Source organism: Pelecanus crispus, chromosome 5, assembly GCF_030463565.1.
Source record: "Pelecanus crispus isolate bPelCri1 chromosome 5, bPelCri1.pri, whole genome shotgun sequence".
NCBI lineage: Eukaryota > Metazoa > Chordata > Aves > Pelecaniformes > Pelecanidae > Pelecanus > Pelecanus crispus.
The window spans coordinates 43,382,059-43,517,246 of NC_134647.1; the positions used below are offsets into that span (position 1 = coordinate 43,382,059).

The following is a 135,188-nucleotide window of genomic DNA, read 5'->3' on the forward strand; positions in this document are numbered from 1 at the left end:
AGATGCCCATGCTACATCTTTGATTTATAGCTCAGTGTCCAGGCAGAGGTGGGTCCATACCGTAATCTCATCAGGATCGTCTTGGCATGATGGATGGAGCTGGGAGCGTTGAGGAGGATGGTGCTCTGCTGCTGGCCCCACCATACCACTGTGGAGCCTGTGCTGGGTCTGCGGGGCCAGGAGGGGAAAGCCTGCTGTTGGGTTTCTTGGCCAAGCTGTCCCAGAGAGTTTGCAGAAGTTATTTTTAACCTTTTCTGTGCCACTGTATGCTGGGAAATGCTGCTGGTAGAAATCAGCTGAATGCTGCACATTCAAACACTGCAGGAAACAGACCTTTGGGGTCTTTTTAATAGGTTTCAATATTTTTTTTAATAGGTGCTACACAATCATCAGCCCTAGACCCTCCCCAAACCTGCTGCTGCCCAGGAAATCCAGGACTAGGTAGGGCACTTACTCAAGACCCTGGAGATCCTGCTTGCTGCTCCCCAGCTTGCTCACGACAACGCTTCCACGCCTTGAGAAGTAGCCAGCCTCTGACAAGAGGAGCACGGCTAGGTCTGTCTGCATGTCCCATCTGTCCGTCCCCAAAAACCTTATTGATAGCCCCAGCTAATGCAAAGTTAAATCCGTGCTCTGCAAGTCCCTGTTGAAGACAGCTCTGCTCTTCCTCTGATGGGTGACTCACGGGATGGGTGTCCCGTGATGTCCCCTGGGGAGCAGAAGCGCAGTAGATGGGGCGGGGAGGTGACACAGCTGCTATGTCACCCCACGTGATGCTGGCATAGGAGCAAGGGGTATCCAGAGAGAAACCCTGCAGCACCCTACCATGGCAGTTTGAGGGCAGCACCGTCCCTGGCACTTCCATGTCCCAGAAAGCTGGTGAGGATTTGAAGGGTGCCAGCCAGCAGCTGTGGGACCGTGCTCGTTAGGGCTTCCCTAAAGCTTGCCCAACCCTCAGCAAAGCCTATTTAGGATTTTGGAAAGAGTAGTGACGCAGCTGGTACAATGGGGTGTAACCACAGTGGTGCTCTGACCTGGGCAGCTGCTGCCTGCATGCTGCCTGTTGGATTACTTGGTGTGGGGGAGGCAGGCAGCAGGTCCTCCTGGCTTGCATAGTTGGATTTTCCTCTGCAGCATTGCCGTTCCCTCATGGGAGGGAAAAAAAACATGGTGTGAAAAGTGGGTGCAGGTGCCTTTGAGCTGGTTGCATGACAAGATGCTGTTGCCCCCCGCCCCTTCATTTTGGATGCTGTTCATGGCTTTGGGTAAACAGATGGGGCTGGGTTTTCCTAGTCTATATTTAATCGTAGTCTATATTTAAAGTACTTTCAGAGGAGTTAGCAGACCATTGTCTCAGCTATGACTACAGAAGTGATTTCTAAACAAATCTTGCCCTCTCCACCCTTGTTTCCCCCCACCCTATTCCCGACTGTCTGCTTTTATTCTCACATAGCCTGAGTTTGAAGGCTTGCTCTGGATATCTGTCCTGCCTCTGCATTCAGAAACTTCTCAGGTCCATCCACTGGGACAGTCAGCTACAAAACATGGCTTCCACCCCAAGTTCAGCCATGGAGGCCACGCACGCCCATCCTTTCCTGTGTGTGTGAGAGCGTCGCTACATCCAGAATGGACTGAGATGCAGCCAAGATGCTGCTTTCAGGAGATGAAATACCTTTTCATAATCACTCATTTTATGTACATTCTTGCTGCCTTTTGAGGCAGGGTGGATGTAGGGGGGATTTTTCCAGCTGCTTTTCCACACAGCCGCATCTGTCCAGACCTTTAGCATAAAGCTTCCCTTCTAGTTACATAAATACACAAAGGGAGAGCATCCCTGCAAATGCCGGGCACTGCAAGGCATGTGGATACGTCAGTGAGAGTTGTCAGTGCACAGCTGTAATGATTGATATAAAAAATTATTTGGCACTGGACTACCAGGCAGGTGTTTAAAAATGTGTTCATGATTTGCCCTTTGATTCACAGTAAATCACCTATGTGTTCCTGGTTTCTTTCTTGCTTTGTGCAGTGCTCACCAAGTAGGGGTGACCTTTGGGCTGTCAAAGTGGGGTTTGTTTTTTAACAGGATTATGTGCAAGCATCGCTAAAATTGGTGAAAACTTTGCCACTTGAGCTATTTCTGCAATGACGCTGTGCATCTCATGCTGGATTTTGTGCCTGTGTAGCCGTGGAGGGCTTGAACCCTCCAGCTAGGGAGAAAAAAAAATAGCAACAAAGACCTACCTAGTGTCCGCAGGGTCTCCTTAGGGGGAAGCAGTAAGTGTGTAGGGTCTTGCATGCCTGCTGGAAAATGTGCAATCCCAAACAGTGCTTCACTTTAATGAGAAACAAAATCCTGCCTGCCATGGTGGTGCTTTGCAAAGGGGTGAGCTGGATGGATGGTGAACCATGCTAGCTAACAAGAGCATCTGTCCTCCATTCCCCCCTTCCCACTGACTGCTTATTGCTTTTTCTTGCCACTGATGGCAGCTCCAAGTCCCCATCTTACCTGGCCCAGCTCTGATAAGCGCAATCTTGACTCAAAGCCTGGTTTCTCTGTAATCCCTGCCAAGCCCTCTCCCCTTGCAGTGCTTCCAGCAGGACCTGAAACAGTGCTCTTCTCAAAGGGAAAAGTGTTTGCACACAAGTTCTCCCTTCCCTTTTCTGGCTGGAGCCTGGTTCATCCCTTCCAGCTAACTGCATTCCTGGCATACTGGCCTGGGGGATGGCTTGGGAAGCATTTCAAGCAGGCTGGAGTATCTCCTGCTAGGGCTCTCCCCTGGAAATTTCCTCTTATTGCATTCCAGAAGAGGGCACTGAATCCTTCAGGGCTTGCTGCTGCTCCTCCTCGACGTGCCAGCAGAGAGAGACACACTGGTTTAATAACAACCTGCTGCAGCCAGAGCAATTGGCGCTTGTCTTCGTGTTTCCATCAGCTCCATATTCCCACCTAAGGAATTTGGGTTTGGGGGTTATTTTCTGCTTGATCTGATTTTCAAGCAGAGGGAGAACAAAAAATTGCATGGGAGGGGGAGAAACGAGACACGGGGAGAAAGGAAAAACAGTGCTAGGAGTGGATGAAAAACCCTTTGGGTTGCTGAACTCAAGCAGGGGATTTGGATATAACTTTTAATTGCACAGGGCTTTATTTTTAAGAGCTGTTGGCGCTTTGCAGCCAAGCTGGAGTTCTGTGGCACGATTGTAGGGAGCAGGATGTAGGGACGTCTGTAGGGATGCTGGATGGCAGGATTTACTGGGATGATGCCAGGTACGTCGGACCACATACCTGCTTCCTGGTACAAACCTGGAGGCACAAAGAATGGCTCAGGCTCTGTGCTCCAGCCTTGCCTTCAGGTAGCAGAGAGGCACCAGCCTTCCCTGCTCACCCACATGCTTCTGGCCTTTTTGGCCACCCGCCAAGCTCCAGAGGACATCGGTGACACCAGAGGATGTCTTAACCAGTGCTTGCATCAGCTACGACATTGGCAGTCGAAGTGCTGGTGTGTTCTGCGGGCAGCAGGACATGGGTTAATTTTCCTCTCGGTCTGGCATGCTGATGCAGCTGCTCTTCCACAGGGTTTCTGGAAGTGTTTTTGCAAGCATTTCTGGAAAAAAAGGAGAAAAAACCCATTTAATTTTATTTTTCCTCAAGTGAAGCAGGGCAGTCGGTGCAAGGAGGAGCATTCCTCTTCCTGGTCCCTGCCCAGTCAGCCGAGTGAGGGGAGGGATGTGGGCAGCAAGCAGGAAGACCCAGTCCCCATCCTGGGACATCCCAGTGCTGTGGTGGGAGACAGCGATGACCTGGTTGAACATGCAAAAAGCCTGGTCCCGTGGGCCCTCTACTAACCACTGCCCTGGGTTCCACAGCATCTGACCGCTTGATGGTTTTATAAATATGCATTACAGCAGCATGCAAATACCCTGAAAGCTCTTATGAAATGGGGAGAAGGATCCATTTATGAGCCTGGGAGCAACATATTCCCAAATAACTCTTAAAGGCAAGAGGGATGCTTTGTACGGGGTGGTGGCCAGCAGTAGCATTGTGCAAGACCAGGTTGTCCTCGCTACCCAAAGCCCTTGGCAGTGCCATGCTTATTAGGAGCACCCAGGTCATCTTTCGTGATGCTTTTAAGGAGAACATGAGGATGTTGTCCTATATTGGCACCACAGGGGCAGTGTGCGCCTGGGGAGAGCATTGCTGGCGCGTGGGTGGCATGGTGGGACCTGGAGCCTTTGCTAATGTGCTGGGGTTCATTTCTCTCCCCCAGGCTGGTTCCCCAAGGTGACACCAGGGTCCCCATAGCTGGCTTCACTCATGGAGAGGCCATGACCGCCTAGTGCTCCCCAGGACCACGGGGGTCAGTGGGCAAGAGATGGCAGCGCAGAGGATCCGGGCGGCCAACTCGGGCGGCCTGCCGCGGTGCAAGTCGGAGGGGACGCTCATCGACCTTGGCGAGGGCTTTGCCGAGACCAGCCTCTGCGATGTCAAAGGTGCGGAGGGATTGGGGGGGAACACCCCCACGGGATGGGTGGGGACAATGCCCTCTCCTCAATTCAGATGCATCCTCTCACCCCTGGGGTCTGGGAGGGGGTTTGGTTAATGAATAGCAGACAGCAGCTGATGGGGAAGAGCAGCAAGCGCTGATGAGTGAGTGCATCCACGGGTGCAAGGATGGGCGTGGACCTGACACCAAGAGATCCAGCAGCCAGGAGAGGTGATGGCAATAAGGTGGTTTCAAGGGTTTGTCTTCCCCTTCCCTAGAGCTGGGAGCTTGCAGGTTGCTTGAATAATCCTTTTTCTTCCTTTTATCACTTTTTTTTTAGCTGCATTTACCTTACCCAGCATAAAAGCCATGTTCAGGTGAGAGGGGAATTACTGTTACCCTGGCAGAAATGTATCCCAAGAAATAACTCCAGGTGGAAGTTAGCATGCACCAAGAGTCTTTAAAAATAAACATGCACAAAAATGATGGCTTTTGCAGGTGTAGCAAGAAGAGACCTGAACATCAAATGCTCTCGCTGCAAATTAGATTGTTTTTAATGTGAAAACAGGAATTACTCATATTCTCCAAGGGGTCTGCTGGTTTCAGCACATCTATGTTAACCCTGCCACTGCGCTGGCTGTATGCACAGCTGGGGGGCATGGGGATGGCCACTCACCCATCTGATCTGAAGGGATGGGGAGACCAAAAACGCCCCGTCCTGCGGACAGCTTGGGCTGCAGCGCTGGGTTAACAGCAGCTTCCTACCAGGGCAGTAAAACAGTTTCAATACAGAGTTTATACATAGTTTTATGCTGAATAAATGTCCTCATGACTTTCCCTACCTGCTGGCAGAGGAAGTGGATTAATAATGACTTGTTTATGATGTGTACAAACTCTTCTCTTCTTAATAGTTTGATCCCTAGAGTATATCTAAAGATATTATTTGCTTGTCTGTGTCTTCCCTTGCCTTGTACTTTCTGTGTCTGAGAAGCGCTGCCAGCCTGCAGCTAGTGACTGCAGGGGTGTGCAGACTGATCTGCCATCCCTTGGTCTCCAGGGTTTTAGGGGCTTCCTGTGTTTCTTAAATCCCCCTTTTCCCTCCAGAGAGTTCTTGAGCCTAGTGAAGCACCTATGGGTGAAAATCCAGCTCTCCTTGTTTTCTTAGGTCTGTCTAGCAAGATAACACAGGTTGGAATGTTGATCTGCATCTGCAGTTTATTTCTAGTGCTTTTTACAGAAATATAGTCTAAAAGTGAGAATAATAGCAATAAATATGGTGACAGCATGAATATCTGTAGGCTGGACCCAGCTGTTTCACTTGTAATTGGGAACCCCTGGCAAATTGACTTTCATCTGGCACTGCTGAAAGGGAGATTGGAGATGCTGCTAGGACCACGACAGCAGTGCACAAGGGCAATGCTGGGCTGCTTTCTCAGGGTTCAAACTACACAACCTTCTTTAGAAACGGAGTTAGTTTTTGTTGAGGAGCTTTGAAATACAGGCGCTATACAAGAGAGGCGAGATGCTGGGTTTTTTTGGCTGGGGTGGCATGAAAAAGTAGGAATATGACTTGCCCTTAGTGGGTACCCTTGTTTCTTGTGCTGAAATGCGAGGTGTTTCACACGTGCAGGAGAGAGGTTATAGCAGAGCAAGAGCACTTTTAACCTGCAAACATTATGTGTTAACCTGCAGCAGCACAGATAACTATTTGCATGGAGATTGCAATGGCAGTGCTAAAGAGCTGATGGTCAAAGACCTTGAGATACTGCTGAGCAGATTGGTAGGATAATGGCTCTTCCCATGTAGTAATCGTTGAGAAGCTCCCTCTAATCAACTTCTGTTATTTTAAATGTGAACATTTACAGGGACGCCTGTGATTCTGGCACATGCCTGTAGGAGCTGAGATCCCAACATGCCAGGTGAAAAGGATAGCTGATAACAAGCGACTCCCACTCCCTCAAAACTCCCTCCAACACATCTTCTTGTGCATCATTCATCAGGGAGTTTAGTGAGGCTGTGGGATGCTGGCGTCTCATACAAGAGCAGCTGCATGGGGCCCTACATCGAGGGGCAGGCTTGTTGCTAAGACACTTGACTGCATCAGGGGGATAACAAGTTGCTGCTTCTCCTGTCTTGGCTCCTGCTGCTCTCCCCAGCCGCGTTGATGCCTGTCCCTTTAGATCATGATCCCTTTGGGGAACAGGAATGTCAGTGTACCAGATGTAGTGGAGGGAGAAGTTTTGTTTAAAAATATTAGGGGGAAAAATACCTGTAGGTTTGAAAGGCATTAAAACTACCTTTTTTCACCGCTTAAATAGTGCAGATTGTTTACCTGAAATAAATGATTGCAAGTTATTTGTGACTCTTGTGGATTGTTTACAGTGCTGTTTTTCTTCTTGGCTTTGCAGTGCCTTCTCCTAGTGCCTTGCTGGTTGACAATCCCATGTCCTTTGGAAATGCGAAGGAAGTAATAGCAATCAAAGATTACTGTCCGACTAATTTCACCACCTTGAAGTTCTCCAAGGGGGACCATCTTTACGTCTTGGACACATCGGGAGGCGAGTGGTGGTACGCTCACAACACCACAGAAATGGGTTACATCCCTTCTTCCTATGTCCAGCCTGTAAACTACCGCAACTCTTCCTTAACGGACAGCGGGATGATAGACAATCTATTGGAGAGCCCTGACGAGGGGGTCAAGGAGTTAGACCTGCTTGGAGAATGGACGGATGTGAAAATAAACTCTGCAAAAACATACAATAACAACCCGTTCTTGAATGGAGTCCAGACGAACCCATTTCTGAATGGGAATTTGCAAACAGCGCCCAGCTTAGACAAAGAGTCCAACTCCAATGTTGCCGTTGACTTGCTGCTCTTTGACACAGGGGCTCCTACTTCAGCTGTTTCCAGCTCGGCCGCTAATAGCAGCCTGGGCAACATTTTTGATGAGTTTCCATCCGCAAACAGGCTGGATCTGGAACAGCCTGTGAAAAGGGACAATCCCTTCTTCAGAAGTAAACGCTCCTACAGTTTGTCTGAACTGTCTGTTCTTCAAGCCAAGTCGGACACTCCAGCATCATCAAGTTTCTTCAGTGGTTTGAAGTCTCCCACCCCTGAGCAGTTCCAGAGCCGGGAAGATTTTAGGACAGCGTGGCTGAACCACAGGAAGCTGGCTCGGTCTTGCCATGACTTGGATTTGCTTGGTCAAAATCCTGGCTGGGGTCAGACGCAACCAGTGGAGACCAACATTGTCTGCAAGCTGGATAGCTCTGGTGGAACTGTTCAGCTTCCAGACACCAACATCAGCATCCACGTGCCAGAGGGTCACGTGTGCGCTGGGGAGACACAGCAGATCTCCCTGAAAGCAATGCTGGATCCACCGCTGGAGCTGAACAGTGACAAGTGCAGCACCATCAGCCCAGTCCTGCAGATCAAACTCAGTAACATGGAGGTGAAAACCTTCATCATCCTGGAGATGAAGGTGTCAGCAGAGGTCAAGAATGACATCATGAGCAAGAGTTTGGTAGGACTGCTATGCCTGCGGAGCGACATGAAAGAGGGGCCATACACACCGATGCAGCTGAGCTATTCGTATGGGGACACGATCCAGGTGCAGCTGGAGAACCTGGAGCCTTGCATGTATATCGCGGCCGTAGCCCAGGGGCAGAACATCCTCTACCCTTACACCGTTTGGGATTACATCAGCAAGAAGATCACGGTTGGCGTCTATGGCCCAAAACACATTCACCCTTCCTTTAAAACTGTTGTGGCTGTGTTCGGGCACGAATGCGCACCCAAGACTCTCCTGGTGAATGAGGTCACGAGGCAGTCCCACAGCCCAGCTCCCGTTGCCCTCCAGCTCTGGGGTAAGCATCAGTTTGCTCTGTCCCGGCCTCAGGACCTCAAGCTCTGCATGTTCTCCAACATGACCAACTACGAGGTGAAAGCTAGCGAGCAAGCCAAAATTGTGCGGGGCTTCCAGATGAAGCTGGGCAAGGTCAGCCGCCTTATCTTCCCCATTGCATCCCACGACCCCAACGAGCTCTCAGACTTCACGCTAAGGATACAGGTCAAGGATGACAAGGATGCCATTTTGACCCAATTCTGCGTCCAGACGCCGCAGCCGCCTCCAAAAAGTGCCATCAAACCAACAGGGCAGAGGAGGTTCCTTAAGAAGAATGAGGTTGGAAAAATCATCCTTTCACCTCTGGCTGCCACGGCCAAGTATCCAGTTTTTCAGGACCGGCCGGTGTTGAGCTTGAAGTACGGCAAGCTGCTGAAGACAGTGGTGCGGCAAAGCAAGAATCACTATTTGCTGGAGTACAAGAAAGGAGATGTCATAGCCCTCCTCAGTGAGGAGAAGATCAGGTTGAAAGGGCAGCTGTGGACCAAGGAGTGGTATATTGGCTACTACCAGGGAAAAATAGGCCTTGTGCACACCAAAAATGTGCTGGTGGTTGGGAAGGTCAAACCCAGCTACTTCTCTGGGCCAGATCTCACCACCAGCTTGTTGCTCGAGCAGATCCTGAGGCCCTGCAAGTTCCTGACCTACATCTATGCCTCTGTGAGGACTCTGCTCATGGAGAACCTCAGCAGCTGGCGATCCTTCGCTGATGCACTGGGGTATTTGAACTTGCCGCTCACATTTTTCTGCCGAGCAGAGCTGGACAGCGAGCCAGAGCGAGTGGCCTCCGTCTTGGAGAAGCTGAAGGAAGACTGCAACAACACCGAGAACAAGGAGAGGAAATCTTTCCAGAAGGAGCTGATGACGGTGAGTCCAAGGTCTGATGAGGACATCTTAATTCCCTGCCATGCAGAGTGATTAGGTGGAACAGGAGGTGGAAGTTTCCTAATTCAGTCTGTAGAAAATAAAGTCCATCTCTAAGGTGTTCTGCAGGCTGCTCCTCACAGCCAGATGGAAGTTCAGTCCTGTGGTTGTATGCATTGGTGGGCTCCTGGTTTAATGGGATTATGGCCATAAATGAGGAACATGGTGTGTGAAATACCGTAGGTACCTGTTGTGTAAGAGAAGCAATCAGGCTTGCTTTGGAAGGTAGCTAATCTGAAGCCCCTCAAGATCAAGGTGATTTTGGTCCAGTGTCTTCATAGCACTCAACTGGCCTCTGCTGTTGGGTATTTACTTTTCAGCCTTCGATGATGCACAGTTCAAGGAATTACTTGAGAGCTGCTGGTCTCTGTAACCGCAGTGTCAAAGCATGCATTGTTGAAGGCAATACTGATGGAAAACTGGAAAAAGGGCAAGAAACATAAAAGCTCTTCCTATATGGAGTGGGGTGGGTGAGCCACCTCTGAGGTCACTTGCTTTTGAATTGCTAAGTGTATCAAAGTGTGCCAGAGGGGGATTTTACAGCTGCTGTGAAGAATAATGCTACACCTTTGCCTTCATGAAACAACCTCAAATTCCTCTATGATAATGTCAGGTTATGTCTGCCTCATCTCTCTCTGAGTGGCAGTTAAACCAAGGGCACCTCTGAGCTGGGATGCTTTATGTCCAGCTGTGGATCGCATTTGCAAATTGAAATACATGGCTTGCTTCCATCCTAAAAGGTATTTGGGGAATTGCAGCCTTCAAGTATTTCTAGGATGCCATTAGGAAGTCTCTTACGAGAAATCATCTTCATGATAATTTCTAGCATTTCACAGGAAGTGAGCCAAAGAAAATACAGGATGAAATGTCTGGAAGAGATTTGCGGCTCTTGCCTCTTAACAGTCTCTCCTGCAGAAGCAGGGTAACAGAGTGGTTTAAAATGCCAGTTGAATTAAGGAATAGCAAAAGCTTCACTTGGTGACAATGGGCACAGGCAGCAGGGCAGGAATGTGCAGCATGCAAAATGAAATTAACAGTAGGCAGCCTGGGTAAAGAGGACTGGAGCCGAATGAAGTATTTCATTTCCCAAACTCCCTTTAATAAGAAGGGGAAAATTTGAGGATCGAATATGAGGTGCAAGGCACTTTGAAGAGTACAGAACCCTTTGTTACTCATGGAAATATTGTCCAGTGAGTTCCTGGTGCCTGGGTGCCACTTTGTGGCCCATGTTTTAGCTTTGGCTTTTGGTAAAATGCAGGTGCCATGCCATGCCACCGACGCTGCTTCTGTTGAGGGTTTTTTCTGGCCATTGTATGCGGTTGTCTCTCTTCTTTCTGGGGCCATCCAGGAAGGGAAAATAGCCACTGTGGTAGCCAAGGCTGGTGTCTGGCCCCGTGGTTCCCCCAAGGAAGGGTTTGCTCCTTTAATCATTAGCCTTGGTGGATGATGGGATGAAACCTGTGCTCCTCTTGCTGGATGCTTCCAAGGGCTCCATGCTGATTGCCTTACCACTTTGCAAAGCTATAAGCATTTCTTTTATCTATTCCCTTTGTCTCCAGGGGTCCCAGACAGTCTGTAGGCCATGGAAAATCTATGCCAGAACTCACTGGGGAGACAAAGGGAAAGATAAGGCTCTCTTGGATACTCGGGGAGCTGCTAACTCAAGGAGGGGAGCGTAAGCTGCAGGAAAACATCCCACTCCCCAAGAGGTGCCTGCAGTGCAGTGTCCCAGAGCAGGTTTTATTTTCCTTGTTTGACTGGAGGCTAATTCTGAGCATTGGCTCTGTTTCCTATTCTTTTTGAGTCTGAGCCTGTTGGTAAAGTATGACCTCCCTTCCTGGTGGAAGATGATGCTTCTTCTAAACCCCTTGCTGCTGTCAAATCCTCCTTAGCTTATGGAGAAATCAGATTGAGTCGTGTTTTTGGTTTTGTGGTTTGTTTTTTTTTTTTTTTTTTTTAAAGAAATAGATATTTTGGGGGGTGACAAAGGAGCAGTAATGTATCTTACTGTGTTTAAATGTGATTTTATTTATAACAAATGGACTTGCTTTCTGGCATCTGCTGGCAAGAGGAACTGGTTGGATTAAGCTCTGATCTGGCTGTTTCATCTTAAAGTTGGTCATCTCCTCTCAAAGGGACTGTGAAGGGGGAAGTAGTAAGCAGACTTACCTGGCTTCAGTGTGGAGTACACAAGATGGCAGTGGCAGAGCCATGCACCAGCAGCCAAGTATGGAAATGCCCAGTCGTGATGACCAGTTAATAAGTAATCTGCACTTTATTTTTATTTTTCTAATCTAGCACTAGCAGTGGTGTGTGAAGGTAACCGGGGGGATGTTGCTCAGAGGTTAGTCATCACATCAGAAAGACAAACCTACCTCTCCCCTCCCTCCTCTCTGCCCATTGAAAGTAGGTGGCACACAGATGCTCTTGCTAAAAAAGCCTGGGCACAGATACAAGAAGACCTTGTTGCAGCTGGGCCACTGCTACCTGGCCATGCAGTGACTGGGCTACCTGGTCCTTGGGATCTGGGGTTAGACCTGTGATGAGACACAGCATATCTCTCTTTCTCTGGACTTTTGATACGGTGTTTTTATAGAGCATTTATCATCCTTTCCAACAGACACTGCTGTTGGGAAAAACATGGGTCTTCTGGGAATGCCACAGGGCATGTCAGCAGAGAGCTGTGGAAACTATGAGCTTTTTCTCCAGGCTATTTCTAAAGATCATGCAGAAGATGATGATTTCCACCCGCCCACCCTCCCCAATGTTTTCTATTATTTGTTCTGACTGCAGGTGTCTGCGTGCTGCCTTTCTTCTACCAAAAGATAATGCTTGTCCCTGGTGTGTGCAGACCCCAGAGAGCTGCTGATGGGCTCAAGCAGTCTTTCATGTCCTGCAGAACAGGGTGTCTGCTGTTTGGACCTTGTGCTGGCGCACCCAGAGCATGCCAGCCCAAGGTTGCTCAAGTTGGGCCCCTCTTGCTCCTCCATCCCAAAGTAATCTGCTGGCTAATGGTAGATTAGCCCTGTGCTGATTTGGGTCCGGGGGAAAACCAGACTTCTGCCCTTCTGCCTTCATGGGAGCAAATCCCCACCACATGTATAGATCCTGGACATTGTTCCCCTAAGGAACCACACTGTACCATGCTGAAGTTGGTGGGGATGTTTTCTGTAGGACATGGCTTGTCCTTGCATAGCCAAGTTGCTTGCAGCACAGAAGGGGAAGGAGTCGCTTGCAAGGTTCCAGCAAAGTCTTTTTCATGCATGACACTTGTAAGTCTTGCCCTGCGCCCCTATCAATTAATAGAAAGTTGCAGAAATGCCACTGATGCCTTTCAGCTGTCGTGTTGTCAAGCTCCTTGCTCTGCAGGTAGTATAAGACAACCTGCTTTTATTTTCTGGGGCTGGCAGGAGATCTTTGCTGCCTTCCCATCCTCAGTGCAGCAGTTGCAGGCTCTATGTTCTTATTCCCATGCATTTTTGATTTTGCAAAAAACGCTGCCTGTGATTGCACTTGGCTGATGGCACTTGGCATCCCTTCTTTTTAAATGACACCTTTCTCCCCATGTTTGAGGAGGTCCTGGGGCTGTGAGCATGGGAGCCAGGTGAGAGCTGCAGCATGGTGCTGCCCCAGGCACATCACCTGCCTCCCCTCGCTGCTGCGCTTGGGTCACATCAGTGCCCTGGCACACATTGCTGCAGCGGTTAATGGGACACTAAATATTACTGCTTACAGTAACCACATCTCTGCTTCCCCCACCAAACACCCTACAGATGTTTTGGGGGTGACCAATGCATGATAACACTTGGACGCCCTGGGGTGCTTTCCAATTTAAATGCTATTTTTTTAAAAAATCATTAATTTTTAAAAGTCCATTTCCATAACAGCTTCCTTGTGGGTCTTGTGCCACGCTTGGTGGGCACACATGAACTTGGCCATGCTTTCTGCTTCTGGGGCAAAGGAGGAAGGGTTTACTCCTTTAGTTTGGCTGAAGATGGCGAAGAGACAAGAATCTCTAGCTCAGATGGCTCCTCCAGAGCACATGGGAGTCAGAGCTGGACTGCAGAGGGCTGTGTATTTGTTCATGGGAGAACGAGCAGAGCTGGAGGCTTGCAGAGTCGGGAGTGGACTGTGAAGGTTGTAGTGATGGGCACGGGCAGGGATGGCCAGGAGTCTGCAGGTGGTCTTTGGGGTTGCCTGTTGCTTCTGGCTGGGCTTGCTTTCTTCCAGATGCTGGTATCCATCATTAGAGGATGGGAAATGGGATTCTGCAATTCAGAGCTAGGATGCAAATTCAGCCTCCCTGGATGCCTTTTAAGTAGAGGTGCTTGCACTGCTTTGAACTGAGATTTGAATATCAAACCATCTCCTTTGCTGTGTGCTTGTCTGGTGGAGCAGGCTTGGAGCCGTTCCGAGGTTTATAAATGCTTTGGGGGGCGCTGGGAAGACACAGCCCAGGTCATGCCTTGGCAGGGAGCATGGCTGGGTACTGAGGGATGGAGACACAGTGGGTGTACCCAGCTACCTGGGGAGGTTTGTTCAGGGTGAGGGAGGAGGATGGAAGGAAATTGTAGCATAATCCCAAAAGCACCTGCTGGAGGATTAAATCTGTTGTGAGCCCTGCTAATCCCAGCCAGGCAGTCAGGGCTTCCAGGAGAACCCCATGCCCACATTTCATGTATTTCTGTGACAGAGGGAGTGAGTTGTGCCCAGGCCAAAAGAAGTGTGTCACTGTTACCACTAATATTCCCCCTTTGGCTCCGACCTTAGTGCCTGTGTGTCCTTCTTGCACCCATCCCCACCTGGCTTTGGTGCTGTCCCCATCTCCCCTGCCCATTTGCCCACATTTTCCCCAGCCAACAGTGTGCGTGTTGAGCCTCTCCAGCTCAAGTCACCAGGGGCAAAGTGTAGGAAGTAAGTGTTTCTGGGGCTGTCAGTAGGTTTCAGAGTTAATGTGCTGTGCTGCAGGGAGCAATCAGTCTCTTCCAAAGATGTTGCTTCAAGTGATTGTGCAGTTCTCAGTTACATGGCATCCCAGCTGCTTTACTTGATGCCGTTTTGTTGTTTACATCAAGTGTCTCCTGCAGCTCTATCCTTAACCCCTGTGGTGCAGTTTGCTCCTGGTGGTCACCTCTGCTGCCTTGGACCTGCTTGGCCTCTGGCAAGAGATGAGAGTGGCTTATTTAGCCTGCTTTGCTAAATAGTGGGTTGTTTCAGGGTTTGCACGCAGGTGATCCAGCTGCCTGGAAACACAGGTTTTAGGATGTGAAATCTGCCCTTGCTTAGGACCATCCAAATCCTCCACCTGCAGAGGAGAGGGTCATGAATCTCAGGGCTGGGTGGTAAGGTAGCCGTTGCTGGAGAGCTGGGTGCAGAGCACTCTGGGGAGGCGGTTATGGCACAGGTGTGAGGTCTATATGCTTCTTAATGCCCTTTTTTAAAAAAAAAAAAAAGTTCTTTTTAAATGTATTTTCCTTGCTTGCTTAACAAGAGGGTTTATTACTTCTCTTGCTAGTACAGGAAACCATTGTAAGCACTCTGTGTAAACACTGGTCTGCAGCTGTAATTAGATTCAAGCCCAGCTTTAAGCTGGAAAGAGATAAGGGAAAAATCAACATGCATTTGCTTTGCAAATTGTTGGAATGGTTTCAGATGTTCCCATCTTCCCCCAACTGTGCCTGTGAAACCGCCTATGCAAGGAGATTTAACACTTCTGCCCCAGAGCCAAACCAGCTGGGGTTTGCCCAGACCCCCCTGTGCCAGGAGAGGATGTTGGGACCCACAGCATCAGAAAGTGGGAGGATTCTGATTGCGTGTGGACCACCACATCCATGGTTTCTGTAATAACCAGCCCCATGCTGTTGTGAAGGTGTAGGTGATGTTCCCAATGGGAACGTGTGCCAGCGTGGTTCCTTGGGTGCTTGCTGGTGTTCAGCACCCCTTGAGGGGCTGTACCCTTCATCCCTGAGCTGTGGTTTGCCTTTATTGAAGTGGGACTGTCTGTTGAAACATTGAGCCCTTGGTGTTCACCCATCCTGGAGCCACCATCCGGAGTCTGCTGATGCCACAACTCTGGATCTAGCCATAGGAAAACAAGAGGGTACTCAGCAAACTATTGCCGAAGGCATAGTCTGGGGTCTGTTTGCTTGGTTTCCATGTTTTAAAAAGGGGATGCCCGTTTATGTAGCCACTTAAGGTTCAAGGTGGGATTTGTCCAGGGACTGGGGTTGCTGCTGAGGCTGTTGCAGTCCACGGGGCTGTGGCAGAGGATGGGGGAGCCCTGGTGAGTGGGATGTTGATTCCATTGGTCAGATCCTGTCCTCTGATAATTGCCACTTAAACCCTTCCTTTCCTGGACTGCATTATGGGTTTTTCCCTATTGCAACTTGGTTTCCACTTTGAGTAGGTGTTAATGTGGTTTGGTACATACAGATAGGAGCTAACACTGCTCTGTCATTTTTGTCTTGGCTAAATTATCACTAGCTAGAAAACTGTGACTGCTGCAGTTCCTCTTCCCCACTTTTCAAAACCATTTGCAGAAAATCTCAGCTTTTAGGCCAATAAATGATGCAGAAGGAGGTGGTTTCTCATCTGGCATGGGAAGGCAGAGGGGCAGTGAGAGGAGCAAGAACATCCCAAGCCAAGCAGTGGTCCTGTAGTGCTGCCAGCTGTCCCTTTGCCTGGGTCTCACCCGAGGCTGATGTCCAGGTCTTGTCCCAAAATGTTCTGGCTGGCCCGTACCCACCCATCCATGATGGACGGTGCTCCTCTGGGCTTGGGGAGGCAAGCTGCATGGACCGCACTGGATTAGGTACCTTGATTAAAGGCGTCTGTTCTTCTCAGCCCCCCAGGATGCTTTAAACTGCTTATGGCAGCGCCTGAACATCTTGAGAGGTTACCTGGAAAATAAGGCTGCGTTGGCCAGCCCCAGCTGCAAGCCTCATTGAACAGAGCTAGGGTGCTTTGTTCAAGTAATGGGATTACTATTCTGTCGAGCCTTGTGGCCTAATTTCACCAGCTGTTGCCAGAAAGGGGGTGGGAGGATTTTGGGGATGCCTTCTTGAGGGGCTTCCCTGTACGGTCCCCTGGTCGCCTGCCGTCTACTGCCCACCTTGACTCTCTGGTTTGATTTTCACCACTGTCCCTCAGGCTCTGCTGAAAATGGACTGCCAGGGGCTAGTTGTCCGGCTCATCCAGGACTTTGTGCTGCTGACCACAGCTGTGGAGGTGGCCCAGCGCTGGAGAGAGCTCGCTGAGAAGCTCGCCAAGGTCTCCAAGCAGCAGATGGATGCTTACGAGGCCCCACACCGGGACAAGACAGGGGCGGTGGACAGTGAGGTGAGAGCAGATGGGTCTTGGTCTCCATGGGTCCCCTAGGGTTGCAGATACTTCCAGAGCATGTTCTTCTGAAGCACCTTTGGGTGATAAAAGGGATTTGGGTGTGCTGGGGAAATTTGCGGGTGTTTTTGCCTGGGAATGTGCTTGTTCTGGGATGGGGGTGTGTTGGGGATGGCATCACTTGCTCACTGGCTGTCCAGCTCAGCTCTGATCTCCTCTCCCCTCTGCCCTGTCACCACAGGCCATGTGGAAGCCAGCATACGACTTCCTTCTCACCTGGAGCAGCCAGATGGGTGACAGCTACCGTGATGTGATCCAGGAGCTGCACACCGGGCTGGACAAGATGAAGAACCCCATTACCAAGCGCTGGAAGCATCTCACCGGCACCCTGATCCTCGTCAACTCCTTGGACATGCTGCGGGCAGCTGCCTTCAGTCCACAAGACCACGAGGATTTTGCCATCTAGCTCCTGCAGCGATGTTTTTGTCCTCATCTCGTTTGCTGCATTTTTTTCTGTGCTTTGTTCCCGTTTTTTTTAAGCAGTTGACTTTAAAAAGAAGTGGAGAATGCTCTCCCTGGGTTTTAAGAGGCCAAAGTTTGCAAGTTCTCCACTGAGACTGGAAATCAGCAGGAGACATCCCTCCTTGATGGGAAGGCATCCAGAGAGGGATGGCTTTTCATATGGCATTGATACCAGTTAAACTATTTCTTACTAAAAAACTTTAAAGGGGGAAAGGAGGTGGGGAGGGATCGTAAAAGAGATCACATTTTTTAGGCATTTACAAATAAAAGTCTAATTTTTGTAACAAGCAGTAAAGGTTGTAAACACTTTGGGGGGAAGCTGTGGCTGTTTTTTACGTTGTAGAAACTGCTTTTAAATTATCGTTTTTGAGACGTACATGAGTCATGTAAATACGTATTTTTAAGAGGAAGCACAGTAAATGCCCTCCCGCACCACCACGGTCAGGCTTTGGCAGACTGCCAGACATGACTGTAAAGCACCATATAAACTCGGGATGTCCTCAGCCCAACAAGCATCTTACACCAAAAAAGGAGCTGCTTTTTTTTTTTTTTCCTTTTTTTTTTTTTATTCACAGGCCCTGTGAGCTGTTTTGTTGATTTTTGTTTTATTTTCATGTCTCTTCAAACATGCATTTTCTCATTTGTGGACACGGTGATGTTTGTTGCCTGGTTTCAGATGCATGGGTACTGTTTTTAACTAGGAGAAGCGGTTGCTGCCCCTTGCGCTTCATCCCATCCGGGTGCTGCAGGACATCTCTGGAAGAAGCCAGAGGCTTGGGGTTCAGCAGAGACCTCCTTGGGACCAGGAGGATGGTGAGAGTGGCTCACCCTGCCACGGCAGCAATCTGCTTGGGCTGCTCCTCTCCAGATGCTCCTGCTCTGCAGAAGAGGCCAGAAAAGGGGAGGGAATTGTTGCCTTCCATATATCCCTTTACACACACACACACAAAAGAGGAAAAGCAAAAATGTTTCTCCTAATTTGAAATCTGAGCTCACTGGAGATGCTCCAGATGTGCTATGTGACTTAATGCTCATTGCTGTTGATTTCAGAGGGCTTTGAGTGGGGCTTTTCAAGGCTCCTGAAGTCCAGTTTAACTTGTAAATAGTCTTTGCTATAAACGTGGGGCCATCGAGCTAAATATTTGCAGCACCAAGTGCCCGTATTTTTCCCCGTTTGTTTTATAGCTGAGTCTTTTGAATAAATTTCCTTCCTCTCCTGCTCCCCAGCTTTCAAATATTTCACATGGGAGGGAAATATTTTTGCACAGAAAGATTATTTTAAGTGCAAAGTCTCTTTATAGTGAAACGCTGCTACCACAGAAAGGTTAGTTGTTAAAGGATAATTTTCTTTCAGGTTAATCAAAAAAAAAAAAAAAAAAAAAAAAGAGTGGGAAAGGCATCTGGCAGATCGTGCTGGCACGGCAGCTTCAGGAGGGACTGGTCTCCTTTCCTCTTCCCAAAATCACATCCCTAGAAATGGTCACTCTCGCCAGACCCCACAAGAAGTAAATAGCACCTTAAATTTCTCCTCAGGGGCTTTAAGGAGTTTCCTATGCAACTTAACATAGCACAGAGAAAGGGTCCAGCAGCAGCCAAGCCCACTATATGACCCCTTTCTCTTTCCCTAAGAGCACATTTTTCCATGCACAAGCAAAAATCTCCACTGCAATAAGGAATACCTCCTCCAGAGCGTGCAGGCAGGCAGAAGGACAGCTTTCTTTTTGGATTTGGATTTTACCCAAATCTTGGCTTTCACCGTTCTCTGAAGCGGCAAGTGCTGTAGGAGGGGTCACTCCTGTGCAGGGTCTGGGTCTTCGTGGAACAGCTGCACTGGGGAGCCCTGAGGGTGTCAGCAGCAGGCGAGGGCAGAAATTTGAGCCTCCTGTGTTTCAGGGAAGTCCCTGAATAATTTCAGCTTTTTTTTTTTTTTTTTTTTTTTTACACCCCCACCCTTGTTTTTTCTAACTACCTCAGGTACTCTGTATACCCAGCTTCTTAACATTTCAGCAGCAGCCTAAAACATGCCATGCTCAGTTTGTTGATGGCATGTACTCTCACTGAGACCTGCAGGAGCATGGCCGGCACGTTTTGGGGCATGTGGGGTAACCACTGCATTAATTTGTCCCTGTCCTCAGTCTGAAATCCAGTCCCTCCTCATGTGCCGGGACTGGGCATATGTTCTTCGGAATGCCTTCTGCCTGCTAAATGTCAGGCCCTTCTCCAAAAGCTCTGTCTGGGCTTTGTGTTACCACCCTTCATGCAGTAACTGGTTGTTGTACTTACTGTTTAATGTTCCTTTTTTTTTCTTTTTTTAAAGAAAAAAATTTTTGGAAAAAAAAAATACTCTGATTAAAGCTGTTACTATTCCAGTGCTCCTGAGTAGATGTCATCAACTGTTGTCTCTTCATCTCAAAGCAGCTTGGATGTGTGGGATTAATTTAGTGGGTTTTCCACCATGCAAATGATGTGTTGTTTCTCGCAGTATATTTCCACACCTAGAGCCAGCAGTCCTCTGGGGCTGATCTCAGTCCAATCTTCCTTCCCATGCCTTTCTATCCTGCCCTCTCTGGGGGAAAGTCGCTGGAAACAGTCTAGCCTCCCAAGGTGCTTCTTATGCTCAAGGAATAGGTAAGAAACTTTGTGAAGCAGGAAAAAGATTTGGTTGCAGGATTTGTTTTGGTGCAGAAATGTTTTCCTAGCTGTTTTCTGAATGGAGAAAAAAATCCTTGTATTTAGCCAGGGCAGTTGTGGTGCTCCCACAATGATACAAACAGTTCAGATTTCAAGCGATGGAAGTGAAATATTTTTCTGTAGCTTCAGTTTACTGAGGGCGAAGAGGAGATGCAATGGTTTGATTTCATCTTTGGTAAACACATCTTGTGGTCCAGCATGGGGAGGCACATCTGGGCTGCTGAGCCAGGACCGCTGCATCTCGTGGGTGGTGAGGAGGATGTGTTGCACACAAGGACATGCTTAGACCTTGCTTGGCACCCGTTGCTCTGTCCATGCCTGGGTGGGTGTTACTGTGTCCTCTCCTGAATGTCTCAGGCCCTCCTTCCAAGGAGGATTTGCTTGCAGGAGGATGCACGCTGGGGGCTAGTGAGCGCACAGAGCTGCGTACCAGACCCTGCTGATACCAGGCCATCCGGCTCATGGATGGAGGCTGGGAATTTCCTTTTCGGCATAATGTGATTTGATTTCCAAAGCAAAACCAAGGTCTAGCCTAGGAGAAAATGAAGACAGCAGGGAAAAAAAATAAGAAAGTAATCTTTTTGTGGAACTCATGAGCTAAGGAAGGTACTGAACATCCCTTTGCATTGTCAAAGGGAATGAGCAAACTAGTTCTTCCCAGACTCTTCCAGGGATGATGCACCAGGAGCTAGCTGTTGGCTCTCCTCCTTTTGTCTCCTGATCTCAGCAGTTCCTCGTTTCTCGAGCAGATATTTTCCTATCCAACCCATTTAATTTTTCAGCCCTACCTTCAGGAGGGTGTTGGTCTCCACAGCAGGCTGATGGACGTACTGCCAGCACGCTCCTTCAGCCCAGGCTCACTCAGTCCTTGCTGTGTTGTCCCTGCTTGGTTCAGTGCCCAGACCTGTGGCCATCATGAGATTTGGGCTGTGGTTCAGACACTGTCCGGGCTCTTGGGGCTTGAGTCGATTCATGACCTCAGTTAAAGCTCCCTGGAGAGAGCAGGGCTACAGCATGAGCACTGCTGCAGTCCAAAGGCTCAACCGTGACTATTGGAGAGCAGCTGTGTTGTGGCCAACATTTGGGCTTTAAAATGGTACATTGGGGACAAAGTTGTAATCAGGGGGATGATGCAGTTGAGCCACTATTTTACTTGCTGCTGCTTCTCAGCCCTCTGATGTTTCCTACAGATGCTTTCCTAGAACAGCTCGTTGCTCGCTTTGCACAGATGCACATGCTTTGAGATGTGCATAAACGGAGAATAAAAATGGGAATAATGATCCTGGATTAGATTACACATACGGATCTGCTGGTCCAATAATGATGCATTGGTTTGCTTCCTTGAAGCTTGCAGATTTCTGCATATCCCATTGCCTGCCTGCCTTTCCTCATTTCCAGTTGCTAGCAAGCTTCTGCTGGTAAGAAGGTCTCTTAACTCAGCTGCCCATCCCCATCCGTACTTGTTTCCTTTTCTCTGTGAAATTGGTTAGTGCAGTAACCCATGGCTGGGTCAGTGGTTGATGTTAGGAGCTTCACAACGTAGCATGGCATGAAAACCCATCCTCCAGCACAGCTACACCTGATGAGAAAGCAAACAGGGAGCATGCATGAGATTATGTCCCACTGATGGTCTGCTGTGGCATTTTCTGAATTATTTCTGAATTACTTGCATAAAGGGTTGGTTTCTGATGGGGTTATCAGACCCCTCCTGACTGCCCTGGCACTGCAGATTCACTGCCGGGATGGGTACAGATGATGCCCCACCATGGATGCCTCACCATGTGCTGCCTTGCTCCTACGTGGTCTGGGCACAAAGGGCAGTAGCCATCTGATCTGTGCAGTTCCCTATTAGCTGCTTCACTGCTGACTGACTCCCTGTAATATTTCAACTTCAAGGAAATGATTTGGCTTTTTTTCCTCTGGCCAATCAAGGGGATGACCTGCTTCAGCGTGGGTCACCTTGGAAATGCATTCGCATCATTTTCTCCTCTACTTCAGCCATCAAAATTGAATTATTATCTTGTATCAGCTCAGCTCAACACTAAATGACTGAAGAAGATGTCAGAAGGGGAGGAGAAAGAAAAGTCACTTCTGGGTTATTGCAGTCTGTACAGAAAAGCTGATGTGTCTATGATTTTTGCTTTGTCCTCGCCAGCTCTTGGAGTCCGGATGCCCAGTGCAGTTTGCAATGAAAGCTGGAGTCTCTGATTAAAGACCCTGGAGGTCTGTGGGCATCTGTTTTCATCCCTAGAAATCCCTGCTGAAAATCAATTGCTTTGCTTCCTCCCAGCTCTCAATTAAATGCTTGTTGTGGATTATCTGCTGTCAGGACACCTATCTTGTGATATGAGGAGCTGGTCATAGAATCATAGAATGCTTTGGGTTGGAAGGGACCTTTAGAGGTCATCTAGCCCAACCGCCCTGCAGTGAGCCGGGACAGCTTTAACCAGATCAGGTTGCTCAGAGCCCCATCCAACCTGACCTTGAATGTTTCCAGGGATGGGGCCTCCCAGTGCTTCACCACCCTCATTGTAAAAAATTTCTTTCTTATGTCTAGTCTAAATCTATTCTTTAGTTTAAATCCATTATTCCTTGTCCTGTCATAACAGGCCTTGCTAAAAAGATTGCCCCCATCCTTCCTGTAGGCCCCCCTTAAGTACTGAAAGGCCACAATAAGGTCTCCTCGCAGCCTTCTCTTCTCCAGGCTGAACAACCCCAACGCTCTCAGCTTGTCCTCGTAGGAGAGGTGCTCCAGCCCTCGGATCATTTTGGTGGCCCTCTTCTGGACCCGCTCCAACAGGTCCACGTCCTCCTTGTGCTGAGGGCCCCAGAGCTGGATGCAGTACTCCAGGTGAGGTCTCACCAGAGCAGAGTAGAGGGGCAGAATCACCTCCCTCGACCTGCTGGCCACGCTGCTTTTGATGCAGCCCAGGATTTGGTTGGCTTTCTGGGCTGCAAGTGCACATTATTGGCTCATGTCCAGCTTTTCATCCACCAGTACCCCCAAGTCCTTCTCCGCAGGGCTGCTCTCAATCCCTTCATCCCCCAGCCTGTATTGATATCGGGGGTTGCCCTGTCCCAGGTGCAGGACCTTGCACTTGGCCTTGTTGAACCTCATGAGGTTCACAGAGGCCCACCTCTCCAGCTTGTCCAGGTCCCTTTGGATGACATCTCATCCTCCTGGCGTGTCAACCACACCACTCAGCTTGGTGTCATCTGCAAACTTGCTGAGGGTGCACTCGATCCCACTGTCTGTGTCATTGATGAAGATGTTAAATAGCACCGGTCCCAGTACGGACCCCTGAGGGACTCCACTTGTCACCAGTCTCCATGTGGAGATTGCTTAGAGGAGAGGAGTTGGTTAAAGGGCTGCTCCTATGTCTTCCTCTTGTTGGCAGGTTTCTTTTGCCACCAGAAGGCCATCGTTCCCACTGCTGACTCCTGCATCTGCACTCCTCTGATGGCTGTGTCCCCCATGCCAGGTGGAGGCACGATGGATTGCTTTGTGGAAAACCATGGTAGAAAATACCTTCAGCAAGGATCATGATGCATCTCTTGGACTTCTGCCCTGAGTGTTGGGCTTTGCCAGCATTCCAGGCATATCTGGCTCAGCAGTCCTGTTCCAGGTTTGGGTTTCCTTGTCTGCTGGACTCCTATAACCGGCCCACCTTAATAACCCAAGCCAACTTAACTGGGCTTGATCCCTCATAAAACGTGGGCTTGGATGACTGTAAAAACCAGAGATGGTCATTGCCCCTGGAAATATAACTCCCATTGCGCATCCGTGGCATGACCCGCTCATGCCTCCTATTGAAAGCCCTGGTTTTGGCTAACAGGCTTTATAAGAAGCATACCCTGGAGCTTGCCTCTTCACAACTCAGCAGGCTTAATCTATCAGTGATATTCAGGGACTTCCAAGCAACAAATGACACATTTAGGCTTTTTTATTACAATGGGGGGAGAAAAGCAGAATATAAATGTGTGTTTTTTTCCAAAGGCTGCATGCAGTGAAACCTGGCCAAAAGGGGCAAGCTTCACTTGTCAGGTGGTTAGTTCTGCAAGGGGTCAATGATTGTTTGATTTGGGGTGGGAGGACCCTGATGTCCTACATGAAAAGGAAGCAGCCTCTGGCTGGGGAGGACTGTTTTTGTTAACTGTTTAACAGCCTCACTCAATGTCAGGAGTGCTGCTGGTTGTGGTTTCCCCTTCCCCTGTCCATCACCAAATCCATCCCACAGCCTCCCTCGTGGTATGCTGAAATCATCTCAGACCCACCCTTCTGAGGAGTTTGGACCAACCATTTGTGGCCAAAACTCAAAGGACAGCTCCACTGTCTCTTCAGCAGCCTCTGGAAGATAACGAACCTTGGTTTCCTGCCCTGCTTTGATTACCCCCTACCAAACATTAATTAAAGCTTCCAGCAGACACTTTATGAAGTCTTGTGGCACAAACCTAGTCACTGGGATGCAGTCTGGTCCCTCGCTGGGAGAAAGCGATGAGCCAGAGAAGGATGCTTGGTAACAGATGCAGCTTGCTTGGATCTGCCCCAGCGAAGGGAGGACCATGTCATTTCCCCCCAAGATAATCTAGGCTGGTAGCATTTCAGGGAAGAAATCTGCTCCATTTGTTCAGACTGGCTTTGAAGAGAGGTCACGTGGTTAGATAAGCCAGCCACTATCTGGCTGGGAGGGATTTGGGATTTGCTGATGTCTGAACAGCCTGTGCTGATGACTTGCTTTTATCATCCTAAGCAATCAGATCTGTCGTATGAAACCTTTCACCCATCCTTAATAGAAAGGGAATTGATGCTGGGACCACTTGCTAGTACCTGTCAAAGCAGAAATCGCATGACCAGCTTTTTTTGTGATGGTTAGCCTAAACCATGACACCTGCTGTAGTCAGGGCAGGAGTTCATTCTGGGAAATATGAGGTTGGAGACAGCATCACCTCTCCTGGATATACCAGCATCCTGAGCTGGCTCAGATGGTGAGGAAATGTTTGTAGATTGAGATTTCATCTTCTCTTTCCTTTGTAAGCCTTGTTCAGTCCCAGCAGCCTGCGGCACTGGCAGCAGCAGGGTTATGGACCAAGCTATGGACTGAGCCCAGCTGCCACATGGGCTTACCCTGGCTCACTGAGCTTAAATGCTAAACCCAGAACAGTTTGCTCCCTCTCTGGGTTCAGCAGGGCACATTCCTCCCTGGGGAGGGGAGAGGCTGTCCTGCATTTTGTGCCTGGTTCACTTTGGCAATTGCTTTCCCCAGGTTTCATCACACTCACCTATAAATAACTCCTAAAAACACCTCTGCAGGTGATAGTTAATTGGAGCGCTGTGTGGCCGCTCCAGCTAAAAGCAATCCACTGGCTTGCTGGTGGTGACTCCCTGCCATCCTCAAGGCAATGCTGGGGACCAGAGCCAGCCATCACATGGCATATCACGGGATGGAACATCTCCAGTGCCAAGCCCCAGGTTGTGGGATAGAGCTCGCCTACTGGGATGCTGCAGGGAGCAGAGTCTGCTTTGGGATAGCTCTGGAGAACAATGCGGAGCCAGGGCATGTTGTGGGGGGACCTCAACCCCTTCCTGCGGGGACAGTGGGGGGCTGCATAGTGCTGCCCATATCAGCATTACCCCTGCGCTGCTCCCCAGGCTTTCAGGGGTCCAGGGCGCTGGACCATTGCAGTCATCATGTCTGCAGTCCCAAAGCATCCTTGTTTGTGGATGCATGTGGTTTGGGGATTTTTTGCCTTTTTTTTAAAATGAGGCTGGCGCTGCTCCTGGCAGGTCGGCATCCCTCGTCTGCACTCCTCAGGGATGTGGGCATGCACACCACATTTGCTCATCTTTATCTTTCAGTGCTTTCCCACAGTGGGAAGCAAGTCTGAAAGGGGGTTTGGGAGCTCCTGTGAAACCCCTCAAACTGGGGTCATGGCTGGCTGCTGGCAGCAGTATTTACTTTTTACAAAGGCACCCAAAAGACAGATCTTTAAAAAAATCAAGTTAAGTAATTGCAGATCTGAGCATGAGCAGTCGAGTGGGAGTGCATTGGGCAAGGCAGCACCAGGGACCCATCTGTGGGTGTTTGGCCCTGAGAGCTCTGCGCAGGGGAGGGGGAGGGAGTGCTCATTTGCAGGTCACTGCTGTTTCTTGCTGTGCCCTTGGATAATGAGCATAATTAACATTTCAGTGTGTCTTGCAAGGGGGCGAGTCCCCCGCTGTGCACTCTATCCCTGTGGGCCAGGGGTCATCTTGGACCCACACGCTGGGGAGATGGAGAAGCCCAAGAGGTGCCTGGAGCTCCTGTGACGGTGGAAAAACCTCACTGTTGCCCTTGGGGACCAGAGGGCTGGGGTGAGGCTGCAGAAACCCTGTGGCTTCAGAAAAATGTCAGCAATTCCTGTCATTTCCCACAGTCTGGCTGATGGGAAGCAGCAAGAGATGCCGACTGCACCCTCCCACCAGAGCCAGGGCTGCTGTGTCCCAAACCGAAAGACACTCTCACCCATGTTTTGCAGCCAGGGAGGTCGGAGGGTCACCAGAAGAGCCAGAAGCAGTACTGGCTTGCACCGCTTTTTCTTCCCAGCCTTACTGTTGCAAGCCTGGATGTTAAAATCCAGGCAAAAATAAAACAAACACTAAAAAAAGTCCCCAGGCAGGAGCGGAAAGCAAAAGCTCTCCTCTGCTTTCGCAGCTCTGAAGGGGTGCTACATGAGCACTTGGCGATGCTGAGAGGGTGCTGGAGGCGGGAACCATTTGTGCCTCCTTTCTCCAAGGACAGCAAAGGGATTTTGGCTCCTGTCTTTTGGCCGGTGTTTAAAAACAGAGATTTGGAGGGTTTGCTGGAAAAGCTCAGGCTGCAGTGCCTGGAGCCCTGGGCCAATGTGGAGCCTGCGCAGCTCAGGAAGAGGAGAGATGGCTAGCCCTGCCTCAGTTTCCCATTTTGGAAGTGACCCAATCTCAGCTCTGTTTCTTAGAAATGCATCGTGGCAGTGATCTCTCCTTCTCCCAGTAAAGGAAGAAGGGGCTTGTGCTCTCTGCCCCGTTTAAGGGGCAGCAGAGCTCTATATGGTAGCTGATTAAGGGGTGATAAGAGGGGATAGCATCCCCAGAGTAACTCTTCCCTTGAGAAGGATTGGGAAGGCTGTGTTGTGTGATACTGCAGCCCCTCTGGCTCCCTTCTCTGCACCAAAGCTGCTTGTCCCACGCAGTTTGGCCCCTAATTCATTCTAAAAATGATCTCTCTGCAGCAGGGTCCGTACTCCTGGAGCACAGATGGATAAACAAATCGCTATCGACTTCTACCAACCCACCTGGGCTGGCTTGGCAGGGAAGGGTGACCTTTTCCTTGCTCCCTCCTGTTAGTGATATTGTAGTGTCCTCTGCTGGGCGCAGCTGAAATCGGACACGACAATGGCGGTTGTCCAGTCCCGGCCCCATATGTCCCCTTAAGGCCCCTCTCTCCTCCTTCTTTTTCCATAAGCCAAGGGAAAATAAAGAGCAGGACAAACTAGTCGAGGCTAAGGAGAGCACAGGGAAAAGGAGAGGAGGAGGATACCTGGTTTCTGCTGCTGTTTCACTTCAGTTTTGGTAGAGATCTTTCTGAAATGAAAGCCACGGGATGGGCATTTTGCATCCTCTTCCCTTTCTCTTAGCTCCTTTCCTCCACCTACACAAGAGGTTTTGAGTTGGGGAAAAAAAACCCCCAAACCCCAAACAGCTGCAATTGGGATTTTTTTTGTTTAAATTCTGTTAATCTGATCTGAAATTAAGGCGGTTTTCTCTTGTCCATGCAGATAAAAGCACTGGATTCATCCAGAGCCTGTTTGCTGCAGGGTACCTGAACAACATCTCCATAAGGAAATTTTAAACTGCTTTTTGCATCAGACAGCTGCTGGAAGCCAGCCCCATGCTTAGAGATGACTGAAACTACTGCGACTGGTAGTGTGATGGGCACTGTGAGGTCTCGCTGGGTCTCATTTTCAGAGGCACTGTGTACTGTTGCACAGATGCACTGCTGTCACCTGGCTCCAGCCAGGACTGTGGGGACAGTCAGACCTGTCACACGTTCCGTGTGGAGCTGCAAAAGCTGCATTTTAAAAGCAGGTCAGCTCTCATGCACTGTGGGGACTCCCTCTGCATGTACCATTGAAGAAGTTTCCATCTGTTTACTGAGGGCAGGAGGTGGGGAGGGAAAGGTAGATGATGAAAAGCAACAGTCGGCATTGGTCCTGGACAGGTTGCAGGTGGTATGGATGCCCATGAGAATCAGGCACTGCAATGGGGACAGGCTGAGGAACAGAGGGACCATCTTCTTGAACTTAACAGCTTTCACTACAGTGCATGCTTTTTCAAATAGCAATAGAAAATAACAGCACCAGGTACTTAGCAGGATGCCTGTGGTGCCATGACATACCGGGATGCCCCAGCCTGTTTTGAGCCCTGAATATTAATTTATGTTTAAGGTCTTTTCTGACTTTTTGTATACGTAGTAGTGGGGACTGTGGCAGTCTCAGGATGTAACTTCTCAGCAAGGACCAAGTCACCAAGCAGTGAGACAGTAATGCTGAGAACTGGCTTTTGTGCATTGAGGTGGCTTTCACACCATGGGGCATTGAATATTTCCCATCTCCAGCTCTCTCCCCATGAGCGAACAAGTGTCCAGCCCCACATCTCTTAACTCAGAAAACACAAGAGCCATTACAGTTAGTACTGGGGATTTATTTATAGGGCTGTGGTTTGTGTCTTGGGTTTGGGTACCTGAACATCACTTACAAAGAGTAAATCAGTTGGGTTTTATAAACAGTGTTTACAAAGGTCTCATCACCTCACAGGTAACTTCCAGATACAGCACTCTGCCTGATGGGGAACTTGGGTGAAACACCAGTGGCTTTATCACTTCCCTGATGAAACCTTAATTGAGTTCAGGGTATTGTAAACACACACAAAACCCATTCAAGACGTGTGTCTAGCTTGGCTTATGTGACATATTGTCAGTGTATAACATTTGCCTCTTCTGTAACAGCAGCTATACAAGGATTTCAAAGTGCTTGATAAAACTGACAGTCTTACACTAGAGCAAATGGTTCTCTTAAAGCCCTTGAAGCAGTGTCTTATGAAATCTCTATATATCTCCATTGCATATAGAGGTTAAAAAAAAAAGTCACCTTGAGTCCTCTGTACACCAAGATGTGGAAGCCAGCAGCCTTGGACTTCACACTAACGTCTTCCCAAGTAACTGAAGCACTCCTATACAAATTATTTTTAACAACCAATTCTTAATTAAAGGCAAAAATTATATCAGTGAAACAACCCCTCCCCTGGTGCTAGTTTAAAGGAACGCTATTATTTCTTGACTGAAAGTCAGCAATTATTTTAGTGAAATTTGAGATGTTCTCTGCTCCTTCTGGTCTGGAGCAGAGGCCTTATCTCCTACCACTGCTTTCATCTGCTATTGGGACTTTGATTTGGTTGGCTTTCTTGTTCTTCCCTTCTTACAGCAGCACTTGCGGCAGCAGAACAGGCAGCACTTCAGAGAAATGAAGAGGGAGAGGAGCACCACGGCAAGGAGGAAGGCAATGACATCCAGGGAGTGGTACTGGATCCAGTTCAAGTCATGAGCAGCAGGTCGCAGGTGTGGAGCCCCTTTGTGTCTCATTACAAACTCCACCCAGTGCACAGCCAGGTCCAGGGGGTGGATGGGTCTGTCGAGGTGAAGGTCAGAGAGACGCTTGATGTTCTCTTTGTACCTGCCAAGAAAAGACGTTTGGTGTTTTCAATGACTTGTGCTGCTGAGACTGAGTCCCCAGTCTCAGTTTCGCCAATACCACCACCCTATGAGAAGGATAATGGCAAAGTTATGGGCCCAGAAAAGTGCTGTTGTCAATGACAAAAAAAAAAAAAAAAGAGGGAAAGGTATTAGAAAAGAAGAAAAAGAAAAAGCTTAGTTTGAGCTATCAGCAAAAGCTCTGGGGTGAAGGTATCTGGCTGAAATTTGAGACTGGATGTAGAAAAGCTGCCCAGCTGAAGATCAAGATGCATTATTACTATTATTATTACTGTTGTTATGATTATTATTGCTGTAAGAACAGTGTTTAGGAAACAATGGCAATAAGGTGCCGTTTTTCAGAAACATGACAGGAAGAGGACTGAGACACCCTACTGACAACAGAGAATGGGAGTGGGGTAGAGGAAGGCATGTCTTAAAGCTCCTTTCACTGTGATGCCTTAAAACACCTTGGGCATGTTGACCGCAATATTATGATGTCCAGCATGGTTCCCCGTACCGCCTCGGCGTATCTGCACATATTCCTCCTGCTCTGTGCTGGAATTGTCGAGCATTGCTGAGACAGGCAGCAGCTCACTTTGCTCATACAGCTCCTTATGAGCACTAGGGGGAGAAAAATGACTGAGAAAACTGGTCTGTAAAATAAATGAGTGATAATAGCTATGTTTAGTAAGCCCTGCCAGCTGGGAGGCAATGCTTTCTGACATAGTACAGCCTCTGGACTATACCGAGACACTGCCACTTGTCTCCTTCCTCCTGCTGCTGTGCAGACAGCATCTCTGGGCAACCCTCATGCAAAGAAAATCAGCCAGGCAGCAGCCTTTCAACCTTTTCAGGCTCCCCACTGACTCATGTCACCACTGATTTGGGGAACAAAAGCAGTTTGTCACATCTCACTTCACCGATTGCCTTTTTTACCATATTGTGTCAAAGCCCTTGACATCACTGCCTAGTAAATTCGGCTTTAAGCAGGTGACACATCTTTTGTCAACTTGATTTCTTCCATTGCACTTATACCCCATCTTCTCTAATACCTACATCCTCTCATATCAGCCAGTTCTTGTCACCTAATGATTATAATCCCAGGCAGTAAGAAGGACAGTGCTGTTACAGGGACAAGATGAGGTTAACCCAGAGCATGCATCAGCTTCTCAATGATGTAACTTTGATATAAGAAGGCATATAAGAACAGATTAGTATTCTGTTATGCTGGAAGCTAGAGTGCTGATGTTACACAACAGTGTAAAGAGAAAGACTGCTTCTATTACTGACTTTTTATCATTAATAACTGCTTTCAGGGCAATGGATATGTCCTTCGAAGTCATTTGGAGTATATTCAGTGTCAGTCCTGCTCCCCGTGACTCTACTCGCTTGGCATTGTCCATCTGGTCTCCAAATAAAGGCATTAGTACCATTGGCACCGCATTGCATATGCCCTCGTAAATACCATGTGAGCCTCCGTGGGTAATAAAGGCACGAGTCTTAGGGTGAGCTGTGGAGGAAAGAAAGACTTGCTTAGCTATGTGATTTGTTAAGTCACAGTAACACATCCCTGGGGGAAAACTTGCACAAAAATGGCGCTAGTACGTATAAATCAAGAACTTTGGGCTGTCATGTGCATCATTACTTATGGACAGACTTAGGGCTGCAGAGAACAGGACATTTACAGGGGATTGAATGAACCTTGGGTTGTAGAGCTCTGTCTTGGTTTGGGTAATCTCTGGAAAGTCTTGGATAATCCTCCAAAGCTTCTCAGATTTTAGGATGAAATCAGAGCCAAAGAGGATGCTACCATTGCTTGCTTTTTTACTATGTCTTCCATTTGCTGGTTTTGCAGATCTCCCACAGCTGAGCCCTGTTGTCTAACCAACAAATGCACTCCTGGCAATAGCACGTACAATTTTACCACTTGAAAAGCCCAACAACATGTCTGGAAATGCTCACTCTGGGACCTTAAATATTCTTTTCAGTCCCATAGACAAAAACCCATGGCTGGGTGTTGCAACTGGCTAGTCAGAGATAAAGACCCCCCATTTTTGACAGGAAGGGTAGTCAAGTGTTGGAAAATCTTTCCAAACAGTGTTGTTTCATAATTCAGCAATTTTTAAGTCGCAGTCAGGTAAGTTTCTAAAAGACAAGCTCTGGTTCAAACAGCAAAGGCTGTAAGGAAGTCCTGTGACCCACAGTAATACAGGTAGTCAGCACAGGTCATGCTAATGGGGCCTTACAACAGCATTATCAGATTAAATGAAACATGCTGGTATCACTCAAGGTATCTCAGACCTACCTAGAAGATCATTCTGTGGCATCCATTTGACAAGCTTTACATTCTTCGGCAGGTTGGGGGGCACCTCTCCTGTGTATCGCCACACAACCTTTCAAGAGAAGTAAACACAATGTCAGTTTTCAGCAACCAGCCTCTTGCTGCTCCTCAGTGGGTTTGAAAAGCACAGCTACAAACATCTTTGGTGCACAAAACCTGTTTCGTCATGCAGAGCAGCTGGGTTGATAGTTTCTTCTAGTATCAGGAAGCAGGAGAAAGAAGGGAGGACCAAGCACACTGAAAGCTGAAGGTAATCACATACTGTATTTGAAAACAGTCTCAAATTGCTGTGCTGGAAGGGGAAGAGGGAAACTATACCGTTTGAGGGACTGATCCCAAGGCATCTGCGATTTCTGTGGCTTTCTTCATAGGAATCTCAGAGACCATGGAGCCCAGTGAGAAGACAACAATGCCATGTTCTCCAGAGGCATTCACAATAGCTTCAAATTCCTGCCAAAACAAAGCACATCCTTAGTCAAAGTCCCTTCCACATCATACTCTGTAATTTCTGTCATGTTCCCACAAAACTATCTGGAAAGGCAGTAAAATGAAGAGTCAACACAACAAAATTATGATCAGAAAAATTAGTTATCTATATGAAAATGAGTCCCAGGGGAAAAAAATGGGTACAGGTGGATGAACAAAGTTATGGAGGCATGTGAGTGTTTGCAGAATTGAAGCCCAAACCGAGATTCAGTATGGACATGGGAAAAAATTTACTTTAAAACAGTCACATAGCAAAGCCTGCCTGCTCAAAGACATCAGTTTCTATGCAGTAAAAAAGATGCTGTATCAATTAAGGACATCAATTCATCATCATACTTTTCCTGGCAACCAATCCCCAGGTGAATATATTGTGGTTTATTTTCATATTTATTGCAAGTCAGATGCTCTAGCTTTAGAGCTGGTGCTCTTCTTTTCAAACCATGCAGCTGCAAGAGAGAATTCAGATTCTGAAAAGTGTTCTGACAGCAGATAGCTCTAATTTCTAATATCTGTATTTATTGGATCTGCTTTGAGTATGATAATATTGAACTGCTGCCAATTTTTTTTATCTGTTTTGTTTGTTTGATTTAAATAAAAGAAGGACTAGGAGATCTGTCGCTGGAATCCAAGAACAAAAGGATTCCGATGAAGCATAAAAACAGCTGAAGGCTGGAGCAAAAATCCTGTGCCATAGAAAAAGATTTGGTAAATCCAGGGAAGGAAAGAGAAAACTGGAGGGAATTGCTGTGGGCATCAGAGTTAAATAAGTGGAATAAAAGGAACTAAATGTTCCTGTAAGTGTGGCAATTGAAATGTTATCTCTAGGGTCTGAGGGGATACCCGAGATTGACCTTCTCAGTTTATGCTCTGTTACGTATTTTTGTGTCTGACCAGAGTGCTGTGGCCCTTCGCTTGGACCGGATCCCAAATAGAAGGTGCCATCAAAGATTTGCTGATAGCTGCACCCCGAAAAGCAGACGTGATGCTCTCCTGGGTGCAAACAAGGTGAAATGTAACTCTCATTTCAGGGCTTGGTTCTGCCTTACCAGATTTCTCTGAAGACATGCTGTCCATTAAGGTGTCGTAGATGTCTGGTTGGGAACTCGGGGTTCAGTTCTGTATAAACTCACAGACATCTGGGAACTGCAAAATCCTCTCCAAACTACAAATGTGCTTTTGGTACAAAATTCTTTGGCAATTCCTGATGCAGTGGAACAGATACAGCTATTTCAGGGTGTATTTAGCCCTATTTATTTTCTGTGGGACTAGTCACTAGTTTTACTCTGTTCTTTAAATGTTTTTGTGTGCCAAGGTCTGACTTGCTGCTCAGAAATGCCACTACCATTATGAAACTTTTTGCAGCCCTGCTTTGGGAATAGGTGGCTTATTTTACTAAAGTCTTTTTAACCAGCAGCTGCTTGTATTGGTGGGTGCTACGCATAACCTTTATGAAATACCTGCAGTGGACACTCACTGAAAAATAAGAGAAAACACTAAGAATTAGGAGAATTTCTTAAGTGGAAAGTGGCAGATATCGCATATTTAGGAAGTTTGGCATCATTCAAGCAAAATACAGTTGCCGTCCAGATCTGGGACAGAATTATTTTACATGAAAGAAGCAGATCTCTTGCTACTTCACTGGGTGGTGGGGATTTCATTCACGTCTGCCACTGTCTGAAATTCCTGCAGAAATGGTCCTCTGCTCAAGGGCAGAGGACTAGAACGATTTGGCCTGCTGCATTAGCCTAGCTAGCACCAAGTCTTGTAAACAGGTATACAAAGCAAAATTACTGGAAATGGGCAGCCAGAAAATACTGGTGGAAAAAAAATGGAAAAGCCAAGCTTTGTACGCGCTTGTCTGAGTTGCAAAGTGGTTTCCCAGCCACTTCGACCTCGCTCTTTGCCTGTTACTATTTGTTACTGCCAGGAGCTCCATCTCGTGGTGAGAGCAAACAGTGCAGCCATAGCTAAACTAGGGGAAAAGAGGTAACTAACCTGTGATAGTGCTTTTTCCCGAGTGCAGCTTATGCCTCCGATCAAGACCATATTAGGCATTAGGGGCCTGGGGTATTCAAACACAAAGTCATATTTCATGAGCCAAATAGACGCGTGGCTGAACAGCTCAAGCACTGTTGCCTCTTGTTGGAGGAATTCTTTGATCAAATGATCATATGATGAATAAAGAAAGCTGCAAACCAGGGAACTGCTCAGGCTAGCTATGAGATTGCCCATGCGCTGGAAGAACACCATGTGGTCCGTGTAGTGAGTGAAGAACCTAGGAATGTAAGAAGGAGGATTTGGACACAGGGTAGCGTGGAATTCTAGGCTGCATGGCAGTCCCCGTACAAAGTACACAGAAGGTAGGGAGAGATGTTCAGCCACTATCTGTCCACATGGAAAAAATGGATCCATAAAGACAGCATCAAATTTGCTTTCTTCAAGGTATTCAATCAGCTCTTTATTAGACAGAAGGCGTTTGCAGGAATCAAAGAACATGGTTGTGATATTTGCCATTTTTGAGAATTTTTCCAAGAAGGATTGAGGTGTGAAACTCCTATAGCCCATCTTTTTAAATTCTGCCTCCACATATTTCTTGGTGTAAGGCACAGAGAACGTTTTCAAGGTATAATGCACCGACGAATCTATCCGCAAATTTATCTCTGGCGCAACCACCACAAGTTCATGTCCCCTCTGTCTGAGCCGCTCCACAACCGGGCGCATGCTGAGCCAGTGGCTGCCATCGATAGGTACAACCAAAAGCTTTCCACCTTCAGAAAAGGTCCACAGGAGCAGGAAAAACACAACCCAGTAGGCAAGAGAATTAAATCCTGGATTTGAAGACATCATTTTCCTTGTGCTGTCCGCAAAGTTTTAAATGGCCGCAGAACTATTGCAGGGGACGGAGGAGTGACTCATGGAGTACTTTGCACTTTAATTTTAACTAAGTGTTTAATTTTTAATGGACTGTATGTTTGTGGGCAGAAATGAGGGTAATTTTTAACTGTGGGTAAATGTTAGGTTTATCATCTGTGCACATGGTTAAGGCTTTAAGCAACTGGGCTCTGCAAGGCAAAGTTGAATGCTTGAATTAACATTAGAGGATTCAAATGCTCAAGGGAGAAGTGTCAAGCAATTGGCCATGTGTCACACTGAAAGGCTGAACAGAGTTATAAGTGGGAGGTAACACCTGACCAAGCAATCAGTGTCTTATTAACATCCAGTTACTGATGAACTCACTGCCTTGAGTCTGCTCAGCTGACTGGACACAAAATTTGGAACAAAAGTATGACTTTTGGATTACCTTGTGCTCTCAGAGTCTAAACAAGAAGCAATGATTGACAGATTTGATATACAGCAGCTTGATAAGGTTTATCCTCAGATTTGTTTCTATATTGTACCAGTTATCGAAGTGAAAGCCCTGAGTCTACAGTAGTAGATGTGATGCAAGCTTAGCAATAACTTCTGCTGCTGCAACACCACTGTGGTCTGAAAAACAGAATAAATGGCTGACATCTGCACTATTTGCACAGCCCACTAGGCAGATTTAAACAAGCTAGGGAGGGAGGGTAGATAGTTATAATCCTGAAGGTTTCTTTTTTCTAATCACCCTCTTATATGCTATCTTAGATTGCTTCTTACACAAATTCAGAGGCAAAAGAGGTCCCCCTACCATCTTTGATTGGTTTTGGGTATTCATCCACGTTATCAATCTCTATGGCACACTGTAAGTGCCTGGGTGTATACACAGAGTTAGTTCCACATTTCCATTTTTCGTCCAGTCAAGTCTCCTACAATTAAGCAGTATTCCACAACTGGTAGGGATATTAAATCACATGACCTAGAATTATTTTGTCATTTATCTTGATATAGCATACATGCCATGATTGTATAATATTATAGTATTATGCTTACAACAAGCTAAGCTATCCCTAGGCAGCTACATAGCTTAGAGACAACTTCACCTAAACTCTCCTGGAGAGAAACCCTTCAGCTGCTTGCAGTACAAGTCTTGTGATAATCTATCAGAGCCTGAGATTCCTATTTCCAAATCATGCCATCCTGGTATTTGATCACATATTGGCTCAAGCACAAATACTACTATAGGAAGCACTTAAAAAAACAAATCTTGAATCATCATTAATAAATGCTATAATACCCTCAACGTAAACAATGACAAACCTTTGACAATGGTTTCTGCTCACAGTTGATGCCTCCAATATAGACCATATTTGGCATTATTGGGCACAGATACTCAAAAACAAGGTCATATCTCATCAGCCAAATGGGTGGTTTGCTAAAACAGTTCCTGTACTGTTACTTCTCTGTGAAGAAACTCAGAAGCTAAGTTCTCATATTTTAAATAAGACAGATAGCAAACAAATACTCTGAAAACCCAACCAGGAGTTCTTCACATATTCCATAAATGTCATGTGATCTGAACTGGACATGAAAGTCCTCATCACGTAAGAAAAAGGACTGGGACACTGAGTGGCTTTGTAGTCTAAGGTACATGGAAGACCACGCATAGAATCATAGAATCATTTAGGTTGGAAAAGACCTTTAAGATCATGCAGTCCAGCCATTAACCTAACACTACCAAGTCCACCACTAAACCAATTAAGGGTAGAGTAGCAATTTTGTGTTTCTTGGCTTGGTGGATGGATTATTTTTTAATGAAAGTAAAAACTAGGAATCATTAAGATTGGAAAGGATCTCTAAGATCATCACTCCAATACCACCATGCCCACTAAACCATGTCCCAAAGTGCCACGTCTACCCATTTTTTGAACACTTCCAGGGATGGTGACTCCACCACCTCTCTGGGCAGCCTGTTCCAATGCTTGACTACTATTTCCATGAAGAAATTTTTCCTAACATCCAATCTAAACCTCCCCTGGCACAACTTGACGCCGTTTCCTCTTGTCCTATCGCTAGTTACTTGGGAGAAGAGACCAACACCCACCTCACTGCAACCTCCTGTCAGGTAGTTGTAGAGAGCAATAAGGTCTCCCCTCAGCCTCCTCTTCTCCAGGCTAAACAACCCCAGTTCCCTCAGCTGCTCCTCAGAAGACCTGTCCTCTAGACCCTTCACCAGCTTCGTTGGCCTTCTCTGGACACGCTCCAGCACCTCAATGTCCTTCTTGTATTGAGGGGCCCAAAACTGGACACAGTATTCAAGGTGTGTCCTCACCAGTGCCGAGTACAGGGGCACAATCCCTTCCCTGCTCCTGCTGGCCACGCTATTCCTGAGACAAGCCAGGATGCTGTTGGCCTTCTTGGCCACCTGGGCACACTGCTGGCTCATGTTCAGATGTCTGTCAACCAACACCCCCAGGTCCTTTTCTGCCAGGCAGCTTTCCAGCCACTGTTCCCCAAGCCTGTAGAATTGCATGGGGTTGTTGTGACCCAAGTGCAGGACCCAGCACTTGGCCTTATTGAGCCTCATAGAGTTGGCCTCAGCCCATCGGTCCAGCCTGTCCAGGTCCCTCTGCAGGGCCATCCTACCCTCAAGCAGATTGACATTCCTGCCCAATTTGGTGTCATCTGCAAACTTACTGAGGGTGCACTCAATCCCCTCATACAGGTCATTGATAAAGACGTTAAACAAGACTGGCCCCAAAACAGAGCCCTGGGGAACACCACTTGTGACCGGTTGCCAACTGGATTTAACTCCATTCACCACAAGTCTCTGGACTCGGTCACCTAGCCAGTTTTTAAGCCAGTGAAGACTACACCCATCCAAGCCATGAGCCACCAGCTTCCTAAGGAGAATGCCGTGGGAGATGGTGTCAAAGTCTTTACTAAAGTCCAGGTAGATGACATCCACAGCCTTTCCTTCATCCACCAGGTTGGTCACCAGGTCATAGAAGGAGATCAGGTTGGTCAAGAAGGACCTGCCTTTCATGAACCCATGCTGGCTGGGCCTGATCCCCTGGTTGACCTGCACATGCCTGTTGAGCGCACTCAAGAGGAACTGCTCCATAATCTTCCCCGGTACCGAGGTCAGGCTGACAGGCCTGTAGTTCCCTGGATCCTCCCTCTGGCCCTTCTTGTAGATGGGCGTCACATTGGCAAGCCTCCAGTCATCTGGGACCTCCCCTGTTAACCAGGACTGCTGATAGATGATGGAGAGTGGCTTGGCAAGCTCCTCTGCCAGCTCCCTCAGTACTCTTGGGTGGATCCCATCCAGCTCCATAGACTTGTGAGTGTCCAGGTGGTGTAGCAGGTCATTAACTGCTTCCTCCTGGATTATGGGGGCTTCATTCTGCTCCCTGTCCCTGTCTTCCAGCTCAGGGGGCTGAAAACCCTGGGGATAACTGGTCTGGCTATTAAAGACTAAGGCAAAGAAGGCATTAAGTACCTCAGCCTTTTCTTCATCCTTGGTGGCAGTGTTCTCCCCACCCCCGCCGCATCCAATAAAGGATGGAGATTCTTCTTGGCTCTCTTTTTGTTAATGTATTTGTAGAAACATTTTTTTATTCTCTCTTCCAACAGTGGCCAGATTGAGTTCTAGCTGGGCTTTTGCCTTTCTAATTTTCTCTCTGCATGACCTAATGAGATCCCTGTACTCTTCTGGAGTTGCCTGCCCCTTCTTCCAAAGGTGGTAGACTCTCCTCTTTTCCCTTACTCCCAGCAAAAGCTCCCTGTTCAGCCAGGCCGGTCATCTTCCCCGTCGTTTGTCTTATGGCACATGGGGACAGCCCACTGCTGCGCCTTTAAGACTTCCTTCTTGAAGAAATCTCAGCCTTCCTGGACCCCTTTGCCCCTCAGGACTGCCTCCCAAGGGACTCTCCCAACCAGCGTCCTGAACAGGCCAAAGTCTGCCCTCCAGAAGTCCATGGTAACAGGTTTGCTGCCCCTCCTCCTTACGTCGCCAAGAATCGAAAACTCTATCATCTCATGGTTGCTAAACCCAAGATGGCCTCTGACCAGGACACCTCCCAGCTGTCCTTCTCTGTTTGTAAACAGCAGGTGAAGCAAGGCACCTCCCCTGGTAGGCTCACTTACCAGCTGCGTCAGGAAGTTATCTTCCACACACTCTAGGAACTTCCTAGAGTGCTTCCTCTCTGCTGTGTTGTATTTCCAGCAGATGTCCAGCAAGTTGAAGTCCCCCACCAAGAACAAGGGCTAGCGATTGTGAGACTTCTGCCAGCTGCTTATAGAACGCTTCATCTATCTCTACATCCTGGTTGGGTGGTCTATAGCAGACTCCCAACAGGACGTCTGCCTTGTTGGCCTTCCCCCTCATCCTTACCCATAAGCACTCAACCTTATCATCACCACTGTCGAGCTCTATACAGTCAAAACACTCCTTTACATACAGAGATACCCCACTGCCTCTCCTTCCCTGCCTATCCCTTCTGAAGAGCTTATAGCCATCCAGTGCAGCACTCCAGTCATGAGAGTCATCCCACCATGTTTCTGTGATGGCGACTATGTCATAGCTATCCTGCTGCAGAAGGGCTTCCAGCTCCTCCTGTTTGTTGCCCATGCTATGTGCATTGGTGTAGATGAACCGGGCTATCTATTTCACCCCCAACGTCGCCATGCCACCCCTGGGCTCCTCTCTAGCGAGCCTGGTTTTATCCCCTTCCCCCTTCAAACCTAGTTTAAAGCCCTCTCAATGAGTCCCACCAACTCATGAGCGAGAATCCTTTTCCCCTTTGGAGATAGCTGATCTCCATCTGCGGCCAGCAGGCCTGGTGCCATGTAAACCTCCCCATGATTGAAAAAAACAAAATTCCACTGACAGCACCAGCCTCTGAGCCACTTGTTAATCAGGTGAGTTTTCCCCTTCTGTTTAGCATTCTTCCCTGCCTCTAATGGGATAGAGGAAAACACTACCTGTGCTCCTGATCCTGCAACCAATCGCCCCAGTGCCCTGAAGTCCCTTTTGATCACTTTAGGACTTCTCTCCACAACCTCATCACTGCCAACCTGTACAAACAGCAGTGGGTAATAATCAGAGGGCTGTACCAGATCATGGAGTTTCCTAGTAATGTCTGTAACCCAGGCCCCAGGGAGGCAGCAGACAGGATGGGTCTGGATGGCAGATTGGGCCCTCAGTTCCCCGCAGGAGGAAACCGCCTATGACAGTTACCCTCCTTTTTTTCTTAACAGGGGCAGTCGTAATCCATGGGGCATGAAGTACACTGAAGGGGAGAGAGAGATTCATTAACAGTTGGTCCACAGGGCAACATAGGATCCATCTTAATGGCATCAAATTCTCTGTCATGGAGGTACTTCATTAGTTCTTCATCATATAAGACATGCTGACAAGTAGAAGAGAACATGTTGGTCAGTTCTGATATATTGCTGAGTAAAATTGTGAATTTTTTCAGAAAGGGAAGGTTATAAAAACTTTTTTCACCAATGGAATGGTAGTATCTATCCACAAACTCCTGTGTATAAGGCACAGAGTATGTTTTGATGGTGAAAGATTGTGAACTTTTCATGAGCAAAGTGTCTTCAGGAATCACCTCAATGATTTCGTGCCCCACCTCCCAGAGCTTCTCCAGAACCACACACATGCTCAGCCAGTGACTTCCACCCTGAGGCACGACCAAGAGCTTCCCACCTTCTGCCAAACTCCAGAAAGAAAGAGCGAGCCAGTGTATACCTGGTACCTCCACATAACTGTCATGGGACTGGCAGCAGGAAAAGAAATGAACTGTTCCTTCTTACTTCTTCCAAGCAGCATAGTTGTACCGCAGTTATAACTTGATGGTCTTTCATCTTTAGCTCTACAAAATGTTTGCTAATACAGGTTGTTGGAGTTCAAAGATCACATTTTAAATGGTGTTAAAAACATTGATAAGAGTGCTAACAAGGGATCTAAAGAAAGAAGCCTTTCCATGCATTTACATTATCTTAAATGATTCAGAACAATTAGCAGGGTCTTTGATTAGCAGAGGTAGCAGGTGTTTGTAAAGGGATTTTTCTGGATCAGGGTTGTTTGAAGTGAGTCACGGTGCACTTGACTGTCCTGTGCCAGATCAAAGTCAGGAGTACTGATTCTGAGCTTTCCAGGCCACTGAGCTTCTCCAGAGAGCTTATAATACAAACATAGAATCATAGAATCATAGAATCATCTAGGTTGGAAAAGACCTTTAAGATCATCCAGTCCAACCATTAACCTACACTACCAAGCCCACTCTAGACTAATCAAGGGTAGACCAGACTAAACCATATCCCGAAGTGCCACATCTACCCGTTTTTTAAACGCCTCCAGGGATGGTGACTCCACCACCTCTCTGGGCAGCCTGTTCCAATGCCTGACCACCCTTTCCATAAAGAAATTTTTCCTAATTTCCAGTCTAAACCTCCCCTGGCGCAGCTTAAGCCCATTTCCTCTTGTCCTATCGCTAGCTACTTGGGAGAAGAGACCAACACCCACCTCACTACAACCTCCTTTCAGGTAGTTGTAGAGAGCGATAAGGTCTCCCCTCAGCCTCCTCTTTTCCAGGCTAAACAACCCCAGTTCCCTCAGCTGCTCCTCATAAGACTTGTTCTCCAGACCCTTCACCAGCTTCGTTGCCCGCCTCTGAACACGCTCCAGCACCTCAATGTCTTTCTTGTAGTGAGGGGCCCAAAACTGGACACAGTATTCCAGGTGCGGCCTCACCAGCGCTGAGTACAGGGGGACAAGCCCTTCCCAGCTCCTGCTGGCCATGCTATTCCTGATACAAGCCAGGATGCTGTTGGCCTTCTTGGCCACCTGGGCACACTGCTGGCTCATGTTCAGCCGGCTATCTACTAACACCCCCAGGTCCTTTTCGGCCAGGCAGCTTTCCAGCCACTCCTCCCCAAGCCTGTAGCGTTGCATGGGGTTGTTGTGACCGAAGTGCAGGACCCGGCACTTGGCCTTGTTGAACCTCATACAGTTGGCCACGGCCCATCGATCCAGTCTGTCCAGGTCCCTCTGCAGGGCCATCCTACCCTCGAGCAGATCGACACTCCCACCCAATTTGGTGTCGTCTGCAAACTTACTGAGGGTGCACTCGATGCCCTCATACAGATCATTGATAAAGATATTGAACAAGACTGGCCCTAAAACAGAGCCCTGGGGAACACCGCTCGTGACTGGCCGCCAACTGGACTTAACACCATTTATCACTACTCTCTGGGCTCGGCCACCCAACCAGTTCTTTACCCAGCGAAGAGTATGCCTGTCTAAGCCGTGAGCTGCCAGCTTCCCGAGGAGGATATTATGCGAGACGGTGTCAAAAGCTTTGCTAAAGTCGAGGTAGATGACATCCACAGCCTTTCCATCATCTACCAGGCGGGTCACCAGGTCATAGAAGGAGATCAGGTTGGTCAAGAAGGACCTGCCTTTCGTGAACCCATGCTGGCTGGGTCTGATCCCCTGGTTGACCTGTACTTGCCTGTGGAGTTCGCTCAAGATGAACCTCTCCATAATCTTCCCTGGCACTGGGGTCAGGCTGACAGGCCTGTAGTTCCCCGGGTCCTCCTTCCGGCCCTTCTTGTAGATGGGCGTCACATTGGCAAGCCTCCAGTCATCAGGGACCTCCCCTGTTAACCAGGACTGTTGATAGATGATGGAAAGTGGCTTGGCAAGCTCCTCTGCCAGCTCCCTCAGTACTCTTGGGTGGATCCCATCCGGCCCCATAGACTTGTGAGCGTCCAGGTGGCATAGCAGGTCATTAACTGCTTCCTCCTGGACTATGAGGGCTCCATTCTGGTCCCTATCCCTATCCTCTTGCTCAAGGGCCTGAGTACCCTGGGGATGACCGGTCTGGCTGTTGAACACAGAGGCAAAGAAGGCGTTAAGTACTTCAGCCTTTTCCTTGTCCTCGGTGACAATGTTCCCCCCCACATCCAGCAAAGAATGGAGATCCTCCTTGGCTCTCCTTTTATTGCTGATGTACTTATAAAAGCATTTTTTATTGTCTTTTACAGCACTGGCCAGATTGAGTTCTAGCTGGGCTTTTGCCTTTCTAATTTCCTCCCTGCAGGACCTAACAAGATCCCTGTACTCCTCCTGAGCTGCCCGCCCCTTCTGCCAAAGGCGGTAGACTCTCCTTTTTTCCCTGAGTCCCCGCAAAAGCTCCCTATTCAGCCAGGCCGGTCGATTTCCCCTCCGGTTGGTCTTACGACACACGGGGACAGCCCGCTCCTGCGCCCTTAAGACTTCCTTCTTGAAGAGGGCCCAGCCTTCCTGGACCCCTTTGCCCTTCAGGACCGCCTCCCAAGGGACTTTCCCAACCAGGGTCCTGAAGAGGGCATGTTACACTATTGACATGAAAGACCTGAACCTCCAACTTTCTTTCTTACACCTTTGCTCAGAAAGGTGCCTGGAGTTCACACACAATGTTCTACATGGTAAGCAGGAGCCAGCATGCCAAGCAGTGGTGTCACCAAAATTTGTGTAACATATTAATCAAACACCTTTTTATATAAACAATGATGCAGCAGAATATGCAGTTCTTGCTCAAGAGGGGCCATAAAGGTTTGTAGGTGAGTGGCTCGAGGCCAAACGTCTTTTTGAAAGCAGTGATACAGCAGAATATGCGGTCCTTGGTCAAGAGGGGCCAAAAGAGCTGATAGGTGTGAGGCTATGGGCCAAATGTTTTTCAAAGTTCTTAATAATAGCTACTTTTCAAAAGAAGTTAGCAAGGCTTGGCTGTGGTATGAGCTAATGGAAGTCCATACTTGTGTCCTGTGCTTACCAGAAGAAGGGGAGAACAGAGTTTCTGAGCTGCTTCTGCATGTGCTACAGAAAGATTTTTAAGGCCAAAAAAAAAACCCAGAATGGTGCTGGAAGTTCTGTTCTCTATAACACTCAACCACAGCCTGCAGCTACTTGATGGGGAGTAACAGTGATGACAGAGCCAAACTTTTCTGGGTAGCAGTAAATAGTATAATCAGGGCCACAGATGGCAGTCTGGCAGATTTCAGACTGAACATTTTGAGGGTAGGATGGCCCTGCAGGGGGACCTGGACAGGCTGGACCGATGGGCTGAGGCCAACTCTATGAGGCTCAATAAGGCCAAGTGCTGGGTCCTGCACTTGGGTCACAACAACCCCATGCAATTCTACAGGCTTGGGGAACAGTGGCTGGAAAGCTGCCTGGCAGAAAAGGACCTGGGGGTGTTGGTTGACAGACATCTGAACATGAGCCAGCAGTGTGCCCAGGTGGCCAAGAAGGCCAACAGCATCCTGGCTTGTCTCAGGAATAGCGTGGCCAGCAGGAGCAGGGAAGGGATTGTGCCCCTGTACTCGGCACTGGTGAGGACACACCTTGAATACTGTGTCCAGTTTTGGGCCCCTCAATACAAGAAGGACATTGAGGTGCTGGAGCGTGTCCAGAGAAGGCCAACGAAGCTGGTGAAGGGTCTAGAGGACAGGTCTTCTGAGGAGCAGCTGAGGGAACTGGGGTTGTTTAGCCTGGAGAAGAGGAGGCTGAGGGGAGACCTTATTGCTCTCTACAACTACCTGACAGGAGGTTGCAGTGAGGTGGGTGTTGGTCTCTTCTCCCAAGTAACTAGCGATAGGACAAGAGGAAACGGCGTCAAGTTGTGCCAGGGGAGGTTTAGATTGGATGTTAGGAAAAATTTCTTCATGGAAATAGTAGTCAAGCATTGGAACAGGCTGCCCAGAGAGGTGGTGGAGTCACCATCCCTGGAAGTGTTCAAAAAATGGGTAGACGTGGCACTTTGGGACATGGTTTAGTGGGCATGGTGGTATTGGAGTGATGATCTTAGAGATCCTTTCCAATCTTAATGATTCCTAGTTTTTACTTTCATTAAAAAATAATCCATCCACCAAGCCAAGAAACACAAAATTGCTACTCTACCCTTAATTGGTTTAGTGGTGGACTTGGTAGTGTTAGGTTAATGGCTGGACTGCATGATCTTAAAGGTCTTTTCCAACCTAAATGATTCTATGATTCTATGAGTTGGAAAAAGCTTTTCACCTCTTCCAAAAAAGGTTTTGAAGGTTTGCCAGTGTAACAGCATGGCTGACGTGATCTGATGTGGAAGACAGTCCCACTTCAAGGACTTGCTTGGATATCCAAATCAGGTTGATTTGAATGGGATTTAAGTGCCTAATTATTCTTGAGAACCTGGGTTGAAGCTGCAGCAAATGATACAATGGGAGGCCAGTGGGTAGATGGGTCAATGAAATAGGTACCTATAAACAAAGCAACGTCCTTAGATAGGGAGAACATGCAAAGGCACATGAAAACTCTCAAGATAAACCTATAAAAGCAGATATCTGCAGTTTGTGTTCAAAAGAAGTGCCTGACAAAACAGATCTCATCTGCCATTAAGGCATATTTCATGGAAAGGGAAAGACGTATACCAAAATTTTGCAAGTTTACAACAGCAATATAAGATACAGGAATGGTAGCTGAACAAGAGCAATTGCTGGGTGGAGAAGAGAGACTGCTTTAGATTACCAACAAAGTACACCTGATCAGAGAGAGCTCTGAACAGTTTCTTCATGCTGTGCAGCAGCCTGGATGAGTTATCTTGGAGCAGTTAGGAGTGACGGTAAATCTGGTTTGTGAAATGGCTACCTTTGCCAAAGGTACCTGGGTGTGATGAGACCATTCCAAAGCTAATACTAAGTGTGTCCTAAAAAGTTTACTTTGATAGGAGGTTCTCCATGTGGCATGTTAAAGAAAGTGATTCTCATAAGCCAGCAAGGACTGTAACGTCTAAGGAATCTGCATTAGAGAGAAAGGAGTTTCAGACATCAGTACAGTCCCATTCTGCAGCCTGTTTAAGCAAAACTTTCTCTCTACCTGACAGTGAGGTGATATTAAAAGACCAAAAACTAAAGGAGGTGGACAGAAGGTATGCTCACATGCCAGAGAGTTAGCTGCAGTACCTACGTGTGCATTTTCAGTTTCAGCAATAAAGAGGAAAAGTCCTCACATAACAAGGCGATGCAGCATTACATATGCCCTAAAGTGGCAGTATACACTCAGGTAGTTAATCCGCAGTTGCAGGCGTACTGTTACCCGAAGCTAACATATAATGGGCCCTCAAATCTCATATTTGATATACAATCACTTCCATGTAGCCTTTAAGTTCTGCTAACCTCTCAGCCAAATGTGTATTATCTGTGTAACACTGATATAAAATGCTATAAAACAACATTAAAGAGGTAAAAACCCCAAACCCTTAAGGCTAACGGCATGTTCATAAGAGTTTAGAATTTTGTCACTGGATTTTGAGTAACACACAAACACCCTTTCACATGTATATGAGTCCAGAGACTGAAGTCCGTCAGTTCACCCCATTCCAAAGGCAAGGGTAAAAAGACATACCTATCAGGACAAAGTAAAGCTTGTTGTCGTTTAACCCGGCAGGCAGCTAAACACCACACAGCCATTCGCTCACTCTCCCCCTCCGCAGTGGGATGGGGGAGAGAATTGGAAAAAAAAAGTAAAATTTGTGGGTTGAGATAAAGACAGTTTAATAGGACAGAAAAGGAAGGGAAAACAATAATAATAATATACAAAATAAGTGATGCACAATGCAATTGCTCACCACCCGCCGACCGATACCCGGACAGTTCCGGAGCAGCAATCACTGCCCCCTGGCCAACTCCCCCCAGTTTATATACTGAGCATGATGTCATATGGTATGGAATAGCCCTTTGGTCAGTTTGGATCAATTGTCTTGGCTGTGCCCCCTCCCAGTTTCTTGTGCACCTGACAGAGCACGGGAAGCTGAAAAAGTCCTTGACTAGTGTAAGCACTACTTAGCAACAACTAAAACATCAGTGTGTTATCAATGTTATTCTCATCCTAAATCCAAAACACAGCACTATGCCAGCTACTAGGAAGAAAATTAACTCTATCCCAGCTGAAACCAGGACAAAGCTGAAGTACAGAGTTGAGTGCCAAGTTTGTACACTGGAAACAGTAAGCAAATATCCCCAGTTAGGGGAATCCATAATTACCTCTTTTGTAAGTCTACAAATCCTGGCAGTCAGAATGTACCTCTTATTAACCACCCAAATCCTTTTTAAACTCATAAGTTTTGTTTAGAAAAAAAATCTGCTGATGTTGAGGGGCAGATTTTTTTTTTTTTTTTGTGCATGGTTTGAAAAAGCACTCCCTTTTGTTTTCTTTAAGCTTGCTGCTGCTTTGTTTATGCCAGTATTAGTCATAGGTCAAGTATTGGGAGAAACTGCCTATCAGTTCCCCTTTCACCTTTGCTACACTTTTCAGGATTTTATAGACCTCTGTCACAGATCCTCTGTCATAGTTCTTTTCATAGGTTTAGCTACACTGTTTATTCCATCTCTGCTTTTCCAGACTGAGTGCCAAGTTTGAATCCTCTTAAAAATGCTTCATTTTTACTGCATGAGATTCAGATTTTTCTGAAACATAAGCCCTATTTCACTGTTTTGCAAAGTCAATATCTGAAAAACTTACTTAACAGGAATAGTTATTTCTAAAAATAGAAGTTATGATGTTACCCTGCAAACCATAAAATATATTTGAATACACATTTTAAAAAATCCAAAATAAATCCAACATTCATTTTATAAGAATAAAGTAACCTAACTTATACTTTATTTTTATAATGCCAGTTGATACTTTAAATAAGTATCACTGGCCTGGGATATGCAAAAAGAATGCCACAAGCTGGAGAAATGGGCGAACAGGAGTGTCATGAAGGTCAGCAGAAGCAAAAGCAAAGTTCTGCTGCTGGGATGGGATAACCCCATGCCACAGGACAGGCTGCACCCCAGCTGGACAGACAGCAGCTCTGCAGAAAATGACCAAGGGTCCTTGTGGACAGGAAGTTGAATATGAGTCAACAGTGTGTGCTTGCAGCCACAGAGGCAACAGCATCCTGGGCTATAGGAGTACAAGTGCAGCCAGCAGATTGAGAGAGATGATCCTTCTCCTCTGTTCAGCACTTGGGAGACATCTGAAGATATGTATCCAGTTTTGGGCTCTCCAGTACAAGAAAGACATTGATGTGCTGGAGCAAGTCCAGCAAAAGCCAAGAAGATGGTTAGGACCTGGGGACCATGATGTGCAGAAAGGAGCTAAGAAAGATGAGCTTGCTCAGGATTCAGAAGAGAAGGCTAACTGGAGATCTTATTGCTGTCTTTAACTACCTTAATGGAAGGGCATAAAGAAGACAAAGCTGTACTCTTCTGAGAAATTGAGTGTGACAGTGACAGGACAAGAGGCAAGAGACACAAGCTGCAACATGGAAAATTCAAACTGGATATAATAAATTTCCTATAATAAAGTGTTTTCACTATAAGGATCATAGGAGATATTCAAAACTTGCCAAGACATAGAATGGAACAACCTGAACTAACTGGACCTGCTTTGACTAGGAGTTTGGCTGAGAGGCCTGCAAATGACCTTTCAACTTTAGTATTTTATGAGCCTATGACAATTCAAAACATAGAGAATCCTTTAAAGAAAAAAAGGCAGGAGTGTAGAGGAAATCAGCAATGACAAGGTGGACCACAGGATGAACGAAGGTCTCCTCAAATGAAAGCTTGCCTTGCACCACATCAACAGTCCTGAGCAAAGAGGCCCTGAGCAACCTGAAGGAACTCGGAAGCCAGTTTTGCATATGATTGAAAGACAAAATCACAGAGAAAATAATTTGGGACGTCAAAGATTAGATTCTTCACCCGCTGGAGAAAGTTCATGGGGTCTGTATGCTCTGTAAATATCCTGGGGACATAAGAAGGGGGATTGGGACACTGAGTGGCTTCAAAATCTAAACCACATGGTGTTCTTTGCAAAAAAAAACACGGAAGGGACTGAGAGATGCTCAGCCAGAATCTGCCCGCAGGGTAGTACAGGATCTATAAGCACAGCATCAAACTTACTCTCCTCAAGATATCTGACAAGATCTTTGTTGTACAGTGAGTGTGTACAGGTAGACAGGAACATGACAGAAGTATTTTTCAATCCTTTATATGTATTAACAATTCTTTCCAGAAAAGATCCATCTTCAAGTACATCTTGTAAAAATGCCTGGAAACTTTCATCCCTCTCTTCCTGTGTGAAAGGGACTGGGTACATTTTCATAGCAAAATTCTTTGTTGGCTTTATGTACAAACTCATTTCAGGTGCAGTGACGACTATTTCATGTCCCTTCTGCCTGAGACTGTCCAACATTTCCCACATGCTGAGCCAATGACTCCTATCCACTGGCACCACCAGCAGCTTCCCACCAGCAGCCGAACCGAGCATGGACAGGAGCAGAATCAGCGTCGCCGCAACTTGTGGATGAGCACTAAGGACCGGGACCATTTCTGCAGCAATCTGGTGAGTGCTGCCCAGAAAGAAAACCACTGGCAGCACCCAAAGCAATAGCACCAGCTCTGTGCTTTTAAGCAATCTGTGCTACAGCCTAACTTGTGATCTTTGGAGGTATTTGCTGTGTGGTAAATGTATAATCACTGATTTGATAAAATGGTGGATAACAAGCACTAGAGTTCAGAAATCTACGCGGGCAGTTGGTAAATGTGGTGGATGAACCAGATAAGTCCCATATGTTTCTACTAGAAAAGCTTTGGTAGCAATACTGCCTTTGAGCAGGATCTGCCAAGCCACCACAGCCCCCTTCAGGCTCATTGAGATTGATTTTGTTCTCAGATCTCACATAGCCATCACCAGGACGAAATCTTCTGAGGCCTGCCTGTAAACAGAGATGGTGCGTCTTAGCCTGAGAGTCCACAACCTACAACATTCCTGCTGATTCCAGCTCTGGAAATATCCATGTGAAGGAGCAGACAAATTAATTGACAAAGAAAGAAGTGGTAAGGCAGCAAGGGTGCCCCAGGACAGAAGCCTGACATGCATTTCTCCATAAATACCAGACCCTACTACAACCATTTGCAACGTTGTATGGATTATACCTAACTGCAAGGCTTTGACAGCCCCTTAGACCTGCCTGCTGCTCATCCATCACTCACTAAGGGAGGGAGTACTAACTTACTCAACTCTACACAAAATGGCTTTGAATAGATGTAATGAAAAAGGCATTAACTGAGCATACTTCATAAGTGAAAAGATATAGCTGCTACACAGAAAATGGAAAGTGAAGAAGAAAGTGAGAAAAAAAATAATTTATTTCATGAGTATTTGCCTAACTCACCCTCAACAGGAACTTAATTCCTATCTGCAATACAAAATCCCACCCTTGTAAACACAGAAGTCTATCAGAACAAGAATTAAAAACAGAGCATGACCCACCTCAGGTAGCTTCTTGTGAGCACAGTTTACTCCTCCAATGAAGATTATGTTGGGCATCAAAGGTCTTGGATAATCTAACACAAAATCTAACCTCATGAGCCAAATAGAAGCCTGGCGTAAGAGATCCAGCACAGTCACATCACGCTGAAGGAACTCAGAAGCCAGTTTTGCATATGGTTGAAAGACAAAATCACAGAGAAAATAATTTGGGATGTCAAAGATTAGATTCTTCACCCGCTGGAGAAAGTTCATGCGGTCTGTATGCTCTGTAAATATCCTGGGGACATAAGAAGGGGGATTGGGACACTGAGTGGCTTCAAAATCTAAACCACATGGTGTTCCTCGCAAAAAAAACACGGAAGGGACTGAGAGATGCTCAGCCAGGATCTGCCCGCAGGGTAGTACGGGGTCCGTAAGCACAGCATCAAACTTACTCTCCTCAAGATATCTGACAAGATCTTTGTTGTACAGTAAGTGTGCACAGGTGGAGATTGCCAAATCAGAGAGTCTTTTCATATTGAGGTATACTTTAAGGAACCTTTCCAGAAAAGATCCTTCTTCAAATAGATCTTGTAAAAATGCCTGGAAACTTTCATCCCCCTCTTCTTGTGTGAAAGGGACTGGGTACATTTTCATAACAAAATTCTTTGTTGGCTTTATGTACAAATTCACTTCAGGTGCAGTGACCACTATTTCATGTCCCTTCTGCCTGAGACTGTCCAACACTTCCCGCATGCTGAGCCAATGACTCCCATCCACCGGCACCACCAGCAGCTTCCCACCAGCAGCCGAACTGAGCACGGACAGGAGCAGAATCAGCGTCACCGCGACTTGTGGATGAGCACTAAGGACTGGGACCATTTCTGCAGCAATCTGGTGAGTGCTGCCCAGAAAGAAAACCACTGGCAGCACCCGAAGCAATAGCACCAGCTCTGTGCTTTTAAGCAATCTGTGCTACAGCCTAACTTGTGATCTTTGGAAGTATTTGCTGTGCAGTAAATAGATAATCATTCATTTGATAAAAGGCTGCATAATAAGCATGAATTGTAGCCAAGTCCACAGGCAGGTGGTGTGTGGTGGACACGCCAGGTAACTCCCATTTGTTTCTATTAGATGAACAGTAAAGTGTGTTTCAGGAAGGAGGCAGGGCTGGTTCTGGGTGGGAGTGCACTTCTGGTATCCTCCCTCTGGCTGAACGTTTTGCAAGTGCAGATGATGGTTCACATCCACATCACCACTCAGACTAGCAGAGGATGCTCCCTCCACCTGGGCAAGATCTGTCCCCCCTGCCCCTCTCTCTCTCTCTCTTTGAAGACTCATCTCTAGGAGGCCTAAGGCCCCATAGCAGATATGGAAGAGCTGTTTAAGATGGTTTCTAGGCTAAGATTGAGGAAGATGGGAGCATGATGCCAGGTTTGTCTGCAGGACACATCACCCACACTAAACGGTACTTCCAGTGTCTGAGACCTGCCTCAGGGGATGGAGGCATTGGCTTTGTGAGCTTGAAGGACAGATCAGAGATGTCTGAATGCTCTTGGAGGGGACTTTCGACAGAAAAATTTAGGGCCTAATTCTGGCTTCTTTTTTGTCACTGGCAAATCTTGCATGGTGTCCAGCAGCAGTGGAGTTGTATGAATGCTCAGGTGGCAAATTACAGTGTGCATGAGGATGTCTGTAAGATGCCACAGCCCACCTCTGCCACTTGGAGATGGGTGGAATCACCACGCAGGCTTGGTGGCCTCACCCCACAGTGCACAAGTCCTAAATAATATGACTGAAGAGAAAGGCAGGGCACCAAAAAGAATAGCACAACTCTCACAGAGCAGCAGAGGAGGGTCTCCAGTAAGAACTTCATGCATTGCTATCTTCTACATCTGAGGCACCCAAAGCACATGCCATATCTGAAAGGTTAGCATAATCACCAAGGCTGTATCCATCCCCTCAGTGCTAGTCATGCTGTGTTGGAGATGTCAAAGCAGACCTGCTCCATGGCTCCATTCATTAGGACTAGGTTTTTGAGCCTGGAAAGAGCTTTAAAGGTTTTGTGGGCCATCCCATGGGAGCTGCTCATAAGACAAATCCAGCACTGTCCTCTCCAGAAATACTGGCAATCCTATTCATTGGTGGATACAATCTCCCACCTTCACTACAAGAGCCTAGAGTTTCTCTTCAACTGAACATACTTTATAAATGAAAAGATACAGCTACCTACACCAAAAGTGGAAAGTGAGGAAGAAAGTGAGAAAAAAAATAATTTATTTCATGAGTATTTGCCTAACTCACCCTCAACAGGAACTTAATTCCTATCTGCAATACAAAATCCCACCCTTGTAAACACAGAAGTCTATCAGAACAAGAATTAAAAACAGAGCATGACCCACCTCAGGTAGCTTCTTGTGAGCACAGTTTACTCCTCCAATGAAGATTATGTTGGGCATCAAAGGTCTTGGATAATCTAACACAAAATCTAACCTCATGAGCCAAATAGAAGCCTGGCGTAAGAGATCCAGCACAGTCACATCACGCTGAAGGAACTCAGAAGCCAGTTTTGCATATGGTTGAAAGACAAAATCACAGAGAAAATAATTTGGGATGTCAAAGATTAGATTCTTCACCCGCTGGAGAAAGTTCATGCGGTCTGTATGCTCTGTAAATATCCTGGGGACATAAGAAGGGGGATTGGGACACTGAGTGGCTTCAAAATCTAAACCACATGGTGTTCCTCGCAAAAAAAAACACGGAAGGGACTGAGAGATGCTCAGCCAGGATCTGCCCGCAGGGTAGTACGGGGTCCGTAAGCACAGCATCAAACTTACTCTCCTCAAGATATCTGACAAGATCTTTGTTGTACAGTAAGTGTGCACAGGTGGAGATTGCCAAATCAGAGAGTCTTTTCATATTGAGGTATACTTTAAGGAACCTTTCCAGAAAAGATCCTTCTTCAAATACATCCCATGAAAAAGAATTAATACTACCACCCACCTCTTCCTTTTTGAAGGGTATTGGACACATTTTCATAACAAAATTCTCTGATGGTTTTATATGTATATTTATTTCAGGTGCAGTGACCACTGTTTCATGTCCCTTCTGCCTGAGACTGTCCAACACTTCCCACATGCTGAGCCAATGACTCCCATCCACTGGCACCACCAGCAGCTTCCCACCAGCAGCCGAACTGAGCACAGACAGGAGCAGAATCAGCATTGCCGTGACTTGTGGATGAGCACTAAGGACCGGGACCATTTCTGCAGCAATCTGGTGAGGGCTGCCTAGAAAGAATATTCCCAGCTCCATGTTTTTAAGCAATCTGTGCTGTGGTTTCTTGGGATGATCTTTAGACTTATTTGCTGTGTGGTAAATGCATATTCATGGGTATAGCAAAGACGGAATAAGAGGTGTTAAAGTGCAGCAAATTTGGCAGACAGTAATCAGGGCAGCAGCTAGACTGGGAAACACCCACCTCTTTGTATTGAAGGACACTGGGATTTAAGGAAATGAGGGATCCTGCAACAAGTGGTCTGCTCAAAAGTGCTGATTAACAGATCATTAATTTTCCAAACAAGAAATTTGAGTATAAGAAAATTCCTCCCCTCCTGCCAGTCCAAATCATTTTCTATCTGTTAAAGATTAGAAAAATATTAATGCTTCACATGAGAAATGGTCTGATAAGTTTTATATCTTGACATTGTAATGAAAATGGAAAATTGGCTATCAAAGTTCATTTCCCTGAAAGGCCACTTTTTGAATGGTTGAAGTAGGGGCTGGAAGGAGGAAGGACAAGTGCATGTTTTTTGCCAGATATATTTAAAACTGGATTAGCAACTCAGAAATACCATTCTAGATCAGCCTGGGAAGAGCATGCCCCAGGGCCATGAAAGCAAACAAAACTAATGCATAGACAGGATTTGCAGACTATCAACCCTAATTATGAAAAATATTGCACAGAAGTAATTTTGACCATACAGTAATTTACTATGAAGGTTGATAGTATGCACCTGAATTTTTGAAGGACATTTATCTAACTACCACACCTCTAGGCACATCTTTTCTAGGGAAACTTTTCAGAAGGCAGTGTAAGCTGTTGCAGATGCTTGCTGCTGGCTAGCAGCTACATAACCTCCAACAGTTTTGCAGAAAATTTTGTAAGGAATCCATGCTGTGAAAGGATAAGCCTAGACTGACAAAGCAACCAGAACATTACCTGCCGACTGACGCATTATGACACTTCATTTCTAGATTATGAAAGGATGGTTCTGTTAACCGAATAGATTTTCTTTTAAAAATCAATTGTGACAGTAAAACAAATAGTTTCAGGTAATAATACCAATCTGGCAAATACAAGCAGCAGACCTGCCTGGTAAGACAGGGATCAACCCTCACTGGTGGTTATATGCCGGGTTAGAGAGAGCACAGTGATAAACTACTTCCACCTAGCCCAAAGAAAACAACTGTATAAGCAATCCTGCTAATGCCATAGAAGAGTACCTGCAAGAGTGGGAGAGAATGAAAATCAACCTGTTTTTTCACCCATTTTCTTTGTCTTTACAGTATACCTTAGTGCATGTAAATATCCCACAACTTCATGTATACAATTATATACACACAGAGCATTTGCAAACAGCATTTTCCCTTCAAAACTTAATATATTTTATCAAGGAAATCACTGACCTGAGAGAATGGTTTTTTCTTTCCACAGTTTATACCTCCAATGAAAACTATGTTGGGCATCACTGGCATGGGATACTCAAAAACAAAATCCATCCTTTTAAGCCAAATGGATCCATGGCTTAAGAGCTCCTTCATTGTTACTGATCTGTGGAGAACATCTGAGGCCAGAACTTCAAATGGCAAATAGGCAAAATTGCAAAGAAAGAATTCTGATGACTTGAGAAAGAAGTTTTCCACACGCTGGATAAATGTCATGTGGTCTGAGTTTTCTGTAAATATTCTTGGGACATAGGATGGGGGGTCTGGACACTGGGTAGCCTGCAAATCAAAACTGCAGGGCAGTCCCCGTAAAAAGAAAACAGATGGGATAGAGAGATGCAGAGCCAGTATTTGTCCACATGGTACAACAGGATCCGTGAGAACAGCATCAAATTTACTTTTTTCAAGATATTGCATCAGATCCTTATTGTGCAGTAAACTGGTACAGGAGGAGACGTAGAGACTGGAGATGACTTGAACTTTTTCATAAAGCGCAGTAATTCTCTGAAGAAAAGCTCTTGTCTCAAAAAGATCGTTAGCAAATGAATGCATGCTTGCTCCCAGTTCTTCCCTAGTTAAAGGCACTGGATATGTTTTGAGAGTGTAATATTCAGATGCCTTTACGTTCAGGTTTACTTCTGGTGCAACGACGACTATTTCATGCTCTTTCTGGCTGAGGGCCACCAGCACTGAGCGCATGCTGAGCCAGTGACTCCCATCCATTGGCATCACCAACAGCTTTCCACCATCAGCCAAGCAAAACAGAGACAGGAAAACCAAAACCCCTGCAGAAACTAAGCAACTGTATTTACTTACGTGAGCCATGTTCCTAGAAATCCAAAGTCTGTTCATCCACCCTGACCTAACAGATTTTAAGTAGACCCACAGCCCCCTGCCAGATTCTCACATTCCCCCTTAACGATCCGGCTTTTCCAGCAAAACCAGTCACCAGTAACCATTCAAGGCATTGATGAATCATTTAAGGGCTGTGATAAATCAACTTGGGTTGGGCAGAACTGGGCTTGGTATCTGAGGCTCCCTTGGGATGGATCCTTTCTGATTGACTGCCTGTGCTGATTGATGTTAGATTGAAAATAAAATCAGACTTTGCAAAAACAAAATCCCAAGTCTTTGAATAGTGCTGGCCCTTGGAAGTAATGGGGCTTGCTGAAAACAGATGTTAAAACACTTTCTTGCTTTCCTTCTTTTCTTTCTTTTTGATAAGCATTTTACAGTTGTTCTGGAATGCTTGTCAAGTTTATGTTTAAATCAAATTATAAAATTATGCCACTATACAGCACAATATCTGTGCAAATCCTAAGTAGCAGGCTCTGTGATTTACATACAGCTCAGCACTGGGGCCAGGTACAACACCAGGTACAAATTTGTTGCACTAAGCAACTCTGCAGCAGAGGCTTGCATAGGCCAAGGAAAACCACTGAATCTGTGCTGTCATGCACGACACTTCTTTATTCTCATCCTGACCTATCCCTCTGTGCCTCTCTCAATCATTTTCTTCTTCCAGGAGAAAAAGGAAGGAAAAGCCACTCAGTTCCCCTTGTATCTAACTAAATACAGGAAAGCCTGGACAGAAGTAGCCAGTAACAGCCCTCTTGTTTCAGGCCAGGAAATGATTTTAAATGGTAAGAGGTGGTGGCATTACTTGATGAAAAACTAAAAGTAAGATACCGTGTCTGAGCAGTTAACAAGTACTTGTGATAAACTTGTCCACCTGCAGGATTATATTTTGCCGTTAGATGTAACTGTGTGATTCAGAGGCATAGTTGGAAGACAACAAGAAATCGGGACTGAAGAATCAGTACTTCTGCAATAAATATTGCTGCTGGAATATGATCTTTAGCCCCTGAGCAAGATGAGAGTGAGAGTGAGCTTTGTCTTCAGAGGAGAGTCTGATTTTAAGCTGGAGCTGCCATATGGCCCTGCCTGCAGGCAGGATTCGTCTGGGTGCTTTCCCAGAGGATCTGCTTGGGTTTGTCCCTGAGGAGCCATTAAGCAGCTCTGATGGACAGAACAGATAGGAAAACGCACTACCCTGATAAAAGTGGACTTGTGGGGGGTTGATGGCAATTTGAAAGAGACTTTTGTGAAAAAGCAAGGTCTGAACACTAGCAGCTCAACAGAAATAAACAGTACTGTCAACGGGCAGCATCAGGTGAAGTACCGGGAGGAGTAAAGCAAAGCCTGAGGGCAGTTAAGGTTGTTTCTGGGGAAGATGTGCCAGGCTTGTAAAATGCAAATCTATTTTCTCGTGAAGCTTCACTCATTCATGTTCACAAAGGCCTATGAATTTGCGGGAAGAGTAAGACCGCTGATAGGCAGGAGGAATCCATACCCTAAGACTCAGGGAAGGCTGGCAAGTGAAAAAAGTTCAAGGGAAGAATAGAGGAGAGTCTTTATTTTTAATTAACATTCACAAAGGATAAAACTTTATCCTTTCTAGGAAACAATGTGATTTATTGCTGAAATGGCTGGATGACACTAACTACAGATTCATCATCTGCTGAGGAGAGCTGTCTCCTCCTATCTTTCCTTTTCCGCTTAATCTCTGGCTTTACATGAGGCTGTTCTACTTACAGCACAAGCAAGCAAGAATATACATCACATGCAGAAACAAGCTAATGTACATCATGAGCATCACCAAGCTAACATACATCACATGCATGCTTTTATCAAGTACTTTTCAGACCACAAATGCCCAAGCAACCACCCATCAACATTTCCCTATCCAAAATGGATGTCTCCTAAAAATCCAGTTGAGAATTCAGCTATCTAGTTTAAGTGATGGAAGCTGTTGTTAGACCAAAACTTTCACCACAAAATATTAGACTTCGACTCAAAACCAAGACTGCCGTTATAGAAAAGAGCACATGATGCTATTGTACATAACCCAGTGAGTTATTTTTCTGACTGGATAAGCAGCTAATGCTCTTGAAGATATATTCTACTGCCTCTTACATGAGGCAAAGAATTTTTGGAAGAGCTGTTATAATTCACCTGCCCTTTTTGCATTAATTCCTGGGTGAGGTGGTGTTTGTGTACTACTTCAGCTGGAATTAAAACATGGCATTATTTAAAAAATGCCACTTTCTGAAATTATCCTGGGTATTCAAAATTCTCATCAGGAAGGGTTCTTCACTAAAGCAGTTTGCACTAAGTGAGCACATAAGTTCTTCCATCTCTTCCTTTTTGAAAGGTACGGGATATGTTTTCAATTCATATATCCCTGAGGAATCTATCAGCATTTTGCTGTCTGGTGTGATGACAACTATTTCATGACCTCTCTTGCTCAGCTCAGCCAGACCTTCCTTCATACTCTGCCAGTGGCTGCCCTCCATCGGGATCACCAGCAGTTTCCCAGCAGCAGCAGGACTCAGGCAGCACAAGAAGGGGAGCAGCAGTGCCACCAGCATGTTGTGAGTTGGACAGACAGGAACCCATGTGGGAGATAGGCCGGGGTGGTTCACAAGCTTTTGTAGCTATGCTCCACCTACGCAAACACACCACTTGGCAATGCTTTCTAATGATACCTCTGCCCTTTTGACTTACCTCACATTTCAGGTGTTCACAAGTTTGCATGCAACAGAAGTCACGGTAGGTGATTAATGATTATAAAAGGTTGAGATAAGGTTTGTACTTCAAAAGCGGGTTTGTGTGAGCATGAGGAAGGTGTGTCTCCTATCATACACTTTCTCTCCCAAGCTGAGACTACTGCTCAGTGCCTCAGCCTTCTCTTCTTCTTCCCATACTAGGACCACAGCCTCATGACACTTCTTTCCATCAGCAGCCCAGGAACCGTTACTAACATTTACTGACAGCATGCTCTAAGGTACATCGGAATCTATGAAAGAAATGCATCCACAGAGTGGAAGGACAGAAATGCTGCTGGGATTACCCCACATGGTAGTACTGGGTCTATAAAGAGTGCACCAAAACTCATTGTTTCCATCTAGTGTTGGAGTCCTCTGTGCCACTGAAGGCTGTCAGAGTTGTCACAGACTGTAGTACTTTGGCATTTTTTTAATAAGCTTTTTCTTTTCTCATGAAACTGAGGCAAGTAGTACACTGAAACATAACTTATAGTGAAGATAAATATGAAAAATCAATGTTGAAGTACCTGGGGTTTGGGTTTGGTTTTGTTTTGTTTTAATAACCAAAGCCAGTTGGTACAATTGAGAAAAATTGATTTTTTTTTCATTGATGCAAGCCTGCTTTTTTTGGTGATAAGCAAACAACAGAAAGTATTTCCCATCTCTACATATAACTTCCATCTAACCCCTTATCCTATTGGGTATAAAATGAAGTTGCAAAACAGTAGTTCACCATTGTACATCAGATAACATAAACCAACAACAAGTTTCTAGTTCATGAACTCATTGTTCATGAACCATAACAGTTCAGTTCATGACTGAAACAATTCATGAACTGTGGGGCCAGATCCTTCTCAGTTATCGATTACTGGGTTTTTAAATGTTGTTTAATGTTTAAAGGTGATAAACTCTCACCATAGAAGTTTATAAGTAGGTGGCTGGGCAGCTGCCTTTGGGATACAATTTACTCCTCCAGGGCATTCAGCGCTGTACATCACTAGTGGAGCTTTCTTTCATGTGCAGTTTCTGCATGCTCATTTTCAAGCCTGGTGGGAAAGCTTTGACCTTATTGAGAACTGCCCTCCAAAAAGAGCAGCCAGCTCCATCACCAGCACTGTCCCCATATTGGTAGTTTACAACATAGGATTAACTTAATGGGAATTTTCAGACAGCTTAGGAGAAGGTAATGCACAGAAATGGACTTGTTGCTCATAACCTCTGAAAAGGATGTCAAATGAACACTAGAAAAAGGTGTGTTCAAGCTAGACTGACAGATGAAGAATGACAATCATGCATGTCCCACATGGGGCATTTACAGAAATCTGCTTGGGTCTTTAATATCCGATCAGCAATCTTTCCTACTCCTGACTCCATATCCTTTTGAAAGACCCCTTGGTCTTTCAGGAGCAACTGGTACTCCTTTTCCTTCATTTGAACATATATAACCAGTTAGAGTGAACCAAGTGGCACTAGAGACTTTTCTGGTAGAGGATTAGCTCTGCCACTTTCAACACAAGCACTAAATAAACTTATCTGGATGAAAGGGGAAGGCATTAGGGCTTTCTTCTACACTACTCTGTTTCAGGAGTACTCACAAGTTGCAATACTTGAATATCCCTTTCATGCTTTCCATCTGCTATAGAATATGCTGTACTTGATTCAGAGACCTGGTTGGTACCCAACAACCTGAATGGGAATTTACAGAAGACATCCATGCCCAGAAAAGCTTAAAACATAATTAAATAGCCTATGAAAGAAAAGGAAGATACATTTTAAAAAGGCTTTCTTTTGGGGGTTAGATATTGACACCTTGACATAACGGGAAAGATGTAAATGAATCAATCTGGCAGATGGAAGTGACAGAAAAAGAACTGATGAATAGCTAAAATCTTAAGTCCTTCAATGTCTATGAAAGGAGAATGGGTATACAGAAGTATGGATGGACAGTACATGAGACAGATGGAAAGGGAGGACACCATGGGGCAGACAGAGAGCAGACTGTGCTTATGGATTTTCTTCAGGCTCTTTCAGAGCAATATAGCCAAGTCCTCCAAGCCTGGCTTTGGTTGTAGGGACAGCTCTTACAGAGATGGACATGGCATAAGAAACTTAGATGAAATGGAAGCTATCAAGTCTGGCTCCTGTTGAGGAGGAAAGTTTGCAACTCACCAAAATTCAGGTGAGCTTCAGTTCAACAAAACAGTTTATCATTTGCATAAAAGTTACATATCACTTAAATTTTCTTAACTGATAAAACTTTAGGTTTGCTAGGTTATGATTTAATCTCAGTGCTGGATAGTAGGAAATAACATTACTGCATCATGCAGGATTTCTCATTAGCTTTCTATCTTTAAATACCAAGGTGTTGTCAGTTAGGTTTTGATGTAAGGATGCTTAAACATCTATGTTCTTGCCTCTTCAATAAAAACAAAATAAAATTTTATACCTGAGACAGTTTTTTCTTCTGATCACAGTTTATTCCTCCAATAAAAAACATGTTTGGCATCACTGGTCTCGGGAACTCAAACACAAAATCATATCTCATCAGCCAAACAGATCCACAGCTTAGAAGATCTGTAGCTGTCACTTTCTTTTGTAAAATCTCATATGCAAGTTCTTCAAATTGAGCGAATAGAGGCTTACAGTAAACGAACTCCAGCATATGGATCAGCATGTTCTTCACACGTTGAGCAAATGTCATGCTATCTGAATTAAGTAGGAAGAGTCTGGGGATATAGGAAGGAGGGTTTGGACACTGGGTAGCTTCATAATCCATACCGCAAGGAAACCCCCGCAAGAAGTAGACAGAAGGAACTGCAAGATACTCAGCAATTATCGGTCCGCACATCAGAATTGGATCTGCAAAAACCACATCAAATTTGCTCTCTCTCAAATAGTCCATCATGTCTTTGTTGTGCAAAAGGCTCTCACAGGTGGTGAAAAAGAACCTGAAAATTTCTAATATGTTTTGATACATTGTAATAATAATATTCAAAACAGATTGTTCAATAAAATGAGTGTTAACAAATGACTTGAGCAGAACAGCTAAATGTTGCTCTGTGTAAGGTACTGGATACACTTTCACTGTATAATTCTGAGGCTCCTTTGGCTTCATATACAAACTTGTTGATGGTACAACCACAACAACTTCATGTCCATTTTGCTGGAGTTTCCCCACCACTGGGCGCATGCTGAGCCAGTGACTTCCATCCTGAGGTATCACCAGGATCTTTCCACCTTCAGCAAAGGTTAAAGATAACATCAGAAGAAGAAACATCCAAATACGTTGGTAAAAACACTGAAATGGAAGAGCCATTTTGGTGGAAGTAAACTGGAGAGTTCTGCTCTGGAGGCATCCGACACAGTCCTTTACATGAAGGTCCATGCAAGCTTTAACTTTTCTGCAGGGAACTTAGTGACTGTGAAAATAAATATTTAACTTCCCAGTATTGCTGTGGTGACCCTTCAATATTGCAACTGCTCGTATAACAGGGAAGGAGAGCACACTGTTCTTGGAAAAAGATGTCCCCCTTTGTACTTTTTGTTAATTTTTAAGCTTGGAAGTATGTCAGCACGTTCCTTCCTTCATGAAACTAAGATGACCAGGGATGTCATCTACTAGTAATACTTGTGGTTAATACCATTGACTTGGTAAGTACCGCATAAGAAAATAAGCCTGGTTTTGCTTTCAAAAGGCAGCCTTTAAAATACACCCAGCAGAATGGATGGAAATTGCAACACCATTTCTTTTATGGAATAGCCTAACTGAGAGCACCTAACCAGTATGCAGAAGGCTGATGTTAAATTCCCACCTCCTGGAAGCAGTTAAACCTGCATGTCTTACAAATATATCACAGCTACCAGATGCAATCCCATGCAATCCCAAATCTAAGGAGGAGAAGAACAATCCTGTTTGGCTTTTCTCCCCATGGTACTAGAAAAAAAAAAAAAAAAAAAAAAGAACTAAATTATGGGTTCAGGGCAAGTGAAGGGAAAGGAGGCTGGTGTAGACCTTTTGGGACACAAAGGAGGAGCCTTGGTCTTTGGTCACTTCCTGAAAACCCTTTTCATACATTGTGAGCAAAACAAAATTTAGGAGGAGATATGATATCTTTTACTAAGCCCATTGATAACACACACATGGAAAACCCCACCAAGCAAACTAGGCTTCTGAACTCTCCTCCTTTCACAGATATAGGCGGTAACATAAGCAATCACATACAGGTATCTCCGGGACCTCTTCAGCTATGAGCCCTGATGGAGCTGCAAACTCACTTTTCCTCTTCAGTACTCCCTTCTGGGCAGCAGCTCAACTTTGATGAGAAGACAGATCCTCTCTTGATTAAATTAGCTAGGATCTTGGTAGTTGGATCTGTGGGTTTGAATCCACTCACAGGGAGGCACAAGCTGTCCCTACAGTTCATATTTCCTGAGGGAGGAACTGATTGCTGGGCTGCTATAAAAAAAATAGGCAGTAATACCCCAGCTTGGGTTTCCAAAGAAAGCTCTACTAGAGTGATGTGACTCCTTGTTTGCTGGCATTTGCTGTTATCCTCTGGGAATGTGCCATAAACTGAGGCCCTCAGGGCTTTGCTGAAGGAATGTTTTGTCTTTATGCAAGTAAAAGTAGTGCCAGACCAAAGTCTTTTGGGTGGTAGTAAGGAAGAGGTCCTTATGAAGAAAAGAGCTGATGCAAAACTATCAGCAGCACAAAGTTTTTCTTGTTCCTTCCTTCTATAAGTGGTGGTGGGATTCCCAGCATCTTCATTATGGAGAAACAAACCTTACAGCCTTAGGCAATGGGGTTTGTCTCAGTAGACTCCCAAAGGGTGCACTCCTCTGCATAGCTTCACACTGTCACACTGACTTGGAGGAACCAGCTTTGGGCATGGAGAACCAATTTCTAGAGAGGGCCAAATATGGGGGGTGAGAGACAGGAGGCAGTTCTGTAAGGCACAGACTGAAAGTGTGAGACTGAACAGATTTAAAATAATTCTGATTGAATGCTGGAAATTCAGAGATAAAGAGTGTATTGCAAGTGCTGTGATAAGTGACTAAATCCATTTGGAACTTGCTGTTTGGTGTGTTTTTTTCTCTGCACTTGGCTATGACCTTCAACAGCAAAATTAGTTAGCTGTAAACAGCCAATACAAAGTTAATCATCCAGTCTCTATATGAGCACCAGTCTCTTGATAGCATGGCTACACATTCTTATGGACTCAAAAGACCACCTACTTTTTGTACCAGACCATCAGAGAAAAAACTGTGGAAAAGGTGAGGCAGCAACAGGAAGGACAGAGTTAAAAAAAAGATAAATTAGAGGTAAACAGAGAACAGACAAAGAAAGGATGTGTTCTTAGGTTAGCACAGAATCAGCAGAGGTCAGATCTAAGCTGGGTAATTATTATTCAGAAAATTAACAGACTGGTTCATTTTTCAAAATAACATGGTAGGATTACAGGTGTTTGTTGTTCATTATCCAGTAGCAAAGGGCACCTGGACCCTTTTCAGGTTTGAAGAGTGTGGTTCTCATTACAACTCAGAGTAGTTTGAGGAACAGAGGCCTCAAAGAGTGAGAACCATTTGTGAGCTGCTGGCATCTGGGAGGGAAAGCTTCCCCACAGGATACTGAAGGGCAGATACTTTATGTTAAACAAAGCTAAAGCTTGGGTGACTCAAGATGGCAGACTTCTTTTCCTCCCAGTAGTATCTTTTACCATAAGGCTTGTGTGGGTTACTCCAGGGTGTCTCTGAGCTGGCAAGGAGCATTGCTGTGATGGAGCACTGCTGCACTGTCATACAAGCAGCTCTGAAGAGTTGAGACTGCTTGGAACTTGAGCCATAACCATGTTGAGGGGTTTGGGTGCAGGTGTGCTTACCTCTCACTCTATGATTGCTTCAGCCGGAAAAGGTACTAAAACTCTCTCAAACTGCTTTTCTCTGAGTTGGACTGGTTGTGACATATGGATTTCTTCTAACCTGAGCAGCAAACAGTGAGTGGCATTAAAGGAAGAGGATAGCAAATGGATACCTCAGCAGCTACTTGTTATATGAGCAGCACTAGAACCAAAAGTTTGTTGAGGCAGCCTGGAAGTGTTGGTTTCATCTACTGGATTTGTTTTCCTGTTGTTAGATGAGATTGCTCACCCCCTTATGCTCTGGGTCTTGCAAGCAGGAACAGGTTGCTCAAATGCACGAATAATGCTGTAATTTGATTTCCCAGTTTTTTGGATGATGGATCAGGCTTATACATGGAGAAATCCTTGTGTAATTTAACCCACTTTTACTTTTTGTTTTGTTTTGTTTTAATGCTGAACAGTGTCAGGCAGAAGGATTAAACCAAAATGCAGGTCGGTAGCTGCTGACATGAACCTGCCTAATTCCCTTCTTAGATTTCACACAGCTATGGAGATACACTGTTATTCACCTGCACAGGATAAGATACTATGTAGTTTGGCTAGCTGACTTCAGAGGAAAAACAACCCATAAAACTGATGATATGTTGACTGCAAGTTGGAAAGTAACCTTACTCTAAGTTTGCAGTAGCAAGAAGCAGCAGGCAGGTAAGCAGATCACAGATCACTTCTAGGGCAGCTCTTTCCTAAGCAGTGAATAGAAATCAGATTAAAATGATTGTATGTGATCCTGAAATTAACAGAAAGACAGGTGACATTTAAGGCTGCCCAGGTAACTGTAATTGGAACATTTCCTAACTTCTGTAGGGCAATGTGCTTGATATTTGTAAATTTAATACTCTTATAACCTTTCTAGATTTTTGTGCATAGACGTCTGTCAAATACTGTACCTTTAGACTCAACATTACTGAAGGTGTTTTAATTTAACCAGAACACAAACTTCCCATGGAAAGGGAAACAAAGGCAGTAGTTCCATTTGATATGAGGGAATTTTTGTTGAAAGAACTGTGTTTTACAGCTTTCCTCAGTATCTCCTCTTCAAAATATGGGAGGCACAGGGGTGTGGAGAAGAGCAAACTGAAGAGGACAGTGAGATGAACTGTTTGGTTAGAGCAGCCGTTTCAAGTTGATATATACTGTGCATTGAAGATGTACAATGCATGACAGTTAAACTTCCTTTTTCAAAATTAGCACTGCTTTTACTTGCCTGATGTGTAGTTTGCCATTGCAGTATAAGGCAGATGAACAGTATTGTCAGCTTTAAAGGTGCTCAACATCCTTTATAAATAAAGTGCGTGTCTGTGTACCAGGTATATATGTGCATGCTTTGGTACTGCTTACTATATTCTTTGGCTTTTTGCCAAAGTCTCTGAATTCCACTTTAGTTGCATATTTCAAAGGACCAGCTAGAAATGTCTCCTTATCAGAGCTTCCCAGATGCTGCTGGCTCTGGCAGGAGGGTTTCAGAACAGGACCTGTTTTCTCAATCCTTTGCAAGGATTATGCCCCCTTGGAGGGGCAAACCACAGGGTCTTTATTCAGTTGCACGTCTCCTTTACTTGAGTAACTACCTACTTAAATCTCTGGTTGTTTTAATGTTTTAAGTTAACCAGTTGTTTAAATAAGTAATGGGTGGTTTAGGTTTAAAAACACAGGAACAACTTTGAAAGGTTGCTATAGCTTACATTTCTGAACTTTGCTTTGATCAAGTCATATGAACTTTGTTTTTACAAGCTGCCCAAAAAAGCAACTTAGCATTAATTTTGGCTAAAGATGAGATATTCATCAAAGTATCTCAGGGCTCAGAGTCTGACTTCATTTGTGATGTCCCCCTAAAGAGGGACCACTTACCATGCCAGCCTTCAGGTACTTCTGGAGTCATTAGAGGATGATGCTGGCATAGGATCTCTGCTCAGCCAAGATTCTGGGTCTGATTTACTATGAGCCTTGTGTTAAACCTCCAGGCACATTGCAGGTTGGCAACTGGATTTATGTGTCTGTTAATGAATACATAATTGATACTGAGATGAATGGCTATGCAAAGTGCAGAGCAAGAGGAAATCCAGCCTAAGGCAGCCAGTGCGATTATCTTAGTCAATGAATAAGCGCAGTTTGTGTTTGCCGAGGCTCAGTCCTGTGGTCACATGTTCTCCCACTCCCCCTGAGACTGCACGCTGTGGACGATGCTTACGGCTCAGGAGGGTCAGGGAACTTGCAATTTAATTCCCATCTCTGCGCTGGGTAAGACCCATATGCCCAGTTCTGAAAAGCACAAGCTCCTCAGCACCCTGATGCCTTGAGCTCCAGAGCAGGTACTCCATGGGACCATGTGAGATATGGCAGAAAGTAGCCCTCCTCTGGAATCAGGCCATAATGACCGATTTTTCTGCCTGTGGAAAGTAGTGTAACAGAAAGTTCTGTGGCTTAAGCTCCTGTCTGAAAAAAGAAACCACATTTTGAATCTCTTGTTCTCTCTCCCTTTCCTAGTCATCCTAACTTTTTGTTTTCTTGTCTGTTGAGCAATGTCCTACCAGGTTTCAGACAACTATCTATTCTTATCATATGATTATATTTCTGAACAGTAATGATCAACCCAGGGCTTACCGCTGTGTATGGATAGGTAGATTTTTTTTCTCACTTCACATTTGTGACCCACATCACATTTGTTTACTCTGCTGCATTATTGCCTTGTTGCTGAGCACTGTTCAAAGTGAAATAGGAGAAATTCCTCTGCTGTCTGTAGAAAATGTAGCTAGAAAAGCCAGACTGAAGATAGGAGGAATACATGAGGTTTTTCAAGGTTTGGAACATATGATTTCCACCAAATGACAAATGTCAGTGTGAAGATGGGAGACACCAGGTATAAAATAAGGGCAGGATGGTTCTACCCCTGTAGCAAGCTACAAACAGTTTGTAGCTCTGAGACCTTCAAGATACAAAAGTAAAGACTTATGTCATGCAACCAGCAAGAATTTGCCTCTTAAATCTCAAACTATGAAGAGCCACTCTTTTGAGCCTAATGCAAGAGAATGCCTTATTTATAATATTATTCTAATATTCTAATTTACAATATTATTCTTTATTTGCCTTATTCTTTATTGAGTTCAGTGTACTCTGCATAAACCTGTCAAAGAGTATAAAAGAAATTTGAAAGAAGAAAGAAAAAAACCTTCAGCTCAAAAATACTGTATTGCAATTGTGCAGCGATATTGTGACCACAATTCAGAAGCGAGGAAATAATTTCAAAGGAAAGATGTTTGTGTCCTGTGTTGTGCCTGGAAAGAAATGTCTAGTGCTATTAATTGTTTTAGAGACTATATGGTAACTATCAAAATAGATTTAAATTTCTAGGTTAGCTTTAAAAACCCTGCAGAACAATTCTGGTAAAAGAAATGTGAAGAAATAGGTATGAAAACTTATTTGAGTTTTGCATGCAAGTGTCTTGCACCAAATACACTATTTTAGATTAATTCTTCCCATTTCAACATGACATTTATGTTTCACCATGACCTACAAACAGAAATAACTTAACATAGAGAGACATTTTGAAATCATATATCATGAAAATACAACCAAAGCAAATTAACTGACTTTTCTGAGCCTAGAGTTAAAAGCAAAAGTCAACTCTGAGCATGGTTTTTGGTCAGGTGAAAGAAATATATGTCAGACTCCATGAAAATTAAATCAAAACTGTGTCTGGTTGGTGAATAATACATGTTCACTGAGGACAGTAACTTGTAGCTGGCAGATGAAGTCCATTTTTGTTGGACTTGTCAGAAAATCCTCATTAATTCAAATAAGTCATCTACCTCCATCAAGGTAATTTGATTTCAGCCTGTGGAAAACAACTGCCAAAACCTGGTTGTATTAAATCATTACCAGAAATAAAAAAATTCAATAGTGCTAAACTTCCAGGAACAACATAATCACATTTCATTGGAAAATGTATAATTTGGAGGAAAAAGAACATACCTTAGACAGTGGTTTCCTCTGAGCACAATTTATACCTCCAATAAAGACCATATTGGGCATCACTGGTCTGACATACTCAAATACAAAGTCAAATCTCAGAAGCCAAATGGAAGCAGAGTTCAGGAGGTCTAGCAGGGATACATCTCTCTGAAGAACTTCAGAGGAAAACTTAATCGCATCTTCATAGAAAACATTACAGTACACAAGCTCCAGGAGGGCAACCAGTGTATTTTCCACTCTCTGGAAAAAAGTCATGTGGTCTGAGTTGAAGGTAAATAGTCTTGGGATGTAGGACAGAGGGCTTGGGCACTGCGGTGCTTCATAGTGTAGGTTGCAAGGAAATCCTCTCATGAAGAACACAAATGGAAGAGAAAAATAATTAGCAAGTGTTGCTCCGCACATAAGAATGGGGTCTGTTAGGACAGCATCGAAGCTGCTTTGATTCAAGTACTGCAGGGTCTCCTTGCTGCCGAACAGGTTCTTGCACTGAACAAAGAACATACGGAAAACGTGCACTGAACTGTTGTACAGTGCTAGAGTGTTCAGCGGGAAAGGCAGGTCCTTCAGGTGAGTGGCAATGTACTCATGAAAGGCACTATCCAAATCTTCCAATGTGTAAGACACTGGGTATGTTTTCACTGTGTACGACTGTGTTGTCTTCATCCGCCAGCTTACCTCTGGTATAACCACCACCACTTCATGTCCTCTCTCAGTGAGCTTTTCAACCACTTGCTGCATGCTAAGCCAGTGGCTTCCACCCATGGGCACCACCAAGAGTTTCCCTCCATCTGAGAGGCTAGGAAGGAGGAGGATAAACATCCAGGCACAGCAAAGCCTCAAAGTCATGTTCCTGTGGTCAGAATACGGACTATGAAAAAGTGTTCTCCTTCAGGCAGTAGCTTGAAGATGCTTTTGAAGAAAGCTGATGGGTTTATCTCTTGAGTTGTGCTGCTTTGTCATACTCTTCTAGTTAATGATTCACTACTTTGGGTTGTGGATTTTTTTTTCCATTACTTGTAAAACCAAGTGCAGTGACCCTTTCCTGTGCTGAGTCATTGGAGTTCCTCAGTGTTCAACGGAGAACTAGCTCCTCAGCATGCAAGTCAGATTTCATAGGACTTCTCTCTTGATTGTTGATGTGTCCTGTCTTACCCCTTGGCCAGGGCCAGGAAAGGCAAGTCTGGTGCAAACAACTCCAACACCACAGTAACAAATGAAAACAGCCTCAACAAATTTCATTGTGGCTGGAGACGTAGATGTTCAGATAATTTCTCTGAGGACAGAACAAGACACCCTCAGGAAAAGGGGAAAGGGCAGATGAACCAACTCTTCTGAGATAGCAGGAATCTCAACAGTCTACAATGACACCAAGAAGAGACACTGAGAGAGGCTGGCCTGGCAGCTGAGGCAGAGATCTGTGAAGCTGAAGCCCGGGTTCTTGCTTCAGAGCAGTAATGGAGTTGTTTCACAGATTATGAGATGGCCCTCAGGCAGTTGAAAACTCCTCACCACTTGCCCACACATCAAGTAGAGGCCAGACATAAGACACATACTAAGTGTGTTTTAACGACTACTACTCCCCATAGGGCTTGGACTGTTCAGTAGAGACTCAGGTGTGAGCCCAGGTATTGGACTTGACTTAAAAGAGCAGCTTCAGCTCAAGCATGGGTCTGCAAGAGCCATGAGCTTCACAGCGTTGCTTTTGACGTTATCGATGCTGAAATGGTTAGGTGCCTAAATAGCACCATGACGTGGAAAAATAATGAAATTTAGGATATTTAGAGCCATGCAGTCTCTGTCCCTCAGGCATACAACTGAGATACAGAAACATTTCTCTCCCTTCTGTACCATGGTCAATGCAATGAAATTAATTACATATTCTTTTCTTCATGTTTTCCTATCAGTCTTTTTATTTCTTTTTCCCAAAAGTTACAATACCTGTAACTTTATCCTTGTGTAGGGAAACTACTGAATCAGTGGCAGAAAGCAGCTCTCTTTCAGGTACTTGATAACTTTTCAGACAACAAAATATTTGAGCTTCAGAGTAGGGGGAGAAGCTCTTACTGGAAAAGTGGAAAAAAAACCCCTCTCAGAACCCTTTATGTTGTTACAAGGAAAAAAAGATTAATAATAACTAAAACATGCTGTTATTTCCAGATTTATATAAAATACACTTAGAAGTAATCATTGGGAAGATGACCAGTTTAGTAAACAGTATTTTCTCATGAAAAGGTTGATTTTTAAATTTTATTTATTTATTTATTTAAAGGTTTGGGTTTGGTTTTTTTTTTTTTGCATCCCCTATTTGCTGAAGAGGAGTAAGCAAAGAGCTGGTAGGGAAATGTCCTGCCATCCCCTCCCCTCCCTTCTGCAGCAGAATGAATTTGCTATCCAAATCTTGCAGCATCCTTAATGTGAAGAGAGTGAGTGCAAAGGCAAGCACAGGATGGGTGAAGTTAATCAGTACCTTAGGGGCATTTCTGAGTGTTTGAGACTTTACCAGTGACTCCCTCAGTTGTCTTAGTTATCTGGCAGGGGTTTCTTGATGAGTTAAACTTTGCTGGGTTCAAGGAAGTGTGAGAGAAGAGTTGCTTACCTCTCACATGTGGTCATCCATGCAAGAAGACAGTGGGAAATTTGAATTTGGGTAAGAAGCTGCATAGCTGGGGAATGCCAGGGGAGGAATGGACAACCTCAAGAGAGAGGGGCTGTGCTGGAAGGCTGTAGCAGGAAGGAGGGACATTGTGTCAGCCCAGCTGCTGCCTGTGGCCCCACTGGCACGATGTGCGTGATCACAGCAGACCATAGTGAGACTCAACGCTGGTAGCAAGTTAAGTGCCAGCTGGGTCATTCTAGGCTTGGTGGCAGCATTAGGAAGGCACCTGTGAACACCTGCTTGTGTCAAAGACGGAGCTGGTCTTCTCTGGTTATTGGCCAGGCTTGTCTGTATTTGCAATCCCAATGCTGGTACAAGCCCTGGCCTACACATGATGGGGCCATGCGATGCCTAGGAGGGAACTGGACCAGGAGGGGTGGGTGGAGAAGTGGTCCCAGACTCCATGAGGGCTCTTCCTTGCAGCAGAAGCCCTTGTGCTACAAGGCTGGTGTAGAATCATTGAATCATTTAGGTTGGAAAAGACCTTTAAGATCATCAAGTCCAACTGTTCACTGAACACTACCTAGTCCACCACTAAACCATGTCCCTAAGCACCACATCTACACATCCTTTAAATACCTCCAGGGATGGGGACTCAACCCCAGCCTGTTCCAATGCTTGACAACCCTTTCGGTGAAGAATTTTTCCTAATATCCAATCTAAGCATCCCCTGGCACAACTTGAGGCTGTTTCCTTTCATCCTATCACTAGTCACTTGGGAAAAGAGACTGACACCCACCTTGTTACAACCTCCTTTCAGGTAGTTGTAGAGAGCAATAAGGTCTCCCCCTCAGCCTCCTTTTCTCTAGGCTAAACAACCCCAGTTCCCTCAGCTGTTCCTCATAGGACTTGCACTGTAGACCCTCCAGCAGCTTTGCTGCCCTTCTCTGGATGTGCTCCAGCATCTCAATGTCTTTCTTATACTGAGGGGCCCAAAACTGGACACAGTATTCAAGGTGCAGCCTCACCAGTGCCAAATACAGGGGGACAAGCCCTTCCCAGCTCCTGCTGGCCATGCTATTCCTGAGACAAGCCAGGATGCTGTTGGCCTTCTTGGCCACCTGGGCACACTGTTGGCTCATGTTCAGCCAGCTGTCAACCAACACCCCCAGGTCCTTTTCAGCCAGGCAGCTTTGCAGCCACTCTTCCCCAAGCCTGTAGCATTGCATGGGGTTGTTGTGCCCGAAGTGCAGGACCCAGCACTTGGTCTTGTTGAACCTCATACAACTGGCCTCAGCCCATCAATCCAGCCTGTACAGATCCCTCTGCAGGGCCATCCTACCCTCGAGCAGATCGACATTCCTGCCCAGTTTGGTGTCATCTGCAAACTTACTGAGGGCACACTCAATTCCCTTCACCCAGATCATTGATAAAGATATTAAACAGAACCGGCCCCAATACTGAGCCCTGGGGAACACCACTCGTGACCGGTCGCCAACTGGACTTAACTCCATTCACCACAACTCTTTGGGCCTGGCCATCCAGATGGTTTTTAACCCAGCAAAGCATACACCTGTCCAAGCCATGAGCAGCCAGTTTCTCCAGGAGAATGCTGTGGGAAACAGTGTCAAAGGCTTTAGTAAAGTCTAGAGAGACAACATCCACAGCCTTTCCCTCATCCACTAAGCAGGTCATCTTGTCATAGAAGGAGATCAGGTTAGCCAAGCAGGACCTGCCTTTCATAAACCCATGCTGACTGGGCCTGAATCCGTGGTTGTCCTATACATGCCACGTGATGGCACTCAGGATGATCTGTTCCATAATCTTCCCCACCACTGAGGGCAGACTGACAGGCCTTTATGCTGAGCTTCATCCCTAGCTATGTTTTTCAGAAGCCTTCAGCAGGGCCTGTCCCTGGTGGTGGTCTGAGAGGTTTGGGTGATGGCAGAGCTGTGTTGCTCTCCTCCCCTGCCAGGTCCACCACCCAGCAGAAGCAGGGCTGGGGCAGCCAGGGCCTCCTCCAGACCCTCAGGCTGGCGAGGCAGCGCAGATCCCGGGGCCTCCATGGCAACATTTGCCCCCTCACCCCCGCGATGGGGGGGACCACCAGGCTGACTCCCACCATGCACCGCGGCCGGCAGGAAACTACAGCCCCCAGAAGGCCTTGCGGGGAGGCCTGCCCTCCCAGCGGGCACTGCGGCTCCCCCGCCAGCTCGTCAGCGCCCTGGCGCCGCACTACGACTCCCAGCAGGCTGTGCGCGCCCGCTGGCCGCGGGGCCGCGTTGCCGGCCGGTCTTCGGTTCGCATCGGCACCCGTGCCCGGCGGTTCCTTCCCGCCCCTTGCAGGAGGCGTCCCTCGCTCTGTGGAGCGGGTGGAGTGAGGGCGCGCCGCTGTTCTTTCTCCGGGGCTTGGCCAGGTGCGTTAAGTCCCGGGGCCGCGGCGGCCTTTGGGTCCCAGCGTGCTTTGCACGGCGCCACAACAAACATGGCGGCGGCCGCGGCGCCGTGGCCGTAGGCGTCAGCCCGGCTTCAGGTGTTGGCTCTGGGTGGTGAGTCGGGCTAGGCAGCGGCGGCGAGCCGTGGCCCGCCAGCCCTGGTGCTGCGGACCGGCCGGGGTGCAGGCGGCAGGCACAGGGCGCTGGTTTTCGTCCTCTCTTCGGTACTGGTGAGACTGCGTCTGAAGAGTGGGCCCGGCCCTGTGAGGGCTCCGGGGCTGGAGCATATGGGAGGTGCAGAGAGGCAGGGGGAGCCGGGTGAGGTCAGTCTGAAGAAGGGAAGGCGAGGTGGAGACCGTACTGCTGTCGGGAGGGCATAGGTGCAGCCTGATTTTGGTAGGGGTGCACTAGGGAAGGATGAGAGGTGCCAGAGCCAAGTTACAGCATGGGAGGATCCCATCAGAGATAAGGAATATAGGGTAGGGGCTTAGAAGGGTTTGGGGATCTCTTTTCATGGAGTTATTCCAACTTTGGCAGGGCAAGGCCCTAATAAGCAATGTGCTCTAAGTTGGCCCCGCTTTGTGAGGACATCAGACCAGCAACATCATCCAGAGATTTGTTGTAATCTGTATTACTTATTCATTGTAATCTATATTACTGTATGATTTTTAAGGAAGCTGCTTGCAGTAGTACTTTGAGGATCCTGAAATAAGGAGCGAAGAAGGATTTGGCACTGTCCAGCTGAAGTGCTTCTCTGGAGTGGTGCATGGTACAGCAGACTGTCAGTAAGATGATAGCTATCTCCTAGATATGTGCCTTTTTACGGTAAATAAACCTATTAGGAGTAAGCTGTTGTGTATTCGGATGAGAAAAATAGAAAGGGTCATAATCTTTGGATAGTTAAATGCTAAAGTGCAGCAGGCTTAACTGGAAAAATTAACGAAGTCTGCAAGACAGTTTGGAAAGAGTGTTAAACCTAGTAATTATGCCTTGAAGCATGGAGGTGGGACGTTTACAGGTTTTTGGAGTTTTTTTAGGTGATCAAGGTATAAGAGCTGCATTCAGAGGAGAAAAACCTAATGCAAAGAGATCAAAATGATTTCTTTCCTGTCTGTGTTCATTAAGAAGGATCTCCAGCCACATAATTTTATTTTGTGGGGGTTTATAAGGGGATATGTGTTGTATGAAGTGCTGAAGAAGCATTATAGAACAACCAGAGTGAACACTGCCATGCTGCTTCACAGCTCTGAGCATAGTCTTTTGCCTAAAAACTGCTCTACTGTGGGAAGGACTAAAATGGGCTTAATGTAATGCTGTTTTATACAAAGAGTTTTAGGAGATGCCTGAAGAACTATTGGTTGGTTGAATGGGGGGCTATCAACTATGTTTGGATTTTCAAAAAGTGTTCAGTAAGGTTTGCCACTGAAGGCTCTTAAAGAAATTAAGCTGACACAGGAGAAGAAAGTTGTTGCTTGATTAAATAATTAGTTAAAAGATATGAAATAGAAGAGCAGCTGTTACAGAGGGGAGTGAGGGGAAGTTTCTTTGTATCTTTGCTAGGGCCTGTGTTCACTATTTCATAAACTGTCAGGACAAAAACAGTGAATGCTGAGGCAGTTAATTTTTCTTGAGAGATCAACTGATACATTGCAGTAAAGACAAGTGCTGTCAGTGGAACTTTAACATCTTCATGCTTGTGGGTGGGTGAGTGATACAATAGTAGGTAATATTAACTGTAGGTGAGTGCAAAGAGATGTAGCATGGGACAGAGACAATCACAACTTTATGGTTATGTATATATACACATATTTCTGTAAAGTGCGTATACAGTGGCGGGGTTTGAAGTGAACATATAGGAGTGAGACCTTGAGGTAATAATAAACATTGCCTAAAGGAGTTTAGTGCTCAGCAGTTGACAAAAAGAGAACAAACCAGTTCATTATTATTTATAAATATATAAATAATATATGTATATGTAGCTGTGGTTTGCACACAACTTGAACATTGTGGGCAGATGTGGTCCTTTCATCTCAGAAACAGGGAAAGGAGAAGTTTAAGGGGTGCAGAGGAGGTAGATAAGGATAATCAAAGATAGGGAAAAAGTTCAGTTGTAGGAATGAATAAGTCTTTGTGGAGGCTTTTGTCTGGAAGAGATGTTTGAGTGGAATATGATAAAGATCTGTAAACTCGCAAGTGAAATGAAAGTAGATAGGGGAAATGCACTGCTTCAGTGTAACTCATTGATTACTCACTGCTAATACAAGCAAATCAAATGAAATCACAATGTGGCAAGTACAAAACAAAAGGGAGCTAACTTTGGGAATGCTGGTACATGCTAAGAGGTTGCAAGGCTTCCAAAAAGGACTGAAAAATTTCCCATGAGAAGAATTAGTTGCCATTGAGTTTCTGGCTCAAGCATCGGGAAGCAAAGATATTTTCATAAAATATCACTGTACTTTTGGCTATTTATTACCCTCTTCCCATCTGAACTGGCCAATATTAGAGACAGGTTACTTGTGCTCATGGATTTTTTGAGACACAGTGCAGGGATTTTGATGAGTTTGAGACTCCTTGCGTATATATTAATTATAGGTGCTTAGAAGGAGCTGTTTATTTTGCTATGCATGTTTTTGCTGATGCGAAATTGAGATGTGATGTATTTGATTTTAGTTAAGAGTGTGTTCAGACCTGCGCTAACATAAATACTTTTAATGCACCCTTTATATGTTACATTAGTGCACACTTCTGTATGGGTCTGTCATTCATTTTTAGAATGAACAGCATAAGATGAAAAAAGTTATGAAGAAATTCTTCAGTCAGGGCTGAAAGGTTCATCTAGGAGGATCAGAGGTGGGTGGGTTCAATTGCATTTTTTCATAGTAAATGTATAATTTTGTGGTTTTTAAGGATTGTTTTGGCTTCACAATGTTTGGGGACTTATTTGAAGAGGATTTCTCCTTTATTTCAAACAATCATTGTGCAAAGGGGAAGAAATCAAAGCCCAGAGATTCTGAGCCTCCAGCTCCCAGGGATTTCACCAACCTAAGTGGTATCAAAAATCAGGGTGGGACCTGCTACCTCAATTCCCTTCTGCAGACTCTGCTTTTCACACCTGAATTTAGAGGTAACGTGTTTAAAATCTTCTTAATGTAAAGTTGGAATTGATACTTTACAGTGACTTGCATTTCTAGTTATTTATTAAAGAAATACCACAAACACAGATCGTTTTCAGGAAGAGTTTATTTCAGTTCAAATAAGTTATTACAGAATACTCTGAGCTCTTGGTCTATAAAGTTAGTATCATCACTTCTGCATAAAATTTAAGTATTGTAAGCATTACCTTTTCTTACAGGTGGACAGTTACAATTTGTGTAAATAAGAGAGGTTATTGCTGCCTATGAAGTGTCATTCATTTTTTTAATGCAACCACTACAATTCCTGAAAAAATAGATATTTTGCCATCTAAACATCTTCATGCTTACTTATGCTTTATTGTTACAGCTTGAACCAGTTGCAAGGATGACTCATGCTCAGAAATGTTGTGTAATGTCTTAATTTGCCAAAAAGAATAACATCATAATGCTTGATAGTTAAAATACAATAAATCTTTAAAGAGGAGACACTGTCTTTTTTTTTTAAATAGGCATTTTTCTTTACAATTACAGAGGCACTGTTCTCTCTAGGACCTGAGGAACTTGGGATTCTGGGTGATAGCAGTAAACCAGATGCAAAGGTATTTAAGATTTTCTTGTCATTAGCTGCTGCTGAATGTCAATTTGGAAGAATATTGTTTCAATTTGCATGAAGCCTTTCATGAGAATGGATGAAAGCTTAACTTCGAAGTTTGTTGGCCCATACTTGATTTTGCATGCTGATGTAAATTTCCAGTGCCATAAGCTTTTGCCTCAAAAGTAAGATATTGAGCCTGTTTTTGCTGAATTTGAAAGCGGAGATCCTTTTGTCTTCAAGGCAAACAGAAACAATCCCAAAGTCCGTACAGTCCTTAGATTTTTCTCTTCTGTAACTGAAGCTACACTGCTAAGACTTACTTGTCAACAGAAGAAAAATTCTAAATAAGTGTGCAGCCTAGGTGATTGCATTGAGGCTCTCTGAAGGTTTAACAGCCCACCCATGCACAAGATGGTATGAGACTGGAATTCAATCTTTGTTTAAAAAGTGCTTACTAAAGTTGACTGCAGAATTTCATTCTTTAGTTCTCAGGTTGAAGTAATACAACTGGTTGCTTGGAAAATCTTCTCTTTGTAAGTTAAAGTGTCCTGGTTTCGGCTGGGATAGAGTTAATTTTCTTCCTAGTAGCTGGCATAGTGCTGTGTTTTGGATTTAGGATGAGAAGAATGTTGATAACACACTGATGTTCTAGTTGTTGCTAAGTACTGCTTATGCTAGTCAAGGGCTTTTCAGCTTCCCATGCTCTGCCAGGTACACAAGAAACTGGGAGGGGGCACAGCCAGAATAGTTGATCCAAACTGACCAAAGGGCTATTCCATACCATATGACATCATGCTCAGTATATAAACTGGGGGGAGTTGTCCGGGGAGCAGTGGTCGCTGCTTGGGAACTGGCTGTGTATCGGTCGGCGGGTGGTGAGCAATTGCATTGTGCATCACTTGCTTTGTTTTTTATTTTTGTTATTATTATTTTTGTTATTATTATTTTTGTTATTATTATTTTTGTTATTATTATTTTTGTTATTATTATTTTTGTTATTATTATTTTTGTTATTATTATCATTACTATTGTACTTTATTTCAATTATTAAACTGTTCTTATCTCAACCCAGGAGTGTTTCTCACTCTTACTCCTCCGATTCTCTCACCCATCCCATCGGGGTAGAGGGAGTGAGTGAGCAGCTGCATGGTGCTTAGTTGCTGGCTGGGGCTAAACCATGACACAAAGATAAATACAGGGAACTGATCAAGCTTGTTGGCGTTAACCATGCTTGTTCCCATCTCCTTCCACCCCATCACCAAACCCTTTACTAAGCAAGGAGTAGCACATAGCGTATGTCATGATGTCTTGTAGCTGATTTCTTAGGGTTTAGCATTAAGAAAAATATCAGAGAAAGTTGTCCTTTTTTACTATGGTGATGTCTTAATTTTAATCCGTATGGTTTTGCTTTGTCACGCAATGTATGTTCCATGACTATATTTGGCTGTGTAAGGTGAGGCACTGTAGATTTTGGGGAATCAAGTCTGTCTAATGTTTTGATATGAATTGAGTAACTTGTGTTATGAAAGCCATAGACAATGGTGGTTTATAACAAGTTTTGTACTAAATCGTTTTTATTTAAATGATTGGTTTGAAGAGTCTTTCTGATCTGTTAGATATATTTTGTTTTTTCTTTCTTTATTTATTTTTATTTCTTTCTGTTTTTATTAGGTTCGAATAATTCCATTACAACTTCAACGGTTATTTGCTCAGCTTCTGCTCTTGGACCAGCAAGCTGCATCTACAACAGACCTTACTGACAGCTTTGGGTGGAACAGCAATGAGGTACAAATCACCATTAGTGGCACCATCATTGATAAACTTTTTCCTGAATGGAGAAGATTTTTGTTTTTGAAGTCTGACATTTAAGAAATACCTTAAAATACTTCAGGCTGTGGAAACAGCATTGAATTGGGTCAGCTATTTTTGTATACTATTGAATCTCCAAATGAAGTACATGCCAATTGTTTACAACGAGCAACAGAAGAAAATTGTTCTGTTAGATACAATTTTGATAGCTTTTCCTTTGTTTTTACAGCAACATTTTTCCAACAGTAATTAGGGTTCTTGTCCTTCAAATGCTTAGATTCTTACCTAAATTGAACTGTGTAACTCATCTTAGAGTTTAGTCTAAATCTACCCAAGAAAGTGTCTTATGTGGGTTTTAGTTTATATACTTGTAGCTACTCAGCATAACTAAATTAAGAAGAACAAATAAAAATAAAGGTAGTAATTTACTACTCAAGGTAGTAAATATATGGGTAGTCATTGAGGCAGCTGTCTTTGTCACACTTAATATATGTTGTTTTTAAGCAATAAGCAAAGCAGATGGCACTATTTTGTTTCTTCAAGGTTTGTTTTTTTTTTTAATCATGCAGGAAATGAGGCAGCATGATGTGCAGGAATTAAATCGGATTCTGTTCAGTGCTTTGGAAACTTCCCTTGTGGGGACTTCGGGTCATGACCTTATTAACCGATTGTACCATGGGATTGTTGTCAACCAGATTGTTTGTAAAGAATGCAAAAATATCAGTGAGAGACAGGTAAAGCCAGAGTATTCTCAGGATAGGTTTCTGTTTAGTCTGTTGAAGATACTTTAAATGTTCTTTTTTTTTAAACTCCAAAAATAATCATATCTTTCTTGAGTGTCACTGGTGGGCTTGTTGAATCTACGTAGTGTGTATTGGTTAGGGCGCTGCAGACTTGAAAACGTGAAAATTATGCATGACTTTGTTAAGTCTTGGCTGGCATTTTCTAAACCACCTACATCAGGCTGTGACTCAGAGGTGAAAGAACAAGTGTTACTGCATTTCTGAATCGGCAAGCATTGCCTTTAGTAGATGTAGTTAGGAGATAGCTGAACAGTGGGGTGACAACAGTAAAACATCTTTACATTCTTTTACTGCTCTTTGTAATTTAAAAAAACTCCTTGTTTGTGGGGAGTTTTTTTAATTAATTTATCTTACATTCATATATGTTTCCTCCCTCCCCCCATCAACAGTGAAAGCGAAATGAGTGCTCACATCTGCTGTGGTGAATGGGATGAGTATCTTTCTAATGTACCGTGAACTTACACCACTTACACCACCTTACTTTTTTTGTTGAACTTCTGCATAGGAAGATTTCTTAGACTTAACAGTGGCAGTAAAAGGTGTTGCTGGCTTGGAGGAGGCCTTGTGGAACATGTATGTAGAAGAAGAGTACTTTGAAAATGAGAACTTGTATCGATGCGGAGCCTGTGATAAACTTGTTGAAGCTTCAAAGGTAATGCATTGGTGATTATCAGTGTTCAGTTTGCTGATGTTTAGGAACTTTGTTTACATTGATGTGTCTGCCCTCTAACTCCAAAATAAAAAAGTCTGTATCTTTAATCAGATGGTATATAACAAGAGAATGCCAAAATCTGACCTGTTTTTTTAAAACCTCAGCAACTGTATCAAGAAAAGCTCATGTGATTCACTTCTTGACTTGAATGCTGTTGCAGTCTTTAATCTAGCTCATGGTAAATGGGATGGCATGTAGTTTCTAGAGTATTGCCCCATTCACACACCTCTACTGCCCCGGCTGTGGGTGTTTCAGATGATAGCCTAAAAGACAAGCTAGACCATAAAGAAAAAATAAACGGATCCATGTAATGAAGAAAACCGTGGAAATTCTCTCATGAAGAATGCAAATGGGAGAGAAGAATAATGAACAAATGTTATTCTGCACAGGGAAATGGGATCTGTTGATCCAGGTATTGCATTGTTCCCCTGATGCTGAACAGTTCTTGCAGTGATAAATTAGCACCTTAGTAGGTGTTTTCAGTATGTTCTGTAGCACTAGAGCCTTCAGGTGAGTAAGAATGTCTATGCAAGGAACCATCCAGCTCTTCCAATGTGTAAGACGATGGATGTGTTTTCATAGTGTATGCCTATGTTATTCCCATCTGCCAGCTTACTTCTGGTATAACCACCACCACTTCATGTCCTCTCTCAATGAGCTTTTCAACCATTTGCCGCATGCTAAGCCAGTGGCTTCCATCCATGGGCACCACCAGGAGTTTCCCTCCATCTAAGAGGCCAGGAAGGAGGAGGATAAAAATCCAGGCACAGCAAAGCCTCAAAGTCATGTTCCTGTGGTCAGAATAGAGACTGTGAAAGTGTTCTCCTTCAGGCAGTAGCTTGAAGATGCTTTTGAAGGAAGCCAATGGGTTTATCTCTTGAGTTGTGCTGCTTTGTCATAATCTTCTAGTGAATGATTTACTGCTTTGATCTGTGCTCAGCTATGGGTGAGAACTGTCCGTTTAGAGTTGTTTTTTTAAAAATTACTTGTAAAACCAAATGCAGTGACCCCTTCCTGTGCTGAGTCATCAGAGCTCCTCAGTGTTCAACAGATAACTGTTGACATTAAGGCTGTTTATTGAGAGTGATTTCCAGGAGCTCAGGAACATCCATACTGGAGTACTCCTTTGTCTGCCTAGTTCCCTGCCTTCACCACTGGGCACCTTGGGAAAGCTTCAGATGCTTGACAGTTGTTGATGCTGGTATCTTCCAGAGGAGTTGTGTATGTGACCTTGAGTGCTTTGTTAAATGCTTGGTTGTTAACACTGGTTACTGTCTGTATGCCAGTGTAGCCTGCAGCATCCTTGTGCTGGCAGCTTGTCCCTGTTTGTTGGTTTACAACAGTTTGGACTGGTTTCCCAAACATAGTAATCAAATTTTAAAACTTTTTATGTGTCTTGTCATCCATCCCCTTAGCTAGGGCCAGGGAAGGGCAGCCCAGTGAGAGCTTTATGAGAGTTGTAGGTGTTTGAATTGCATCTTTCCAGAATGATACAGAGTGGTGTTTGGTTTTCTTCTGTGCTAATTTTTCACATCATAGTTTTTTATAAAAAGTTGCTTTTTTTCCTGGTATTCCCACTATTTTCTGTGAAGGGGAAGCAGACGTAGGCTGTTAGTGCACTCTGCCTTTGACATACTCTGCCTTCTTCACAACAGCAAACCTATTTGGCCTACTGTGGTGACTCTCTTTGCAGCAGGATGAGTGCAATCCAAACCTTCCAGCACCCTTAATGTGGAAGGGAGTGGGTGCAAAGGCGAGCTGAGGACAGATGAAGTTAACCAGTGACTTGGGAGTTCAGGAACATTTGCCAGTGCCTCACGTGGCTTGGTTATAAGGGCTTGTTTGAGTTAAACTTTGCTGGGTTCAAGGGAGTGCGAGGTAAGAGTTGCTTACCTCTCACACGTGGTCATCCATGCAAGAAGACAGTGGGAACTCTAAACTTGGGTACGAAGTCACATACCTGGGGGATTTTGGGGTATGAATGGACAACCTCAAGAGAGAGGGGCTGTGCTAGAAGGCTGTAGTGGGAGGGAGGTATGTCGTGTCAGCATGACTGCTGCCTGTGACCCCACAGGCACAATGTGCATGATCACAGCAGACTATAGTAAGAGTCAACACTCTGAGCAAGTTAGGTGCCAGCTGAGTCACTCTAGGCTTGGTGGCAGCATTAGGAAGGCAGTCGCCTAACAGTGTGACTGCCTGCCGACACCTAGCCTGTTTCAAAGAGAAGATGGCCCATACCTACCCACTCCATTCCTCCCTTCCTTCAGTACGCTGTGGGTCTTTGGATGTTATTCTTCCCCCTTTTTTGTCTTGGCCTCTAGAGAATTTAGTAGTTGAAGAATCTGGTGTTCCAGAATATTACCAGATTTTAATTGTGCAATCTGATTATCACTCTGAACTTGGAACAGCATGCAAAATCCTTTGCACCACTAAGCTCTGCACGGTAGTCTTCACAACTGACGCAAATTAAGTACCTAATTCAGGGAGTTTCTTAAGCCATATGTGTGTTCCTGGGAGGCTCTCTGGTATGGCTCTGCAAATAGAGAGTTGGGTGGAGACACTGGAAAGGCTCAGAAATGTGTCTGTTGAATCCACACTTACGTTCAGAGGTGATACAAAACGGTTGGTTTTGCTTCGCCCCAGGGTTCCTGATGTGCTCATGCACCAAGTTGTTTGTGACATTTTTCAGACCATTTCCATTGCATTCAGGGGCAGCCCAACAGTCACTCAGCAGCAGGCTGCAAAATACATGTGGGAGTGATCTCTTTTTCCAGACAATATACACCTATCAGAGCTAGTTATGTTACAGACAGAATCATTTCTGACTTCCACATTTGAAAACATTTGTGCCTGTATGAGCCCTGACCTATACTTGGGGTCACACAACCCCAAAGAACTGGAAAACTTTTCATTGGTCATTAGAATAAACCCCAGGTGAAGTACAAATGCTGTGCTTGGAGGAGATAATGAAGATGGGCCAGAAGAGTAATGGCGCCAGCCTCAGCTGAGGTCCTTTCCTTGTACCAGAAGCAAGCATGTAGGCTGTGTTTGTAGGCTGAGCTTCATTCATAGCTTTTTTGAGTTTCTTGGGTGGCTTCAGGGCCTGTGCCAGATGGTGAGCACCCCACTGTTCATCTGGGAATGGCAAAGCTACCATGAAGCTGTGTCGCTTTTCTGTAGCACCTGCTTTTCAGCAGCAGTTGAGTGTTTGTGCTTTTTACTCTGCGCTCCCAGGGTCTGTGTGGGACTGGTGGTGGCAGGTGCTATGCAAGGGGCCAAGAGCAAAGTTGCTGGGAAGATGCTGTATAGTCTGACTTCATGCATAAGCAAAAACCCAGGGGTTTGAGACAGTTGCTTCTCAGTGTAAAGTTCAAGAAAATCCTCTCACAAAGAACATGTGGGCTATGGAAGTGTAACTACTGACTAGAATTTCAGAAATGCCCTCCTTCGTCTCCTGTAGGAGGATAAAGTATGGGACTGGTGATCACCATTCAAAGAAGGTGTGAGGTTTAACAGAGGGGAAAGATCTTTATTGCTTTTTAGGATGTCTAGTTAGTAGGGAAATTGAGAATTGGGGGAGACATTTTAAAAATGAAAACACTGGTCATGTCTGCCTGGTTGTACTGAAGCTTTGTTGGAAAGTAAAGAGTTGACCATAGCAAAGTGGAAACGCTGTTCTGTATAACCAAGTGCTTACAACTTTTAAAAATCATTTTACAGTCTGCTAAACTACGCAAGTTGCCACCCTTTCTCACCATTTCTCTCCTGAGATTTAACTTTGACTTTGAGAAGTGTGAACGATACAAGGAAACGAGCTGCTATACATTCCCTATCCAGATAAATCTGAGGCCATTTTGTGAGCAGGTATGTACTGTTAAATTTGTTAAAGTTTATATATATTCTGCAGAGAACCAATATCTCAAGGATCAGTTATCTTTTATTTTGCATTTTGTCAGGGCAAGGTATTTGAGAAACTTTGTGGGGTTCTCCTCTGTCCCCAATTCCAAATTTTTGGAATTACAGTTTGTTTCCAAAAGACTACTTTCTAACTGAGTGGCAAATACCTTGTAGCTATACAAGGGGAAAGGGTATAATAACTACCTAAAACTTCATCTGACTTTTGCTTGAAAGGAAGATTATCACCTGGGGATTGAAATTAAATTTGGTTCTGTATTGTCATTGTCAGATAACGTCATGTATAAATTTAGCTAGTTTTCTGTGCCTGTAGTTACTTCATTTTTCTTAGGAATCTGTCTTTGCATTCATATATATGTATTTTGATTATAAACTGAGCTGTACCAATGCTTGATGACAATTTTTGATCCTTAAAATATATAAAGAATATACTTAATAGAGGCACTGTTATTGAAGAAGACATTTTTCTTATTGAAATGTTGCAATGCAAGCTTGGAAATTTCTCAGTGTTTGCATTTGAGGAAGCCTTTTTTCAGTTGGTTTATATATGTAAATATGTTTCTTGTTTTTTTTCTAGTCTTTTAAATGAAGTAAGCCTGGTTATGAGCAAACAGGTTGAGCTGTTCTGTTATTTGCATCAATCATGCTTAAAAAGTTGCTTTATAAGCCTATGCCTTGGTCCATGGTTTGTGTCAGTCCATACTTGTGTTCCCCAGCCCTGAAAAGCCATTTCAACCTCTGCACGTGCAAATGCTCACTGAGAAATATCTGAAGCTATGCTGATGGTGTAAAACTGTCCTTGTGTGAAAGACTTACTGATATATATTATTGTTGTTGTTACTGTTTTTCTTTTTAAAGACTGAAATGGATGATTCAGAGTACATGTATGAGCTGTTCTCTGTTATTATACATAAAGGTGGCTGCTATGGAGGACACTATCATGTCTATATCAGAGATGTGGATGAATTAGGAAACTGGCAATTACAAGTAAGTTCTAAAGGTTTTTTTCTCACTTCATTTTTCAGAAAAGTATTAAGAGCTAGTGGATGAAATGTACATCCAAACTAATGAATATTTTAGTGAGGCATTTGGTCTCTGACCTTATTGAGAAGGCTGGTTTTCCACAGTATGCAATCTCTATCAAGATTTTGTAGCAAATTCTAGCTTTCCAGTCTGCTGAACTTTCTCATGTTACTGGGCTCACTTTTTCTTTCCCAAATGAATTAATACCTTTGCTCAAGACTAGCACAGTCATTTTAATGGATGACTCTGGCTGTTCATTAATAACGCAAATGCCTTTTCTGTTAAAAAAAGTGATGGTGGATATTCTGTATGACAATATACAGTCCGTAGCAGGAGGCAGAGGCAGCTTATCAGAACTTCCTTCACACTTCTAAATTGTGCGTGCTAATGTTAGTACAGACTATAATCGAAAACTGCTAGTTGTGTGTGAAACAACAATATTTGTGAGTCTTATTTTTCTTATACAGGAAGAAGAGGATAAGCTGATTGAAGAGAAGGCTTTAAGAGATAGTGAAAATGCCAAAGAAGTAGAAAATCCATTGGCAGTGCTGAAAGGGATTTTATCAGAGGTATGGTATGTAAGGAGTTTATTGCTTTGACTGTGATATTAAGGAACCTAGAAGAAGGGGTTAGTGTGTGCAAGAGTGGGGAGGTTTAAGTGTACAGAACTCTTCTGAACTTGTTGTGAAGCATGTAAAACTTAACCTGCCTTTAATACTAATAGTGGCTCTTCATACAGAAAATGGTCCTTTTTGAGTATTTAAGTTGCTTGCCAAAGCTGTTGCAAAAGGTGATGTTATATTGGCTTACTAACAAACAGGAATGGTTTAAGCACTTCAGAATTGCCTGCTTTGTGTTGATCCCTTGACTTTTGTAGCCTTCGTTATCCTAGTTTTTAATTTCTCTGTAGGAAGAATCTAAACAAATTCCTGTGGATCAATTAGGGCAGAAATTATTGGAGAAAAAAGGTGTGTCCTGGAATAAGAAATACAAAAAACAATATGGAGCATTACGAAAGGTAATATGCATGTATGTTAATTTCATTTTTACTGTTAAGATAACTTTACATTTCTATTCCTTTTGAATAGTCAGTAGGATGGTAATTGAAAATACTGGCACTTGGACTAGCAAGATAGATAGAGCATGTGTAAGAGCGGTTTGTAAGATAAATTAGTACACTGGGGAACACAGACAAGATTCTCAAGGGATTGTCTGCCTGAAAGCTTGTATCTTTTTTTTTTTATCTATATAGTTGGCTTATAAAAGAATTAACCTTACCTACTGAATCTTATTTCCCTTGTGTCTGTGGATTAAGCTGCAACAACACTACTACCACTTGAACATAAAAGCACTGATGAGAATTAAAAAAGAAATACAGTACTTCTTCACAGTCATAACAGAAGTGAGGTTTTGAAAACGTATGCCACTTTTTGGTTCATTAGGGCATGCCCATAAAATTAACACTTACAGTAAAATCTTGTATTTGCCCAATTGGTTACTGTATTTTCTAGTGCTTTAAGGAAAATACTTCAGCATTTGTGTTATAGATACATGGAAAAATCATGTTTGACTGGATTTTTTGAATAGAACTAACAATGCAGTTTTCACAATAATTATTTAAAAGTAGTTGTGAAATCTGAATGTGAGTCTTCTGTGGAGATAGATGCTTTTCTGACTTTGACAGGGAAGTGACAGAAACAAGTTGTGAGCAACCCAGTGTTAACCATTCCAAAGTTTGAGTGCTGTTGTGAAAAGTTAGCTTTAGTAATATTCACAAGTGCTGGGTCTATACCGAAAGCGCATTGATCAGTGCAGGACTTGCCTTATTGAAAGAACTGTAAATTATTTTACGGTTTTTGAAGTATCAGCTGTGTTTTTGATTATGATTAAAACTGAAATTCAGATTATGGGGGGTTGTTTTTGTTTTAGGGTTTTTTTTGAGGGCATTTGTTGTAGTTTTGTGGGGGGATTGGAGAGTGGTTGGTGCCCCCCCACACTCCCCCCCATGTCTCAAGAGCCATGATTTTGTTTTGTGTAATTTGGACACCAAGCTTGTTTGAAGTATCTGCATACTGCTAAAATGAAAGTAGAGAGCACAGTGGATAAGCTGGGTGAAACGGAATGAGTAGGTTTTAAGTTAGTAAGATGCCACAATGGGCAGCGTTAATTTGGGTAAGGTACAACCCAGCGGACAAGAATTGAGCTTAAGATCCCTGTCTGGTAAATACAGAAGGGAGCACTTCTGTAGAGACTAGGGAGCAGAAAGTAGCAGTGTTAAAGGGCTAAAGTGTTTGGGATGGTACTCTGTGTGTCTGATAAAGCAGAGGCTTTGTGACTGCCTATAGAGCATCACTCCCTATGCTACCTTTCCAGGGACACGGAGTATGCACTTGTGAGAAGAGTTCTAAAAGGAAACCAGTGTCTCAAGCAATCCTTGAATTTCAGAAGTTAGTCTGATTTAATTCTTAGTGAGTCATGTGTATTAAACCCAATTATATTATTTTGCATTTCTTGCATGGTAATTTGAAGTTACATAAGAAACGAAGCCAGCAACAGCATATAAAAGATCAGGCAGATAAGTGGTGGTAGGAAAATTATGTTTTTCTGTCTGAACTGAGGAAATACGTGAGGAAGCGTCATAAACCCCAAGTTTGAAGCGATGGGGTTTTTATATCAATCTGAGGATGAATCAGGTGAAGTAGCTAATGCGGTCTGCTGTATTTAAAACTGGTATCTTCTTCTTCTTGTCCTTGTTTTCCTTTTAGTATTTGCAGAATCATCCTCAGATATTTCAGTTCAGTCCTGATGAAAATAAGGTTGGTCTGAAGGAAAAACACAAGCTCCCTTTTAAGTCAGATTCTCAAGGACAAGATCTCCAAAGCCCTCCTCAAAAGAATGATGTCCAGTGGAATTCAGAAAAAAAACCCACAAGGCTAAGAGGCAGTTCTGCTGGTTGCCATTGGTTTGATCTGAATGATTCAAAAGTCCAGCCGATCAAGGAGAAGGATATTGAGAAACAATTCGAGGGTAAAGAGAGTGCCTACATGCTGTTTTATCGAAAATCTCAGTTAAAAAGACCACCTGAAGGTACACAGAGCTCATCTTGATATTCTGGGGGCTTCCTTCATTGACAGTTTGTTTTCTAGAGGGCAAAGGCTGTTGGGCATTTCTGTCCTTTCCAAGAGCTGAAGATAGAGTTTTCTTTCTAGTGATCATTTGAAAAAAGGGTTAACTACGATACACAGAGGTTACCTCCAAGGAGGTGGTAACCAGTTAATTGGCTGTAGCTGGCACTAACTTTTTTCTAGTACACTTCACAAATACTAGCAGAACATCTCCTACTGAAACATATAAAAGTTGTTGCTAATGGCATTCATGTATCAGTTACCCTTAGGGAAAGATTGATGGTAAGAAGTAAAAGCACTTGTTTGTTCTTTGAATCATCTTGCAGTTTAATTTTCTCTATTACGAAAGGATGCAACATTATTGCTCTGAATTGTCAGTGATTACCGTACTATAATGTCTCATCTTGATCACTTTTCTTGTTTGCTGAAACACATTTTAAGCAGCTGAGGCCAAACTAGCCTATATTATTTGTTGCAGCACGAGGAAATCCAAGGTACCAAATTCCTGAACACCTTCTGAATGAAATGAATGTTGCTAATACTGAGCTGCAAAAAAAGAGGTATATTAATGTAACTGTACCAATCTCTTAAACAGCATTCTTAATCTGCAGATATCAAAAGTGATTTAAAATGAAACAAACTCTTTGAGTAGAGCCAGATACTAAAATAATTCAATGTCATAGAGGTTAATCAAGGAATACTTGTATGCCCACATTCTGCGTTTACTGGTTCCCTGCCTCCCTATTAGTGGTGTAACTAGGCATTCTACAGAATTTCAAGGGAAACTTACTTAAAGTTTAAAACTGTACCCTTTTTTTGTGAAAATCAGTGCAATTCTGGAAGGAGAATGGAATTCATTATCTTATTTATGTTTATAGAGGGAGTTCTCCATTGGGAGAAGGGGGAATTACTTGCTTTACTGTGAAACAACAGATAGATGGTATTCTTTGCCAGAAACAGAGGGAAGAGCTAGTGGTATTCAGGTTGTTTGAAACTTTTCTTTCTGTTGAGGAACACACAAAACTGATTATATGCCTGAATCACAGTTAACCTATCAAAATACAGACATGCACAAGAGACACAAGTCTTGTGTGATATCTCTGTACTGTGCAAATTTTGCTCCTTTATTTTTTAAACGGTGTATTTGCTGCTACATTTAGCTAATAGAACTGGATACAAGTATAAAGGAGGAAAGCATGGCTGTGTCTGTCCTGACTCGGTTTCCATGCAGTTTTTCTGTCTCTGCATTTCAACAGAGTACTGGTCTGGACACAGCCTTAAAAAACCTACAATCTCCACATCCCTAAAGATGAAGTTTGCCATTCTGCTTAGAAAGGTAGAAGCAAGGTGTAGAAAGACACAATATGTACTGTTATAGGGCTTATGTGGAGGATGTCTACACTAACTCTGTATTGTACAATGTGTATGTAAATCACTGTCGTCTTTGAGCATCTCTTTGCATACCCCTTGATGCAGGGGGTAATGTGACTGAGTTTAGTCATGAGGGTATCAGTTCCAGGGCAACTGCACAGAAGCATCTGTGAAATAAGCTAGCCGTTTGTTGGTGTTAAATTCACCAGTTTATTATTGTGTTATTCTTTCAAAGAGCGGAATGTGAATCAGCAAACCATGGCATTGATTTACATCTCCATTTGAGCTCATGTTATAAATTTCATAATGGGGCTTTGCATCCTTCACTTACTTGGAAAGACAGTGTTGTGGATTTGACTATTGATAGAAGAAAAACGCTAGGAGACCTTCGACAATCAGTATTCCAGGTATTTGCTATATTTAAATTAACTCAAACACTTCAGTTTTACTTGAGCTACAACAACATTTACAATGTATTTATGCCGCAATTTTTATCCAATGAGAAATTTTCAACAGTAAACATTATTTTTAGGAGACCAAAAACTATATGGGTTTACACAGAAGGAACGTTGTTTTGAGGTCTGTTCTTGAAGTATTGAAGAAGCTGTGAAATTGATGAATCTTTAACTATGTAGACTTTAAAGCTCTCATAAACTAATTATTTATATTTGGGCAGCAAATGGGCATGGATTGACATTTTGCAAAACTCCAGGCCTATTCTTAATGTGATGGATTTGTCTTTGTATTTTCAAGGACCTCTCTGCCCTTAAAAGGAAATAATCAAAGTGGTTTAAGGAAAAAGAAAATTACTTAAAAGAAATATCTAGTTTAACTATTGAGTGTGGTATCTTTGCATTTATTCTCTACTCTGTTAAAGGAATACGACAATTTGTAAAATGCTTTTTTATTGAGATCTAAATCAAAGCTAACTGAATGTCAGGAAACACTGTTTGCTTTTCCTGTACCTCACAACCTTTGCTTAGTGTCCAGTTGAAACGTTATTTTTGCCTATCTGGTGACTAGCTTGAAAGACAAGTTGTAAATGCTTGACTGTTTTCTGTGTTACTGGCCTTGTTGAAGTAAATAGCTGTGACTTGTTAAGTGTCAAAGTGAGCTTGGTAGCCAGGCTGTAACAGCTTTTGGCAAAGTTGTAATTTCGAGTGATGTGAGTTACTGGTTGCTGCTGGGGTTTTTTTTTGTTGTGTTTTTGGGTGGTTGTTTTTTTTTTTTTAATTCTTCCCAATTAGATGTTGGAATCTTGGGAAGGAGACATGGTTCTCAGTATTGCCAAGCCTTTACCAGCAGGACTGCATCTTTACCAGATACTTGATGGTAAGATGACTACATACAAGACTTCCATGTTATTTATATGTTGTGTTTACTGCAGACATTGAGGATTTCATATGTAAAACATCTTGGAGAAGTGTGTTACTGAACATTCTTCAAACTCAAACTTACATGCAAGTCCACTGCTGTTAAGGTATTTAGGACACTCTTATTAGTGAAATGAAGCTTTTTAAGACTTCTATATATAATCTTTTTTGTGAAGTGCAGTAAAACTGCAGATCTCATGCAAGTTAAACATGGTTGCTGACAAAAATATATCAGTCTGTATTTTGACCTTGATTTGTTTATGAATGTTTGCTTTCATAGGATTTACCTAGTAGGTAGAGGAGGGAGTAGAAGAGAAGACCCAGGGTGATATCAAAGAAAAATGTAGGTTAGACCTAAGCTGAAGTAGGAATTTTGTAAAGTAAAATGCTTATATAAAGAGTAGTTTAATTTATTAAGAGTACATTAGTATTTTAAAATAATGAGTTCTGTCTCAGCTTTGCATTGTTATGTGATTCTAGGTGTTAGTCTTCAAAAGCCTGTCAGCCATTTTAAAATTGTATAGTCTTTGTGGTCTGTTTCAGAACATGAGGGTTCTGCCAGATCATAACCCAACTTTCCATCAAAATACATTTCCATCAAAATACAGAGGCATTCATAGCTGCTGTAAATATTGCTCCGGATGCTAGTACAGTTCTTTTAAATGACAAGGACTTTTAAAATATCTGAATCTGACTTACGCTAGGAAGGTAAAAGAAACTGCAGCATGGGCATTAGTATTGCAAAGAATGGGCTTGGAGTTCTACAGTATGTAACTCTCTTATTAAATCCAACTGTTTTATTTAAAATCTATTGATTCACTGTTGAATCTCATGCAGATAATCCTGACCAAGAAGCTTTGCCAAGTGCTAACTTGGGCCTCAGTTTGCAAGGGAAATTGAACTGAAACCTTCACGCTGTGGCCCTCTTTACTCAGTGAGAGTGCTGTAGGGGTGTGTACCCACTTGTGTTGCTTTTGCTACATGAGTGACCTCTAAGTTACCTACTGTAAATGCTGATCACCCAGCAGCTTTTGTAAAGATACACCTGAGCCAGAGTAGAGTGTGCCAGCATATTTCAGTTTACCAGCTGACCCTGCTTGTCTGTTTTGCGGTGGGAGGGAAAGAACTTGATAATTCGCTGCTTTTTAGGAGACGAGCTGACACTGGATGGCATTGGGCTGGCTGATGGAGCAGACGTCTTCGTGTGGAATGGAAAAGAGGTAAAAGAACCAAATACCCTCACTCCTTGTCAGTTCTGAAGAGATAAGATACAGTCTCCAGAGATGTTTTTGGAAATGTCAGTCTGTTCTGCAGATGTGCTGCTGACATACCAATGCTGGTTTTGGGGACACCGCTTCAGCCTTGTCTAGGATACTATGTCTTTAAAGCTTTTCAGTATACCTTGAGTGATGTACAATGTGCTGCTTGATAAAATTATAAACAGAATTATACTATGCAGCCTGTAATATGGTCAGATTGATAGGTACCTGTAGATATCCAATGCCAGTTCCATTGAAGTGCGTTCTGAAAACATCTGCTGCCTCTTGGGAGGAGATTGGTCAATAGTAATAAGGTAACAAAAACTTATGCCCTGTAGCGAATCATTCCACATATAAAATTAGACCTGTGAATGACTACTTTTGTGTATGGTCTCCCTTGAAATACTGTGCTCCTTTTTCTAGTGTTGCATCTTCCTTTTAATATTAAGGCTTCTGCTTAACTTTCAAATGCTTGCCTCAGTGGTTAGGTAACACAGCATTTTATTCCATCTCTGTAATGGACTAGAATATTACTTTTAAAATATTTTTGTTGTAAAGTGTACAATTGCTTTCTGATTTATCAAACCCCCCCCTCCAAAACCAAAAGAAAACATCTAGTAACAGAGTCGTTCTTGTCTTGGTTGTACTTTTGGTATGGTCTCCAGCTTCCTGCATGATGAAATTGCCTTTGTTGAGGAACTATACTCTTTGCCTAGGTTGAATATCAGAAAGGCCAGATTTTGAAATCTAACTCTTTTGATTTGCTTCAGTCACACTTTTGGGTAGTTCTTTAATGTCCTAAGGGGCTAAATTCCTCCATTCTTAATCTGATGGAGACCAAGTTTCCACTGGTTTCCCAGCTACTGTTGCCGATGTGTTTACTATACATGCAGACTTGGAACAGACCTTAGCATTATGCTTTCTCTTCCCAACACCTTTGAGTTATTCTGGTTGTTTGTTCAGTAGGCATTTGGTCAAAGGTGGTTTATTTCTAATGAGGAGAGAGGGTCCGTCTTTTTGTCTCAATAATTTTATTGTTGTTGTTTATTGCTGTCTGGTCTTGTCTGTATTTTATTGATCACCACTGCATAAATCTTGCATTCCTTACTTCAGGTTGGTGGTACAAAGGTGATGACAGGCCCTGATCATGAACCTGTGGTGGTAAACGTTCTTCGTTTAGCAGAGTATAATGAAGGAGGGAAGGGCCAGCATTTCACAGAATCGCAGCACGTCTTCTCATGCAGCACAAAACTGGGTGATCTGCACAGAGCCTTAGCACCATCAGGGGGGATCATCCTAAAGAACGGCTCAGGACCAGATAAAGAAGGCAAGAACTGGGAAGTTTTTCTTGAAGAAGATATGAAGGAAACAGTCAAAAGTGTTGGTCTGACGGATGGGTGCTCAGTACTAATCTTAGACAGCCATGACCAGAGGTAACCATTTTGATTACAAGTATAATTAAACCAAAAATCAATTTTGGCAAAATCTGTGTAGTTAAAATTACACTAGCACTTTTATATATATATATATTTTAATATATATGTAAAACATATATGTAAAATATATATATTCTTTTAACTAATTGTCACTTTGAGCTTTTTAATTCAAGATAATGTGATCTTAAGTTTTGGAAATTGGGTACTTATCAACTACTAGATATTTCTTTGCTCTTGAAGTGCAAATGTAGTCACATCCTTTGACTTACACTTGTTCTGGCTAGGTTTTTCCCTTTACAACTTGTGCTCAGTTTGCTGGCACACCTTCGGTATAACTTGAATTTCTGAAGTTTGAGTTGTGTGTTCTCCGAGGCACTTGGTGGGATGAGAGAACAGAGCAGTATCAGAAGAGTATGCAGCTCTGCTGAATCTCCCAGTTGAATCTGAAGTTGCCAGGGGCGAATTTCTGGTTTCATTTCACTTTCCAGTGTATAGCCCTGAGGTTAGGTTCCCATTTTCAGAGAAATGTGCTTGTTACATAAATTCTGACTTCTAGTTGAAACAGTACTGAAAAATTGAGAAAAAATCAAGCAGTGAGAGGGTTCTTCACCAATAACTGTTTCTGTGGTTATATATAGTAGCGGAGACAGAGAAAATCTCAAATTTTGGTTATGACTAGGTATGCTTTTACCATATTTTTTCCAGAAGCCTTAAATCCAGCCTCAGAAAGTGACTTAGACTCTGAAATGCCTTCAGAAGCTCAAGTCCCATTGAAACTCAGTTACCAAAACATAGCCCAGAGATGCCTGGATGCTGCCTGAGGCCTTTGACTCTTACTCTGTGACATGCCATCACTATTAATGACCTAGGCATTATCGGTTTATTTGAGAGCTTTGGTATTTAGCAATCTAGTCCAGACAATCTGTAGTTTTCCTGTCTTTGACCATCTTTGCACTGCTCATTTTTACAGCTTCGTGAATGTGTCAAGTGGCAATTTGACTGCTTTTACATATGACATCAGCTGGCTCCAAGTTAAAAACTTCTGCAGAATGGAAGATGAAGAGAAATACGTTAAAATTACTGCCACTATTGAAACAGTAAGGAGTCAGATTGTTCAGGGATGTAACACAGGCTGTTTCCCTGAAAAGCTTGGCCAGTGCACTTGAGCCAATTAATGAGTGGATTTAGTCTCAGGGCTGAAGTTTTTCTGTGATGAAAATAGTGTACAACTCGGAGTTACTGTTACTGGAACACTTTGACTGCTGTGTAATAGGACTGTAATGCTGGTAACTTAAACCAGTGCAGTCTACATTAGTGTGTCTTAGTGTGAAACAGTGTCTTTTTTGGACCATCCTGTAAATGTATGTTTGGTGAGGCTATGGTAGTAAACAAAAGCTAAAAGAGGAGGAAAGTATTATTTCTTGCTTTCAACATAGGATAGGAAAAAATGCTACTTTTCCCCGAGGGGTGGGCTTCTCTGGCACGTTTTCTGCCTTTTAAATTATTTCCTGTTACAGAAAATATGAAGTACTACTTAGTTTTCACAAATAGTAATTTTGTGAGCAAATACTAGTCTTTTGATAAATCCAAAAATTAAATACCACTTTGTTTTCTTTGGAATACTGTTTTTAAGGAAAATTTGCACAAATGTGTTATGATATCAGTACATTTATTTATTATATATGTTTGGTATGATAATGTTAAATAAATGTTTTCTCATCTGTGTATAGTCTTAACAGGAATAAGAACATAATTAGGATGCATTTCAAGTGAAGGCTGCCTTTTGTGGACTGGCATTTGAACAGCAGGTGTGTTACTGGCATTCTGTATTAGAGGTTTTAATATTGCTTTCTTTTAGGTGATGTCAGATATCAAAATGAAAGCAATACGGGAGCTTCAGCTAGAGGAGGAACTAGGTGAGTGTTCAGCTGCTTTACTTTTAGATCTGATAAAGTTAGAATTTACTGTTTGGCTTCCTGCTTTTGGATCAGTCTATTCAAAACACCAAATCCATTGCTGTCAGGATTTTTTTGGAGAAGAAAGAGGGTGCAAAGGACTTAACATTCATCCAGTTTTGAATGAAATTATTATTTTTCCTAGCTTAAAAAAAAAAATCAGTGTAAGTTGATTAAAATACATTTTATGAAGCTCTTATTTTCAGAAGCTGTTTGAGTAGGAATAATCATGCCATCTTACTGAAGTATTACACTAAGAATAGAGGAAGATTTTGGTTTTTTAAACCTTATCAATTTCTTTAATAAGACACTTCAGTTTTCTTTCTTTAAAGCTTTTGTTGATGCCTTTACCTTTTGATGCACTTGGTCAGTTTTAGAGTATTTTACTGATTGTGGCTAACAGCTGGCTTCAAAGAGAAAGTAATCTTTCACTGAAACGATAAAAACTAAGACTGTTCACGAAGTCCCTAGGAATCTCTCTCCAATTGTACTTTTGATGTAATACCTCCAGAGGGAGGCCTCTAAGATAAACCTGTTGTCATTAATCTTAAATGTTATCTGTCTGAACTTCTGAGCCAAATTTCTTCTTGTTTGAATTACTTAATACATCTATCTCTCTTTCCTGCCCTTTTTATCACAGCAAATGACAGCTGCCTTCGACCTGTTAGCAGAAATGGGAAACTTCTTTCTCCAGGTAAATTTATTTAATTAATCATTGTTCTGTAAGAAGTTCAATTGGGAGACTTTGAGTTTCCATTTGTCCCTTTCCTGGGAGAAGTACACACACACAAGTCCGCTAATTTCCAGCCTTAACTGAAGCAGTTGTGTGGGGTTTTTTTTCCAGTTCTACTGTTTATTAACAGTACCAATACAAAGCTAGAGGTTATACTTAAATGTTCAGCTTGGTTTTATTACTTGCATCCCTAATGAGTAAAACTGATTAGCATACCTGCTGTTGTTTATTGACCGCTGGGCCATGTGCTTCAAGAGTGTGGGAATTAACAAAGTTCTGTGTCCCATACTTATTTTATAAACTGAAAAATGTCTAAATGGTCTGGTTTGAATAATAATTAATACATTACAGAGCAACTTTCTAGATGTTCCAGGAAGCAGAGTCGTTGTTCCATGTCTTTCTAACTTCTATTTCCTGAAACAAAATGGACTAAATATATTTGTTAGAGTATTGATGCACAAGGTTGGATTTCAGAACAGGTTTAGCAGCAAACTTGAGTCCTGTGATGATGAAGGAAGCACTGTTAAGTTTCTGTTTACTCTGAGAAGGCAACTTGTGTCTGTGGTGTATGAAGCACACTGAATAACTGCTTCCATAAAGGTGGAGGAATATGTTCATGCCATAGCCTGCTTTGTGATTTAGATGAGCATGCGATACCACCTGTCACTATATAACTGTGCTTCTGATGGCCAGTGTTCATCAGAAAAGGACCCCCAGCTTTGCTTTTGCCGTTGTTGGGGCGGTGGTGAGAAACTGAGTGGATCAGCTTTGTGCTTGCTGGGAAACATTTTCTGTGTCTCTGCTATTTTGCTAACATATTGCATTAACAAAACACAGCTGGGAAGCCGAGGAGAGATTAATTTCCCAACATTCAGCACTTGTCAGACAACATCTGGAGTATTGTCTCTATTTTGGGGGCTCCCAGCATGAGAAGGGAGCCCTTACAAGCTAGAGCCAGTCCAGAGGAGAACACCTAGCATGATTTGGGAGCTGGACCATAAGAAAGAGGAGGGAAGCTGTTTTTTTCCAGCCTGCAGAGGAAGAGGCTTGGGGGGAGCAGGGGTAATGGCCATCTTTAACTCCTTAACATGGACCTATAGAGAAGGTAGAGCCAGATTCTTCTCAGAGGAGCACATGGAAAGGATCAGAGGCAGCAGACACAAGTTTCAGCAAGGGAAATTCCAGCTGGTATGGTGGGGAGGAAAGGGAATTCACATTGGGAGTGGTCAAACAATAGACAGGAACACCTGGGAGGCTGGGATATACCCATCCCTGGAGGTATTCTGAGCTTGACTGGAAAAAGCCCAAAGTGAACTGTTCTGACCAGAGCTGGTTCTGCTTTGAGCAGGAGTTTGGACCAGACAGCCTAGAAAGATCCCTTCCAACCTAAATTCTTCTGTCTCCCTGTATACAAGGGGTGGTGGGGAGGAACTTTTATACAAGTGTCGCTTTGCTGTCATCATAGGAGGCTTACAGATCTGATGTCAGCACTGTGGAAGTGAAGTTCTGTAAATGTCATTGAACGTTTTTATCTTACTCTAAAGAGCAGCATAATAGAACGGATATTTTCAGAAAGCAGCAGCTTATGATGTTCTCCTTGGTTTTGTCCTCCCTGAAGTGTCTGAGGATTATACTGTCAAGGAAGCAGAACTGAAAATGGGAAGTTTGCTAGGACTGTGTCATGGGAAAGCTCCAACTTCCACTCAGGTATAGTAGAGCTGTGACTGAAAAAAGTCTCATGCTGCTTTTATGCTTTCTTTACATTTCCCAGTATTTCATGTAGTCCTCTTTTTACTGTTGTAATGATTGTAAACGGCATGGAAAAAAATGCTCAGTGACACTGATAATTATACATACCAGCATGAAGGCTCACACCATTTATTTCAGTTGCAGAAGGCCAAGAGCATATACATGACCAATTAATATAGCTCACTTGTCTAATGGTAAATCATTTATCATTCGTCTGTTTGTGGTTGTCCAACTTCTGTGCTTTGATGTGCGTATAATTCTGTAAAGAGCATAAAGTAAGAAAAGGGGGATATTGCTCTTGATATCTACAAGTTGTAAATATGCAAGAGAAAAAATAGTTGTATATTTCTAAAGATCAGAGTGCTAGAAGGTTTTATCTCTCATTTGCACCAGGTATGCACAGATGGTTAATGAAGCTCTACTGATGGCCATAACTCAATTGCATGTGCTTCTCTGTTTGTCCTGCTTAGATTGTTTGCTTTAGCCCAAAGGAGTTTCAGTGCTGTTTGACTGATGGCAGGCTTGCAACAGCTGGTGTATGTGTGCATTAGGGGGTGTTATTTCACAGTATTTCCATACTTAAATATGTATTCTGATACTTATACTTGCTTTTTTAGCTCTTCTTATATTTTATCGTTGGGAGTGACCAAAACACAAGCCCTGAGATGGAGATAGTTGTGGAAGAGACTGCCTCTGTCAAAGAGGTAAGTCTGGCTGCTTTTAAAAGCTTTTGTCATGCCTGGGTCAGGTCTGCTGCTCCTGGAGAACTTTGCCTTATACCCATGTGACACAGGTCACCAGGAGACACCGAGGCAAAGGAAGTGTTTCAACTCCAGAAGGCCAGCAGGGAAGAATGCCTTGACCTTTCACCAAGTAGTAAAGAGATATCCTTGCTTTCTCCCAAGGATGAACATAGTCCGACTGCTTCATGCCTGGCTAGCCACTCCTTTTAGACACAGCAGTCCTCAGAATGATACGCAATCATGGCAGAGTCTGCCACAGTTCTCTTGTAGTTCATCAAACTCTGAATGCACAGAATTGGAGTGAGTCAGGAGGAACTGTGCACAGAGTGAAGGAAGCAGTTCTTGGTACTGCCAATCCAGACTTCTGGCATAGTGTCAACGTCTACAAGTAGTAGCTGGAAAGTGTTGAGTTCACAGGTTTAATTTCTACAAGGTGCATTTTCAAACTGTGGGACAGAATTTGTTCAAGTAAAGCAGCAAACTGATGGCACAGATTGTTGTTTTGGGTTTGTTTTTTTTTTAAGTTTGTAAAAGTTGACTCACCTGACATTGTAAATTCCTTGCCTGAAAACAATCTTGTACTTGAAGGGTTTAATATATAACTCAAATATACCATGTCTATGTAATTGTTTTCAGGAATTGACGAGGAATCAGTCAGTCGTTTTTTTATGTTAGAAAATTCTAGTGTAAATTTGCTGAAAACTTTTTCCCAGCCTGTGTATTGAGACAAGTCTCACCGTATGTTTCTTTTTTCAGTGTCTAAATTTAATGTTGGAAAAATCTGGATTATCAGGTTAGTTGTATTATATTGTTATTTAATGATTTTTTTAAAAGGGATTTCCAGATTTCTAAGGCAGCTCTTGTAACCCTAAAACTTAAAAGTTGTAAGTTTGTTAAAATGATCTATGTGTCATTGTAAAGTGAGGAGGGGAGCGGAAAGAATGATAAACTTGCAGCCTTGCTCTGATAAAAGCTGCCTGTGCAGTTGCTCTTGAAAATCAGTTTCAAGCTTTCTATTTAATCAAAATATGGCAAAACCCACACTTCCTACACTATTTGCTTGGATGCAGGTGGAGATGTTTGGCTGTTTTGGCAAGATTTGCTATCATAGTGGGAATGAATGCATGAGATGAACTGTAAAAAATAATTTTTGGTCACTTTGCAAAACCAAGTTACTCAAAATGAGATCAGAGTTTGGCCATTATTTGGGAATCTGAGTGGTAGCAGTTCTCGTTCTAAGCTTTTATGTGAGGATTAAGTAAGAGATATAGACAACACTGGCATCACATGTGAATTTCCCGGCTGAACATATCTTTCTGTTGATGCTGATGGAGAGGAAGGAAGAGACGAGACTTGGAGTGGCATTGTTTTCCAGCTTTTGTTCTAAAAATTCATTGAATACTGAATTTGTGTTACAGTGGAGTGATGGCTGCAAATTCAGCCATGCTCCAAAAACTGTAAAAGTTCACCTGAAACACATACTGTCAGAATATACATTGAGTAGCCCAAATGAAAATTAAATGTTGTGCTCTTGTGTACATGTGAGTTGAAGCAGTTAATGATGTCTTGAAAGTACAAACTCAATTTTTTTCAATTCCCTGTAGTGTAAGTTTACTGCCAAGAAACAACAGTTCTGTTTTTATTGCTTTATTTTATATTAACATTTTCAAAAAATTGAATTTGGCCTTGTGTAGAGATTTGTGATCTGACTGCTCTCATTCAAAGAAATGTCAGACCAGTGGATTTTGATGTTCTAGTTGTTTGAAAAGACTACAAGGTATTCTCCCACCCCCCACCCCACCCCCCTCATACTCAATGTTTCCAGACTTTTTTTCCCCTCAACATTTTAATTTTCTTTCCTCTGCAGTGCTTTTTCTTCTTTTATTTTTTTTTTCCTTTTGTGCTAAGTGTTGCCAACCCAGTTCCTTTGCTTTACTCTTAAACCGGGGAAATCAGGTAGGAAGGTGAGGAAGAGACATTAATACAAGTAAGAGAAGACCATTTCCAAACAGCAAAGTGTTTCTGGGGTCTGGAGAAGGACATGAAGGTGGTACTTCATTCAATTTGTCAGAGTTGTGTTTGAAAAAGAAACAAACAAAAAACAAGGCAAAGAACCCCTTAACACTTATTAAGAGCTTTGTAATGCTTTTTTGAAACAGCATTGTTGGCTAATTAGTTTTCTGTATGTATGGTTTTTGTCTTGGTAGGTGACAACTGGCATTTGAGAAGGATGGACTGGTGCTATGAAGCAGGGGAAGCATTAAGTCAGGAAGTAAGAGGATCCTGTTTTTGACTTGAGTCATGCAGTAGTTTATTTACTCCATTTCTCTGCAGAGACTTGCCCTGAAGAGAGCTCCATTAAAGCAAAAGTGTGGTGTGTTTGTGTGTGCTACACTAGTATACACACTGTTCTATTTTCACAGGGCCTTATGAAGACTGTGTTGGGATACCTATGGTTAAAATGTAAATCTTGTGCACCTGCCTCTTATTTTCCGGGACTAGGATGAAGCCATATCCACACAGTTTTTTGTTAAGTCTAGACTTACTGTGCATTAAAGATGCAACTACAAAGCAGCATGAGGTGTCAGTTGGTCGGCTGTGGAGGTGCAAAGGAAATCCACAGCTCAACAGGATGCTCTGGAAGGAGTCCTGCAGAGCAGAGTCCTGTAGGTGCAATACTTGTGCTGCTGCAAAGTTGTCTGCAAGCAGTGGCTGTTAAATGGGTATTTCTGTTCTCTTTGGTGGAAGAACAGAACACCTGGTACTTCTGGTCTGCACGACTTAAAAATCCACCAACATGTACCTTAGGAAACAAAGCACAAGGACATGTAGACTTGCAAGTGTACTGTGCTTTCTCTTCCTACAGAATGCCACTCTGAAGGAACTTAATGTTTGCAGAGGAGATACTTTGGTTCTAACTGAAGGAAGGCTTCCACCAAAGGTAAAATGAGAGAGGTTGTGTTCTTCAGTCAGTTGACAGTGTCTGGAGACTTGAATATGATAGTAGGGTTTTTTTTCTTTTTCTCTTGCTTATTTTAAAAATAATTCCATTGGAAAATTCTGGTTGCTAAGAATGCATAATGATTTTTGTAGTTTCCTAACTGTTTTGCTGATTTAAACCAACATTTGTAGTATTAGTCTGTGTTTGTTTCTTCTTCTTTCAACTTCTGTAGTAAAAGGCTTGCCCATTGCAGCTTCTTTGCCTACAAGTGTGTTAACAGATCTGGAGGAAATCAGTACTTCTGGCATGCAAGGTTCTTGCGAAGGCACAATTCTTATGCTACTGCTTCCTCACAAAATGATAAAAATAGAGGAACTTAGGTGTTTGCCTTCATCCTCAGTACAAATCTGAACTGGCGTTTGAAAATGGAGGGCCCTATTTGGAAACCCTCTTGTCAGCAATGGTTATACAAATGGAAGGATTCTTTGCTAAGTAACCTCAAGCAATATCATAGGACGATCTGTGTTGGAATCTCTTTAAAGATCACCTAGTTCTGATCTTTCACTAGATCAGGTTGCTCAAAGCCCCGTCCAACCTGATGGTGAACACTTGCAGGGATGGGGCATCCACAACTTCTGTGGGCAGCCTGCTCCAGGGTCTCGCCATCCTCGTGACCAGAGGCAGTTCCCTCAGCCCGCCCTTGTGTGCGGCATGTCCCGGCCCCTCACCATGTCCAAGGTCCTGGGCTGGGCCCACACCCCACCCATCAGTGTCTGTCCTGGAGTGGGGAGACCAGGAGGGGAGACAGGCATCCAGGTGCAGTCACCCGAGTACCAAAGAAGAGAGGAGGAAAGCATCTTTACTGTTTTTTTCCTTGTTTTATTTAAAATTAGGCAATAAACAGCCTTGAACTCCTAACGAAGCAGCTAGAAGGGGCCTTAATGCTGAAGGCCAGCACTTCTTGCTGGCAGGCCTGTGGTGGTCATCTTGTGCAGAGGAAGAGCCGTCTCTCTACCTCCTTTGCTTGACCTGTTGCTGTTCTTCGTGTGCTGCTGCAGAGGGTCTGGCTTCATCTTCAACCACCCTCGTCTTCATACTGTAGGAACCCCACCTCCAGGCCCCAGGGACCTCGGTGGCCCTCTGAGGAAGGACTCCTGTCACCTCAGCACAGCACGCCAGCGGAAGCCATGTCATTTGGTCCCCTTTTCTTCATGCTCAGAGCAGAAGAGATGGCACCCCTTCAGCAGGGGTGGGGGTGGGAATAGGGGAGGGTGTAGGGGAGTGGGAGAGAAGGGCTCACGCTGCCCACGACAATCAACAAAATGATTGCCGATTCGCAGGAGGTGGAAAGGGTGAGCCCGCAGGATGGCTGGGCGTGCAGGATGGGCCTCCCAGCTAACGCCGGGTGCGGAGGCTGCGCCGGTGGTAGCGCGCTGGCCAGGCCCTCCTGTGCTGGTGTCAGCGTCGTGTCGTGGAGGGGAACCCTGGCACAGTGTAGTGGTGCCAGGGGAGCCATGCTGGAGGTGGATCCACTTCCATCGGCTCTTCTTGGTCCTGTGGTGGATCCACCTCCATGGGCTCCACACCATCAGCCGCAGGAGCTACGGCCATTGCCAGCGTGCGGCTGATGGTGCCTCCCCTCTGACACCACCTCCTGTTCCTCCACGGTTCCTGCAGCCATCTTGCTTCTCTCCCACTCAAAGGTGGGCAGCCACCTGCCTCGCTGCTGTGGGACTTCTTGGTACCAAGCATTGCTGGCATGAGAGGACCTCGAAGCTCAGGAAATGGTGGGCCAGCTGCCGGGGTCCCTGTATTTATAGGGTCTGGAACAGAAGGCAGTGAGGTGGCTTGTGACATCAGGAGGCCACTGTGATGGTGACGCGTGTGGCCAAATATGGCTGTTTTGGGAGTCGGGGGGCCTGTGGCCTGAAAGATGATGCCCTAATGTGGGAGAAGGAGGAGGGTTGGGGGTGGCAAGGGGCCCCTTTCCTGGGGATCGCTCCCCTGTGCCATTCTGCTGTCCCTTGGGCACAGGGACTGCCCTCCCCTTCCCATTGTGTGCGCAGGGCTCCAGCCCCCTCCTCATCCCATGCCTGGGGTGCCCTGGATGAGATGGTGGCAACAGTGTTTCAGGAGAGTTGGGGGTCCTCAGTGAGCCCCCGGCCCTGCCCCAGCTCACTGCACATGGCACAGCTCCCTGTGCTGGCAGTGGTTGAGAGGGGGCAAAGCATCCAGACATCCCACAGGCTCAGCTGCCCTGCGCAAGGTCTCCCAGCACTCCCTAAAAAAATCGCTGATTGCCAAGTGCTGCATGGGCCCTTCTTCCCCGGCCCTGCTCCTGCTCCTGGAGCGTGGAGAGGTGCCATTTCTTCTGCACTGAGCTCAGAGAGAGCGAAGGAGAGGGCCTGGCATCCTTGGGGCTGTAGTGCTGGCGTGACACATGGAGCTTGTCGGAGGCATTCTTTGCAATTGAGTATCTTCAACAATAACACCAGTCAGGTCCTAGGAGAAACTTGAACTCTTGCATATTGCCAAGAGGTATCTCCTAGGGATGGTTGAAGGGGGAGCTATGGGAGGCCATGAATACTGAGTATTCCTGTGGGCATATTATAGGCCTAGCTACTGTCCTAATCTAGTTTGACAGCTGTGGCATGCGTGTCTCCATTTCCACCAACCCCTTCCCTCTGAACTGGTGTTTTCACATAGATTGTGCTTTCGTGATTCTCATGCCAAAGGTTTTCTGCAGAGACATGGTGTTACAAGATTCCCAGTTCATCCTGCAAATGTTGGAGTTCTTCACAAATACCACTTTTGAAGCGTCTGATCTTTACCCTCTGTATGGATTACATAAAACTCCAGTCCCTGTAAATGTAGGGAGTGAGAGTTGGTGATGTGTGATCTGAGATGAATGCCAATGCCTTTGCAAAAGCTCAGACTTGAACCAGTCTTTTCCTTATTCCTGAGATGAAGGTGAAATTGTTTATTGTCTGCATTGGAACATGTGAGTGACCCAGTACTTTCTGTTCGCTTTGCAGGGTTTCCTGAAAATACCCATCTGGTGGTTCAAGTCTTCAAGTCCTGTGAAACGTGGAGAGAATGTGCAAGACCAAGTGAATGGGATGACCTGCAAGATGGATGCTTTGCAGGTGTCTCTTGCAGGAGGTGAGCTTGATCAGTTTTTGAAAGGGATTGTATGGCCTGATTGTCTGTGATTGCACTGAGGGCTCTGAGTCAAAACCAGAATGTTAATCCAAAGCCTTAAAATCCTTCTGAAACCTGTGAGTGACTGTACAAGCTTCAGCAAGTTTATGGTGAAAGGAGCCACTTAGGAGACAGGTGCAATTTTTTACAAGGCCATAAATGCTGGATGGTACTGTTCTGACGTTCCTTAGCTGTATTTGGTCAAGGGTAAGACCTCCACTAAATTTTGAAGCAGGGGCTCTTTACTTGTCAGTAAATAAAATGGCTTCTCCCTACCTGAAGGCAGTGGCAGTGTCATACTCAATGAGCATGCAGGTGATTGGCTTCAAATGCCAGTGTCCTAATATCACATTTAATTCACTTCAGGCTATGTTGCTTTTTGAGAAGCTGTAACAGGAGCAATGAGTAAATCTTACACAGAATAATCATAGAATCATTAAATTGTTTAGGTTGGAAAAGACCTTTCAGATCATCAAATCCAACCATTTGCCTAACACTACCAAGTCCACCACTAAACCAGTTAAGGGTAGAGTAGTAATTTCGTGTTTCCTGGCTTGGTGGCTGGATTATTTTTTAATGAAAGTAAAACTAGGAATCATTAAGATTGGAAAGGACCTCTAAGATCATCAGTCCAACCATCAACCCGACAGCACCATGCCTACTAAACCATGTCCCAGAGTGCCATATCTACCTGTTTTTTTGAACACTTCCAGGGATGGTGACTGCACCACCTCTCTGGGTAGCCTGTTCCAATGCTTGACTATCAGTGAAGAAATTTTTCCTGCTATCCAACTTTAACCTGCATTTGTTCTTCTAAAGGTCAAATCCAAATCAAAAACCAGCTAGGGTAGGAAAATCAAGTGAGGGTCAAGAAGGAAGAAGACAATGAAGTGGGGACAACTGTGAATTGGAAAATGGGAAACAAACCGATTTTGCTTGCTACAGGAAAAATACTATTCTTCCTTCACTACTGAGTTGTGTTGCAGAGCAGGACCCCTCTCCTTTTAGAAGGTTTCTTTGCATTTTTCTCCTTTTCTCTCAAACTTTTTCTGAGTTTTACTTTTTCCCCTGATGACTTCAGTAGCATAGTTAAGAGCAGGTTTAACTTTCCTTGTAACACGCTCTACATTTCAGAGTCATAACCAATAATCAATACTATTTACCAATGTGAATAACTAGTCTTAGTTTTAAAATTTGCAGGATAGGATCAGTTTGAACTCTTCCTCTTTGACAACTCACAGAATGTATTTTATTTTAACTGTATATTATGTTTCTTTAACTGCCCTCCAAAAAAAATTGAGGTCAGGTCCCTTCTCTAAGTGAAGTCTCCCTGTGAAATGACTGTTATAAACAAAGTCATGGTGACTCTTCTATTGTTTCTTTCTTCCTCCCCCTTCTCCCCCCCATCTAAAGATTCACCAGAGTACATCCACACAGACATGGATCTTTGTTATGCTGGCAGTATAGAAATAGCAGGAGAAGCTTCTTTGGAAGATCTGAAGATGCAGGTTAGATGTTCTCCTGTATTGGAAATGTACAGCAACACTGTGATTAATTGAGCTCTATTAATACCTATTTTTTATTTCCTTTTCCCTTGTCTCCAGTATGTTCTGATATGGCATTTGCTTATATGCCATGTTCAGTGGTAAGTACCAAGAGGCAGTTGGAGCATGTAGCTCAGAGACTGCCTTAGTATGTCCCCTGCAGTTGCCATTCTACCTGTCATGTGTCCTGACCTGCAAAAGCCTTGTTGCACTTCACCTGGAACTTTGGCTTGCAGCCCTATCTTTATTTCACAATGTAAAAATTCTTCATGAGAAGCGCACACATACAAGCACTTCCTAAAAAGCCAGTTTCCATTTCCACATTGTTCCTGTATTAGTTTTCTGCATAGGTTTTTTTTTTTGGTTTGTTTTTTTTGTTTTGTTTTTTGGGGTTTGGTGGTTTTGTTTTTTTTTTTTTTGTATGTTGAATCAATGAATAAAGAATTGCTTTTGATGCACAGAAGGTCATGTTTGTCATTCAGGAAGGTATAGCTTAGTTTCTCGGGCCAGAAACTAAGGTGCTTTTTTATGCTTTTTTTAACCATAAAAGTATGATTTTAATACACTAAAAAAAGCCAACCCAAAAGCCAAAAACCCAACCAAAAAAACCCCAAACCTCCAAACCACAGAAAGACATAAACCAATCCTGTTGTAAGGCTCTTTATTGTTTAGCTGGTTGGTTGTTCTACTTAAACCCAATGGGGAAGGATATGTCATCTGATTCTGATCCATACCAGCACTTATTCTTTTGGGTACGACTTGAGTTTCAGTCTGGCAAACTACTACTATGAAAAACTGACCATTTTGCATCTTGTGAACAAGGAGGATTGCCTTAGCATGGAAAGAGTATTGTGTCCTTGATAAGGGATTAAAGGAGCTTGCTGAGCACTTGGCTAGAGATTGGGGTAATGATTCTGTCAGCCTCATTCCCTCCCACTTATACAATTTTTGGTTAAAAAAAGAAATTCAGTACTTTTGAAATGTAAGTTAAATTGAGAAATGTTGTGAGGGAGTGAAGTCCAACTTGCTTTGATGTTGAAAAGCAAGTATGTCGATCGTAGCCACTACCTATAAGTCACAAGCAGCAGCAGCTGGTGTGGAATAGATCTGAATACCTTACCCTGTTTCTGATTACTTCCGTACTGCATTGAGAATTAATCAGGTGGTTTTCTTTTTTCCCCAGGGAATGTGGCTGCTAAAATTACTGAAGAACTGTTTCTTTTTTCAGGCTATGACCTTACCATGCTGCCAGGAGCAGGTTGTCCCACTGCCCTCGTTTCTTAGAGCATGGACAGTGGACAGCAAGTGTCCCGGCAAGCTTTTACGAAACAATAAGCAGCAACTCAAGTAGGTTTCTTACTGAATGCGCAAGCAGCATTGCAACAGACTGACTGTTGACTGGATTGTGGGATGGGTTGGTGGACAAGTAAATCAGCTCAGTCAAAAGTCCACAGAAAGCTCATTTCTGGTTACTTTCATGTTTTTGCTGAGCATGTTTTTTAACTTGAGAGCTGTGGAAGGGGGAGGTGTGAGCATAAGTACATCATAGCATGCTTAAATCTGCTAAGCTTTATTTTAGGTGTTTTTAAATGCAACTTTTGTACTTTTCTGAGGTTTTTCATTTTTGTTCTGTTAGCCTTTTGCTTTGGTTTTCCAGATAAGCACAGGTCTACTGGAATAGAACTGTGATTTTTCTACTCAGGAACTTGAAATGTAGGCCTGGAAATGTGTATAATCTTTGTTTTGTTTTCAGTGACTACAAGCTGGGTGCCAGAGTGGAAATCTGCATCGAACCTTTGCAAAAAGAAGAGCATTTGGGGTAAGATCTCAAAATGCTTATTTGTTACAGCAGTGCATTTCAGATGAGACTTAATTGAGCTGCTTTTAACTTAAATACTGTCTGTCGGGATTACAGGTGTCAGCATGCGAGAATACTTCGGAGCTTATTTTTTGTTTTCCACAGACAAAAACAAGGGAGGGCAGGAGGGAGCGAAAACTGGGAATTCTGGATTCTGAAAGCAAAACTCACAAGAACGATCTGTTTTCTCTTCCTGGTGACAGCCCCCATGAACTGCTGCTTCGAGTCCAGATGGGCATACCAGGGGAGAGGGACTACTACAACTCCACAGATTTGGTGTGGGATATCTCCAAAGAATGCACAGCGTGGGCACTGAGGCAACGAGTGGCTTCTCACTATTGTCTCCCTGTAGATAAAATTGAAATAGCCAAATACTTCCCTGAAAAATTTGAGTGGCTGCCAATATCTAGCTGGGTAAGATCTGGAATGACAGAATCCAACAGTTGTTTGAGAGAAGTACACGTTGGTTTGTGCTGCAGTTCTTGAGCATACGTAGTTAAGCAGACTTCCAAAATCTGCCGTGTACGAATCCTCTGCTTTGATTCTATTCAGACACAGCAAATTTCAAAGAGGAAGCGGAAGAAAAACCGGGAGAGTTTACAGTCAGCGCCCTATCACCTGAAAGATGGAGATATCATTGGGGTGAAGGTAAATGAACTCGGCTTTAATTGTTGCACAAGGATTAGATTCAGGCACAGTCCCCTTTGCAGTATCTTAATTGCTTCCTGGTTTTCCTGCATCCTGCTACATCTCTGTGAAAGTACTGGTATGTGAATCTGGACAGTTCATTTTGTGGATAGGAAATGTGTTGCTACTGGTGCTTTTTCTTCTTTTTCTCCTGTTCTTTATCCACCTGATGGAAGTTTCCCCTTCTATGTCGGTAGTGGCACCAGAGGGCAATACCTTAGAGGCTGTTGTGCAGCTCTCGGCCAGTGCAAGCAGGCAGTTTCTGCTCTGCACTTGAACACTACTCAGAAGAAACTGGATTTTTTTTCTTGCCCTCATTCTATTGGTTGTTCTTTCCCAACTTGGAGTAAAATCCAAGAGCAGTGCCCTTTTAAAAATCACATTGTAAATTTAAACCCATTGCATTTTCCAAAGAATGATTACAGATCTATGTTATTATTTAAAAAAGAATTACACGGCAGCATACTGAGCTCTGAATGAGCAATAAGGCTTACCTAGGAGACCTCTGAAAGAACATACTCGCTGCATGGTTTTAAAGCAGTGTGTGAAAAGTCTGGTGTCCTATCCTGATGCCTTAGACTATGGCGAGAAATCTCTGAATAAGGCACATTCACTGATAAATACAAAAACTAAACAGAGGAGTCTAACAAATTTTTTTACCTTTTGGATCTTTGCCACTTAGTTAACTTGAAGTTAATTGCTGTAAAACTGGTTCGAGGAGATGCTCTGAAAATTAATTGTGTAAGCTGAGCAACATGTGGGAAATAGTTTGAGCTTATCATTTTCGTCTACCAAATCCTTTTTCACAACAGAACCTTCTCCTTGATGACACTAAGGACTTCAGCACAGTGAGAGATGACGTTGGAAAGGAGAAACAAAGGCAGCTTGCATTAGAAAAAAAGAAAAGGTATTGAGTATTGACATTTACTTTTCTTTAAAATATGCAAACTGTTCTTTGCTGCTTTTCAGACTAGCTTGATACCTGGATAATTTTTTGGGACAGCGCGAACTGGGTGCTCTTAGAGTGCACGATTCCAGTAGTTGTGAAGGAAGTGCTCGGGTGATTCAAACTCCTGGCTTTAAGTGCCATATCCCTACACCGAGCCTCCTTTTTTTTTCTCTGCAACACACTGCAACATCTGTCACTGCCTCTGGAGATGAAAAATGAACTCCTTGGCTGCCCTGGCCCCTGCACAGGTTGTAAGCGTGAGCTTGCAAGGTCATTCTTGCAACTAAGTGGAAATTGGGTTCCAGTCCAGGCTCATGCTGCTGTTGGTGCTAAGGCTCAACACTAATACTGGGCATCTTAATTTTTGTTTTGATAATAGTCGGCAAGCCGAACGCTTACAGGACCGTGTTTTCTCTGAGGAGAAGCTGAATACTAGGCACCGTAAACCAGAAGTGGCTCTTTCTATCAATGTGGGCGTTTTCAGATAGCACCAGGACATGATTTACTGACCAGACCATACTACCGATGTACTCAATTGGAATGGAGTACCTCAGCTGGACCAGCAAGAGGGTCTTTCCCGAAGTGTCTTCAAGTATCACCAGGGCAAACTGGATACAGGATTCAGGATAACTCTGATTTTCTTCTAATCGCTCTTGGGGAAGTGCTTTAGCATCCCTTTATCAGTGTGGTACTTATTCTCAGGCTAGGTAAATGCACTTTATCCATGAGAAAACTGATTAATATATTGTATAACCTTATGGTGACTGTTTTGTAATCACCCTAAATGCTTATTTTTTGGGGGGGTAGATGCTGATGTCTTGCACTATCACTACAGAGTTTGCTGGGTTTTTAATGCAGTCATAATCATCTCTTTTTAGCATTTTTTTTTCCCCACCTCTGATCACTGATGTTACAAGTAATACCATAATTTGCTTTTGTCTCTTTGTATATAGCCTAAGTCTGTAGTAGCTCGAGTCAGATTTCAGGAGTGAAGGAAATGTGGAAATCTCTGGACAAAGTGTACTAAATTGGCTCAAAAAGAGCAAGTTCAGAATCTGTCCAGCTCTAAAACCTGAAGACCTTCTGTGATACGGAGCAACAGTGTGGTAACCTTATATTTGAAAGTTGCTAGGGCTTTTTGGTTGTCCATAAGCTTCATGAACAAACAAAACGGATGGAAAAAATTGGCAGAGCTGATGTTTGGTCTTAAGTGGGTTTTATTGTACTCGGGGGGGGGGGCGGGGGGGGGAAGGCTTGTATTTATTTTTGGTACTCTTATTCAGAGGACTTTCCCTCATTTCTTACCCGTTCAATTGTTGTAATACTCTTTGTTGCATTTGAAGAAAAGAAGTTTCTCTTGGCGTCACAAAGCTGATTTACAGCCTCCGTAACAGAAGGGGATGTATGCAGCTGACTTAGCAGCTCAACTCGGTATCAAACATCCTTAAGTAAAATGTTTACCAAATGCTCGTGAGGTTGGATCTCAAGATTGAGAATGTGTGTAACTAGCTGATGAGAGACCATATTTTTCTTACCCCTGAGGCTGGGAATCCAGGTCTGCCAGAAGCCGACGGTGCAGCATCTTTATCCAAACTTCTCTAACGCTTACAATACTGAAATTCTTTTTGCCCCACTGTACGTGACTATTCGTAACTTGATTTCCCATCAGGTTCGGAACTTTCTTTGAGCACAGCTAGTACTGACAAATTAACCCAAACTCCTAATGGAGTTAATTGTTTATAATGAAATGCTAAACATCTTTTGAGTGATAAGGTGAAAACGGAATGCTGGAAGATAACACACAAGCATTCCTGTGCAGCAGTCATGTGCTGGTGGTATCTAATGTGTTTGCCTTTTACGGCTGGGAACCTGTGCAAGTGGATTGCCATATCAAGTGAAGTCTGCTATCAGACACACTGCAGACCCTTGTTGAGCTGCACAAGTGTCCAGAAACCTATTCCGAAATGAGCAACGCAACTGTTCAATTGTTGGAAAAGAACTTTTGAACATAGCCTGGAGTATCCTGAATTAAAGCTGCGATAATGAGAAGACAAAATACAAGCCGCTTTTGGGGACTACTGTAAACGCTGTTTCGTGTACCTGTAGAAGATACTGGAGAAGAAGATGCCAGTAGAGCAGACTACTAAAATTTTGGCTAATGTGAGAAGATCTCTCATTTACCTTTCACAGGTTAACAATATTGTGGTATTTCAGACACCTTCAAGACAAAAACTGACACTCTCAGCTATCAGCAAAAACCCACAAAGTCAAAAGCATCTTGAAGCCTACAATTAGTATTTATTTCTTTGCATGTCTTAAAAATTCAGGAGGTGCTTCTGTGCTTTCTTAGGCCGATTCATTCAAGAAGGGGATATTTTAATTTCCTCACGGTTTTGGTTGTAGGTAGGCTTTACTTGAATCTTGAAATCCTAGTTTTATGGCTAGATTTTCTGAGTGAGGTGAGGGCAGCCAATTGCTGTCCCCATCTTATTTTGCATCGCCTTCTTCCACACCAACAAGCGTTGTTGTGAGCCAGCAATGATCTCACGTGCCCATTACTAAGGTAAGCAAGAAAGGTTTGTGTCTGCAGATTGTTCCATCGCATTGCACAAGTTTGGAGAAGTGTAAACATGGATTACAAGTACTAATGTGGGGATTTTAGTACGTGCCTTTGTTAAAGTGTAATGTAGCAGCGCCTGCACTGAACCAATCTTGGATTGTTTCTAATGTGTATTTTTTCCTTAAATTTTCCTTAATTTTTTCCTTAAAACTATTGTGCGTTGTTCCACAATGAGAGGGTTCATTAAAAATGGGGGTGGGGAGAGGGAACACCCTTTTAAAACGGAGTCTTTGTGATTCCACAGTTTATGATGGTTATATTCCAAAGCCTGGAAAAGCTTTCATCTCTATTTTTTGAGTGTTCTTCACAAAATAAAAAGTCTTTTCTATATGCCTATTTGATTTGTCTATTCATGTCTCACTGATACATTTTTAGGGAATGGCAGGAGTTGGTTGCTAACATAGGACGGGGCACAACCTTCGTTAAGGTTTAATTTCTGAATCTGTTCCAAAGATGCCAGTCTGATCTCTGTGCGAGAAGTTTTCCCAACCTGGCTGGGGTTGCATGTGCAGAGACCTGGGTTCAGCTGGAGGAGTGGGATTTTGATGCAAGTAAAAGTGATTTTTAGCTTGTGTTTTTCCTCTTTTTCAGACAGCGTGGTCTAGGATTAACTGCCTGTTACTTCAACTCTGTATTTGTGCACAAATATATTAAGCTGGTGTATTTTTCAAGGGAACTAGCATAAATCTAGAGGACTGTGCCTTTGCATAGAGTGAGAAACAGGTTGCTAAGGAATGGTTATCTTTTGTATCTGCTCCCGGTGCCATTCTCGTAAAAGAGCAAGTGTTCAGCTCTGGGAATCTTCTTGGGAGAAAACTGTGTGTTTTCTTTTTCTTTTCCTCGCAACTCATTCCAGTTTGCTGAAGTGATTACAGAGCAGGATGAAGTGGCCCATTTGAAAAGCTAAGTCCTTCTTGTTCAATTTAATTCTCCCTCAGCGGCCACTGAACAGAGCCGTTGCCTTCTGAAGGGTGTTGCAGGTACAAACCCCGAGAAGGAAGAGCGGTGGCGTGGGAGGATGTAACCGGGACGGGTGAGCGATGGCACAGAGGCTGCAAGGCTGTGCTTAGGATAAGCTCTGTGGTTCTGGGACTCGCTGGCTGCTTTGGCTGGTTTTGCTTCATTGCTGACAAGTTTTACTGGAGTTGAGTAACTGTTACTGGTTCCACGGATTAACCGCATTTGATTTCCTGCATGCATTTACTCTGTGGTAGCATCCGAGCCCTGGGCAGGCATTGCTCCCTGGGCTCTGAGGTGCCTTCTACCCCTCTGTGCTGGCAGCCGCCCTCACACAGGTACCTGCCAGGATGCTCCCTTCCAACCACCCCAGCTCCTGTAGCAGTACTCAGCCCATCACTGTACTTTCTGAACTGCTCCTGCCTCTGCTCTGAGCTCGTACCAGCCCTCCTGTCTCTGCTGGCTAACCCCAGGGTTGCTCTTCCCCCCTACAGCTGACCCCTCTCTTTATTTGCCCTTTTATTTGCCTCAGCTGCAGCTTCTCCCGAGGGCTCAACCTGCCACAGGCCTTGTGGTCAAATTCCTCTTTAATTCCCTTTTGCCTGGTGATCACAGGGAATTGCTGGTCACTTCTGAACACACGCACGTACACAGACCATCTTCTGTGTTTCATGCAGAAGCTGGTGAGACCACTGTGTATTTGTGCTGCTGTACCCGTCTCCTCTGGCTGCCATTGCTGGCCAGAGCCATGTTTTGACCATCAGCCCCTGCCAGCAGCCCGAGCTTATGGAACAGCTCCCAGGCAACTTCTGTGAATTACACCTGTGGTCTTAGTGCCTAAAGAAGTTTAGCCCTCCTCCCACCCACCAGCCCTTTTGCTTGTAATGAGAAAGGTATTTGATAGCTAGTGTGGTTTGGTTTGTTCCCATTGGATGCTCCTGACCAGGGACAGGATGTGATGGTGGTGGGTTTTTTTTGGATTGTAAGTAGGTACAGCCACCACAGTTTCTGTTAAACTGACACCTCTTTGGGCTCCTTAATAAATGTCTAACTTGGCTACTAAACTTATAATGACTGCAGAAAGAAGACACCTGTAGCTATAATTTGCACATGGAGCATATCGTCCTTTGGGGTGGTGTATAGGAGCATTAAAGATTCCCCAGTTAGCATTTACTTGCAGTGATTTACGAACTCTAAATTTCCATATCATAGACTCAGCGTGCACGGCTGGTGGCTGAAAGAACTTGGTTAATGGCCAGGTTGTGATAAGAGGGATTTGCTCAGTTCTGTGGAGTATCAATTTTTTTCTTATGGCCGTGCACATAAAATTATGTGGAGAACAAGGAAAGGGAATTTGGAAAGGGAATGGGCTGATCCTTTATTTTTGGCGTTTGAATTAACAGCAAAAGTTTTAACAGATAGTAATAAAACAATTTTCTGAAGTTCAAGTTAGCATGGCAATTCACAAAGCAATAAAAGTACAAAACCTGTCAATATAGACTATAGTTGAATACTTTTGTTTCTTACTGTATTAAAAGGCTTTCAAACTAAAAGACTTATGGCTTAAAGAAAGAAAGAAAGAAAAGAGAAATTGTGCCATGGAAAAATGACTGCAAAAAGTACAAGGTAGCCAGGCACATACAGGACAAACTTAGAAAATGTATTTGTAATCTAAGTATCCTTTCCAGAATGATGCTACTTGAGGTAAAGAAGAGTTTGTAAACACTACGGAAGAAAATTCTTCTCTATTAATGATAATCATGAAGTCATTAAGATGAACTGCTACTTAAAAATCAGTGGGCGGTGCCTCATTCTGGGTATCTGTTGCACCGTGGGGTGTGCTGAGTTCTGGTGACCGTGGCTTCTTGGCAAGAGGTCTGTGAGGGAAGGTGCAAGGACGGCACGCGTGTGCTGTGCTGTGTGTCTCGGTGCTCCCGGGGCTGTCATCTTGGTCTGCGTCTGCAGATCGGTGCTGCCCCTTGCTCAGAGCTCTGTGTGCAGAAGCAGCTTCGCTTGTCTCATGTTTTCAATCACTGCAGAGAAAGCACTGAAGATAGTAAAGGTGGGAGGGAAGATGCCTACATCTACACAGCTTAAGGTCAGAAATTAAAGCCACTTTGGATCGCTAGACTTCTAAAAGGTCTTCAAAAAAACCTTTTTTTTTTTTCCATTTTAATGGGTAGTTTTGACTAGTTATTTTGTCTCAGCAACAGGTTTTCACTGGAATTAGCAATTAGCTTCTAGAAAATATTAAGATGCTTGTTTGGGAGAAGACTTTTTTCTTCTCTTGGACTATTTTGTTAACTCCTGTTGGTGGCAGAAGTATCTATAATGGTGTGTGTTAATCGGTACTCCAGGGACAGAGTGCCATTAGAATACATGAGTTCATCTGATGGAGTTCACAGGTGGCACAGATGCTCTTTTCTGTATTCTGCAGGTGTCCCGTGAGGTTCAAAGCTTTGTCTGAGTGTCAGGCAAAAGTCTATGTGCTGCTGAAGTGGAAAAACTAGCAAAGAGGACTGTGAAGCCAAATCACAGGATAGTTATTAGCCTGCTTGTCTGTGGGAAGGGGTTTGCTCTGCTGCCCACAGCTTTTGAGCCTGGCTCATCCAACTTGCTATAATCTGGGGATCAAGACATCAGAAAAATACAGTTCTCTAAGTGTTATTAAAGTGGGCAGCCAGGAGACGGGAGTGCAGAGATACCAAGCCTTAGCAATTAATTCCAGTCCTCCTGGAATATGTATTTTCACGCTTTGGTTAGCCCTAGGGCAAGAAGTATTGAAACAGCTTCTGCGGTTCGAATTACGAAGCAGAGCAGCAGCACACTCAAGTCTGCAAGTGCCTTGAACCAAAGTGGTGGGGTTTTGGGGCCAAACTTCCACAGTGTTTGGAAACTCCACCACCAGGGTTCAGACACTGAGGACAACTCTGCCCATACTTTACCACCCAGCTCTTCAGAAATACTCAGTAACGTTTTTTCCCAGAAGGCGCTTGCACTAAATTTACTTCATTCATGGTTATAGAGGGCTTTGAGCAGGTTTTACTGCAGAAATAGATTCAGCGTTTCTCAAGATTCACTTATATCCTCTGCCTTTAACCACACATGTGTTGTATAAAATTGAGATGGCTAAAAAGGGATCAGAGAAATGCCCATTTCACTCACAGGTCAAAATGTCTTCTGGTTCGTAAGTGTACATCCTGTTCCCATATTTGCCAGTTAGATCACCTCGAACTGTCATTGAAGGATCTTGAGGAGAAAAAAGTACAAGATATTAGCAACTCCAGCTTTGTGAAGTGGTGAGGCACTGGAACAGGTTGCCCAGAGAAGTTGTGGATGCCCCATCCCTGGAAGTGTTCAAGGCCAGGTTGGATGGGGCTTTGAGCAATCTGCTCTGAAGGAAGGTGTCCCTCCCCATTGCAGGGGGCTTGGAACTAGACGATCCTTAAGGTTCATTCTAAGCCAAACCTATGATTTTCTATGATTTTGTGAGAATAAAAGCCTTTTAAAATGGTGTTGACTGGCCTTTTCATGGTTGGAAAGGTACATCTGGAAGCACCAGGCTCTCAGCGGCTGTAAGTTGATGAAGGAAGTCTACTTCTGAAACCCATCAGGAGTAGATCCTCTACATACAAGCCTCATCTGGTGACTCAAGATTATTGTCCATTGTCCCCTTCGTACCTAGCATTTTGATGGTAAGTTTGCCTTTTGTCTAGTTGTTGGTCACAGTCGGTGATGGGCCTTTGCCCTTGGAGAGAGAGTTTGTCATTCATCTGAGGACAGGCTTGGAGTAAGAGGCTGTATTCAGATGTTGCGTCATGGTGTCACGCAGGCAGGACCAAACTTTTAGAGGATATATGTTAGCCGTTAATAGCAGTGACATGCTGTTCATTTCCACTACTGGAATAAGACTATCGTGGTCCCGTTTTTAAAAAGATGGTAGTGGTTTTGGAAGCCCAACTTAAGCTCCGATTGCCAAACATTCTGGGTTTTCCCACTTAAGCTGTTCCTTTTGAAAGTCTGGGTTATTCCTACAGCTTTAGTGCCCAAAAAATAAGAGCTATTACTTGGAGCAATGCGAATTTGATGGGGACCATACAGAAAAAATGCTGCCCTGGTTATTCCCCTGACCCCAGAGACTCACCCACAAAGAGGATCCGAGGGACGTAATGGCCATCAGGTGCCATGTTGTCATCGCTGCTGGAATGCTGTTGGAGTTAGATAGCCTCTTAGTGATGGGTAACTGTCTGAGTGCTAGAAATGGACTGAATCAGCTGAACTTGCCTCGTCTACCAACAACTAACAATTCTGGTGTGATCAAATACGGAGTTTCCCTGTTCTAGATGCTGCGGGATGAGGACAGAAACCTCAGGCAGGTGACTAAGAAAGCCTGATGACTGGGTATTTTTTCCTTTTTTTTTCCTTGAATCAGAATATGACCTGTTGTAGAATACAGAATGGGATTCCTGTGCCAATAGGTACGCGTATGTCTGTATGGAAGTGTCTCCCTGACCCCTCTCCAAGGAGGAACTGTGCTGGTGTTTTGCAAACCCTGTTGTACATCCCCAGAGAAAGTGGGAGGAAAAAAGAGAATTTCAAGTACTACTTCAAAGCTGTGTGAAGTGTATCAGTTTCTGCTTTTAATATGGCTTATTCCACTCCAAGGTAAATGTTTTGATTAAGATTTTAAAATTCAGATTTACCACCAGGTTGAGCATGATAAAGTCCTTCTGAGCCATCTGCTGGATCTCTGGGCTAGAAGCAAATGCTTTCCTTAAAGCTAAAAGAAAGAGAAATGTGTTACTTGGGTGGAAAAAAACAAGCCTGAATGACAGCTTTTCATGGTTTTGCATCATTTTATATTGATCCTAAATCCAACAGTAAACGACTGGTACTACTTTCTGATGTGCACGTCACACAAAGCTTGGAGGACTTGGTTCTCGTAAAGTAAAATGCAAAAGGCACTTAGTTCTTGAGAAACTGAAATGCAGGTGTACAGGCATATTTCCTTCCCAGTGGCTGAACAGGTCATGAATGCATACGGCTTGGCTTTATTCAGCTGTCTGTGGCTCTGCCCTACAGAGCATAGGAGTCATCTGCATGGGGAACAAATACCAAAGTTTGAGAAATGGTGGGCCCAGACTTCTCTGAGAAACCTTGCTTTGTTCTTGATAACCAAGGAGGTTATCAAGTGATAGCGTGTGGCCTGACACACTCTTGGGCAGGAGGCCTCGCAAGAGGAAATTGTATAAACCAGATGGTAGCAGATGCTCTTGCAGGCCGGAACATGATTTGAGCTTTCCAGTGCTGTAAACTATTGTGCTAAGGTTCTCGTGTGCAGGTGAAAATACACCGCCAAAGGCATGTTGCAGTCTCTGTGGACTGGTGAATATGAGGCTATAAAGACAATTTTCTCGCTGTCTGACTCTCCCTGCTTGCAGGATAGCCATAACCTCAAAACCATGGTATAAAACAATGCAACGGAGGCAGTGCGATGCCTAACCTCGCTGGCTTGACGCAGTCTGCTTTCAGGGCTTCTTTCTGGGGGGGATACAACTTCCCCAAGCTTTAATCACACAAGCTGATGATTTCCATGCTTGCTGGGGCCCAGGACTGGAGTTGGGAGGTGGCAGGAAGGAGAATTAGCAGGAGATCAGGGGTGGGGAAGAGGATAAAGGAGGACTACCTGAGTCTACCTGACTGTTTCATAGTTATGTGTCTCTGCCAGGGAAGTTTTGACCCAGAGCACATTACTGCTGAGAAAAACTTTACAACTGTTTTATTCCCCAGCTGTTCTCAAGGGTCCCCAGTCGATTTACTGTCTCTCCACCTTTCCCTGCATGTGCTGGAAAGGCTTCACACCAAGTGCTCAAATGCCTTCGTAAGCAATGAGCACTGAAAGATTTGGATTCCCCCAGGTTGTTTGGAAGGGTGTGCTTTGCTCACCTTGGCTGTAAGGACACTCTTCCAAGTGGTGAATAACCATCAGTGGCTTCTTGCTGAAACGACATTGCAGGAAAGGAGTGGGGAGGCAATTCAGACCTTTTACAGACCGCACTTGCAAAGAGTTAAGCCACTGAGTTGCTCCAAGGATATATTTACATTGCAAGGAGCAATAGCAACCAGGCTAGTGGGGAGTTGTGGACACAGTCATGTACAGAGGGACGTATCACTGAGAGGGCAGCATTGGAGGCACTGCAAGGACGTTTGCTCCTCTCCCAACAGGTGAGCTCTCACCAAAACCTTGTTCAGCCTCCGTACCATACAGCAAAATAGAACTTGCATCTTGCTTGCAAGGTACAAGGCACAGTCTGAGCATCATGTTAGAGTATAGCTTTGTTCTGTGCAGTTAAAGATATGAATTGGCATAGCAACAATTGAGGATTACCTGTGTTTTGATCGTGCTAAACCTTCTTCATATGTCTGCACCCATTCAATGTCGTCTCCCCAGCCTGTTGAGAGCACCCTTAGTTAATTTTCCCATCAGTATGGATGAGGATGTTCTGCTGAACAGGGCACTGGAGCCACATGTGTAACCGGGTGGCACAAACTAGGCACCTTCCCTCAGGGTGTCCAGAACCTCAAGGTATTTGTGGGTAGCAGGAGAGCCCCAAGCAGAGAGGTGCAAAGAAGCAATGGAGAGGGAAGCGGGGGGTGAAACCCCAGCCTTGCTAGGGCTCAGGTGGTGGATTAGGATTACAGACAGGTATTTATTTCCAGCCACTCGAAAGCTGGAGCCCAGAGTTCGTCCTGGAACTTCACCCTCCCAAAGAGCCGAACCAGGCTTGCTGCTTGCATATGGCTTCCTGCAATAAGGGATTGCTTGACAGGCTGGGGGCTAGGGAGGGTAGGGATGCAAGAGTGTTTTTGGTGTGAGGTGCCTGGATCTTACTTGATGGAGCAAGTTTGGACCTGAGTCTGCAGCCCCTTCCAATGGCTACAGCACCCTGCTCATGTCCTGCATCACCCCAGGGAGGAAAAGGAGGTACCTGCTGCCTGTGCCTGACTTACGATGCTGGAGGGAAAGTGGAGAGCATGGGGGTTGAGCTGGCTGCAGCTTGGCTATGTGACTGTGGTCTCCTGCATACAGAGCATGCCTTTGTAGGGGCTGCTGGTGGGGCTGCCTATTGAGCTCAGCCTCTGCAAAGCTGATCCAGCAGCTGATCAGCAGCCAGTGTAACAGCCTGGCTCTTGGCTCTGTCCCCAGCCCAGGTTTGGAGCAAAGCACCTGTTCCTGTTCCCCAGCAGAGAGTGTGAGGACTTCTCCCCTGCTGAATGCACCAGTGCTCTTGACCACAGTGGAAATGGCACCTGTGAAAGGTAGGTTTGGGCTTCTGCTTCTCAATGGGAATGCAGGGGGAAAATCTCCTAGCTGCTGCTCTCAGACATCTCCCTGCCTGGATATATGTGTGGAGGTGCACACCAGTCACTGTGACAGAGGAAAATATGGGTGCTTCAGGACTGCCTTAAGCATCCCACTCACTCACCTCGAGAGAGAGTCTGCGGGGTCCGAATGTGCACCAGGCTTGCTTTCTCTTCATCAGGGAGCTTCTGGATCTCTTTCTGCACAGACACCGTTACACCATTCCAGAGAAGGAGGCAACACAGGAACAGAAAGGCATGCATGCTTCTGGCTGGCAACAACTGAGAGAGGAAGGATCCGCTCAGGCAGGCAGAACTTGATAAATACCCAAAGTCTTCAGGCGAAGAAAAGAGAGGCCCATGAAACATTCATCTCCCTGTTAAAAATGGGCTGACTTCAAGGGTGACGCTTGAGCAGAAGCTTGGGGAGCCTCTGGAGGGACTCTGAGAGTTTGTCTCACTGGTTGAGCTCATCAAGAAAAAGCAGCTGCATTTGCCTGCACTTATCTCTGCAGCTTGCCTGGCAGCTGAATTCCAGCATTTGTTCACATGTTTCCTACCACTCACTGAGATACAGAGGTAAGCTGCTCGATGTGCTATGAAGTGCTCTATATTTTCAGCCAAGCATGGATCAGCCAGAGCTCCAGTTAGGTTTGATGGGAGATAAGGTGGCAGAGAAGCAATGCAGATCAGGTCATCTCTATCTGAAGGCCTGAATGCACTTGGAGCCTGCTGGGTGACTTGGCAAATGCAGGCTGAAATAGCCATGAGACAGCAGGTGCCCTGTGTCCCATCAGCAACCCCTTTCATCATGTGAGATCTCTACACATGGTAGTTGTTTTGGCCAAGCAGTCCTCCTCACCTGGGTACTGTTCGGTGGTTCAGCCCAGCCACAAAGAGCAGGTACCCTGGCAGAAAAGAAATGCCCAGTCCTCCTCAGAGACAAGACAGTCTCATAAATAGCCAGTTACTCGGAACTGGCCTCTCACCTGGCAGCTCCTGCTGATGCCTCGACAGGGGTGTCCTTGCTGCAGCCTCTCCCCTCTGGCCCAGGCAAGGCAAGGTCTCTTTATACCTCTGTATTTGCACAATAGCTGGGTATGGACGTCAGCTGAAATTCCAGGATATCCTGCTCCTGCCAAGGCGCAGAACAACCTTTTTACAAAAGCTTTTGTCAATCAGCCCAGCAACATGAATGTTTTTGATTGAGGTATATTGATTTATGAAAGCATTCGTGCAGAGTTTATGCTAGACACACCTAGCTCCTTGGGGGTGGACTGTGGGTCTCCACATATGGTGAAGTCTCCCAGAGTCAAACTGAGAGATACAGAGGAGATGCATACACCTCTCTCAACACCCTTCATGCCAAGAGTGGTGCAGAAAGCACATTCCTGTAAGGAAAAGGAAAAATATTAAAGAAAATAAGAAATGACGATGTAAACAACGTGATATGGACTGAACTAAGTCACAGTGACAGCGAACAGCAGCATAATGAGAGGGCCGTGCCAGGATAAGAGGCATAACTCTATGGGATAAACAGGGCTTGTTTAGGAGATGGTCTTCTCCCATCATCAATTTTAAGGAAGTGAAATGCCAGCTTTCCATGGAGGGCTGATAGCTCTTTGGAAAGCTTCTGCTGTATCAAGTGAAAAAGACCATAATTCCATTGTGGAACCAACCACTGGCCTGTTAGGAAATCCTAGCTCTGCTTCTGTACACAGTCAGAATACTGTGGTCTTCACTTCCATCTGCCCTTTTGTGCTGCGTAAGAGAAGGGCTCCTTGTGAGGACCCCCTTCTGGTGTCCCACCGGGTGGGCTTTAATATCATGTGGGCCCAGGAGGTCATGGTAGGGTTTTAGAAGAGCTGGAAATAGTGGCTGCTGTGTTTCTAATGCTTGGTTACTCAACCAGAGGAATGCTTGTTCTACTGCTGTTTTGTGTGACTGCCTTTCCTTGGCACTTTTTGAAGAAACAGCATTTGCCTGAATTTGAAGTCCAGCAGGACTTGGACTTGCAACTTCAGTGCTTGCTTCTGTTGCCTGAATGCCAGACCTTGGGGCTGGCAGTGGCTGCACTCGCAGAAGGAAGGCATCTTCATCTTTGGAGTCCTGAGTGCAAAAGAAGGGGTTGGAGCCAGCACAGCTCATGGGGAAGGAGAGACTGCTTCTTTCCTTTGACTTGCCCTCTGTCCTCACCTCCTCATAAGTTTCCATTCAGCCAGTGAACCGGGTCCCAGGTGTGGAGGGTCATATATATATATATGTTGTCATACATCAGCAGTGGCTTTCTTCTATTTCCAGTTCACTCTCAGGGTGGGTGTCACAAAGCAAGTTCAGGAGCACTGCCTAAACTTCACGCCGTGTTGCGCTGCCAGTGGCCTGCAGCACACTTTACAGTGACTTGTGTTTCTAGTTAGTTATTAAAGAAACACCACAAACACTGACTGGTTTTGGAACGGTTTATTTCAGTTGACTTCAAATAAGATATTACAGAATACTCAGAGCTATTGGCCTGTAAAATTAGTATCATTGTATTGTAAACATTACTTTTTCTTCCAGGTGGACCCTTACATTTGTGTAAATAAGAGAGGTTATTGCTGTCTATAAAGTGTTGATCTTTTTTTTTTTTAATGCAACCATTACAATTCCTGAAAACACAGATATTTTTCCATCTAAGCACCTTCATGCTTACTTATGCTTTATTGTTATAGCTTGAACCAGCTGCAAGGATGACTCCTGTCATTGTTTCAAATAGTATATCGACATGGGAATTTCATCATTGGTTCACCATCAATGTTTCCAGAATTTTTTCCCCTCTCAACATTTTAATTTTCTTTAATCTGCAGTGCTTTCTGGGGGGCTAAGTGTTGTCAACCCAGTTCCTTTGCTTTACTCTTAAACTGGGGAAATCAGGTAGGAAGGTGAGGAAGAGACATTGATACAAGTAAGAGAAGACCATTTCCAAACAGCAAAGTGTTTCTGGGGTCTGGAGAAGGACATGAAGGTGGTACTTCATTCAATTTGTCAGAGTTGTGTTTGAAAAAGAAACAAACAAAAAACAAGGCAAAGAACCCCTTAACACTTATTAAGAGCTTTGTAATGTTTTTTTGAAACGGCATTGTTGGTAATTAATTTTCTGTATGTATGTTTTTGCCTTTTGGTAGGTGACAACTGGCATTTGAGAAGGATGGACTGGTGCTATGAAGCAGGGGAAGCATTAAGTCAGGAAGTAAGAGGATCCTGTTTTTGACTTGAGTCATGCAGTAGTTTTACTCCATTTCTCTGCAGAGACTTGCCCTGAAGAGAGCTCCATTAAAGCAAAAGTGTGGTGTGTTTGTGTGTGCTACACTAGTATACACACTGTTCTATTTTCACAGGGCCTTATGAAGACTGTGTTGGGATACCTATGGTTAAAATGTAAATCTTGTGCACCTGCCTCTTATTTTCCGGGACTAGGATGAAGCCATATCCACACAGTTTTTTGTTAAGTCTAGACTTACTGTGTATTAAAGATGCAACTACAAAGCAGCATGAGGTGTCAGTTGGTCAGCTGCAGAGGTGCAAAGGAAATCCACAGCTCAACAGGATGCTCTGGAAGGAGTCCTGCAGAGCAGAGTCCTGTAGGTGCAATACTTGTGCTGCTGCAAAGTTGTCTGCAAGCAGTGGCTGTTAAATGGGTATTTCTGTTCTCTTTGGTGGAAGAACAGAACACCTGGTACTTCTGGTCTGCACGACTTAAAAATCCACCAACATGTACCTTAGGAAACAAAGCACAAGGACATGTAGACTTGCAAGTGTACTGTGCTTTCTCTTCCTACAGAATGCCACTCTGAAGGAACTTAATGTTTGCAGAGGAGATACTTTGGTTCTAACTGAAGGAAGGCTTCCACCAAAGGTAAAATGAGAGAGGTTGTGTTCTTCAGTCAGTTGACAGTGTCTGGAGACTTGAATATGATAGTAGGGTTTTTTTTCTTTTTCTCTTGCTTATTTTAAAAATAATTCCATTGGAAAATTCTGGTTGCTAAGAATGCATAATGATTTTTGTAGTTTCCTAACTGTTTTGCTGATTTAAACCAACATTTGTAGTATTAGTCTGTGTTTGTTTCTTCTTCTTTCAACTTCTGTAGTAAAAGGCTTGCCCATTGCAGCTTCTTTGCCTACAAGTGTGTTAACAGATCTGGAGGAAATCAGTACTTCTGGCATGCAAGGTTCTTGCGAAGGCACAATTCTTATGCTACTGCTTCCTCACAAAATGATAAAAATAGAGGAACTTAGGTGTTTGCCTTCATCCTCAGTACAAATCTGAACTGGCGTTTGAAAATGGAGGGCCCTATTGGGAAACCCTCTTGTCAGCAATGGTTATACAAATGGAAGGATTCTTTGCTAAGTAACCTCAAGCAATATCATAGGATGATCTGTGTTGGAATCTCTTTAAAGATCACCTAGTTCTGATCTTTCACTAGATCAGGTTGCTCAAAGCCCCGTCCAACCTGATGGTGAACACTTGCAGGGATGGGGCATCCACAACTTCTGTGGGCAGCCTGCTCCAGGGTCTCGCCATCCTCGTGACCAGAGGCAGTTCCCTCAGCCCGCCCTTGTGTGCGGCATGTCCCGGCCCCTCACCATGTCCAAGGTCCTGGGCTGGGCCCACACCCCACCCATCAGTGTCTGTCCTGGAGTGGGGAGACCAGGAGGGGAGACAGGCATCCAGGTGCAGTCGCCCAAGTACCAAAGAAGAGAGGAGGAAAGCATCTTTACTGTTTTTTTCCTTGTTTTATTTAAAATTAGGCAATAAACAGCCTTGAACTCCTAACGAAGCAGCTAGAAGGGGCCTTAATGCTGAAGGCCAGCACTTCTTGCTGGCAGGCCTGTGGTGGTCATCTTGTGCAGAGGAAGAGCCGTCTCTCTACCTCCTTTGCTTGACCTGTTGCTGTTCTTCGTGTGCTGCTGCAGAGGGTCTGTCTTCATCTTCAACCACCCTCGTCCTCATACTGTAGGAACCCCACCTCCAGGCCCCAGGGACCTCGGTGGCCCTCTGAGGGTGGACTCCTGTCATAGAATCATAGAATGATAGAATCTCTTAGGTTGGAAAAGACCTTTAAGATCATCCAGTCTAACCATTAGCCTAACACTACCAAGTCCACCACTAAACCAATTAAGGGTAGACTAATAATTAACTTCATGTTTCCCAGCTTGGTAGCTGGATTATTTTTTAATGAAAGTAAAACTAGGAATCATTAAGGTTGGAAAGGACCTCTACGATCATCAGTCCAACCATCGACCTGACAGCACCATGCCTACTAAACTATGTCCCAAAGTGCCATATCTACTTGTTTTTTGAACACCTCCAGGGATGGTGACTCCACCCCGTCTCAGGGCAGCCTGTTCCAATGCTTGACCACTCTTTCTGTAAAGAATTTTTTCCTAATATCCAATCTAAACCTCCCCTGATGCAGCTTGAGGCCATTCCTCTCATCCTATCGCTAGTTACTTGGGAGAAGAGACCAACACCCACCTCACTACAACCTCCTTTCAGGTAGTTGTAGAGGGCAATAAGGTCTCCCCCTCAGCCGCCTCCTCTCCAGACTAAACAATCCCAGTTCCCTCAGCTGCTCCTCACAGGACCTGTGCTCCAGACCCTTCACCAGCTTTGTTGGCCTTCTCTGGACATGCTCCAGCACCTCAATGTCCTTCTTGTATTGAGGGGCCCAACACTGAACACAGTATTCAAGGTGCGGCCTCACCAGTGCCAAATACAGGGGGACAAGCCCTTCCCTGCTCCTGCTGGCCACACTATTCCTGAGACAAGCCAGGATGCTGTTGGCCTTCTCGGCCACCTGGGCACACTGCTGGCTCATGTTCAGCCAGCTGTCGACCAACACGCCCAGGTCCTTTTCTGCCAGACAGCTTTCCAGCCACTCTTCCCCATGCCTGTAGCATTGAATGGGGTTGTTGTGACCCAAGTGCAGGACCTGGCACTTGGCCTTGTTGAACCTCATCCAGTTGGCCTCAGCCCATCAATCCAGCCTGTCCAGATCCCTCTGCAGGGCCATCCTACCCTCGAGCTGATCGACACTCCCACTCAGTTTGGTGTCGCCTGCAAACTTATTGAGGGCGCACTCAATCCCTTCACCCAGATCATTGATAAAGATATTAAACAAGACTGGCCCCAATACTGACCCCTGGGGAACACCACTCGTGACCGGTCGCCAACTGGATTTAACTCCATTCACCACAAGTCTGTGGACTTGGTCACCTAGACAGATTTTTATCCAGAGAAGAGTACGCCCGTCCAAGCCATGAGCCGCCAGCTTCTTTAGGAGAATGCTGTGGGGGATGGTGTCAAAGTCTTTACTAAAGTCCAGGTAGATGACATCCACAGCCTTTCCCTCATCCTCTAGGTGGGTCACCAGGTCACAGAAGGAGATCAGGTTGGTCAAGCAGGACCTGCCTTTCATGAACCCATGCTGGCTGGGCCTGATCCCCTGGTTGACCTGCACATGCCTGTTTAGCATACTCAAAATGAACCACTCCATACTCTTCCCCGGTACCGAGGTCAGGCTGACAGGCTTGTAGTTCCCCGGAACCTCCTTCCAGCCCTTTGTGTAGATGGGCGTCACATTGACAAGCCTCCAATAGTATGTAAACCAGGACTGCTGATAGATGATGTGAAGTGGCTTGGCAAGCTCCTCTGCCAGCTCCCTCAGTACTCTTGGGTGGATCCCATCCAGCCCCATAGACTTGTGAGTGTCCAGGTGGTGTAGCAGGTCGTTAACTGCTTCCTCCTGGATTATGGGGGCTTCATTCTGCTTCCCATCCCTGTCTTCCAGCTCAGGGGGCTGAAACCCCTGGTGATAACTGGTCTGGCTATTAAAGACTGAGGCAAAGAAGGCATTAAGTACCTCAGCCTTTTCCTCATCCTTGGTGGCAATGTTCTCCCCACCCCCACCGCATCCAATAAAGGATGGAGATTCTCCTTGGCTCTCTTTTTGTTGTTGATGTACTTGTAAAAACATTTTTTATTCTCTCTTCCAACAGTGGCCAGATTGAGTTCTAGCTGGGCTTTTGCCTTTCTAATTTTCTCTCTGCATGATCTAATGAGATCCCTGTACTCTTCTGGAGTTGCCTGCCCCTTCTTCCAAAAGTGGCAGACTCTCCTCTTTTCCCTGAGTCCCAGCAAAAGCTCCCTGTTCAGCCAGGCCGGTCATCTTCCCCGTCGTTTGTCTTATGGCACATGGGGACAGCCTGCTCCTGCACCATTAAGACTTCCTTCTTGATAAAACCCAGCCTTCCTGGACCCCTTTGCCCCTCAGGACTGCCTCCCAAGGGACTCTCCCAACCAGCGTCCTGAACAGGCCAAAGTCTGCCCTCCAGAAGTCCATGGTAACAGTTTTGCTGCCCCTCCTCCTTACGTCGCCAAGAATCGAAAACGCTATCATCTCATGGTTGCTAAACCCAAGATGGCCTCTGACCAGGACACCTCCCAGCTGTCCTTCTCTGTTTGTAAACAGCAGGTGAAGCGAGGCACCTCCCCTGGTAGGCTCACTTACCAGCTGCGTCAGGCAGTTATCTTCCACACAGTCCAGGAGCCTCCTAGAGTGCTTCCTCTCTGCTGTGTTGTATTTCCAGCAGATGTCTGGTAAGTTGTCGCCTCAGCACAGCAGGCCAGCAGAAGCCATGTTGTCTGGTCCCCTTTTCTTGGTGCTCAGACCAGAGGAGATGGCACCCCTTCAGCAGGGATGGGAGTGGGGATAGGGGAGGGGGTAGGGGAGTGCGAGAGAAGGGCTCACGCTACCCACAGCAATCAGCAAAATGATTGCCGATTGGCAGGAGGTGGAAAGGGTGAGCCCGCAGGATGGCTGGGCGTGCAGGATGGGCGTCCCAGCTAACGCTGGGTGCGGAGGCTGCGCCGGTGGTAGCGCACTGGCCAGGCCCTCCTGTGCTGGTGTCAGCGTCGTGTCGTGGAGGGGAACCCTGGCACGGTGTAGTGGTGCCAGGGGAGCCATGCTGGAGGTGGATCCATTTCCATCGGCTCTTCTTGGTCCTGTGGTGGATCCACCTCCATGGGCTCCACACCATCAGCCGCAGGAGCTACAGCCATTGCCAGTGTGAGGCTGATGGTGCCTCCCCTCTGACACCGCCTCCTGTTCCTCCACGGTTCCTGCAGCCATCTTGCTTCTCTCCCACTCAAAGGTGGGCAGCCACCTGCCTCGCTGCTGTGGGACCTCTTGGTACCAAGCATTGCTGGCATGAGAGGACCTCGAAGCTCAGGAAATGGTGGGCCAGCTGCCGGGGTCCCTGTATTTATAGGGTCCGGAACAGAAGGCAGTGAGGTGGCTTGTGACATCAGGAGGCCACTGTGATGGCGACGCGTGTGGCCAAATATGGCTGTTTTGGGAGTCGGGGGGCCTGTGGCCTGAAAGATGATGCCCTAATGTGGGAGAAGGAGGAGGGTTGGGGGTGGCAAGGGGCCCCTTTCCTGGGGATCGCTCCCCTGTGCCATTCTGCTGTCCCTTGGGCACAGGGACTGCCCTCCCCTTCCCATTGTGTGCGCAGGGCTCCAGCCCCCTCCTCATCCCATGCCTGGGGTGCCCTGGATGAGATGGTGGCAACAGTGTTTCAGGAGAGTTGGGGGTCCTCAGTGAGCCCCCGGCCCTGCCCCAGCTCACTGCACATGGCACAGCTCCCTGTGCCGGCAGTGGTTGAGAAGGGGCAAAGCATCCAGACATCCCGCAGGCGCAGCTGCCCTGCGCAAGGTCTCCCAGCACTCCCTAAAAAAATCGCCGATTGCCGAGTGCTGCATGGGCCCTTCTTCCCCGAACTTGTTCCTGGAGTGTGGAGCCTGGAATGTGGTTCTTTGAGCCAAATGTTACTGCATGAAATGTGGATATAAATTGCATGGGGAGGTTGAGTTGTGTAGAAAGATGGATGGTCACTTCAGTAAAATTGAAAAGCGCTGCTCATTTGGAAAACTGGACTATAGAAATACAAGTATGCTTCTGTGCTCTGAATAACAAGCTTTTCTGATTACAAGAGAAATAAAAGTCAGCATTGAAAGCTTTAGCAGAGGTTGGAAAAAGGAAACTAGCACACAGACAAAATTTAAAGAAAAAAAGGGGGTGGATCCAGAGAACAAAGTGACACTTTGTAGAGACCCAGCTCTCATGAAAGTTACTGCTTTCAATTCAGTTACAGCATGGCAGTTCAAATAGATCCACATTGTACCTGCACACATGATGTATTACATGGCTTCAATAGATGCAAAGGGAACTGTTTCTCCTGATAAAAGAAATCTGATTATGCACCATACACCCATTATATGAAAACATTCTTTTTATATGATTTAACAGAACAAATCAAACAAACCTTTCCATTAACACTCCTTGCAGTAAACATGTTGCAGGTTCCAGGCTGCTTATTGTGGTTTGGGTCTTATCCAATATACCAAACACAACTGGCCAAACCAAATTTATGCTAGGGTCCTGAACAGTCCCTCCATTACATACCTTAGGCAGGTAAAGATAAGAAAAATGAAATATTTAAAAAAGTTTTGTATAGAATCTGTACTGCAATGATCAAAACCAGCAGGAACTATCTATCTAGGAAACCACACAGCTCTGTTTGTCTAGTCATTATCTCCACACAAAATGTATTTAAGGTGTGTTGTATCAGTTGATTGCTTTCATAGCTGTAAAAATAACTCACAAAGGTAATTCACATCATTTCTCCCTTTTTTCCACAACACAGTGCTCCTGAAACACAGCATCTTTTTGTCACCTTGTGGATGGGAAGGCCACAGCAAGCCTGTTTCACCCTGATCCAGGCAGGATCAGCCAGCAAGCTGTGTCCATAGCTCTGGGACACATCTCACAAGCTGGGTTGTTGCTGGATGGCAGAGGCAGGGCAACAGAGCCTCTGTGGAGCTGGAAGTCCTATAAATACATCTCATTGCAAACAGCCAGGAAATGAAACAAATACCAGGGGCCACACCAAGCCCCGAAAGAGGTATGTAAGAGGCCAGGACCTCAGCTGGCAGAAAAAAGGTTTGCTGAGATTCATCCTGTATTCAAAAAACTAAAAAGATGTAGAGGGTGCCTACGACTGTGTATTACTTGTCACCAGGTAGGCTGGTACAAAGAAGTTCCCTCTGCCATAGACTTTATAGTGTTGGACATGGTTCAGATTTTGAAGTGAAGTGTGAAGTGTGAAGTCACTTCCACACTTTCACAAGAAATGCTGAGCACTTTAAAATATCTGCCCACTTCATTACAGTACCTGATTGGAGCCAAGCAGTCACTACAATCTGTCAGTGTGTTGCACTGATGAGGTGCAGCCCAGCTGCCTTGGAGAAGAGGGAATGTGCAAATGGAGATCTCTATCCAGCACACAGGGGAAAGGAGAGGAGTAGGTTTAAGCCATTGGTGGCTGAACCTGGATTTTGCAATCTGCAAGTCCAAAGTTTCATGGAATAAAATGACTTTTCTTATTGCAAGCGCTGGCTTAGCAATGCAGAGCCAGCAATGGGGAACACCCTTGGTGTCAAATGCCAGCTTCATTATCCTTTCCAAACTGTGTATGTTCCCCATCATTGACTTTTCTTGCAATTAGAATTAAATAGTAAATGAAAATGAGAAATCATTATCCCCAGAGCTATAGTCAGCATTTTATTCATGGCTTACTGGTGGGAGGACAGCTAATTAATATGATACAAACCACACAGAAAATCACACTGGTTTCCATATTGCAGGTGTTGGGCTTGTGCCATTACCTTTTAGGACAAGGCAACTGCGTAAGTGGTCATAGATGGGACCTCTGCTCACTGTGAAGTCTCATCCTTGGAGCCTCCTTTCTGAAACATTCACAAGATGACACCACATCCAAGTGTCCCTGGTATGTCCATGCCAAGTGAAAATGGTTAGTTTTCCACTGCAGTGGAATTGTGCTATTAAAGCAGCAGGGAAGAGAGGGCACAGTCACAACCCTTAGTTTTCCATGCCAAGGTTAAAAAATTGCCAATGTAGCACAGAGTGTGGATTCATTTGTCTGAGTTTATTTGTCAGATAAACCTGGGCTGCTGGTGGAGCATGACTGTTCCCAACCTAAGTGGGTGTATAGATGAGGCCCCATGGTAAGGGGAGCTCTGGCAAGCAAACTCTTGCCATTGTCAGGAGAACCTAGTTCAAGACTTTAGACTGGATAACAATTTTCTGAATAAATTTTGAATCCAGAGACCATATTTACAGTAAATAGTAAATATATGTAAATAGGCTGCCTTGTAAAAGAATATTGCTTTCAGGGAGTGCAGTACACACTCCTTGAAGTTTTGTAACTTTGGTGACCACACTTCTCATGTGGAGATGCTGTGTGGCAAAGCTAGTATCGGTTCTGGAGTTGATAGCAATAGGATAGGAAAGAGTTCCTTCACAGAATAAAGCATATCCAGAGATGCAGACAATATGGGCTTCTACAGCTCTATGGCAGCTATAGGCTATTTTAAATCTACATTTTTCAAGGCATCTTGCAGAACCTGCCAACCAAATATTTCGGGCCTGTGCAGCATCAAAATACAATTATTTTAAATCATATAGGAGCAAAGATATACTGCATGACAGTAGTTTGTGTTTCACCATTTTCCTGCTGATCTTCAAAAGCATACTGTCTTCACAGTGATTTGAACTATACATTTGATATGTTTACCTGATGAACTGGGAGTAATTTTGAAGGTTGATAATAATCTAAAACATGTGGGACTGCTGGACAAAATTCCAAATTCCACATTGACTAGCAGCTCAAAAGGCAAAACATGGCTCTTAAGGGGTGGTAGTAATTTAAAGGGCAAACAAACCTGCAGCTGTTTAAAGGAGGAGAGGGTATTAGAGAGTTCAAGAGCATGCTGAGAACAGAAGGCTGTCTCCCAAGCCAATGCCTTTGTTTCCACATCTCCGTCTCTTTCCATGGACTTGGCTTAGTTGCTGTCCTTGATGTTAGTGTAAGGGGTACTGTGTGAATGTTTATTTCTGCCTGAGGAACTGATTTTAATGTAAACTTCTCAAATCCTATACCATGGAGATCTTTGGAGAAGTCCCACTTGGTTTAGAATTCTGCACAATTACAAAGTGTTTGGTTTTGCGTTACCTTTTTAAAAAGTCTTAAAACTGAGAAGCCAGTGAAGCATGAAAACCTGCTAATATTTATCATAGTCAGCAACAAAAATCTTGTTCTAAGATAATGCAGTCTGTATGTCCTTCCATGTTAGTGTTGTCCTGATACCGGTATCCTCAGGTCTGAACTAGACCTATCTTTGACTGAGACAGACAGTGGGTGCTTTCTGTTGTCAAGCTGCATCTATATTTTACAGCAGCATTTGGTAGCTCAGCTGATAGGGGTTGGAAACTGCATATATACATTTGTGTGCTTAAGCTACTGAGTTCAGAAGGTTATTTGAGACTGGAGATAGAATCCTGCTGTTTGTGGCATGCAAAAAGAAACAGAGGTAGGGAGATTTCCATTCCTGCTGCTGGGCCTTGAATATTTGGCCAGCAATATGTACCATGGTGCTGTCTTGCTGCTTTCCAGTCTATTTCTGCAAAGAAGTTCTGCTGTATTAAGTCAAACTAGTGGCTGGAAAGGTCAGAGTCCCTTCCTCTGGGAGGAGACAAACCTTGGAGGAAAAGGCAGTGTGCATTGACGTCTATTCCTGCTTGTGTTGGTTGTGAAATACTCAAAACAGTAAGATTCTCTGCCATTCTTTTAGTGTTAGGATGGCTTTTGGCACAAGTCGGAGATCTGTGAATCTTCTCTTGATCCATTTGGTACACTGCTTTGTCTCTTACCAATGCTGTGTGGTCAGCTGAATTTCCTATGACATCTTCAGGAGGATTGGTCTCAGCTTGCCCAACGTCTGTAAACAATTCTAGTCTAAGGTCCTCAAAAAGACTAGGTCTCCAGACTAAACTTAAAGCTATCTGTTTTATGGTCTTCTTTCATTTCCAATGCCTCTGTTTAGGTCCACAGAGATTTGTGGAGACTTTGTGGGTTGCCAGCTTTTGGTTCTTCAGTTAAATTGAGCTGTGCTTCCTTGGGGTACTGCCTCTTCAGCAAAATCTGCATGCCAAAGGTCAAATTTAACAAAACCCCTGAGATTCCTTCTCAGGCATCTCAGACGCTTCATGGAGAGCCGGTGGCAGAAATCCAGATAAACCACATGATTCCAAAATAAACAACCCTCTTCCCCAGAGCAGCTCCTTCCCACTCTTCTTGCTTCCTCTGAGACCTCTTCTGATGCCCTTGGATGTACAAGCTGTCAACACCTCCTCCTCTTCCCAGGCTCACCAGATCCTGTAGTCACAGCCTGTCTGGGAACCTCATCAACCCACCAGTGTGTTGGGCTGGGGGAAGACAGAAATCAGTTCCCTGCAACCACCTGC

General features: G+C 44.5%; 7 protein-coding genes across 11 annotated transcripts; 2 read left to right on the forward strand and 5 right to left on the reverse strand.

Annotated features, from left to right (window-relative positions):
* Positions 1 to 4,370: 4,370 nt before the first annotated feature.
* SH3BP4 (SH3 domain binding protein 4) lies at positions 4,371 to 17,113 on the forward strand. Its single transcript, XM_009479844.2, has 4 exons — positions 4,371 to 4,488; positions 6,890 to 9,252; positions 16,459 to 16,647; positions 16,889 to 17,113. The coding sequence occupies exons 1-4, from the start codon at positions 4,371 to 4,373 to the stop codon at positions 17,111 to 17,113; spliced, it is 2,895 nt and encodes a 964-aa protein (XP_009478119.1).
* Positions 17,114 to 29,309: 12,196 nt separating this feature from the next.
* On the reverse strand, positions 29,310 to 58,809 carry LOC104025615 (UDP-glucuronosyltransferase 1A1). The gene is made up of 7 exons (XM_075711190.1): positions 58,484 to 58,809; positions 55,340 to 55,880; positions 53,053 to 53,196; positions 32,287 to 32,418; positions 31,933 to 32,020; positions 30,918 to 31,137; positions 29,310 to 29,607 (listed from the first exon to the last, which is right to left on the reverse strand). The coding sequence occupies exons 1-7, from the start codon at positions 58,807 to 58,809 to the stop codon at positions 29,310 to 29,312; spliced, it is 1,749 nt and encodes a 582-aa protein (XP_075567305.1).
* Positions 50,075 to 51,574, reverse strand: LOC142593526 (UDP-glucuronosyltransferase 1A1-like). The gene is made up of 2 exons (XM_075710322.1): positions 50,672 to 51,574; positions 50,075 to 50,110 (listed from the first exon to the last, which is right to left on the reverse strand). The coding sequence occupies exons 1-2, from the start codon at positions 51,530 to 51,532 to the stop codon at positions 50,075 to 50,077; spliced, it is 897 nt and encodes a 298-aa protein (XP_075566437.1). The 5' UTR covers positions 51,533 to 51,574.
* Positions 58,810 to 61,426: 2,617 nt separating the features above from the next.
* LOC104038410 (UDP-glucuronosyltransferase 1A6) lies at positions 61,427 to 62,302 on the reverse strand. The gene has a single exon (XM_009492757.2). It carries the CDS (start codon positions 62,300 to 62,302, stop codon positions 61,427 to 61,429), a length of 876 nt encoding a protein of 291 aa, XP_009491032.2.
* Positions 62,303 to 67,989: 5,687 nt separating this feature from the next.
* Positions 67,990 to 69,719, reverse strand: LOC104038409 (UDP-glucuronosyltransferase 1A8). The gene is made up of 2 exons (XM_009492756.2): positions 68,874 to 69,719; positions 67,990 to 68,025 (listed from the first exon to the last, which is right to left on the reverse strand). The coding sequence occupies exons 1-2, from the start codon at positions 69,717 to 69,719 to the stop codon at positions 67,990 to 67,992; spliced, it is 882 nt and encodes a 293-aa protein (XP_009491031.2).
* Positions 69,720 to 73,867: 4,148 nt separating this feature from the next.
* Positions 73,868 to 112,052, forward strand: USP40 (ubiquitin specific peptidase 40). Of its 5 annotated transcripts, none has more exons than XM_075710075.1 (32): positions 73,868 to 73,886; positions 76,812 to 77,028; positions 77,570 to 77,637; positions 79,305 to 79,418; positions 80,012 to 80,176; positions 80,751 to 80,897; positions 84,681 to 84,824; positions 85,734 to 85,862; positions 86,366 to 86,467; positions 86,809 to 86,916; positions 88,664 to 88,985; positions 89,502 to 89,583; positions 90,630 to 90,801; positions 91,642 to 91,726; positions 92,917 to 92,987; positions 94,140 to 94,459; positions 95,433 to 95,559; positions 96,321 to 96,378; positions 97,058 to 97,111; positions 98,769 to 98,857; positions 99,517 to 99,603; positions 100,399 to 100,435; positions 101,850 to 101,914; positions 102,509 to 102,583; positions 105,619 to 105,745; positions 107,198 to 107,292; positions 108,557 to 108,675; positions 109,082 to 109,147; positions 109,390 to 109,642; positions 109,739 to 109,834; positions 110,686 to 110,780; positions 111,202 to 112,052. In XM_075710075.1, exons 2-32 carry the CDS (start codon positions 76,830 to 76,832, stop codon positions 111,308 to 111,310), a joined length of 3,780 nt encoding a protein of 1,259 aa, XP_075566190.1. In that variant the 5' UTR covers positions 73,868 to 73,886; positions 76,812 to 76,829; the 3' UTR covers positions 111,311 to 112,052. The 5 variants fall into 5 exon arrangements, with proteins under 5 accessions (XP_075566190.1, XP_075566191.1, XP_075566192.1 ...); XM_075710076.1 differs by having other exon boundaries at positions 109,390 to 109,600; XM_075710077.1 differs by lacking the exons at positions 109,739 to 109,834; positions 110,686 to 110,780; positions 111,202 to 112,052 and having other exon boundaries at positions 109,244 to 109,541.
* Positions 112,053 to 116,382: 4,330 nt separating this feature from the next.
* LOC104031539 (anterior gradient protein 3-like) lies at positions 116,383 to 122,025 on the reverse strand. The gene is made up of 7 exons (XM_009483558.2): positions 121,887 to 122,025; positions 120,788 to 120,851; positions 120,346 to 120,398; positions 119,103 to 119,179; positions 118,544 to 118,607; positions 117,565 to 117,648; positions 116,383 to 116,432 (listed from the first exon to the last, which is right to left on the reverse strand). The coding sequence occupies exons 1-7, from the start codon at positions 122,023 to 122,025 to the stop codon at positions 116,383 to 116,385; spliced, it is 531 nt and encodes a 176-aa protein (XP_009481833.2).
* Positions 122,026 to 135,188: the final 13,163 nt, after the last annotated feature.

What these genes read in the sequence shown, in the direction of transcription:
- SH3BP4 (XM_009479844.2), top strand. Translation starts at nt 4,371, where the DNA reads ATGGCAGCGCAGAGGATCCGGGCGGCCAACTCGGGCGGCCTGCCGCGG. An exon ending in CAGCCTCTGCGATGTCAAAG is followed by an intron (nt 4,489 to 6,889) that starts GTGCGGAGGGAT and finishes TTGGCTTTGCAG; the next exon opens with TGCCTTCTCCTAGTGCCTTG. An exon ending in CAGGGGCGGTGGACAGTGAG is followed by an intron (nt 16,648 to 16,888) that starts GTGAGAGCAGAT and finishes CTGTCACCACAG; the next exon opens with GCCATGTGGAAGCCAGCATA.
- LOC142593526 (XM_075710322.1), bottom strand. Translation starts at nt 51,532, where the DNA reads ATGGTCCCAGTCCTTAGTGCTCATCCACAAGTCGCGGTGACGCTGATT. An exon ending in CTCACAAGAAGCTACCTGAG is followed by an intron (nt 50,111 to 50,671) that starts GTGGGTCATGCT and finishes GTTTACAGGCAG; the next exon opens with GCCTCAGAAGATTTCGTCCT.
- LOC104025615 (XM_075711190.1), bottom strand. Translation starts at nt 58,809, where the DNA reads ATGCTGGTGGCACTGCTGCTCCCCTTCTTGTGCTGCCTGAGTCCTGCT. An exon ending in TGGGATCAGTCCCTCAAACG is followed by an intron (nt 32,021 to 32,286) that starts GTATAGTTTCCC and finishes TTCTCTTGAAAG; the next exon opens with GTTGTGTGGCGATACACAGG. An exon ending in GCCACAGAATGATCTTCTAG is followed by an intron (nt 31,138 to 31,932) that starts GTAGGTCTGAGA and finishes TTTCCTCCACAG; the next exon opens with CTCACCCTAAGACTCGTGCC.
- LOC104038410 (XM_009492757.2), bottom strand. Translation starts at nt 62,302, where the DNA reads ATGGCTCTTCCATTTCAGTGTTTTTACCAACGTATTTGGATGTTTCTT.
- LOC104038409 (XM_009492756.2), bottom strand. Translation starts at nt 69,719, where the DNA reads ATGACTTTGAGGCTTTGCTGTGCCTGGATGTTTATCCTCCTCCTTCCT. An exon ending in AGAGGAAACCACTGTCTAAG is followed by an intron (nt 68,026 to 68,873) that starts GTATGTTCTTTT and finishes ACTCTTTGACAG; the next exon opens with GTTTATGCAGAGTACACTGA.
- USP40 (XM_075710075.1), top strand. Translation starts at nt 76,830, where the DNA reads ATGTTTGGGGACTTATTTGAAGAGGATTTCTCCTTTATTTCAAACAAT. An exon ending in TGAAAGGGATTTTATCAGAG is followed by an intron (nt 86,468 to 86,808) that starts GTATGGTATGTA and finishes ATTTCTCTGTAG; the next exon opens with GAAGAATCTAAACAAATTCC. An exon ending in AAGGAAGGCTTCCACCAAAG is followed by an intron (nt 102,584 to 105,618) that starts GTAAAATGAGAG and finishes TTCGCTTTGCAG; the next exon opens with GGTTTCCTGAAAATACCCAT.
- LOC104031539 (XM_009483558.2), bottom strand. Translation starts at nt 122,025, where the DNA reads ATGCATGCCTTTCTGTTCCTGTGTTGCCTCCTTCTCTGGAATGGTGTA. An exon ending in TTATCATGCTCAACCTGGTG is followed by an intron (nt 118,608 to 119,102) that starts GTAAATCTGAAT and finishes TAACTCCAACAG; the next exon opens with CATTCCAGCAGCGATGACAA. An exon ending in ACCAGAAGACATTTTGACCT is followed by an intron (nt 116,433 to 117,564) that starts GTGAGTGAAATG and finishes CTTTCTCTGCAG; the next exon opens with TGATTGAAAACATGAGACAA.